We start from the raw sequence: 144,179 nt of genomic DNA on the forward strand, positions 1-144,179 counted from the left end.
ATATATAAAGCGAAACGAACCGTTCACTGGGCACTTATCCGTACGAAAAACCCTATTGATTTACCTGTTTTTACAAGGAAATAAAATGTGAAAAAAATATTTCTACATCCCATGGCCTTTCCCAACCATTTAAATTTTTCTCTTACAGGTCTAACACTTCCGAAAAACCAATACAACGCCCACCCGGAACAATATATAAAGCTAAACGAACCGTTCACTGGGCACTTATACGTACGAAAAACCCTATTGATTTACCTGTTTTTACAAGGAAATAAAACGTGAAAAAAATATTTCTGCATCCCATGGCCTTTCCCAACCATTTAAATTTTTCTCTTACATGTCTAACACTTCCGAAAAACCTAAACAATGCCCACCCGGAACAATATATAAAGCTAAACGAACCGTTCACTGGGCACTTATCCGTACGAAAAACCCTATTGATTTACCTGTTTTTACAAGGAAATAAAATGTGAAAAAAATATTTCTACATCCCATGGCCTTTCCCAACCATTTAAATTTTTCTCTTACAGGTCTAACACTTCCGAAAAACCAATACAACGCCCACCCGGAACAATATATAAAGCTAAACAAACCGTTCACTGGGCACTTATACGTACGAAAATCCCTATCGATTTACCTGTATTTACAAGGAAATAAAATGTGAAAAAAATATTTCTACAAACCAAGGCCTTTCCCAACCATTTAAATTTTTCTCTTACAGGTCTAACACTTCCGAAAAACCAATACAACGCCCACCCGGAACAATATATAAAGCTACACGAACCGTTCACTGGGCACTTATCCGTACGAAAAACCCTATTGATTTAACTGTTTTTACAAGGAAATAAAATGTGAAAAAAATATTTCTACAAACCATGGCCTTTCCCAACCATTTAAATTTTTCTCTTACAGGTCTAACACTTCCGAAAAACCAATACAACGCCCACCCGGAACAATATATAAAGCTAAACGAACCGTTCACTGGGCACTTATCCGTACGAAAAACCCTATTGATTTAACTGTTTTTACAAGGAAATAAAATGTGAAAAAAATATTTCTACATCCCATGGCCTTTCCCAACCATTTAAATTTTTCTCTTACAGGTCTAACACTTCCGAAAAAACAATACAACGCCCACCCGGAACAATATATAATGCTAAACGAACCGTTCACTGGGCACTTCTCCGTACGAAAAACCCTATTGATTTACCTGTTTTTACAAGGAAATAAAATGTGAAAAAAATATTTCTACATCCCATGGCCTTTCCCAACCATTTAAATTTTTCTCTTACAGGTCTAACACTTGCGAAAAACCAATACAACTCCCACCCGGAAAATTATATAAAGCTAAACGAACCGTTCACTGGGTACTTATCCGTACGAAAAACCCTATTGATTTACCTGTTTTTACAAGGAAGTAAATGTGAAAAAAATATTTCTACATCCCATGGCCTTTCCCAACCATTGAAATTTTTCTCTTACAGGTTTAACACTTCCGAAAAACCAATACAACGCCCACCCGGAACAATATATAAAGCTAAACGAACAGTTCACTGGGCACTTATCCGTACGAAAAACCCTATCGATTTACCTGTTTTTTCAAGGAAATAAAATGTGAAAAAAATATTTCTACATCCCATGGCCTTTCCCAACCATTTAAATTTTTCTCTTACAGGTCTAACACTTGCGAAAAACCAATACAACTCCCACCCGGAAAAATATATAAAGCTAAACGAACCGTTCACTGGGCACTTCTCCGTACGAAAATCCCTATCGATTTTCCTGTTTTTACAAGGAAGTAAAATGTGAAAAAAATATTTCTACATCCCATGGCCTTTCCCAACCATTTAAATTTTTCTCTTACAGGTCTAACACATCCGAAAAACCAAAACAACGCCCACCCGGAACAATATATAAAGCTAAACGAACCGTTCACTGGGCACGTATCCGTACGAAAAACCCTATTGATTTACCTGTTTTTAAAAGGAATTAAAATGTGAAAAAAATATTTCTACATCCCATGGCCTTTCCCAACCATTTAAATTTTTCTCTTACAGGTCTAACACTTCCAAAAAACCAATACAACGCCCAACCGGAACAATATATAAAGCTAAACGAACCGTTCACTGGGCACTTATCCGTAAGAAAAACCCTATTGATTTACCTGTTTTTACAAGGAATTAAAATGTGAAAAAAATATTTCTACATCCCATGGCCTTTCCCAACCATTTAAATTTTTCTCTTACAGGTCTAACACTTCCGAAAAACCAATACAACGCCCACCCGGAACAATATATAAAGCTAAACGAACCGTTCACTGGGTACATATCCGTACGAAAATCCCTATTGATTTTCCTGTTTTTACAAGGAAGTAAAATGTGAAAAAAATATTTCTACATCCCATGGCCTTTCCCAACCATTTAAATTTTTCTCTTACAGGTCTAACACTTCCAAAAAACCAATACAACGCCCACCCGGAACAATATATAAAGCTAAACGAACCGTTCACTTGGTACTTCTCCGTACGAAAATCCCTATCGATTTTCCTGTTTTTACAAGGAAGTAAAATGTGAAAAAAATATTTCTACATCCCATGGCCTTTCCCAACCATTTAAATTTTTCTCTTACAGGTCTAACACATCCGAAAAACCAAAACAACGCCCACCCGGAATAATATATAAAGCTAAACGAACCGTTCACTGGGCACGTATCCGTACGAAAAACCCTATTGATTTACCTGTTTTTAAAAGGAATTAAAATGTGAAAAAAATATTTCTACATCCCATGGCCTTTCCCAACCATTTAAATTTTTCTCTTACAGGTCTAACACTTCCAAAAAACCAATACAACGCCCAACCGGAACAATATATAAAGCTAAACGAACCGTTCACTGGGCACTTATCCGTAAGAAAAACCCAATTGATTTACCTGTTTTTACAAGGAATTAAAAAGTGAAAAAAATATTTCTACATCCCATGGCCTTTCCCAACCATTTAAATTTTTCTCTTACAGGTCTAACACTTCCGAAAAACCAATACAACGCCCACCCGGAACAATATATAAAGCTAAACGAACCGTTCACTGGGAACATATCCGTACGAAAATCCCTATTGATTTTCCTGTTTTTACAAGGAAGTAAAATGTGAAAAAAATATTTCTACATCCCATGGCCTTTCCCAACCATTTAAATTTTTCTCTTACAGGTCTAACACTTCCGAAAAACCAATACAACGCCCACCCGGAACAATATATAAAGCTAAACGAACCGTTCACTTGGTACTTATCCGTACGAAAATCCCTATTGATTTACCTGTTTTTAAAAGGAAATAAAATGTGAAAAAAATATTTCTACATCCCATGGCCTTTCCCAACCATTTAAATTTTTCTCTTACAGGTCTAACACTTCCGAAAAACCAATACAACGCCCACCCGGAACAATATATAAAGCTAAACGAACCGTTCACTGGGTACTTATCCGTACGAAAAACCCTATTGATTTACCTGTTTTTACAAGGAAGTAAATGTGAAAAAAATATTTCTACATCCCATGGCCTTTCCCAACGATTTAAATTTTTCTCTTACAGGTCTAACACTTCCGAAAATCCAATACAACTCCCACCCGGAAGAATATATAAAGATAAACGAACCGTTCACTAGGTACTTATCCGTACAAAAATCCCTATCGATTTTCCTGTTTTTACAAGGAAGTAAAATGTGAAAAAAATATTTCTACATCCCATGGCCTTTCCCAACCATTTAAATTTTTCTCTTACAGGTCTAACACTTCCGAAATACCAAAACAACGCCCACCCGGAACAATATATAAAGCTAAACGAACCGTTCACTGGGCACTTATCCGTACGAAAAACCCTATTGATTTACCTGTTTTTACAAGGAAATAAAATGTGAAAAAAATATTTCTACATCCCATGGCCTTTCCCAACCATTTAAATTTTTCTCTTACAGGTCTAACACTTCCGAAAAACCAATACAACGCCCACCCGGAACAATATATAAAGCTAAACGAACCGTTCACTGGGCACTTATCCGTACGAAAATCCCTATCGATTTACCTGTATTTACAAGGAAATAAAATGTGAAAAAAATATTTCTACAAACCATGGCCTTTCCCAACCGTTTAAATTTTTCTCTTACAGGTCTAACACTTCCGAAAAACCAATACAACGCCCACCCGGAACAATATATAAAGCTAAACGAACCGTTCACTGGGCACTTATCCGTACGAAAAACCCTATTGATTTACCTGTTTTTACAAGGAAATAAAATGTGAAAAAAATATTTCTACATCCCATGGCCTTTCCCAACCATTTAAATTTTTCTCTTACAGGTCTAACACTTCCGAAAAACCAATACAACGCCCACCCGGAACAATATATAAAGCTAAACGAACCGTTCACTGGGCACTTATACGTACGAAAAACCCTATTGATTTACCTGTTTTTACAAGGAAATAAAACGTGAAAAAAATATTTCTGCATCCCATGGCCTTTCCCAACCATTTAAATTTTTCTCTTACATGTCTAACACTTCCGAAAAACCTAAACAATGCCCACCCGGAACAATATATAAAGCTAAACGAACCGTTCACTGGGCACTTATCCGTACGAAAAACCCTATTGATTTACCTGTTTTTACAAGGAAATAAAATGTGAAAAAAATATTTCTACATCCCATGGCCTTTCCCAACCATTTAAATTTTTCTCTTACAGGTCTAACACTTCCGAAAAACCAATACAACGCCCACCCGGAACAATATATAAAGCTAAACAAACCGTTCACTGGGCACTTATACGTACGAAAATCCCTATCGATTTACCTGTATTTACAAGGAAATAAAATGTGAAAAAAATATTTCTACAAACCATGGCCTTTCCCAACCATTTAAATTTTTCTCTTACAGGTCTAACACTTCCGAAAAACCAATACAACGCCCACCCGGAACAATATATAAAGCTAAACGAACCGTTCACTGGGCACTTATCCGTACGAAAAACCCTATTGATTTAACTGTTTTTACAAGGAAATAAAATGTGAAAAAAATATTTCTACATCCCATGGCCTTTCCCAACCATTTAAATTTTTCTCTTACAGGTCTAACACTTCCGAAAAAACAATACAACGCCCACCCGGAACAATATATAATGCTAAACGAACCATTCACTGGGCACTTCTCCGTACGAAAAACCCTATTGATTTACCTGTTTTTACAAGGAAATAAAATGTGAAAAAAATATTTCTACATCCCATGGCCTTTCCCAACCATTTAAATTTTTCTCTTACAGGTCTAACACTTGCGAAAAACCAATACAACGCCCACCCGGAACAATATATAAAGCTAAACGAACAGTTCACTGGGCACTTATCCGTACGAAAAACCCTATCGATTTACCTGTTTTTTCAAGGAAATAAAATGTGAAAAAAATATTTCTACATCCCATGGCCTTTCCCAACCATTTAAATTTTTCTCTTACAGGTCTAACACTTGCGAAAAACCAATACAACTCCCACCCGGAAAAATATATAAAGCTAAACGAACCGTTCACTGGGCACTTCTCCGTACGAAAATCCCTATCGATTTACCTGTTTTTACAAGGAAGTAAATGTGAAAAAAATATTTCTACATCCCATGGCCTTTCCCAACCATTTAAATTTTTCTCGTACAGGTCTAACACTTCTGAAAAACCAATACAACGCCCACCCGGAACAATATATAAAGCTTAACGAACCGTTCACTGGGTACTTATCCGTACGAAAAACCCTATTGATTTACCTGTTTTTACAAGGAAGTAAATGTGAAAAAAATATTTCTACATCCCATGGCCTTTCCCAACCATTTAAATTTTTCTCTTACAGGTCTAACACTTCCGAAAAACCAATACAACGCCCACCCGGAACAATATATAAAGCTAAACGAACAGTTCACTGGGCACTTATCCGTACGAAAAACCCTATCGATTTACCTGTTTTTTCAAGGAAATAAAATGTGAAAAAAATATTTCTACATCCCATGGCCTTTCCCAACCATTTAAATTTTTCTCTTACAGGTCTAACACTTGCGAAAAACCAATACAACGCCCACCCGGAACAATATATAAAGCTAAACGAACAGTTCACTGGGCACTTATCCGTACGAAAAACCCTATCGATTTACCTGTTTTTTCAAGGAAATAAAATGTGAAAAAAATATTTCTACATCCCATGGCCTTTCCCAACCATTTAAATTTTTCTCTTACAGGTCTAACACTTGCGAAAAACCAATACAACTCCCACCCGGAAAAATATATAAAGCTAAACGAACCGTTCACTGGGCACTTCTCCGTACGAAAATCCCTATCGATTTACCTGTTTTTACAAGGAAGTAAATATGAAAAAAATATTTCTACATCCCATGGCCTTTCCCAACCATTTAAATTTTTCTCTTACAGGTCTAACACTTCTGAAAAACCAATACAACGCCCACCCGGAACAATATATAAAGCTTAACGAACCGTTCACTGGGTACTTATCCGTACGAAAAACCCTATTGATTTACCTGTTTTTACAAGGAAGTAAATGTGAAAAAAATATTTCTACATCCCATGGCCTTTCCCAACCATTTAAATTTTTCTCTTACAGGTCTAACACTTCCGAAAAACCAATACAACGCCCACCCGGAACAATATATAAAGCTAAACGAACCGTTCACTGGGTACTTATCCGTACGAAAAACCCTATTGATTTACCTGTTTTTACAAGGAAGTATATGTGAAAAAAATATTTCTACATCCCATGGCCTTTCCCAACCATTTAAATTTTTCTCTTACAGGTCTAACACTTCCGAAAAACCAAAACAACGCCCACCCGGAACAATATATAAAGCTAAACGAACGGTTCACTGGGTACTTATCCGTACGAAAATCCCTATTGATTTTCCTGTTTTTACAAGGAATTAAAATGTGAAAAAAATATTTCTACATCCCATGGCCTTTCCCAACCATTTAAATTTTTCTCTTACAGGTCTAACACTTCCGAAAAAACAATACAACGCCCACCCGGAACAATATATAATGCTAAACGAACCGTTCACTGGGCACTTCTCCGTACGAAAAACCCTATCGATTTACCTGTATTTACAAGGAAATAAAATGTGAAAAAAATATTTCTACAAACCATGGCCTTTCCCAACCATTTAAATTTTTCTCTTACAGGTCTAACACTTCCGAAAAACCAATACAACGCCCACCCGGAACAATATATAAAGCTAAACGAACCGTTCACTGGGCACTTATCCGTACGAAAAACCCTATCGATTTACCTGTTTTTACAAGGAAGTAAATATGAAAAAAATATTTCTACATCCCATGGCCTTTCCCAACCATTTAAATTTTTCTCTTACAGGTCTAACACTTCTGAAAAACCAATACAACGCCCACCCGGAACAATATATAAAGCTTAACGAACCGTTCACTGGGTACTTATCCGTACGAAAAACCCTATTGATTTACCTGTTTTTACAAGGAAGTAAATGTGAAAAAAATATTTCTACATCCCATGGCCTTTCCCAACCATTTAAATTTTTCTCTTACAGGTCTAACACTTCCGAAAAACCAATACAACGCCCACCCGGAACAATATATAAAGCTAAACGAACGGTTCACTGGGTACTTATCCGTACGAAAATCCCTATTGATTTTCCTGTTTTTACAAGGAATTAAAATGTGAAAAAACTATTTCTACATCCCATGGCCTTTCCCAACCATTTAAATTTTTCTCTTACAGGTCTAACACTTCCGAAAAAACAATACAACGCCCACCCGGAACAATATATAATGCTAAACGAACCGTTCACTGGGCACTTCTCCGTACGAAAAACCCTATCGATTTACCTGTATTTACAAGGAAATAAAATGTGAAAAAGATATTTCTACAAACCATGGCCTTTCCCAACCATTTAAATTTTTCTCTTACAGGTCTTACACTTCCGAAAAACCAATACAACGCCCACCCGGAACAATATATAAAGCTAAACGAACCGTTCACTGGGCACTTATCCGTACGAAAAACCCTATCGATTTACCTGTTTTTACAAGGAAGTAAATATGAAAAAAATATTTCTACATCCCATGGCCTTTCCCAACCATTTAAATTTTTCTCTTACAGGTCTAACACTTCTGAAAAACCAATACAACGCCCACCCGGAACAATATATAAAGCTTAACGAACCGTTCACTGGGTACTTATCCGTACGAAAAACCCTATTGATTTACCTGTTTTTACAAGGAAGTAAATGTGAAAAAAATATTTCTACATCCCATGGCCTTTCCCAACCATTTAAATTTTTCTCTTACAGGTCTAACACTTCCGAAAAACCAATACAACGCCCACCCGGAACAATATATAAAGCTAAACGAACCGTTCACTGGGTACTTATCCGTACGAAAAACCCTATTGATTTACCTGTTTTTACAAGGAAGTATATGTGAAAAAAATATTTCTACATCCCATGGCCTTTCCCAACCATTTAAATTTTTCTCTTACAGGTCTAACACTTCCGAAAAACCAAAACAACGCCCACCCGGAACAATATATAAAGCTAAACGAACGGTTCACTGGGTACTTATCCGTACGAAAATCCCTATTGATTTTCCTGTTTTTACAAGGAATTAAAATGTGAAAAAACTATTTCTACATCCCATGGCCTTTCCCAACCATTTAAATTTTTCTCTTACAGGTCTAACACTTCCGAAAAAACAATACAACGCCCACCCGGAACAATATATAATGCTAAACGAACCGTTCACTGGGCACTTCTCCGTACGAAAAACCCTATCGATTTACCTGTATTTACAAGGAAATAAAATGTGAAAAAAATATTTCTACATCCCATGGCCTTTCCCAACCATTTAAATTTTTCTCTTACAGGTCTAACACTTCCGAAAAAACAATACAACGCCCACCCGGAACAATATATAATGCTAAACGAACCGTTCACTGGGCACTTCTCCGTACGAAAAACCCTATCGATTTACCTGTATTTACAAGGAAATAAAATGTGAAAAAAATATTTCTACAAACCATGGCCTTTCCCAACCATTTAAATTTTTCTCTTACAGGTCTAACACTTCCGAAAAACCAATACAACGCCCACCCGGAACAATATATAAAGCTAAACGAACCGTTCACTGGGCACTTATCCGTACGAAAAACCCTATTGATTTAACTGTTTTTACAAGGAAATAAAATGTGAAAAAAATATTTCTACATCCCATGGCCCTTCCCAACCATTTAAATTTTTCTCTTACAGGTCTAACACTTCCGAAAAAACAATACAACGCCCACCCGGAACAATATATAATGCTAAACGAACCGTTCACTGGGCACTTCTCCGTACGAAAAACCCTATTGATTTACCTGTTTTTACAAGGAAATAAAATGTGAAAAAAATATTTCTACATCCCATGGCCTTTCCCAACCATTTAAATTTTTCTCTTACAGGTCTAACACTTGCGAAAAACCAATACAACTCCCACCCGGAAAATTATATAAAGCTAAACGAACCGTTCACTGGGTACTTATCCGTACGAAAAACCCTATTGATTTACCTGTTTTTACAAGGAAGTAAATGTGAAAAAAATATTTCTACATCCCATGGCCTTTCCCAACCATTGAAATTTTTCTCTTACAGGTTTAACACTTCCGAAAAACCAATACAATGCCCACCCGGAACAATATATAAAGCTAAACGAACAGTTCACTGGGCACTTATCCGTACGAAAAACCCTATCGATTTACCTGTTTTTTCAAGGAAATAAAATGTGAAAAAAATATTTCTACATCCCATGGCCTTTCCCAACCATTTAAATTTTTCTCTTACAGGTCTAACACTTGCGAAAAACCAATACAACTCCCACCCGGAAAAATATATAAAGCTAAACGAACCGTTCACTGGGCACTTCTCCGTACGAAAATCCCTATCGATTTTCCTGTTTTTACAAGGAAGTAAAATGTGAAAAAAATATTTCTACATCCCATGGCCTTTCCCAACCATTTAAATTTTTCTCTTACAGGTCTAACACATCCGAAAAACCAAAACAACGCCCACCCGGAACAATATATAAAGCTAAACGAACCGTTCACTGGGCACGTATCCGTACGAAAAACCCTATTGATTTACCTGTTTTTAAAAGGAATTAAAATGTGAAAAAAATATTTCTACATCCCATGGCCTTTCCCAACCATTTAAATTTTTCTCTTACAGGTCTAACACTTCCAAAAAACCAATACAACGCCCAACCGGAACAATATATAAAGCTAAACGAACCGTTCACTGGGCACTTATCCGTAAGAAAAACCCTATTGATTTACCTGTTTTTACAAGGAATTAAAATGTGAAAAAAATATTTCTACATCCCATGGCCTTTCCCAACCATTTAAATTTTTCTCTTACAGGTCTAACACTTCCGAAAAACCAATACAACGCCCACCCGGAACAATATATAAAGCTAAACGAACCGTTCACTGGGTACATATCCGTACGAAAATCCCTATTGATTTTCCTGTTTTTACAAGGAAGTAAAATGTGAAAAAAATATTTCTACATCCCATGGCCTTTCCCAACCATTTAAATTTTTCTCTTACAGGTCTAACACTTCCGAAAAACCAATACAACGCCCACCCGGAACAATATATAAAGCTAAACGAACCGTTCACTTGGTACTTATCCGTACGAAAATCCCTATTGATTTACCTGTTTTTAAAAGGAAATAAAATGTGAAAAAAATATTTCTACATCCCATGGCCTTTCCCAACCATTTAAATTTTTCTCTTACAGGTCTAACACTTCCGAAAAACCAATACAACGCCCACCCGGAACAATATATAAAGCTAAACGAACCGTTCACTGGGTACTTATCCGTACGAAAAACCCTATTGATTTACCTGTTTTTACAAGGAAGTAAATGTGAAAAAAATATTTCTACATCCCATGGCCTTTCCCAACGATTTAAATTTTTCTCTTACAGGTCTAACACTTCCGAAAATCCAATACAACGCCCACCCGGAAGAATATATAAAGATAAACGAACCGTTCACTAGGTACTTATCCGTACAAAAATCCCTATCGATTTTCCTGTTTTTACAAGGAAGTAAAATGTGAAAAAAATATTTCTACATCCCATGGCCTTTCCCAACCATTTAAATTTTTCTCTTACAGGTCTAACACTTCCGAAATACCAAAACAACGCCCACCCGGAACAATATATAAAGCTAAACGAACCGTTCACTGGGCACTTATCCGTACGAAAAACCCTATTGATTTACCTGTTTTTACAAGGAAATAAAATGTGAAAAAAATATTTCTACATCCCATGGCCTTTCCCAACCATTTAAATTATTCTCTTACAGGTCTAACACTTCCGAAAAACCAATACAACGCCTACCCGGAACAATATATAAAGCTAAACGAACCGTTCACTGGGCACTTATCCGTACGAAAATCCCTATCGATTTACCTGTATTTACAAGGAAATAAAATGTGAAAAAAATATTTCTACAAACCATGGCCTTTCCCAACCGTTTAAATTTTTCTCTTACAGGTCTAACACTTCCGAAAAACCAATACAACGCCCACCCGGAACAATATATAAAGCTAAACGAACCGTTCACTGGGCACTTATCCGTACGAAAAACCCTATTGATTTACCTGTTTTTACAAGGAAATAAAATGTGAAAAAAATATTTCTACATCCCATGGCCTTTCCCAACCATTTAAATTTTTCTCTTACAGGTCTAACACTTCCGAAAAACCAATACAACGCCCACCCGGAACAATATATAAAGCTAAACGAACCGTTCACTGGGCACTTATACGTACGAAAAACCCTATTGATTTACCTGTTTTTACAAGGAAATAAAACGTGAAAAAAATATTTCTGCATCCCATGGCCTTGCCCAACCATTTAAATTTTTCTCTTACAGGTCTAACACTTCCGAAAAACCTAAACAATGCCCACCCGGAACAATATATAAAGCTAAACGAACCGTTCACTGGGCACTTATCCGTACGAAAAACCCTATTGATTTACCTGTTTTTACAAGGAAATAAAATGTGAAAAAAATATTTCTACATCCCATGGCCTTTCCCAACCATTTAAATTTTTCTCTTACAGGTCTAACACTTCCGAAAAAACAATACAACGCCCACCCGGAACAATATATAATGCTAAACGAACCGTTCACTGGGCACTTCTCCGTACGAAAAACCCTATTGATTTACCTGTTTTTACAAGGAAATAAAATGTGAAAAAAATATTTCTACATCCCATGGCCTTTCCCAACCATTTAAATTTTTCTCTTACAGGTCTAACACTTGCGAAAAACCAATACAACGCCCACCCGGAACAATATATAAAGCTAAACGAACAGTTCACTGGGCACTTATCCGTACGAAAAACCCTATCGATTTACCTGTTTTTTCAAGGAAATAAAATGTGAAAAAAATATTTCTACATCCCATGGCCTTTCCCAACCATTTAAATTTTTCTCTTACAGGTCTAACACTTGCGAAAAACCAATACAACTCCCACCCGGAAAAATATATAAAGCTAAACGAACCGTTCACTGGGCACTTCTCCGTACGAAAATCCCTATCGATTTTCCTGTTTTTACAAGGAAGTAAAATGTGAAAAAAATATTTCTACATCCCATGGCCTTTCCCAACCATTTAAATTTTTCTCTTACAGGTCTAACACATCCGAAAAACCAAAACAACGCCCACCCGGAACAATATATAAAGCTAAACGAACCGTTCACTGGGCACGTATCCGTACGAAAAACCCTATTGATTTACCTGTTTTTAAAAGGAATTAAAATGTGAAAAAAATATTTCTACATCCCATGGCCTTTCCCAACCATTTAAATTTTTCTCTTACAGGTCTAACACTTCCAAAAAACCAATACAACGCCCACCCGGAACAATATATAAAGCTAAACGAACCGTTCACTGGGCACTTATCCGTAAGAAAAACCCTATTGATTTACCTGTTTTTACAAGGAATTAAAATGTGAAAAAAATATTTCTACATCCCATGGCCTTTCCCAACCATTTAAATTTTTCTCTTACAGGTCTAACACTTCTGAAAAACCAATACAACGCCCACCCGGAACAATATATAAAGCTAAACGAACCATTCACTGGGTACATATCCGTACTTAAATCCCTATTGATTTTCCTGTTTTTACAAGGAAGTAAAATGTGAAAAAAATATTTCTACATCCCATGGCCTTTCCCAACCATTTAAATTTTTCTCTTACAGGTCTAACACTTGCGAAAAACCAATACAACGCCCACCCGGAACAATATATAAAGCTAAACGAACAGTTCACTGGGCACTTATCCGTACGAAAAACCCTATCGATTTACCTGTTTTTTCAAGGAAATAAAATGTGAAAAAAATATTTCTACATCCCATGGCCTTTCCCAACCATTTAAATTTTTCTCTTACATGTCTAACACTTGCGAAAAACCAATACAACTCCCACCCGGAAAAATATATAAAGCTAAACGAACCGTTCACTGGGCACTTCTCCGTACGAAAATCCCTATCGATTTTCCTGTTTTTACAAGGAAGTAAAATGTGAAAAAAATATTTCTACATCCCATGGCCTTTCCCAACCATTTAAATTTTTCTCTTACAGGTCTAACACATCCGAAAAACCAAAACAACGCCCACCCGGAACAATATATAAAGCTAAACGAACCGTTCACTGGGCACGTATCCGTACGAAAAACCCTATTGATTTACCTGTTTTTAAAAGGAATTAAAATGTGAAAAAAATATTTCTACATCCCATGGCCTTTCCCAACCATTTAAATTTTTCTCTTACAGGTCTAACACTTCCAAAAAACCAATACAACGCCCACCAGGAACAATATATAAAGCTAAACGAACCGTTCACTGGGCACTTATCCGTAAGAAAAACCCTATTGATTTACCTGTTTTTACAAGGAATTAAAATGTGAAAAAAATATTTCTACATCCCATGGCCTTTCCCAACCATTTAAATTTTTCTCTTACAGGTCTAACACTTCCGAAAAAACAATACAACGCCCACCCGGAACAATATATAATGCTAAACGAACCGTTCACTGGGCACTTCTCCGTACGAAAAACCCTATTGATTTACCTGTTTTTACAAGGAAATAAAATGTGAAAAAAATATTTCTACATCCCATGGCCTTTCCCAACCATTTAAATTTTTCTCTTACAGGTCTAACACTTGCGAAAAACCAATACAACGCCCACCCGGAACAATATATAAAGCTAAACGAACAGTTCACTGGGCACTTATCCGTACGAAAAACCCTATCGATTTACCTGTTTTTTCAAGGAAATAAAATGTGAAAAAAATATTTCTACATCCCATGGCCTTTCCCAACCATTTAAATTTTTCTCTTACAGGTCTAACACTTGCGAAAAACCAATACAACTCCCACCCGGAAAAATATATAAAGCTAAACGAACCGTCCACTGTGCACTTCTCCGTACGAAAATCCCTATCGATTTTCCTGTTTTTACAAGGAAGTAAAATGTGAAAAAAATATTTCTACATCCCATGGCCTTTCCCAACCATTTAAATTTTTCTCTTACAGGTCTAACACATCCGAAAAACCAAAACAACGCCCACCCGGAACAATATATAAAGCTAAACGAACCGTTCACTGGGCACGTATCCGTACGAAAAACCCTATTGATTTACCTGTTTTTAAAAGGAATTAAAATGTGAAAAAAATATTTCTACATCCCATGGCCTTTCCCAACCATTTAAATTTTTCTCTTACAGGTCTAACACTTCCAAAAAACCAATACAACGCCCACCCGGAACAATATATAAAGCTAAACGAACCGTTCACTGGGCACTTATCCGTAAGAAAAACCCTATTGATTTACCTGTTTTTACAAGGAATTAAAATGTGAAAAAAATATTTCTACATCCCATGGCCTTTCCCAACCATTTAAATTTTTCTCTTACAGGTCTAACACTTCTGAAAAACCAATACAACGCCCACCCGGAACAATATATAAAGCTAAACGAACCATTCACTGGGTACATATCCGTACGAAAATCCCTATTGATTTTCCTGTTTTTACAAGGAAGTAAAATGTGAAAAAAATATTTCTACATCCCATGGCCTTTCCCAACCATTTAAATTTTTCTCTTACAGGTCTAACACTTCCGAAAAACCAATACAACGCCCACCCGGAACAATATATAAAGCTAAACGAACCGTTCACTTGGTACTTATCCGTACGAAAATCCCTATTGATTTACCTGTTTTTAAAAGGAAATAAAATGTGAAAAAAATATTTCTACATCCCATGGCCTTTCCCAACCATTTAAATTTTTCTCTTACAGGTCTAACACTTCCGAAAAACCAATACAACGGCCACCCGGAACAATATATAAAGCTAAACGAACCGTTCACTGGGTACTTATCCGTACGAAAAACCCTATTGATTTACCTGTTTTTACAAGGAAGTAAATGTGAAAAAAATATTTCTACAACCCATGGCCTTTCCCAACGATTTAAATTTTTCTCTTACAGGTCTAACACTTCCGAAAATCCAATACAACGCCCACCCGGCAGAATATATAAAGATAAACGAACCGTTCACTAGGTACTTATCCGTACAAAAATCCCTATCGATTTTCCTGTTTTTACAAGGAAGTAAAATGTGAAAAAAATATTTCTACATCCCATGGCCTTTCCCAACCATTTAAATTTTTCTCTTACAGGTCTAACACTTGCGAAAAACCAATACAACTCCCACCCGGAAAAATATATAAAGCTAAACGAACCGTTCACTGGGCACTTCTCCGTACGAAAATCCCTATCGATTTTCCTGTTTTTACAAGGAAGTAAAATGTGAAAAAAATATTTCTACATCCCATGGCCTTTCCCAACCATTTAAATTTTTCTCTTACAGGTCTAACACATCCGAAAAACCAAAACAACGCCCACCGGGACAATATATAAAGCTAAACGAACCGTTCACTGGGCACGTATCTGTACGAAAAACCGTATTGATTTACCTGTTTTTAAAAGGAATTAAAATGTGAAAAAAATATTTCTACATCCCATGGCCTTTCCCAACCATTAAAATTTTTCTCTTACAGGTCTAACACTTCCAAAAAACCAATACAACGCCCACCCGGAACAATATATAATGCTAAACGAACCGTTCACTGGGCACTTCTCCGTACGAAAAACCCTATCGATTTACCTGTATTTACAAGGAAATAAAATGTGAAAAAAATATTTCTACATCCCATGGCCTTTCCCAACCATTTAAATTTTTCTCTTACAGGTCTAACACTTCCGAAAAAACAATACAACGCCCACCCGGAACAATATATAATGCTAAACGAACCGTTCACTGGGCACTTCTCCGTACGAAAAACCCTATCGATTTACCTGTATTTACAAGGAAATAAAATGTGAAAAAAATATTTCTACAAACCATGGCCTTTCCCAACCATTTAAATTTTTCTCTTACAGGTCTAACACTTCCGAAAAACCAATACAACGCCCACCCGGAACAATATATAAAGCTAAACGAACCGTTCACTGGGCACTTATCCGTACGAAAAACCCTATTGATTTAACTGTTTTTACAAGGAAATAAAATGTGAAAAAAATATTTCTACATCCCATGGCCCTTCCCAACCATTTAAATTTTTCTCTTACAGGTCTAACACTTCCGAAAAAACAATACAACGCCCACCCGGAACAATATATAATGCTAAACGAACCGTTCACTGGGCACTTCTCCGTACGAAAAACCCTATTGATTTACCTGTTTTTACAAGGAAATAAAATGTGAAAAAAATATTTCTACATCCCATGGCCTTTCCCAACCATTTAAATTTTTCTCTTACAGGTCTAACACTTGCGAAAAACCAATACAACTCCCACCCGGAAAATTATATAAAGCTAAACGAACCGTTCACTGGGTACTTATCCGTACGAAAAACCCTATTGATTTACCTGTTTTTACAAGGAAGTAAATGTGAAAAAAATATTTCTACATCCCATGGCCTTTCCCAACCATTGAAATTTTTCTCTTACAGGTTTAACACTTCCGAAAAACCAATACAATGCCCACCCGGAACAATATATAAAGCTAAACGAACAGTTCACTGGGCACTTATCCGTACGAAAAACCCTATCGATTTACCTGTTTTTTCAAGGAAATAAAATGTGAAAAAAATATTTCTACATCCCATGGCCTTTCCCAACCATTTAAATTTTTCTCTTACAGGTCTAACACTTGCGAAAAACCAATACAACTCCCACCCGGAAAAATATATAAAGCTAAACGAACCGTTCACTGGGCACTTCTCCGTACGAAAATCCCTATCGATTTTCCTGTTTTTACAAGGAAGTAAAATGTGAAAAAAATATTTCTACATCCCATGGCCTTTCCCAACCATTTAAATTTTTCTCTTACAGGTCTAACACATCCGAAAAACCAAAACAACGCCCACCCGGAACAATATATAAAGCTAAACGAACCGTTCACTGGGCACGTATCCGTACGAAAAACCCTATTGATTTACCTGTTTTTAAAAGGAATTAAAATGTGAAAAAAATATTTCTACATCCCATGGCCTTTCCCAACCATTTAAATTTTTCTCTTACAGGTCTAACACTTCCAAAAAACCAATACAACGCCCAACCGGAACAATATATAAAGCTAAACGAACCGTTCACTGGGCACTTATCCGTAAGAAAAACCCTATTGATTTACCTGTTTTTACAAGGAATTAAAATGTGAAAAAAATATTTCTACATCCCATGGCCTTTCCCAACCATTTAAATTTTTCTCTTACAGGTCTAACACTTCCGAAAAACCAATACAACGCCCACCCGGAACAATATATAAAGCTAAACGAACCGTTCACTGGGTACATATCCGTACGAAAATCCCTATTGATTTTCCTGTTTTTACAAGGAAGTAAAATGTGAAAAAAATATTTCTACATCCCATGGCCTTTCCCAACCATTTAAATTTTTCTCTTACAGGTCTAACACTTCCGAAAAACCAATACAACGCCCACCCGGAACAATATATAAAGCTAAACGAACCGTTCACTTGGTACTTATCCGTACGAAAATCCCTATTGATTTACCTGTTTTTAAAAGGAAATAAAATGTGAAAAAAATATTTCTACATCCCATGGCCTTTCCCAACCATTTAAATTTTTCTCTTACAGGTCTAACACTTCCGAAAAACCAATACAACGCCCACCCGGAACAATATATAAAGCTAAACGAACCGTTCACTGGGTACTTATCCGTACGAAAAACCCTATTGATTTACCTGTTTTTACAAGGAAGTAAATGTGAAAAAAATATTTCTACATCCCATGGCCTTTCCCAACGATTTAAATTTTTCTCTTACAGGTCTAACACTTCCGAAAATCCAATACAACGCCCACCCGGAAGAATATATAAAGATAAACGAACCGTTCACTAGGTACTTATCCGTACAAAAATCCCTATCGATTTTCCTGTTTTTACAAGGAAGTAAAATGTGAAAAAAATATTTCTACATCCCATGGCCTTTCCCAACCATTTAAATTTTTCTCTTACAGGTCTAACACTTCCGAAATACCAAAACAACGCCCACCCGGAACAATATATAAAGCTAAACGAACCGTTCACTGGGCACTTATCCGTACGAAAAACCCTATTGATTTACCTGTTTTTACAAGGAAATAAAATGTGAAAAAAATATTTCTACATCCCATGGCCTTTCCCAACCATTTAAATTATTCTCTTACAGGTCTAACACTTCCGAAAAACCAATACAACGCCTACCCGGAACAATATATAAAGCTAAACGAACCGTTCACTGGGCACTTATCCGTACGAAAATCCCTATCGATTTACCTGTATTTACAAGGAAATAAAATGTGAAAAAAATATTTCTACAAACCATGGCCTTTCCCAACCGTTTAAATTTTTCTCTTACAGGTCTAACACTTCCGAAAAACCAATACAACGCCCACCCGGAACAATATATAAAGCTAAACGAACCGTTCACTGGGCACTTATCCGTACGAAAAACCCTATTGATTTACCTGTTTTTACAAGGAAATAAAATGTGAAAAAAATATTTCTACATCCCATGGCCTTTCCCAACCATTTAAATTTTTCTCTTACAGGTCTAACACTTCCGAAAAACCAATACAATGCCCACCCGGAACAATATATAAAGCTAAACGAACCGTTCACTGGGCACTTATACGTACGAAAAACCCTATTGATTTACCTGTTTTTACAAGGAAATAAAACGTGAAAAAAATATTTCTGCATCCCATGGCCTTGCCCAACCATTTAAATTTTTCTCTTACAGGTCTAACACTTCCGAAAAACCTAAACAATGCCCACCCGGAACAATATATAAAGCTAAACGAACCGTTCACTGGGCACTTATCCGTACGAAAAACCCTATTGATTTACCTGTTTTTACAAGGAAATAAAATGTGAAAAAAATATTTCTACATCCCATGGCCTTTCCCAACCATTTAAATTTTTCTCTTACAGGTCTAACACTTCCGAAAAAACAATACAACGCCCACCCGGAACAATATATAATGCTAAACGAACCGTTCACTGGGCACTTCTCCGTACGAAAAACCCTATTGATTTACCTGTTTTTACAAGGAAATAAAATGTGAAAAAAATATTTCTACATCCCATGGCCTTTCCCAACCATTTAAATTTTTCTCTTACAGGTCTAACACTTGCGAAAAACCAATACAACGCCCACCCGGAACAATATATAAAGCTAAACGAACAGTTCACTGGGCACTTATCCGTACGAAAAACCCTATCGATTTACCTGTTTTTTCAAGGAAATAAAATGTGAAAAAAATATTTCTACATCCCATGGCCTTTCCCAACCATTTAAATTTTTCTCTTACAGGTCTAACACTTGCGAAAAACCAATACAACTCCCACCCGGAAAAATATATAAAGCTAAACGAACCGTTCACTGGGCACTTCTCCGTACGAAAATCCCTATCGATTTTCCTGTTTTTACAAGGAAGTAAAATGTGAAAAAAATATTTCTACATCCCATGGCCTTTCCCAACCATTTAAATTTTTCTCTTACAGGTCTAACACATCCGAAAAACCAAAACAACGCCCACCCGGAACAATATATAAAGCTAAACGAACCGTTCACTGGGCACGTATCCGTACGAAAAACCCTATTGATTTACCTGTTTTTAAAAGGAATTAAAATGTGAAAAAAATATTTCTACATCCCATGGCCTTTCCCAACCATTTAAATTTTTCTCTTACAGGTCTAACACTTCCAAAAAACCAATACAACGCCCACCCGGAACAATATATAAAGCTAAACGAACCGTTCACTGGGCACTTATCCGTAAGAAAAACCCTATTGATTTACCTGTTTTTACAAGGAATTAAAATGTGAAAAAAATATTTCTACATCCCATGGCCTTTCCCAACCATTTAAATTTTTCTCTTACAGGTCTAACACTTCTGAAAAACCAATACAACGCCCACCCGGAACAATATATAAAGCTAAACGAACCATTCACTGGGTACATATCCGTACTTAAATCCCTATTGATTTTCCTGTTTTTACAAGGAAGTAAAATGTGAAAAAAATATTTCTACATCCCATGGCCTTTCCCAACCATTTAAATTTTTCTCTTACAGGTCTAACACTTGCGAAAAACCAATACAACGCCCACCCGGAACAATATATAAAGCTAAACGAACAGTTCACTGGGCACTTATCCGTACGAAAAACCCTATCGATTTACCTGTTTTTTCAAGGAAATAAAATGTGAAAAAAATATTTCTACATCCCATGGCCTTTCCCAACCATTTAAATTTTTCTCTTACATGTCTAACACTTGCGAAAAACCAATACAACTCCCACCCGGAAAAATATATAAAGCTAAACGAACCGTTCACTGGGCACTTCTCCGTACGAAAATCCCTATCGATTTTCCTGTTTTTACAAGGAAGTAAAATGTGAAAAAAATATTTCTACATCCCATGGCCTTTCCCAACCATTTAAATTTTTCTCTTACAGGTCTAACACATCCGAAAAACCAAAACAACGCCCACCCGGAACAATATATAAAGCTAAACGAACCGTTCACTGGGCACGTATCCGTACGAAAAACCCTATTGATTTACCTGTTTTTAAAAGGAATTAAAATGTGAAAAAAATATTTCTACATCCCATGGCCTTTCCCAACCATTTAAATTTTTCTCTTACAGGTCTAACACTTCCAAAAAACCAATACAACGCCCACCAGGAACAATATATAAAGCTAAACGAACCGTTCACTGGGTACATATCCGTACGAAAATCCCTATTGATTTTCCTGTTTTTACAAGGAAGTAAAATGTGAAAAAAATATTTCTACATCCCATGGCCTTTCCCAACCATTTAAATTTTTCTCTTACAGGTCTAACACTTCCAAAAAACCAATACAACGCCCACCCGGAACAATATATAAAGCTAAACGAACCGTTCACTTGGTACTTATCCGTACGAAAATCCCTATTGATTTACCTGTTTTTAAAAGGAAATAAAATGTGAAAAAAATATTTCTACATCCCATGGCCTTTCCCAACCATTTAAATTTTTCTCTTACAGGTCTAACACTTCCGAAAAACCAATACAACGGCCACCCGGAACAATATATAAAGCTAAACGAACCGTTCACTGGGTACTTATCCGTACGAAAAACCCTATTGATTTACCTGTTTTTACAAGGAAGTAAATGTGAAAAAAATATTTCTACAACCCATGGCCTTTCCCAACGATTTAAATTTTTCTCTTACAGGTCTAACACTTCCGAAAATCCAATACAACGCCCACCCGGAAGAATATATAAAGATAAACGAACCGTTCACTAGGTACTTATCCGTACAAAAATCCCTATCGATTTTCCTGTTTTTACAAGGAAGTAAAATGTGAAAAAAATATTTCTACATCCCATGGCCTTTCCCAACCATTTAAATTTTTCTCTTACAGGTCTAACACTTCCGAAATACCAAAACAACGCCCACCCGGAACAATATATAAAGCTAAACGAACCGTTCACTGGGCACTTATCCGTACGAAAAACCCTATTGATTTACCTGTTTTTACAAGGAAATAAAATGTGAAAAAAATATTTCTACATCCCATGGCCTTTCCCAACCATTTAAATTTTTCTCTTACAGGTCTAACACTTCCGAAAAACCAATACAACGCCCACCCGGAACAATATATAAAGCTAAACGAACCGTTCACTGGGCACTTATCCGTACGAAAATCCCTATCGATTTACCTGTATTTACAAGGAAATAAAATGTGAAAAAAATATTTCTACAAACCATGGCCTTTCCCAACCGTTTAAATTTTTCTCTTACAGGTCTAACACTTCCGAAAAACCAATACAACGCCCACCCAGAACAATATATAAAGCTAAACGAACCGTTCACTGGGCACTTATCCGTACGAAAAACCCTATTGATTTACCTGTTTTTACAAGGAAATAAAATGTGAAAAAAATATTTCTACATCCCATGGCCTTTCCCAACCATTTAAATTTTTCTCTTACAGGTCTAACACTTCCGAAAAACCTAAACAATGCCCACCCGGAACAATATATAAAGCTAAACGAACCGTTCACTGGGCACTTATCCGTACGAAAAACCCTATTGATTTATCTATTTTTACAAGGAAATAAAATGTGAAAAAAATATTTCTACATCCCATGGCCTTTCCCAACCATTTAAATTTTTCTCTTACAGGTCTAACACTTCCGAAAAACCAATACAACGCCCACCCGGAAGAATATATAAAGCTAAACGAACCGTTCACTGGGCACTTATACGTACGAAAAACCCTATTGATTTACCTGTTTTTACAAGGAAATAAAACGTGAAAAAAATATTTCTGCATCCCATGTCCTTTCCCAACCATTTAAATTTTTCTCTTACAGGTCTAACACTTCCGAAAAACCTAAACAATGCCCACCCGGAACAATATATAAAGCTAAACGAACCGTTCACTGGGCACTTATCCGTACGAAAAACCCTATTGATTTACCTGTTTTTACAAGGAAGTAAATGTGAAAAAAATATTTCTACATCCCATGGCCTTTCCCAACCATTTAAATTTTTCTCTTACAGGTCTAACACTTCCGAAAATCCAATACAACGCCCACCCGGAAGAATATATAAAGCTAAACGAACCGTTCACTAGGTACTTATCCGTACAAAAATCCCTATAGATTTTCCTCTTTTTACAAGGAAGTAAAATGTAAAAAAAATATTTCTACATCCCATGGCCTTTCCCAACCATTTAAATTTTTCTCTTACAGGTCTAACACTTCCGAAAAACCAAAACAACGCCCACCCGGAACAATATATAAAGCTAAACGAACCGTTCACTGGGCACTTATCCGTACGAAAATCCCTATCGATTTACCTGTATTTACAAGGAAATAAAATGTGAAAAAAATATTTCTACAAACCATGGCCTTTCCCAACCATTTAAATTTTTCTGTTACAGGTCTAACACTTCCGAAAAACCAATACAACGCCCACCCGGAACAATATATAAAGCTAAACGAACCGTTCACTGGGCACTTATCCGTACGAAAAACCCTATTGATTTACCTGTTTTTACAAGGAAATAAAATGTGAAAAAAATATTTCTACATCCCATGGCCTTTCCCAACCATTTAAATTTTTCTCTTACAGGTCTAACACTTCCAAAAAACCAATACAACGCCCACCCGGAACAATATATAAAGCTAAACGAACCGTTCACTGGGCACATATCCGTAAGAAAAACCCTATTGATTTACCTGTTTTTACAAGGAATTAAAATGTGAAAAAAATATTTCTACATCCCATGGCCTTTCCCAACCATTTAAATTTTTCTCTTACAGGTCTAACACTTCCGAAAAACCAATACAACGCCCACCCGGAACAATATATAAAGCTAAACGAACCGTTCACTTGGTACTTATCCGTACGAAAATCCCTATTAATTTACCTGTTTTTACAAGGAAATAAAATGTGAAAAAAATATTTCTACATCCCATGGCCTTTCCCAACCATTTAAATTTTTCTCTTACAGGTCTAACACTTCCGAAAAACCAATACAACGCCCCCCCGGAACAATATATAAAGCTAAACGAACCGTTCACTGGGTACATATCCGTACGAAAATCCCTATTGATTTTCCTGTTTTTACAAGGAAGTAAAATGTAAAAAAAATATTTCTACATCCCATGGCCTTTCCCAACCATTTAAATTTTTTTCTTTCAGGTCTAACGCTTCCGAAAAACCAATACAACGCCCACCCGGAACAATATATAAAGCTAAACGAACCGTTCACTTGGTACTTATCCGTACGAAAATCCCTATTGATTTACCTGTTTTTAAAAAGAAATAAAATGTGAAAAAAATATTTCTACATCCTATGGCCATTCCCAACCATTTAAATTTTTCTCTTACAGGTCTAACACTTCCGAAAAACCAATACAACGCCCACCCGGAACAATATATAAAGCTAACGAACCGTTCACTGGGTACTTATCCGTACGAAAAACCCTATTGATTTACCTGTTTTTACAAGGAAGTAAATGTGAAAAAAATATTTCTACATCCCATGGCCTTTCCCAACCATTTAAATTTTTCTCTTACAGGTCTAACACTTCCGAAAATCCAATACAACGCCCACCCGGAAGAATATATAAAGCTAAACGAACCGTTCACTAGGTACTTATCCGTACAAAAATCCCTATAGATTTTCCTGTTTTTACAAGGAAGTAAAATGTAAAAAAAATATTTCTACATCCCATGGCCTTTCCCAACCATTTAAATTTTTCTCTTACAGGTCTAACACTTCCGAAAAACCAATACAACGCCCACCCGGAACAATATATAAAGCTAAACGAACCGTTCACTGGGTACATATCCGTACGAAAATCCCTATTGATTTTCCTGTTTTTACAAGGAAGTAAAATGTGAAAAAAATATTTCTACATCCCATGGCCTTTCCCAACCATTTAAATTTTTCTCTTACAGGTCTAACACTTCCGAAAAACCAATACAACGCCCACCCGGAACAATATATAAAGCTAAACGAACCGTTCACTTGGTACTTATCCGTACGAAAATCCCTATTGATTTACCTGTTTTTACAAGGAAATAAAATGTGAAAAAAATATTTCTACATCCCATGGCCTTTCCCAACCATTTAAATTTTTCTCTTACAGGTCTAACACTTCCGAAAAACCAATACAACGCCCCCCCGGAACAATATATAAAGCTAAACGAACCGTTCACTGGGTACATATCCGTACGAAAATCCCTATTGATTTTCCTGTTTTTACAAGGAAGTAAAATGTGAAAAAAATATTTCTACATCCCATGGCCTTTCCCAACCATTTAAATTTTTCTCTTTCAGGTCTAACGCTTCCGAAAAACCAATACAACGCCCACCCGGAACAATATATAAAGCTAAACGAACCGTTCACTTGGTACTTATCCGTACGAAAATCCCTATTGATTTACCTGTTTTTAAAAGGAAATAAAATGTGAAAAAAATATTTCTACATCCTATGGCCATTCCCAACCATTTAAATTTTTCTCTTACAGGTCTAACACTTCCGAAAAACCAATACAACGCCCACCCGGAACAATATATAAAGCTAAACGAACCGTTCACTGGGTACTTATCCGTACGAAAAACCCTATTGATTTACCTGTTTTTACAAGGAAGTAAATGTGAAAAAAATATTTCTACATCCCATGGCCTTTCCCAACCATTTAAATTTTTCTCTTACAGGTCTAACACTTCCGAAAATCCAATACAACGCCCACCCGGAAGAATATATAAAGCTAAACGAACCGTTCACTAGGTACTTATCCGTACAAAAATCCCTATAGATTTTCCTGTTTTTACAAGGAAGTAAAATTAAAAAAAAATATTTCTACATCCCATGGCCTTTCCCAACCATTTAAATTTTTCTCTTACAGGTCTAACACTTCCGAAAAACCAAAACAACGCCCACCCGGAACAATATATAAAGCTAAACGAACCGTTCACTGGGCACTTATCCGTACGAAAATCCCTATCGATTTACCTGTATTTACAAGGAAATAAAATGTTAAAAAAAATATTTCTACAAACCATGGCCTTTCCCAACCATTTAAATTTTTCTCTTACAGGTCTAACACTTCCGAAAAACCAATACAACGCCCACCCGGAACAATATATAAAGCTAAACAAACCGTTCACTGGGCACTTATCCGTACGAAAAACCCTATTGATTTACCTGTTTTTACAAGGAAATAAAATGTGAAAAAAATATTTCTACATCCCATGGCCTTTCCCAACCATTTAAATTTTTCTCTTACAGGTCTAACACTTCCAAAAAACCAATACAACGCCCACCCGGAACAATATATAAAGCTAAACGAACCGTTCACTGGGCACTTATCCGTAAGAAAAACCCTATTGATTTACCTGTTTTTACAAGGAATTAAAATGTGAAAAAAATATTTCTACATCCCATGGCCTTTCCCAACCATTTAAATTTTTCTCTTACAGGTCTAACACTTCCGAAAAACCAATACAACGCCCACCCGGAACAATATATAAAGCTAAACGAACCGTTCACTGGGTACATATCCGTACGAAAATCCCTATTGATTTTCCTGTTTTTACAAGGAAGTAAAATGTGAAAAAAATATTTCTACATCCCATGGCCTTTCCCAACCATTTAAATTTTTCTCTTACAGGTCTAACACTTCCGAAAAACCAATACAACGCCCACCCGGAACAATATATAAAGCTAAACGAACCGTTCACTTGGTACTTATCCGTACGAAAATCCCTATTGATTTACCTGTTTTTAAAAGGAAATAAAATGTGAAAAAAATATTTCTACATCCCATGGCCTTTCCCAACCATTTAAATTTTTCTCTTACAGGTCTAACACTTCCGAAAAACCAATACAACGCCCACCCGGAACAATATATAAAGCTAAACGAACCGTTCACTGGGTACTTATCCGTACGAAAAACCCTATTGATTTACCTGTTTTTACAAGGAAGTAAATGTGAAAAAAATATTTCTACATCCCATGGCCTTTCCCAACGATTTAAATTTTTCTCTTACAGGTCTAACACTTCCGAAAATCCAATACAACGCCCACCCGGAAGAATATATAAAGATAAACGAACCGTTCACTAGGTACTTATCCGTACAAAAATCCCTATCGATTTTCCTGTTTTTACAAGGAAGTAAAATGTGAAAAAAATATTTCTACATCCCATGGCCTTTCCCAACCATTTAAATTTTTCTCTTACAGGTCTAACACTTCCGAAATACCAAAACAACGCCCACCCGGAACAATATATAAAGCTAAACGAACCGTTCACTGGGCACTTATCCGTACGAAAAACCCTATTGATTTACCTGTTTTTACAAGGAAATAAAATGTGAAAAAAATATTTCTACATCCCATGGCCTTTCCCAACCATTTAAATTTTTCTCTTACAGGTCTAACACTTCCGAAAAACCAATACAACGCCCACCCGGAACAATATATAAAGCTAAACGAACCGTTCACTGGGCACTTATCCGTACGAAAATCCCTATCGATTTACCTGTATTTACAAGGAAATAAAATGTGAAAAAATATTTCTACAAACCATGGCCTTTCCCAACCATTTAAATTTTTCTCTTACAGGTCTAACACTTCCGAAAAACCAATACAACGCCCACCCGGAACAATATATAAAGCTAAACGAACCGTTCACTGGGCACTTATCCGTACGAAAAACCCTATTGATTTACCTGTTTTTACAAGGAAATAAAATGTGAAAAAAATATTTCTACATCCCATGGCCTTTCCCAACCATTTAAATTTTTCTCTTACAGGTCTAACACTTCCGAAAAACCAATACAATGCCCACCCGGAACAATATATAAAGCTAAACGAACCGTTCACTGGGCACTTATACGTACGAAAAACCCTATTGATTTACCTGTTTTTACAAGGAAATAAAACGTGAAAAAAATATTTCTGCATCCCATGTCCTTTCCCAACCATTTAAATTTTTCTCTTACAGGTCTAACACTTCCGAAAAACCTAAACAATGCCCACCCGGAACAATATATAAAGCTAAACGAACCGTTCACTGGGCACTTATCCGTACGAAAAACCCTATTGATTTACCTATTTTTACAAGGAAATAAAATGTGAAAAAAATATTTCTACATCCCATGGCCTTTCCCAACCATTTAAATTTTTCTCTTACAGGTCTAACACTTCTGAAAAACCAATACAACGCCCACCCGGAAGAATATATAAAGATAAACGAACCGTTCACTGGGTACATATCCGTACGAAAATCCCTATCGATTTTCCTGTTTTTACAAGGAAGTAAAATGTGAAAAAAATATTTCTACATCCCATGGCCTTTCCCAACCATTTAAATTTTTCTCTTACAGGTCTAACAGATCCGAAAAACCAAAACAACGCCCACCCGGAACAATATATAAAGCTAAACGAACCGTTCACTGGGCACGTATCCGTACGAAAAACCCTATTGATTTACCTGTTTTTAAAAGGAAATAAAATGTGAAAAAAATATTTCTACATCCCATGGCCTTTCCCAACCATTTAAATTTTTCTCTTACAGGTCTAACACTTCCAAAAAACCAATACAACGCCCACCCGGAAAAATATATAAAGCTAAACGAACCGTTCACTGGGCACTTATCCGTACGAAAAACCCTATTGATTTACCTGTTTTTACAAGGAAATAAAAGGTGAAAAAAATATTTCTACATCCCATGGCCTTTCCCAACCATTTAAATTTTTCTCTTACAGGTCTAACACTTCCGAAAAACCAATACAACGCCCACCCGGAACAATATATAAAGCTAAACGAACCGTTCACTGGGTACATATCCGTACGAAAATCCCTATTGATTTTCCTGTTTTTACAAGGAAGTAAAATGTGAAAAAAATATTTCTACATCCCATGGCCTTTCCCAACCATTTAAATTTTTCTCTTACAGGTCTAACACTTCCGAAAAACCAATACAACGCCCACCCGGAACAATATATAAAGCTAAACGAACCGTTCACTTGGTACTTATCCATACGAAAATCCCTATTGATTTACCTGTTTTTAAAAGGAAATAAAATGTGAAAAAAATGTTTCTACATCCTATGGCCTTTCCCAACCATTTAAATTTTTCTCTTACAGGTCTAACACTTCCGAAAAACCAAAACAACGCCCACCCGGAACAATATATAAAGCTAAACGAACCGTTCACTGGGCACTTATCCGTACGAAAATCCCTATCGATTTACCTGTATTTACAAGGAAATAAAATGTGAAAAAAATATTTCTACAAACCATGGCCTTTCCCAACCATTTAAATTTTTCTCTTACAGGTCTAACACTTCCGAAAAACCAATACAACGCCCACCCGGAACAATATATAAAGCTAAACGAACCGTTCACTGGGCACTTATCCGTACGAAAAACCCTATTGATTTACCTGTTTTTACAAGGAAATAAAATGTGAAAAAAATATTTCTACATCCCATGGCCTTTCCCAACCATTTAAATTTTTCTCTTACAGGTCTAACACTTCCGAAAAACCAATACAACGCCCACCCGGAACAATATATAAAGCTAAACAAACCGTTCACTGGGCACTTATACGTACGAAAATCCCTATCGATTTACCTGTTTTTACAAGGAAATAAAATGTGAAAAAAATATTTCTACATCCCATGGCCTTTCCCAATCATTTAAATTTTTCTCTTACAGGTCTAACACTTCCGAAAAAACAATACAACGCCCACCCGGAACAATATATAAAGCTAAACGAACCGTTCACTGGGCACTTCTCCGTACGAAAAACCCTATTGATTTACCTGTTTTTACAAGGAAATAAAATGTGAAAAAAATATTTCTACATCCCATGGCCTTTCCCAACCATTTAAATTTTTCTCTTACAGGTCTAACACTTGCGAAAAACCAATACAACTCCCACCTGGAAAAATATATAAAGCTAAACGAACCGTTCACTGGGTACTTATCCGTACGAAAAACCCTATTGATTTACCTGTTTTTACAAGGAAGTAAATGTGAAAAATATATTTCTACATCCCATGGCCTTTCCCAACCATTTAAATTTTTCTCTTACAGGTCTAACACTTCCGAAAATCCAATACAATGCCCACCCGGAAGAATATATAAAGATAAACGAACCGTTCACTAGGTACTTATCCGTACAAAAATCCCTATCGATTTTCCTGTTTTTACAAGGAAGTAAAATGTGAAAAAAAATATTTCTACATCCCATGGCCTTTCCCAACCATTTAAATTTTTCTCTTACAGGTCTAACACTTCCGAAAAACCAATACAACGCCCACCCGGAACAATATATAAAGCTAAACGAACCGTTCACTGGGCACTTATCCGTACGAAAATCCCTATCGATTTACCTGTATTTACAAGGAAATAAAATGTGAAAAAAATATTTCTACAAACAATGGCCTTTCCCAACCATTTAAATTTTTCTCTTACAGGTATAACACTTCCGAAAAACCAATACAACGCCCACCCGGAACAATATATAAAGCTAAACGAACCGTTCACTGGGCACTTATCCGTACGAAAAACCCTATTGATTTACCTGTTTTTACAAGGAAATAAAATGTGAAAAAAATATTTCTACATCCCATGGCCTTTCCCAACCATTTAAATTTTTCTCTTACAGGTCTAATACTTCCGAAAAACCAATACAACGCCCACCCGGAACAATATATAAAGCTAAACAAACCGTTCACTGGGCACTTATACGTACGAAAATCCCTATCGATTTACCTGTATTTACAAGGAAATAAAATGTGAAAAAAATATTTCTACAAACCATGGCCTTTCCCAACCATTTAAATTTTTCTCTTACAGGTCTAACACTTCCGAAAAACCAATACAACGCCCACCCGGAACAATATATAAAGCTAAACGAACCGTTCACTGGGCACTTATCCGTACGAAAAACCCTATTGATTTACCTGTTTTTACAAGGAAGTAAATGTGAAAAAAATATTTCTACATCCCATGGCCTTTCCCTACCATTTAAATATTTCTCTTATAGGTCTAACACTTCCGAAAAAACAATACAACGCCCACCCGGAAGAATATATAAAGATAAATGAACCGTTCACTGGGTACTTATCTGTACGAAAATCCCTATCAATTTTCCTGTTTTTACAAGGAAGTAAAATGTGAAAAAAATATTTCTACATCCCATGGCCTTTCCCAACCATTTAAATATTTCTCTTACAGGTCTAACACTTCCGAAAAACCAATACAACGCCCACCCTGAAGAATATATAAAGATAAACGAACCGTTCACTGGGTACTTATCTGTACGAAAATCCCTATCGATTTTCCTGTTTTTACAAGGAAGTAAAATGTGAAAAAAATATTTCTACATCCCATTGTCTTTCCCAACCATTGAAATTTTTCTCTTACAGGTTTAACACTTCCGAAAAACCAATACAACGCCCACCCGGAACAATATATAAAGCTAAACGAACAGTTCACTGGGCACTTATCCGTACGAAAATCCCAATCGATTTACCTGTATTTACAAGGAAATAAAATGTGAAAAAAATATTTCTACAAACCATGGCCTTTCCCAACCATTTAAATTTTTCTCTTACAGGTCTAACACTTCCGAAAAACCAATACAACGCCCACCCGGAACAATATATAAAGCTAAACGAACCGTTCACTGGGCACTTATCCGTACGAAAAACCCTATCGATTTACCTGTTTTTACAAGGAAATAAAATGTGAAAAAAATATTTCTACATCCCATGGCCTTTCCCAACCATTTAAATTTTTCTCTTACAGGTCTAACACTTGCGAAAAACCAATACAACTCCCACCCAGAAAAATATATAAAGCTAAACGAACCGTTCACTGGGTACTTATCCGTACGAAAAACCCTATTGATTTACCTGTTTTTACAAGGAAGTAAATGTGAAAAAAATATTTCTACATCCCATGGCCTTTCCCAACCATTTAAATATTTCTCTTACAGGTCTAACACTTCCGAAAAACCAATACAACGCCCACCCTGAAGAATATATAAAGCTAAACGAACCGTTCACTGGGCACTTATCCGTACGAAAAACCCTATTGATTTACCTGTTTTTACAAGGAAATAAAATGTGAAAAAAATATTTCTACATCCCATGGCCTTTCCCAACCATTTAAATTTTTCTCTTACAGGTCTAACACTTCCGAAAAACCAATACAACGCCCACCCGGAACAATATATAAAGATAAACGAACCGTTCACTGGGTACTTATCCGTACGAAAATCCCTATCGATTTTCCTGTTTTTACAAGGAAGTAAAATGTGAAAAAAATATTTCTACAAACCATGGCCTTTCCCAACCATTTAAATTTTTCTCTTACAGGTCTAACACTTCCGAAAAACCAAAACAACGCCCACCCGGAACAATATATAAAGCTAAACGAACCGTTCACTGGGCACTTATCCGTACGAAAAACCCTATTGATTTACCTGTTTTAACAAGGAAATAAAATGTGAAAAAAATATTTCTACATCCCATGGCCTTTCCCAACCATTTAAATTTTTCTCTTACAGGTCTAACACTTCTGAAAAACCAAAACAACGCCCACCCGGAACAATATATAAAGCTAAACGAACCGTTCACTGGGCACTTATCCGTACGAAAATCCCTATAGATTTACCTGTATTTACAAGGAGATAAAATGTGAAAAAAATATTTCTACAAACCATGGCCTTTCCCAACCATTTAAATTTTTCTCTTACAGGTCTAACACTTCCGAAAAACCAAAACAACGCCCACCCGGAACAATATATAAAGCTAAACGAACCGTTCACTGGGCACTTATCCGTACGAAAAACCCTATTGATTTACCTGTTTTTACAAGGAAATAAAATGTGAAAAAAATATTTCTACATCCCATGGCCTTTCCCAACCATTTAAATTTTTCTCTTACAGGTCTAACACTTCCGAAAAACCTAAACAATGCCCACCCGGAACAATATATAAAGCTAAACGAACCGTTCACTGGGCACTTATCCGTACGAAAAACCCTATTGATTTACCTGTTTTTACAAGGAAATAAAATGTGAAAAAAATATTTCTACATCCCATGGCCTTTCCCAACCATTTAAATTTTTCTCTTACAGGTCTAACACTTCCGAAAAACCAATACAACGCCCACCCGGAACAATATATAAAGCTAAACGAACCGTTCACTGGGTACATATCCGTACGAAAATCCCTATTGATTTTCCTGTTTTGACAAGGAAGTAAAATGTGAAAAAAATATTTCTACATCCCATGGCCTTTCCCAACCATTTAAATTTTTCTCTTACAGGTCTAACACTTCCGAAAAACCAATACAACGCCCACCCGGAAGAATATATAAAGATAAACGAACCGTTCACTGGGTACTTATCCGTACGAAAATCCCTATCGATTTTCCTGTTTTTACAAGGAAGTAAAATGTGAAAAAAATATTTCTACATCCCATGGCCTTTCCCAACCATTTATATTTTTCTCTTACAGGTCTAACACTTCCAAAAAACCAAAACAACGCCCACCCGGAACAATATATAAAGCTAAACGATCCGTTCACTGGGCACTTATCCGTACGAAAAACCCTATTGATTTACCTGTTTTAACAAGGAAATAAAATGTGAAAAAAATATTTCTACATCCCATGGCCTTTCCCAACCATTTAAATTTTTCTCTTACAGGTCTAACAGTTCCGAAAAACCAAAACAACGCCCACCCGGAACAATATATAAAGCTAAACGAACCGTTCACTGGGCACTTATCCGTACGAAAATCCCTATCGATTTACTTGTATTTACAAGGAAATAAAATGTGAAAAAAATATTTCTACAAACCATGGCCTTTCCCAACCATTTAAATTTTTCTCTTACAGGTCTAACACTTCTGAAAAACCAATACAACGCCCACCCGGAACAATATATAAAGCTAAACGAACCGTTCACTTGGCACTTATCCGTACGAAAAACCCTATTGATTTACCTGTTTTTACAAGGAAGTAAAATGTGAAAAAAATATTTCTACATCCCATGGCCTTTCCCAACCATTTAAATTTTTCTCTTACAGGCCTAACACTTCTGAAAAACCTAAACAATGCCCACCCGGAACAACATATAAAGCTAAACGAACCGTTCACTGGGTACTTATCCGTACGAAAATCCCTATTGATTTTCCTGTTCTTACAAGGAAGTAAAATGTGAAAAAAATATTTCTACATCCCATGGCCTTTCCCAACCATTTAAATTTTTCTCTTATAGGTCTAACACTTCCGAAAAACCAATACAACGCCCACCCGGAAGAATATATAAAGATGAACGAACCGTTCACTGGGTACTTATCCGTACGAAAAACCCTATTGATTTACCTGTTTTTACAAGGAAGTAAAATGTGAAAAAAACATTTCTACATCCCATGGCCTTTCCCAACCATTGAAATTTTTCTCTTACAGGTTTAACACTTCCGAAAAACCAAAACAACGCCCACCCGGAACAATATATAAAGCTAAACGAACCGTTCACTGGGTACATATCCGTACGAAAATCCCTATTGATTTTCCTGTTCTTACAAGGAAGTAAAATGTGAAAAAAATATTTCTACATCCCATGGCCTTTCCCAACCATTTAAATTTTTCTCTTATAGGTCTAACACTTCCGAAAAACCAATACAACGCCCACCCGGAAGAATATATAAAGATAAACGAACCGTTCACTGGGTACTTATCCGTACGAAAATTCCTATCGATTTTCCTGTTTTTAAAGGTAAAGGTAAAGGTATCCCCTGTGCAAGCACCGAGTCATGTCTGACCCTTGGGGTGACGCCCTCCAGCGTTTTCATGGCAGACTCAATACGGGGTGGTTTGCCAGTGCCTTCCCCAGTCATTACCAATTACCCCCCAGCAAGCTGGGTACTCATTTTACCGACCTCGGAAGGATGGAAGGCTGAGTCAACCTTGAGCCGGCTGCTGGGATCGAACTCCCAGCCTCATGGGCAAAGCTTTCAGACGGCTGCCTTACCACTCTGCGCCACAAGAGGCTCTTCCGCCACAAGAGGCTCTTCCTGTATTTACAAGGAAGTAAAATGTGAAAAAAATATTTCTACATCCCATGGCCTTTCCCAACCATTTAAATTTTTCTCTTACAGGTCTAACACTTCCGAAAAACCAAAACAACGCCCACCCGGAACAATATATAAAGCTAAACGAACCGTTCACTGGGCACTTATCCGTACGAAAAACCCTATTGATTTACCTGTTTTAACAAGGAAATAAAATGTGAAAAAAATATTTCTACATCCCATGGCCTTTCCCAACCATTTAAATTTTTCTCTTACAGGTTTAACACTTCCGAAAAACCAATACAACGCCCACCCGGAACAATATATAAAGCTAAACGAACCGTTCACTTGGCACTTCTCCGTACGAAAAACCCTATTGATTTACCTGTTTTTACAAGGAAATAAAATGTGCAAAAAATATTTCTACATCCCATGGCCTTTCCCAACCATTTAAATTTTTCTCTTACAGGTCTAACACTTCCGAAAAACCAATACAACGCCCACCCGGAACAATATATAAAGCTAAACGAACCGTTCACTGGGTAAATATCCGTACGAAAATCCCTATTGATTTTCCTGTTCTTACAAGGAAGTAAAATGTGAAAAAAATATTTCTACATCCCATGGCCTTTCCCAACCATTTACATTTTTCTCTTATAGTTCTAACACTTCCGGAAAACCAATACAACGCCCACCCGGAAGAATATATAAAGATAAACGAACCGTTCACTGGGTACTTATCCGTACGAAAAACCCTATTGATTTACCTGTTTTTACAAGGAAGTAAAATGTGAAAAAAACATTTCTACATCCCATGGCCTTTCCCAACCATTTAAATTTTTCTCTTACAGGTCTAACACTTCCGAAAAACCAATACAACGCCCACCCGGAAGAATATATAAAGATAAACGAACCGTTCACTGGGTACTTATCCGTACGAAAATCCCTATCGATTTTCCTGTTTTTACAAGGAAGTAAAATGGGAAAAAAATATTTCTACATCCCATGGCCTTTCCCAACCATTTAAATTTTTCTCTTACAGGTCTAACACTTCCGAAAAACCAGAACAACGCCCACCCGGAACAATATATAAAGGTAAACGAACCGTTCACTGGGCACTTATCCGTACGAAAAACCCTATTGATTTACCTGTTTTAACAAGGAAATAAAATGTGAAAAAAATATTTCTACATCCCATGGCATTTCCCAACCATTTAAATTTTTCTCTTACAGGTTTAACACTTCTGAAAAACAATACAACGCCCACCCGGAACAATATATAAAGCTAAACGAACCGTTCACTGGGCACTTATCCGTACGAAAAACCGTATTGATTTACCTGTTTTTACAAGGAAATAAAATGTGAAAAAAATATTTCTACATCCCATGGCCTTTCCCAACCATTTAATTTTTTCTCTTACAGGTCTAACACTTCCGAAAAACCTAAACAATGCCCACCCGGAACAATATATAAAGCTAAACGAACCGTTCACTGGGCACTTATCCGTACGAAAAACCCTATTGATTTACCTGTTTTTACAAGGAAATAAAATGTGAAAAAAATATTTCTACATCCCATGGCCTTTCCCAACCATTTAAATTTTTCTCTTACAGGTCTAACACTTCCGAAAAACCAATACAATGCCCACCCGGAACAATATATAAAGCTAAACGAACCGTTCACTGGGTACATATCCGTACGAAAATCCCTATTGATTTTCCTGTTTTTACAAGGAAGTAAAATGTGAAAAAAATATTTCTACATCCCATGGCCTTTCCCAACCATTTAAATTTTTCTCTTACAGGTCTAACACTTCCGAAAAACCAATACAACGCCCACCCGGAACAATATATAAAGCTAAACGAGCCGTTCACTGGGCACTTCTCCGTACGAAAAACCCTATTGATTTACCTGTTTTTACAAGGAAATAAAATGTGAAAAAAATATTTCTACATCCCATGGCCTTTCCCAACCATTTAAATTTTTCTCTTACAGGTCTAACACTTGCGAAAAACCAATACAACTCCCACCCGGAAAAATATATAAAGCTAAACGAACCGTTCACTGGGTACTTATCCGTACGAAAAACCCTATTGATTTACCTGTTTTTACAAGGAAGTAAATGTGAAAAAAATATTTCTACATCCCATGGCCTTTCCCAACCATTTAAATATTTCTCTTACAGGTCTAACACTACCGAAAAACCAATACAACGCCCACCCGGAACAATATATAAAGCTAAACGAACCGTTCACTGGGCACTTATCTGTACGAAAAACCCTATTGATTTACCTGTTTTTACAAGGAAATAAAATGTGAAAAAAATATTTCTACATCCCATGGCCTTTCCCAACCATTTAAATTTTTCTCTTACAGGTCTAACACTTCCGAAAAACCAATACAACGCCCACCCGGAACAATATATAAAGCTAAACGAACCGTTCACTGGGTACATATCCGTACGAAAATCCCTATTGATTTTCCTGTTTTTACAAGTAAGTAAAATGTGAAAAAAATATTTCTATATCCCATGGCCTTTCCCAACCATTTAAATTTTTCTCTTACAGGTCTAACACTTCCGAAAAACCAATACAACGCCCACCCGGAACAATATATAAAGCTAAACGAACCGTTCACTTGGTACTTATCCGTACGAAAATCCCTATTGATTTACCTCTTTTTAAAAGGAAATAAAATGTGAAAAAAATATTTCTACATCCCATGGCCTTTCCCAACCATTTAAATTTTTCTCTTACAGGTCTAACACTTCCGAAAAACCAATACAACGCCCACCCGGAACAATATATAAAGCTAAACGAACCGTTCACTGGGTACTTATCCGTACGAAAAACCCTATTGATTTACCTGTTTTTACAAGGAAGTAAATGTGAAAAAAATATTTCTACATCCCATGGCCTTTCCCAACGATTTAAATTTTTCTCTTACAGGTCTAACACTTCCGAAAATCCAAAACAACGCCCACCCGGAAGAATATATAAAGATAAACGAACCGTTCACTAGGTACTTATCCGTACAAAAATCCCTATCGATTTTCCTGTTTTTACAAGGAAGTAAAATGTGAAAAAAATATTTCTACATCCCATGGCCTTTCCCAACCATTTAAATTTTTCTCTTACAGGTCTAACACTTCTGAAAAACCAAAACAACGCCCACCCGGAACAATATATAAAGCTAAACGAACCGTTCACTGGGTACTTATCCGTACGAAAAACCCTATTGATTTACCTGTTTTTACAAGGAAGTAAATGTGAAAAAAATATTTCTACAAACCATGGCCTTTCCCAACCATTTAAATTTTTCTCTTACAGGTCTAACACTTCCGAAAAACCAATACAACGCCCACCCGGAACAATATATAAAGCTAAATGAACCGTTCACTGTGCACTTATCCGTACGAAAAACCCTATTGATTTACCTGTTTTTACAAGGAAATAAAATGTGAAAAAAATATTTCTACATCCCATGGCCTTTCCCAACCATTTAAATTTTTCTCTTACAGGTCTAACACTTCCGAAAAACCAATACAACGCCCACCCGGAACAATATATAAAGCTAAACAAACCGTTCACTGGGCACTTATACGTACGAAAATCCCTATAGATTTACCTGTATTTACAAGGAAATAAAATGTGAAAAAAATATTTCTACAAACCATGGCCTTTCCCAACCATTTAAATTTTTCTCTTACAGGTCTAACACTTCCGAAAAACCAATACAACGCCCACCCAGAGCAATATATAAAGCTAAACGAACCGTTCACTGGGCACTTATCCGTACGAAAAACCCTATTGATTTAACTGTTTTTACAAGGAAATAAAATGTGAAAAAAATATTTCTACATCCCATGGCCTTCCCCAACCATTTAAATTTTTCTCTTACAGGTCTAACACTTCCGAAAAAATAATACAACGCCCACCCGGAACAATATATAATGCTAAACGAACCGTTCACTGGGCACTTCTCCGTACGAAAAACCCTACTGATTTACCTCTTTTTACAAGGAAATAAAATGTGAAAAAAATATTTCTACATCCCATGGCCTTTCCCAACCATTTAAATTTTTCTCTTACAGGTCTAACACTTCCGAAAACCCAATACAACGCCCACCCGGAAGAATATATAAAGATAAACGAACCGTTCACTGGGTACTTATCCGTACGAAAATCCCTATCGATTTTCCTGTTTTTACAAGGAAGTAAAATGTGAAAAAAATATTTCTACATCCCATGGCCTTTCCCAACCATTTAAATTTTTCTCTTACAGGTCTAACACATCCGAAAAACCAAAACAACGCCCACCCGGAACAATATATAAAGCTAAACGAACCGTTCACTGGACACGTATCCGTACGAAAAACCCTATTGATTTACCTGTTTTTAAAAGGAAATAAAATGTGAAAAAAATATTTCTACATCCCATGGCCTTTCCCAACCATTTAAATTTTTCTCTTACAGGTCTAACACTTCCAAAAAACCAATACAACGCCCACCCGGAACAATATATAAAGCTAAACGAACTGTTCACTGGGTACATATCCGTACGAAAATCCCTATTGATTTTCCTGTTTTTACAAGTAAGTAAAATGTGAAAAAAATATTTCTACATCCCATGGCCTTTCCCAACCATTTAAATTTTTCTCTTACAGGTCTAACACTTGCGAAAAACCAATACAACTCCCACCCGGAAAAATATATAAAGCTAAACGAACCGTTCACTGGGTACTTATCCGTACGAAAAACCATATTGATTTACCTGTTTTTACAAGGAAGTAAATGTGAAAAAATATTTCTACATCCCATGGCCTTTCCCAACCATTTAAATATTTCTCTTACAGGTCTAACACTTCCGAAAAACCAATACAACGCCCACCCGGAAGAATATATAAAGATAAACAAACCGTTCACTGGGTACTTATCTGTACGAAAATCCCTATCGATTTTCCTGTTTTTACAAGGAAGTAAAATGTGAAAAAAATATTTCTTCATCCCATGGCCTTTCCCAACCATTGAAATTTTTCTCTTACAGGTTTAACACTTCCGAAAAACCAATACAACGCCCACCCGGAACAATATATAAAGCTAAACGAACCGTTCACTGGGCACTTATCCGTACGAAAAACCCTATTGATTTACCTGTTTTTACAAGGAAATAAAATGTGAAAAAATATTTCTACATCCCATGGCCTTTCCCAACCATTTAAATTTTTCTCTTACAGGTCTAACACTTCCGAAAAACCAATACAACGCCCACCCGGAACAATATATAAAGCTAAACAAACCGTTCACTGGGCACTTATACGTACGAAAATCCCTATCGATTTACCTGTATTTACAAGGAAATAAAATGTGAAAAAAATATTTCTACAAACCATGGCCTTTCCCAACCATTTAAATTTTTCTCTTACAGGTCTAACACTTCCGAAAAACCAATACAACGCCCACCCGGAGCAATATATAAAGCTAAACGAACCGTTCACTGGGTACTTATCTGTACGAAAATCCCTATCGATTTTCCTGTTTTTACAAGGAAGTAAAATGTGAAAAAAATATTTCTACATCCCATGGCCTTTCCCAACCATTGAAATTTTTCTCTTACAGGTTTAACACTTCCGAAAAACCAATACAACGCCCACCCGGAACAATATATAAAGCTAAACGAACAGTTCACTGGGCACTTATCCGTACGAAAATCCCTATCGATTTACCTGTATTTACAAGGAAATAAAATGTGAAAAAAATATTTCTACATCCCATGGCCTTTCCCAACCATTTAAATTTTTCTCTTACAGGTCTAACACTTGCGAAAAACCAATACAACTCCCACCCGGAAAAATATATAAAGCTAACCGAACCGTTCACTGGGTACTTATCCGTACGAAAAACCCTATTGATTTACCTGTTTTTACAAGGAAGTAAATGTGAAAAAAATATTTCTACATCCCATGGCCTTTCCCAACCATTTAAATATTTCTCTTACAGGTCTAACACTTCCGAAAAACCAATACAACGCCCACCCGGAAGAATATATAAAGATAAACAAACCGTTCACTGGGTACTTATCTGTACGAAAATCCCTATCGATTTTCCTGTTTTTACAAGGAAGTAAAATGTGAAAAAAATATTTCTACATCCCATGGCCTTTCCCAACCATTTAAATTTTTCTCTTACAGGTCTAACACATCCGAAAAACCAAAACAACGCCCACCCGGAACAATATATAAAGCTAAACGAACCGTTCACTGGACACGTATCCGTACGAAAAACCCTATCGATTTTCCTGTTTTTACAAGGAAATAAAATGTGAAAAAAATATTTCTACATCCCATGGCCTTTCCCAACCATTTAAATTTTTCTCTTACAGGTTTAACACTTCCGAAAAACCAATACAACGCCCACCCGGAACAATATATAAAGCTAAAGGAACCGTTCACTGGGCACTTATCCGTACGAAAAACCCTATTGATTTACCTGTTTTTACAAGGAAATAAAATGTGAAAAAAATATTTCTACATCCCATGGCCTTTCCCAACCATTTAAAATTTTCTCTTACAGGTCTAACACTTCCGAAAACCCAATACAACGCCCACCCGGAAGAATATATAAAGATAAACGAACCGTTCACTGGATACTTATCCGTACGAAAATCCCTATCGATTTTCCTGTTTTTACAAGGAAGTAAAATGTGAAAAAAATATTTCTACATCCCATGGCCTTTCCCAACAATTTAAATTTTTCTCTTAGAGGTCTAACACATCCGAAAAACCAAAACAACGCCCACCCGGAACAATATATAAAGCTAAACGAACCGTTCACTGGGCACGTATCCGTACGAAAAACCCTATTGATTTACCTGTTTTTAAAAGGAAATAAAATGTGAAAAAAATATTTCTACATCCCATGGCCTTTCCCAACCATTTAAATTTTTCTCTTACAGGTCTAACACTTCCAAAAAACCAATAGAACGCCCACCCGGAACAATATATAAAGCTAAACGAACCGTTCACTGGGCACTTATCCGTACGAAAAACCCTATTGATTTACCTGTTTTTACAAGGAAATAAAATGTGAAAAAAATATTTCTACAACCCATGGCCTTTCCCAACCATTTAAATTTTTCTCTTACAGGTCTAACACTTCCGAAAAACCAATACAACGCCCACCCGGAACAATATATAAAGCTAAACGAACCGTTCACTGGGTACATATCCGTACGAAAATCCCTATTGATTTTCCTGTTTTTACAAGTAAGTAAAATGTGAAAAAAATATTTCTACATCCCATGGCCTTTCCCAACCATTTAAATTTTTCTCTTACAGGTCTAACACTTCCGAAAAACCAATACAACGCCCACCCGGAACAATATATAAAGCTAAACGAACCGTTCACTTGGTACTTATCCGTACGAAAATCCATATTGATTTACCTGTTTTTAAAAGGAAATAAAATGTGAAAAAAATATTTCTACATCCCATGGCCTTTCCCAACCATTTAAATTTTTCTCTTACAGGTCTAACACTTCCGAAAAACCAATACAACGCCCACCCGGAACAATATATAAAGCTAAACGAACCGTTCACTGGGTACTTATCCGTACGAAAAACCCTATTGATTTACCTGTTTTTACAAGGAAGTAAATGTGAAAAAAATATTTCTACATCCCATGGCCTTTCCCAACCATTTAAATTTTTCTCTTACAGGTCTAACACTTCTGAAAATCCAATACAACGCCCACCCGGAAGAATATATAAAGATAAACGAACCGTTCACTAGGTACTTATCCGTACGAAAAACCCTATCGATTTTCCTGTTTTTACAAGGAAGTAAAATGTAAAAAAAATATTTCTACATCCCATGGCCTTTCCCAACCATTTAAATTTTTCTCTTACAGGTCTAACGCTTCCGAAAAACCAATACAACGCCCACCCGGAACAATATATAAAGCTAAACGAACCGTTCACTGGGCACGTATCCGTACGAAAAACCCTATTGATTTACCTGTTTTTACAAGGAAATAAAATGTGAAAAAAATATTTCTACATCCCATGGCCTTTCCCAACCATTTAAATTTTTCTCTTACAGGTCTAACACTTCCAAAAAACCAATAGAACGCCCACCCGGAACAATATATAAAGCTAAACGAACCGTTCACTGGGCACTTATCCGTACGAAAAACCCTATTGATTTACCTGTTTTTACAAGGAAATAAAATGTGAAAAAAATATTTCTACAACCCATGGCCTTTCCCAACCATTTAAATTTTTCTCTTACAGGTCTAACACTTCCGAAAAACCAATACAACGCCCACCCGGAACAATATATAAAGCTAAACGAACCGTTCACTGGGTACATATCCGTACGAAAATCCCTATTGATTTTCCTGTTTTTACAAGTAAGTAAAATGTGAAAAAAATATTTCTACATCCCATGGCCTTTCCCAACCATTTAAATTTTTCTCTTACAGGTCTAACACTTCCGAAAAACCAATACAACGCCCACCCGGAACAATATATAAAGCTAAACGAACCGTTCACTTGGTACTTATCCGTACGAAAATCCCTATTGATTTACCTGTTTTTAAAAGGAAATAAAATGTGAAAAAAATATTTCTACATCCCATGGCCTTTCCCAACCATTTAAATTTTTCTCTTAGAGGTCTAACACTTCCGAAAAACCAATACAACGCCCACCCGGAACAATATATAAAGCTAAACGAACCGTTCACTGGGTACTTATCCGTACGAAAAACCCTATTGATTTACCTGTTTTTACAAGGAAGTAAATGTGAAAAAAATATTTCTACATCCCATGGCCTTTCCCAACCATTTAAATTTTTCTCTTACAGGTCTAACACTTCTGAAAATCCAATACAACGCCCACCCGGAAGAATATATAAAGATAAACGAACCGTTCACTAGGTACTTATCCGTACGAAAAACCCTATCGATTTTCCTGTTTTTACAAGGAAGTAAAATGTGAAAAAAATATTTCTACATCCCATGGCCTTTCCCAACCATTTAAATTTTTCTCTTACAGGTCTAACACTTCCGAAAAACCAATACAACGCCCACCCGGAACAATATATAAAGCTAAACGAACCGTTCACTGGGCACGTATCCGTACGAAAAACCCTATTGATTTACCTGTTTTTACAAGGAAATAAAATGTGAAAAAAATATTTCTACATCCCATGGCCTTTCCCAACCATTTAAATTTTTCTCTTACAGGTCTAACACTTCCAAAAAACCAATAGAACGCCCACCCGGAACAATATATAAAGCTAAACGAACCGTTCACTGGGCACTTATCCGTACGAAAAACCCTATTGATTTACCTGTTTTTACAAGGAAATAAAATGTGAAAAAAATATTTCTACAACCCATGGCCTTTCCCAACCATTTAAATTTTTCTCTTACAGGTCTAACACTTCCGAAAAACCAATACAACGCCCACCCGGAACAATATATAAAGCTAAACGAACCGTTCACTGGGTACATATCCGTACGAAAATCCCTATTGATTTTCCTGTTTTTACAAGTAAGTAAAATGTGAAAAAAATATTTCTACATCCCATGGCCTTTCCCAACCATTTAAATTTTTCTCTTACAGGTCTAACACTTCCGAAAAACCAATACAACGCCCACCCGGAACAATATATAAAGCTAAACGAACCGTTCACTTGGTACTTATCCGTACGAAAATCCCTATTGATTTACCTGTTTTTAAAAGGAAATAAAATGTGAAAAAAATATTTCTACATCCCATGGCCTTTCCCAACCATTTAAATTTTTCTCTTACAGGTCTAACACTTCCGAAAAACCAATACAACGCCCACCCGGAACAATATATAAAGCTAAACGAACCGTTCACTGGGTACTTATCCGTACGAAAAACCCTATTGATTTACCTGTTTTTACAAGGAAGTAAATGTGAAAAAAATATTTCTACATCCCATGGCCTTTCCCAACCATTTAAATTTTTCTCTTACAGGTCTAACACTTCTGAAAATCCAATACAACGCCCACCCGGAAGAATATATAAAGATAAACGAACCGTTCACTAGGTACTTATCCGTACGAAAAACCCTATCGATTTTCCTGTTTTTACAAGGAAGTAAAATGTGAAAAAAATATTTCTACATCCCATGGCCTTTCCCAACCATTTAAATTTTTCTCTTACAGGTCTAACACATCCGAAAAACCAAAACAACGCCCACCCGGAACAATATATAAAGCTAAACGAACCTTTCACTGGGCACGTATCCGTACGAAAAACCCTATTGATTTACCTGTTTTTAAAAGGAAATAAAATGTGAAAAAAATATTTCTACATCCCATGGCCTTTCCCAACCATTTAAATTTTTCTCTTACAGGTCTAACACTTCCAAAAAACCAATAGAACGCCCACCCGGAACAATATATAAAGCTAAACGAACCGTTCACTGGGCACTTATCCGTACGAAAAACCCTATTGATTTACCTGTTTTTACAAGGAAATAAAATGTGAAAAAAATATTTCTACATCCCATGGCCTTTCCCAACCATTTAAATTTTTCTCTTACAGGTCTAACACTTCCGAAAAACCAATACAACGCCCACCCGGAACAATATATAAAGCTAAACGAACCGTTCACTGGGTACATATCCGTACGAAAATCCCTATTGATTTTCCTGTTTTTACAAGTAAGTAAAATGTGAAAAAAATATTTCTACATCCCATGGCCTTTCCCAACCATTTAAATTTTTCTCTTACAGGTCTAACACTTCCGAAAAACCAATACAACGCCCACGCGGAACAATATATAAAGCTAAACGAACCGTTCACTTGGTACTTATCCGTACGAAAATCCCTATTGATTTACATGTTTTTAAAAGGAAATAAAATGTGAAAAAAATATTTCTACATCCCATGGCCTTTCCCAACCATTTAAATTTTTCTCTTACAGGTCTAACACTTCCGAAAAACCAATACAACGCCCACCCGGAACAATATATAAAGCTAAACGAACCGTTCACTGGGTACTTATCCGTACGAAAAACCCTATTGATTTACCTGTTTTTACAAGGAAGTAAATGTGAAAAAAATATTTCTACATCCCATGGCCTTTCCCAACCATTTAAATTTTTCTCTTACAGGTCTAACACTTCCGAAAATCCAATACAACGCCCACCCGGAAGAATATATAAAGATAAACGAACCGTTCACTAGGTACTTATCCGTACAAAAATCCCTATCGATTTTCCTGTTTTTACAAGGAAGTAAAATGTGAAAAAAATATTTCTACATCCCATGGCCTTTCCCAACCATTTAAATTTTTCTCTTACAGGTCTAACACTTCCGAAAATCCAATACAACGCCCAACCGGAAGAATATATAAAGCTAAACGAACCGTTCACTAGGTACTTATCCGTACAAAAATCCCTATCGATTTTCCTGTTTTTACAAGGAAGTAAAATGTAAAAAAAATATTTCTACATCCCATGGCCTTTCCCAACCATTTAAATTTTTCTCTTACAGGTCTAACACTTCCGAAAAACCAAAACAACGCCCACCCGGAACAATATATAAAGCTAAACGAACCGTTCACTCGGCACTTATCCGTACGAAAATCCCTATCGATTTACCTGTATTTACAAGGAAATAAAATGTGAAAAAAATATTTCTACAAACCATGGCCTTTCCCAACCATTTAAATTTTTCTCTTACAGGTCTAACACTTCTGAAAAACCAATACAACGCCCACCCGGAACAATATATAAAGCTAAACGAATCGTTCACTGGGCACTTATCCGTACGAAAAACCCTATTGATTTACCTGTTTTAACAAGGAAATAAAATGTGAAAAAAATATTTCTACATCCCATGGCCTTTCCCAACCATTTAAATTTTTCTCTTACAGGTCTAACACTTCCAAAAAACCAATACAACGCCCACCCGGAACAATATATAAAGCTAAACGAACCGTTCACTGGGCACTTATCCGTAAGAAAAACCCTATTGATTTACCTGTTTTTACAAGGAATTAAAATGTGAAAAAAATATTTCTACATCCCATGGCCTTTCCCAACCATTTAAATTTTTCTCTTACAGGTCTAACACTTCCGAAAAACCAATACAACGCCCACCCGGAACAATATATAAAGCTAAACGAACCGTTCACTGGGTACATATCCGTACGAAAATCCCTATTGATTTTCCTGTTTTTACAAGGAAGTAAAATGTGAAAAAAATATTTCTACATCCCATGGCCTTTCCCAACCATTAAAATTTTTCTCTTACAGGTCTAACACTTCCGAAAAACCAATACAACGCCCACCCGGAACAATATATAAAGCTAAACGAACCGTTCACTTGGTACTTATCCGTACGAAAATCCCTATTGATTTACCTGTTTTTAAAAGGAAATAAAATGTGAAAAAAATATTTCTACATCCCATGGCCTTTCCCAACCATTTAAATTTTTCTCTTACAGGTCTAACACTCCCGAAAAACCAATACAACGCCCACCCGGAACAATATATAAAGCTAAACGAACCGTTCACTGGGTACTTATCCGTACGAAAAACCCTATTGATTTACCTGTTTTTACAAGGAAGTAAATGTGAAAAAAATATTTCTACATCCCATGGCCTTTCCCAACCATTTAAATTTTTCTCTTACAGGTCTAACACTTCCGAAAATCCAATACAACGCCCACCCGGAAGAATATATAAAGATAAACGAACCGTTCACTAGGTACTTATCCGTACAAAAATCCCTATCGATTTTCCTGTTTTTACAAGGAAGTAAAATGTGAAAAAAATATTTCTACATCCCATGGCCTTTCCCAACCATTTAAATTTTTCTCTTACAGGTCTAACACTTCCGAAAATCCAATACAACGCCCAACCGGAAGAATATATAAAGCTAAACGAACCGTTCACTGGGCACTTATCCGTAAGAAAAACCCTATTGATTTACCTGTTTTTACAAGGAATTAAAATGTGAAAAAAATATTTCTACATCCCATGGCCTTTCCCAACCATTTAAATTTTTCTCTTACAGGTCTAACACTTCCGAAAATCCAATACAACGCCCAACCGGAAGAATATATAAAGCTAAACGAACCGTTCACTGGGCACTTATCCGTAAGAAAAACCCTATTGATTTACCTGTTTTTACAAGGAATTAAAATGTGAAAAAAATATTTCTACATCCCATGGCCTTTCCCAACCATTTAAATTTTTCTCTTACAGGTCTAACACTTCCGAAAATCCAATACAACGCCCACCCGGAAGAATATATAAAGATAAACGAACCGTTCACTAGGTACTTATCCGTACAAAAATCCCTATCGATTTTCCTGTTTTTACAAGGAAGTAAAATGTAAAAAAAATATTTCTACATCCCATGGCCTTTCCCAACCATTTAAATTTTTCTCTTACAGGTCTAACACTTCCGAAAAACCAAAACAACGCCCACCCGGAACAATATATAAAGCTAAACGAACCGTTCACTGGGCACTTATCCGTACGAAAATCCCTATCGATTTACCTGTATTTACAAGGAAATAAAATGTGAAAAAAATATTTCTACAAACCATGGCCTTTCCCAACCATTTAAATTTTTCTCTTACAGGTCTAACACTTCTGAAAAACCAATACAACGCCCACCCGGAACAATATATAAAGCTAAACGAACCGTTCACTGGGCACTTATCCGTACGAAAAACCCTATTGATTTACCTGTTTTTACAAGGAAATAAAATGTGAAAAAAATATTTCTACATCCCATGGCCTTTCCCAACCATTTAAATTTTTCTCTTACAGGTCTAACACTTCCAAAAAACCAATACAACGCCCACCCGGAACAATATATAAAGCTAAACGAACCGTTCACTGGGCACTTATCCGTAAGAAAAACCCTATTGATTTACCTGTTTTTACAAGGAATTAAAATGTGAAAAAAATATTTCTACATCCCATGGCCTTTCCCAACCATTTAAATTTTTCTCTTACAGGTCTAACACTTCCGAAAAACCAATACAACGCCCACCCGGAACAATATATAAAGCTAAACGAACCGTTCACTGGGTACATATCCGTACGAAAATCCCTATTGATTTTCCTGTTTTTACAAGGAAGTAAAATGTGAAAAAAATATTTCTACATCCCATGGCCTTTCCCAACCATTTAAATTTTTCTCTTACAGGTCTAACACTTCCGAAAAACCAATACAACGCCCACCCGGAACAATATATAAAGCTAAACGAACCGTTCACTTGGTACTTATCCGTACGAAAATCCCTATTGATTTACCTGTTTTTAAAAGGAAATAAAATGTGAAAAAAATATTTCTACATCCCATGGCCTTTCCCAACGATTTAAATTTTTCTCTTACAGGTCTAACACTTCCGAAAATCCAATACAACGCCCACCCGGAAGAATATATAAAGATAAACGAACCGTTCACTAGGTACTTATCCGTACAAAAATCCCTATCGATTTTCCTATTTTTACAAGGAAGTAAAATGTGAAAAAAATATTTCTACATCCCATGGCCTTTCCCAACCATTTAAATTTTTCTCTTACAGGTCTAACACTTCCGAAATACCAAAACAACGCCCACCTGGAACAATATATAAAGCTAAATGAACCGTTCACTGGGCACTTATCCGTACGAAAAACCCTATTGATTTACCTGTATTTACAAGGAAATAAAATGTGAAAAAAATATTTCTACATCCCATGGCCTTTCCCAACCATTTAAATTTTTCTCTTACAGGTCTAACACTTCCGAAAAACCAATACAACGCCCACCCGGAACAATATATAAAGCTAAACGAACCGTTCACTGGGCACTTATCCGTACGAAAATCCCTATCGATTTACCTGTATTTACAAGGAAATAAAATGTGAAAAAAATATTTCTACAAACCATGGCCTTTCCCAACCATTTAAATTTTTCTCTTACAGGTCTAACACTTCCGAAAAACCAATACAACGCCCACCCGGAACAATATATAAAGCTAAACGAACCGTTCACTGGGCACTTATACGTACGAAAAACCCTATTGATTTACCTGTTTTTACAAGGAAATAAAACGTGAAAAAAATATTTCTGCATCCCATGTCCTTTCCCAACCATTTAAATTTTTCTCTTACAGGTCTAACACTTCCGAAAAACCTAAACAATGCCCACCCGGAACAATATATAAAGCTAAATGAACCGTTCACTGGGCACTTATCCGTACGAAAAACCCTATTGATTTACCTATTTTTACAAGGAAATAAAATGTGAAAAAAATATTTCTACATCCCATGGCCTTTCCCAACCATTTAAATTTTTCTCTTACAGGTCTAACACTTCTGAAAAACCAATACAACGCCCATCCGGAGGAATATATAAAGATAAACGAACCGTTCACTGGGTACATATCCGTACGAAAATCCCTATCGATTTTCCTGTTTTTACAAGGAAGTAAAATGTGAAAAAAATATTTCTACATCCCATGGCCTTTCCCAACCATTTAAATTTTTCTCTTACAGGTCTAACAGATCCGAAAAACCAAAACAACGCCCACCCGGAACAATATATAAAGCTAAACGAACCGTTCACTGGGCACGTATCCGTACGAAAAACCCTATTGATTTACCTGTTTTTAAAAGGAAATAAAATGTGAAAAAAATATTTCTACATCCCATGGCCTTTCCCAACCATTTAAATTTTTCTCTTACAGGTCTAACACTTCCAAAAAACCAATACAACGCCCACCCCGGAACAATATATAAAGCTAAACGAACCGTTCACTGGGCACTTATCCGTACGAAAAACCCTATTGGTTTACCTGTTTTTACAAGGAAATAAAATGTGAAAAAAATATTTCTACATCCCATGGCCTTTCCCAACCATTTAAATTTTTCTCTTACAGGTCTAACACTTCCGAAAAACCAATACAACGCCCACCCGGAACAATATATAAAGCTAAACGAACCGTTCACTGGGTACATATCCGTACGAAAATCCCTATTGATTTTCCTGTTTTTACAAGGAAGTAAAATGTGAAAAAAATATTTCTACATCCCATGGCCTTTCTCAACCATTTAAATTTTTCTCTTACAGGTCTAACACTTCCGAAAAACCAATACAACGCCCACCCGGAACAATATATAAAGCTAAACGAACCGTTCACTTGGTACTTATCCGTACGAAAATCCCTATTGATTTACCTGTTTTTAAAAGGAAATAAAATGAGAAAAAAATATTTCTACATCCTATGGCCTTTCCCAACCATTTAAATTTTTCTCTTACAGGTCTAACACTTCCGAAAAACCAATACAACGCCCACCCGGAACAATATATAAAGCTAAACGAACCGTTCACTGGGTACTTATCCGTACGAAAAACCCTATTGATTTACCTGTTTTTACAAGGAAGTAAATGTGAAAAAAATATTTCTACATCCCATGGCCTTTCCCAACCATTTAAATTTTTCTCTTACAGGTCTAACACTTCCGAAAAACCAATACAACGCCCACCCGGAACAATATATAAAGCTAAACGAACCGTTCACTAGGTACTTATCCGTACAAAAATCCCTATCGATTTTCCTGTTTTTACAAGGAAGTAAAATGTAAAAAAAATATTTCTACATCCCATGGCCTTTCCCAACCATTTAAATTTTTCTCTTACAGGTCTAACACTTCCGAAAAACCAAAACAACGCCCACCCGGAACAATATATAAAGCTAAACGAACCGTTCACTGGGCACTTATCCGTACGAAAATCCCTATCGATTTACCTGTATTTACAAGGAAATAAAATGTGAAAAAAATATTTCTACAAACCATGGCCTTTCCCAACCATTTAAATTTTTCTCTTACAGGTCTAACACTTCCGAAAAACCAATACAACGCCCACCCGGAACAATATATAAAGCTAAACGAACCGTTCACTGGGCACTTATCCGTACGAAAAACCCTATTGATTTACCTGTTTTTACAAGGAAATAAAATGTGAAAAAAATATTTCTACATCCCATGGCCTTTCCCAACCATTTAAATTTTTCTCTTACAGGTCTAACACTTCCGAAAAACCAATACAACGCCCACCCGGAACTATATATAAAGCTAAACAAACCGTTCACTGGGCACTTATACGTACGAAAATCCCTATCGCTTTACCTGTATTTACAAGGAAATAAAATGTGAAAAAAATATTTCTACAAACCATGGCCTTTCCCAACCATTTAAATTTTTCTCTTACACGTCTAACACTTCCGAAAAACCAATACTACGCCCACCCGGAACAATATATAAAGCTAAACGAACCGTTCACTGGGCACTTATCCGTACGAAAAACCCTATTGATTTACCTGTTTTTACAAGGAAATAAAATGTGAAAAAAATATTTCTACATCCCATGGCCTTTCCCAACCATTTAAATTTTTCTCTTACAGGTCTAACACTTCCGAAAAAACAATACAACGCCCACCCGGAACAATATATAAAGCTAAACGAACCGTTCACTGGGCACTTCTCCGTACGAAAAACCCTATTGATTTACCTGTTTTTACAAGGAAATAAAATGTGAAAAAAATATTTCTACATCCCCTGGCCTTTCCCAACCATTTAAATTTTTCTCTTACAGGTCTAACACTTCCGAAAAACCAATACAACGCCCACCCGGAACAATATATAAAGCTAAACAAACCGTTCACTGGGCACTTATACGTACGAAAAACCCTATTGATTTACCTGTTTTTACAAGGAAATAAAATGTGAAAAAAATATTTCTACATCCCATGGCCTTTCCCAACCATTTAAATTTTTCTCTTACAGGTCTAACACTTCCGAAAAACCAATACAACGCCCACCCGGAACAATATATAAAGCTAAACAAACCGTTCACTGGGCACTTATACGTACGAAAATCCCTATCGATTTACCTGTATTTACAAGGAAATAAAATGTGAAAAAAATATTTCTACAAACCATGGCCTTTCCCAACCATTTAAATTTTTCTCTTATACGTCTAACACTTCCGAAAAACCAATACTACGCCCACCCGGAACAATATATAAAGCTAAACGAACCGTTCACTGGGCACTTATCCGTACGAAAAACCCTATTGATTTACCTGTTTTTACAAGGAAATAAAATGTGAAAAAAATATTTCTACATCCCATGGCCTTTCCCAACCATTTAAATTTTTCTCTTACAGGTCTAACACTTCCGAAAAAACAATATAACGCCCACCCGGAACAATATATAAAGCTAAACGAACCGTTCACTGGGCACTTCTCCGTACGAAAAACCCTATTGATTTACCTGTTTTTACAAGGAAATAAAATGTGAAAAAAATATTTCTACATCCCATGGCCTTTCCCAACCATTTAAATTTTTCTCTTACAGGTCTAACACTTGCGAAAAACCAATACAACTCCCACCCGGAAAAATATATAAAGCTAAACGAACCGTTCACTGGGTACTTATCCGTACGAAAAACCCTATTGATTTACCTGTTTTTACAAGGAAGTAAATGTGAAAAAAATATTTCTACATCCCATGGCCTTTCCCAACCATTTAAATTTTTCTCTTACAGGTCTAACACTTCCGAAAATCCAATACAACGCCCACCCGGAAGAATATATAAAGATAAACGAACCGTTCACTAGGTACTTATCCGTACAAAAATCCCTATCCATTTTCCTGTTTTTACAAGGAAGTAAAATGTGAAAAAAAATATTTCTACATCCCATGGCCTTTCCCAACCATTTAAATTTTTCTCTTACAGGTCTAACACTTCCGAAAAACCAATACAACTCCCACCCGGAAAAATATATAAAGCTAAACGAACCGTTCACTGGGTACTTATCCGTACGAAAAACCCTATTGATTTACCTGTTTTTACAAGGAAGTAAATGTGAAAAAAATATTTCTACATCCCATGGCCTTTCCCAACCATTTAAATTTTTCTCTTACAGGTCTAACACTTCCGAAAATCCAATACAACGCCCACCCGGAACAATATATAAAGCTAAACGAACCGTTCACTGGGCACTTCTCCGTACGAAAAACCCTATTGATTTACCTGTTTTTACAAGGAAATAAAATGTGAAAAAAATATTTCTACATCCCATGGCCTTTCCCAACCATTTAAATTTTTCTCTTACAGGTCTAACACTTGCGAAAAACCATTACAACTCCCACCCGGAAAAATATATAAAGCTAAACGAACCGTTCACTGGGTACTTATCCGTACGAAAAACCCTATTGATTTACCTGTTTTTACAAGGAAGTAAATGTGAAAAAAATATTTCTACATCCCATGGCCTTTCCCAACCATTTAAATTTTTCTCTTACAGGTCTAACACTTCCGAAAATCCAATACAACGCCCACCCGGAAGAATATATAAAGATAAACGAACCGTTCACTAGGTACTTATCCGTACAAAAATCCCTATCGATTTTCCTGTATTTACAAGGAAGTAAAATGTGAAAAAAAATATTTCTACATCCCATGGCCTTTCCCAACCATTTAAATTTTTCTCTTACAGGTCTAACACTTCCGAAAAACCAAAACAACGCCCACCCGGAACAATATATAAAGCTAAACGAACCGTTCACTGGGCACTTATCCGTACGAAAATCCCTATCGATATACCTGTATTTACAAGGAAATAAAATGTGAAAAAAATATTTCTACAAACCATGGCCTTTCCCAACCATTTAAATTTTTCTCTTACAGGTCTAACACTTCCGAAAAACCAATACAACGCCCACCCGGAACAATATATAAAGCTAAACAAACCGTTCACTGGGCACTTATACGTACGAAAAACCCTATTGATTTACCTGTTTTTACAAGGAAATAAAATGTGAAAAAAATATTTCTACATCCCATGGCCTTTCCCAACCATTTAAATTTTTCTCTTACAGGTCTAACACTTACGAAAAACCAATACAACGCCCACCCGGAACAATATATAAAGCTAAACAAACCGTTCACTGGGCACTTATACGTACGAAAATCCCTATCGATTTACCTGTATTTACAAGGAAATAAAATGTGAAAAAAATATTTCTACAAACCATGGCCTTTCCCAACCATTTAAATTTTTCTCTTACACGTCTAACACTTCCGAAAAACCAATACTACGCCCACCCGGAACAATATATAAAGCTAAACGAACCGTTCACTGGGCACTTCTCCGTACGAAAAACCCTATTGATTTACCTGTTTTTACAAGGAAATAAAATGTGAAAAAAATATTTCTACATCCCATGGCCTTTCCCAACCATTTAAATTTTTCTCTTACAGGTCTAACACTTCCGAAAAACCAAAACAACGCCCACCCGGAACAATATATAAAGCTAAACGAACCGTTCACTGGGCACTTATCCGTACGAAAATCCCTATCGATTTACCTGTATTTACAAGGAAATAAAATGTGAAAAAAATATTTCTACAAACCATGGCCTTTCCCAACCATTTAAATTTTTCTCTTACAGGTCTAACACTTCCGAAAAACCAATACAACGCCCACCCGGAACAATATATAAAGCTAAACAAACCGTTCACTGGGCACTTATACGTACGAAAATCCCTATCGATTTACCTGTATTTACAAGGAAATAAAATGTGAAAAAAATATTTCTACATCCCATGGCCTTTCCCAACCATTTAAATTTTTCTCTTACAGGTCTAACACTTACGAAAAACCAATACAACGCCCACCCGGAACAATATATAAAGCTAAACAAACCGTTCACTGGGCACTTATACGTCCGAAAATCCCTATCGATTTACCTGTATTTACAAGGAAATAAAATGTGAAAAAAATATTTCTACAAACCATGGCCTTTCCCAACCATTTAAATTTTTCTCTTACACGTCTAACACTTCCGAAAAACCAATACTACGCCCACCCGGAACAATATATAAAGCTAAACGAACCGTTCACTGGGCACTTATCCGTACGAAAAACCCTATTGATTTACCTGTTTTTACAAGGAAATAAAATGTGAAAAAAATATTTCTACATCCCATGGCCTTTCCCAACCATTTAAATTTTTCTCTTACAGGTCTAACACTTCCGAAAAAACAATACAACGCCCACCCGGAACAATATATAAAGCTAAACGAACCGTTCACTGGGCACTTCTCCGTACGAAAAACCCTATTGATTTACCTGTTTTTACAAGGAAATAAAATGTGAAAAAAATATTTCTACATCCCATGGCCTTTCCCAACCATATAAATTTTTCTCTTACAGGTCTAACACTTGCGAAAAACCAATACAACTCCCACCCGGAAAAATATATAAAGCTAAACGAACCGTTCACTGGGTACTTATCCGTACGAAAAACCCTATTGATTTACCTGTTTTTACAAGGAAGTAAATGTGAAAAAAATATTTCTACATCCCATGGCCTTTCCCAACCATTTAAATTTTTCTCTTATAGGTCTAACACTTCCGAAAATCCAATACAACGCCCACCCGGAAGAATATATAAAGATAAACGAACCGTTCACTAGGTACTTATCCGTACAAAAATCCCTATCGATTTTCCTGTTTTTACAAGGAAGTAAAATGTGAAAAAAAATATTTCTACATCCCATGGCCTTTCCCAACCATTTAAATTTTTCTCTTACAGGTCTAACACTTCCGAAAAACCAATACAACGCCCACCCGGAACAATATATAAAGCTAAACAAACCGTTCACTGGGCACTTATACGTACGAAAAACCCTATTGATTTACCTGTTTTTACAAGGAAATAAAATGTGAAAAAAATATTTCTACATCCCATGGCCTTTCCCAACCATTTAAATTTTTCTCTTACAGGTCTAACACTTCCGAAAAACCAATACAACGCCCACCCGGAACAATATATAAAGCTAAACAAACCGTTCACTGGGCACTTATACGTACGAAAATCCCTATCGATTTACCTGTATTTACAAGGAAATAAAATGTGAAAAAAATATTTCTACAAACCATGGCCTTTCCCAACCATTTAAATTTTTCTCTTATACGTCTAACACTTCCGAAAAACCAATACTACGCCCACCCGGAACAATATATAAAGCTAAACGAACCGTTCACTGGGCACTTATCCGTACGAAAAACCCTATTGATTTACCTGTTTTTACAAGGAAATAAAATGTGAAAAAAATATTTCTACATCCCATGGCCTTTCCCAACCATTTAAATTTTTCTCTTACAGGTCTAACACTTCCGAAAAACCAATACAACGCCCACCCGGAACAATATATAAAGCAAAACAAACCGTTCACTGGGCACTTATACGTACGAAAAACCCTATTGATTTACCTGTTTTTACAAGGAAATAAAATGTGAAAAAAATATTTCTACATCCCATGGCCTTTCCCAACCATTTAAATTTTTCTCTTACAGGTCTAACACTTCCGAAAAACCAATACAACGCCCACCCGGAACAATATATAAAGCTAAACAAACCGTTCACTGGGCACTTATACGTACGAAAATCCCTATCGATTTACCTGTATTTACAAGGAAATAAAATGTGAAAAAAATATTTCTACAAACCATGGCCTTTCCCAACCATTTAAATTTTTCTCTTATACGTCTAACACTTCCGAAAAACCAATACTACGCCCACCCGGAACAATATATAATGCTAAACGAACCGTTCACTGGGCACTTATCCGTACGAAAAACCCTATTGATTTACCTGTTTTTACAAGGAAATAAAATGTGAAAAAAATATTTCTACATCCCATGGCCTTTCCCAACCATTTAAATTTTTCTCTTACAGGTCTAACACTTCCGAAAAAACAATACAACGCCCACCCGGAACAATATATAAAGCTAAACGAACCGTTCACTGGGCACTTCTCCGTACGAAAAACCCTATTGATTTACCTGTTTTTACAAGGAAATAAAATGTGAAAAAAATATTTCTACATCCCATGGCCTTTCCCAACTATTTAAATTTTTCTCTTACAGGTCTAACACTTGCGAAAAACCAATACAACTCCCACCCGGAAAAATATATAAAGCTAAACGAACCGTTCACTGGGTACTTATCCGTACGAAAAACCCTATTGATTTACCTGTTTTTACAAGGAAGTAAATGTGAAAAAAATATTTCTACATCCCATGGCCTTTCCCAACCATTTAAATTTTTCTCTTACAGGTCTAACACTTCCGAAAATCCAATACAACGCCCACCCGGAAGAATATATAAAGATAAACGAACCGTTCACTAGGTACTTATCCGTACAAAAATCCCTATCGATTTTCCTGTTTTTACAAGGAAGTAAAATGTGAAAAAAAATATTTCTACATCCCATGGCCTTTCCCAACCATTTAAATTTTTCTCTTACAGGTCTAACACTTCCGAAAAACCAAAACAACGCCCACCCGGAACAATATATAAAGCTAAACGAACCGTTCACTGGGCACTTATCCGTACGAAAATCCCTATCGATATACCTGTATTTACAAGGAAATAAAATGTGAAAAAAATATTTCTACAAACCATGGCCTTTCCCAACCATTTAAATTTTTCTCTTACAGGTCTAACACTTCCGAAAAACCAATACAACGCCCACCCGGAACAATATATAAAGCTAAACAAACCGTTCACTGGGCACTTATACGTACGAAAAACCCTATTGATTTACCTGTTTTTACAAGGAAATAAAATGTGAAAAAAATATTTCTACATCCCATGGCCTTTCCCAACCATTTAAATTTTTCTCTTACAGGTCTAACACTTACGAAAAACCAATACAACGCCCACCCGGAACAATATATAAAGCTAAACAAACCGTTCACTGGGCACTTATACGTACGAAAATCCCTATCGATTTACCTGTATTTACAAGGAAATAAAATGTGAAAAAAATATTTCTACAAACCATGGCCTTTCCCAACCATTTAAATTTTTCTCTTACACGTCTAACACTTCCGAAAAACCAATACTACGCCCACCCGGAACAATATATAAAGCTAAACGAACCGTTCACTGGGCACTTATCCGTACGAAAAACCCTATTGATTTACCTGTTTTTACAAGGAAATAAAATGTGAAAAAAATATTTCTACATCCCATGGCCTTTCCCAACCATTTAAATTTTTCTCTTACAGGTCTAACACTTCCGAAAAAACAATACAACGCCCACCCGGAACAATATATAAAGCTAAACGAACCGTTCACTGGGCACTTCTCCGTACGAAAAACCCTATTGATTTACCTGTTTTTACAAGGAAATAAAATGTGAAAAAAATATTTCTACATCCCATGGCCTTTCCCAACCATTTAAATTTTTCTCTTACAGGTCTAACACTTCCGAAAAACCAAAACAACGCCCACCCGGAACAATATATAAAGCTAAACGAACCGTTCACTGGGCACTTATCCGTACGAAAATCCCTATCGATTTACCTGTATTTACAAGGAAATAAAATGTGAAAAAAATATTTCTACAAACCATGGCCTTTCCCAACCATTTAAATTTTTCTCTTACAGGTCTAACACTTCCGAAAAACCAATACAACGCCCACCCGGAACAATATATAAAGCTAAACAAACCGTTCACTGGGCACTTATACGTACGAAAAACCCTATTGATTTACCTGTTTTTACAAGGAAATAAAATGTGAAAAAAATATTTCTACATCCCATGGCCTTTCCCAACCATTTAAATTTTTCTCTTACAGGTCTAACACTTCCGAAAAACCAATACAACGCCCACCCGGAACAATATATAAAGCTAAACAAACCGTTCACTGGGCACTTATACGTACGAAAATCCCTATCGATTTACCTGTATTTACAAGGAAATAAAATGTGAAAAAAATATTTCTACAAACCATGGCCTTTCCCAACCATTTAAATTTTTCTCTTATACGTCTAACACTTCCGAAAAACCAATACTACGCCCACCCGGAACAATATATAAAGCTAAACGAACCGTTCACTGGGCACTTATCCGTACGAAAAACCCTATTGATTTACCTGTTTTTACAAGGAAATAAAATGTGAAAAAAATATTTCTACATCCCATGGCCTTTCCCAACCATTTAAATTTTTCTCTTACAGGTCTAACACTTCCGAAAAACCAATACAACGCCCACCCGAAACAATATATAAAGCAAAACAAACCGTTCACTGGGCACTTATACGTACGAAAAACCCTATTGATTTACCTGTTTTTACAAGGAAATAAAATGTGAAAAAAATATTTCTACATCCCATGGCCTTTCCCAACCATTTAAATTTTTCTCTTACAGGTCTAACACTTCCGAAAAACCAATACAACGCCCACCCGGAACAATATATAAAGCTAAACAAACCGTTCACTGGGCACTTATACGTACGAAAATCCCTATCGATTTACCTGTATTTACAAGGAAATAAAATGTGAAAAAAATATTTCTACAAACCATGGCCTTTCCCAACCATTTAAATTTTTCTCTTATACGTCTAACACTTCCGAAAAACCAATACTACGCCCACCCGGAACAATATATAAAGCTAAACGAACCGTTCACTGGGCACTTATCCGTACGAAAAACCCTATTGATTTACCTGTTTTTACAAGGAAATAAAATGTGAAAAAAATATTTCTACATCCCATGGCCTTTCCCAACCATTTAAATTTTTCTCTTACAGGTCTAACACTTCCGAAAAAACAATACAACGCCCACCCGGAACAATATATAAAGCTAAACGAACCGTTCACTGGGCACTTCTCCGTACGAAAAACCCTATTGATTTACCTGTTTTTACAAGGAAATAAAATGTGAAAAAAATATTTCTACATCCCATGGCCTTTCCCAACTATTTAAATTTTTCTCTTACAGGTCTAACACTTGCGAAAAACCAATACAACTCCCACCCGGAAAAATATATAAAGCTAAACGAACCGTTCACTGGGTACTTATCCGTACGAAAAACCCTATTGATTTACCTGTTTTTACAAGGAAGTAAATGTGAAAAAAATATTTCTACATCCCATGGCCTTTCCCAACCATTTAAATTTTTCTCTTACAGGTCTAACACTTCCGAAAATCCAATACAACGCCCACCCGGAAGAATATATAAAGATAAACGAACCGTTCACTAGGTACTTATCCGTACAAAAATCCCTATCGATTTTCCTGTTTTTACAAGGAAGTAAAATGTGAAAAAAAATATTTCTACATCCCATGGCCTTTCCCAACCATTTAAATTTTTCTCTTACAGGTCTAACACTTCCGAAAAACCAAAACAACGCCCACCCGGAACAATATATAAAGCTAAACGAACCGTTCACTGGGCACTTATCCGTACGAAAATCCCTATCGATATACCTGTATTTACAAGGAAATAAAATGTGAAAAAAATATTTCTACAAACCATGGCCTTTCCCAACCATTTAAATTTTTCTCTTACAGGTCTAACACTTCCGAAAAACCAATACAACGCCCACCCGGAACAATATATAAAGCTAAACAAACCGTTCACTGGGCACTTATACGTACGAAAAACCCTATTGATTTACCTGTTTTTACAAGGAAATAAAATGTGAAAAAAATATTTCTACATCCCATGGCCTTTCCCAACCATTTAAATTTTTCTCTTACAGGTCTAACACTTACGAAAAACCAATACAACGCCCACCCGGAACAATATATAAAGCTAAACAAACCGTTCACTGGGCACTTATACGTACGAAAATCCCTATCGATTTACCTGTATTTACAAGGAAATAAAATGTGAAAAAAATATTTCTACAAACCATGGCCTTTCCCAACCATTTAAATTTTTCTCTTACACGTCTAACACTTCCGAAAAACCAATACTACGCCCACCCGGAACAATATATAAAGCTAAACGAACCGTTCACTGGGCACTTATCCGTACGAAAAACCCTATTGATTTACCTGTTTTTACAAGGAAATAAAATGTGAAAAAAATATTTCTACATCCCATGGCCTTTCCCAACCATTTAAATTTTTCTCTTACAGGTCTAACACTTCCGAAAAAACAATACAACGCCCACCCGGAACAATATATAAAGCTAAACGAACCGTTCACTGGGCACTTCTCCGTACGAAAAACCCTATTGATTTACCTGTTTTTACAAGGAAATAAAATGTGAAAAAAATATTTCTACATCCCATTGCCTTTCCCAACCATTTAAATTTTTCTCTTACAGGTCTAACACTTCCGAAAAACCAAAACAACGCCCACCCGGAACAATATATAAAGCTAAACGAACCGTTCACTGGGCACTTATCCGTACGAAAATCCCTATCGATTTACCTGTATTTACAAGGAAATAAAATGTGAAAAAAATATTTCTACAAACCATGGCCTTTCCCAACCATTTAAATTTTTCTCTTACAGGTCTAACACTTCCGAAAAACCAATACAACGCCCACCCGGAACAATATATAAAGCTAAACAAACCGTTCACTGGGCACTTATACGTACGAAAAACCCTATTGATTTACCTGTTTTTACAAGGAAATAAAATGTGAAAAAAATATTTCTACATCCCATGGCCTTTCCCAACCATTTAAATTTTTCTCTTACAGGTCTAACACTTCCGAAAAAACAATACAAAGCCCACCCGGAACAATATATAAAGCTAAACGAACCGTTCACTGGGCACTTCTCCGTACGAAAAACCCTATTGATTTACCTGTTTTTACAAGGAAATAAAATGTGAAAAAAATATTTCTACATCCCATGGCCTTTCCCAACCATTTAAATTTTTCTCTTACAGGTCTAACACTTCCGAAAAACCAAAACAACGCCCACCCGGAACAATATATAAAGCTAAACGAACCGTTCACTGGGCACTTATCCGTACGAAAATCCCTATCGATTTACCTGTATTTACAAGGAAATAAAATGTGAAAAAAATATTTCTACAAACCATGGCCTTTCCCAACCATTTAAATTTTTCTCTTACAGGTCTAACACTTCCGAAAAACCAATACAACGCCCACCCGGAACAATATATAAAGCTAAACAAACCGTTCACTGGGCACTTATACGTACGAAAAACCCTATTGATTTACCTGTTTTTACAAGGAAATAAAATGTGAAAAAAATATTTCTACATCCCATGGCCTTTCCCAACCATTTAAATTTTTCTCTTACAGGTCTAACACTTACGAAAAACCAATACAACGCCCACCCGGAACAATATATAAAGCTAAACAAACCGTTCACTGGGCACTTATACGTACGAAAATCCCTATCGATTTACCTGTATTTACAAGGAAATAAAATGTGAAAAAAATATTTCTACAAACCATGGCCTTTCCCAACCATTTAAATTTTTCTCTTACACGTCTAACACTTCCGAAAAAACAATACAACGCCCACCTGGAACAATATATAAAGCTAAACGAACCGTTCACTGGGCACTTCTCCGTACGAAAAACCCTATTGATTTACCTGTTTTTACAAGGAAATAAAATGTGAAAAAAATATTTCTACATCCCATGGCCTTTCCCAACCATTTAAATTTTTCTCTTACAGGTCTAACACTTGCGAAAAACCAATACAACTCCCACCCGGAAAAATATATAAAGCTAAACGAACCGTTCACTGGGTACTTATCCGTACGAAAAACCCTATTGATTTACCTGTTTTTACAAGGAAGTAAATGTGAAAAAAATATTTCTACATCCCATGGCCTTTCCCAACCATTTAAATTTTTCTCTTACAGGTCTAACACTTCCGAAAATCCAATACAACGCCCACCCGGAAGAATATATAAAGATAAACGAACCGTTCACTAGGTACTTATCCGTACAAAAATCCCTATCGATTTTCCTGTTTTTACAAGGAAGTAAAATGTGAAAAAAAATATTTCTACATCCCATGGCCTTTCCCAACCATTTAAACTTTTCTCTTACAGGTCTAACACTTCCGAAAAACCAAAACAACGCCCACCCGGAACAATATATAAAGCTAAACGAACCGTTCACTGGGCACTTATCCGTACGAAAATCCCTATCGATTTACCTGTATTTACAAGGAAATAAAATGTGAAAAAAATATTTCTACAAACCATGGCCTTTCCCAACCATTTAAATTTTTCTCTTACAGGTCTAACACTTCCGAAAAACCAATACAACGCCCACCCGGAACAATATATAAAGCTAAACGAACCGTTCACTGGGCACTTATCCGTACGAAAAACCCTATTGATTTACCTGTTTTTACAAGGAAATAAAATGTGAAAAAAATATTTCTACATCCCATGGCCTTTCCCAACCATTTAAATTTTTCTCTTACAGGTCTAACACTTCTGAAAAACCAATACAACGCCCACCCGGAACAATATATAAAGCTAAACAAACCGTTCACTGGGCACTTATACGTACGAAAATCCCTATCGATTTACCTGTATTTACAAGGAAATAAAATGAGAAAAAAATATTTCTACAAACCATGGCCTTTCCCAACCATTTAAATTTTTCTCTTACAGGTCTAACACTTCCGAAAAACCAATACAACGCCCACCCGGAACAATATATAAAGCTAAACGAACCGTTCACTGGGCACTTATCCGTACGAAAAACCCTATTGATTTACCTGTTTTTACAAGGAAATAAAATGTGAAAAAAATATTTCTACATCCCATGGCCTTTCCCAACCATTTAAATTTTTCTCTTACATGTCTAACACTTCCGAAAAAACAATACAACGCCCACCCGGAACAATATATAAAGCTAAACGAACCGTTCACTGGGCACTTCTCCGTACGAAAAACCCTATTGATTTACCTGTTTTTACAAGGAAATAAAATGTGAAAAAAATATTTCTACATCCCATGGCCTTTCCCAACCATTTAAATTTTTCTCTTACAGGTCTAACACTTGCGAAAAACCAATACAACTCCCACCCGGAAAAATATATAAAGCTAAACGAACCGTTCACTGGGTACTTATCCGTACGAAAAACCCTATTGATTTACCTGTGTTTACAAGGAAGTAAATGTGAAAAAAATATTTCTACATCCCATGGCCTTTCCCTACCATTTAAATATTTCTCTTATAGGTCTAACACTTCCGAAAAACCAATACAACGCCCACCCGGAAGAATATATAAAGATAAATGAACCGTTCACTGGGTACTTATCTGTACGAAAATCCCTATCGATTTTCCTGTTTTTACAAGGAAGTAAAATGTGAAAAAAATATTTCTACATCCCATGGCCTTTCCCAACCATTGAAATTTTTCTCTTACAGGTTTAACACTTCCGAAAAACCAATACAACGCCCACCCGGAACAATATATAAAGCTAAACGAACCGTTCACTGGGCACTTATCCGTAAGAAAAACCCTATCGATTTACCTGTTTTTACAAGGAATTAAAATGTGAAAAAAATATTTCTACATCCCATGGCCTTTCCCAACCATTTAAATTTTTCTCTTACAGGTCTAACACTTCCGAAAAACCAATACAACGCCCACCCGGAACAATATATAAAGCTAAACGAACCGTTCACTGGGTACATATCCGTACGAAAATCCCTATTGATTTTCCTGTTTTTACAAGGAATTAAAATGTGAAAAAAATATTTCTACATCCCATGGCCTTTCCCAACCATTTAAATTTTTCTCTTACAGGTCTAACACTTCCGAAAAACCAAAACAACGCCCACCCGGAACAATATATAAAGCTAAACGAACCGTTCACTGGGCACTTATCCGTACGAAAATCCCTATCGATTTACCTGTATTTACAAGGAAATAAAATGTGAAAAAAATATTTCTACAAACCATGGCCTTTCCCAACCATTTAAATTTTTCTCTTACAGGTCTAACACTTCCGAAAAACCAATACAACGCCCACCCGGAACAATATATAAAGCTAAACGAACCGTTCACTGGGCACTTATCCGTACGAAAAACCCTATTGATTTACCTGTTTTTACAAGGAAATAAAATGTGAAAAAAATATTTCTACATCCCATGGCCTTTCCCAACCATTTAAATTTTTCTCTTACAGGTCTAACACTTCCGAAAAACCAATACAACGCCCACCCGGAACAATATATAAAGCTAAACAAACCGTTCACTGGGCACTTATACGTACGAAAATCCCTATCGATTTTCCTGTTTTTACAAGGAAGTAAAATGTGAAAAAAAATATTTCTACATCCCATGGCCTTTCCCAACCATTTAAATTTTTCTCTTACAGGTCTAACACTTCCGAAAAACCAAAACAACGCCCACCCGGAACAATATATAAAGCTAAACGAACCGTTCACTGGGCACTTATCCGTACGAAAATCCCTATCGATTTACCTGTATTTACAAGGAAATAAAATGTGAAAAAAATATTTCTACAAACCATGGCCTTTCCCAACCATTTAAATTTTTCTCTTACAGGTCTAACACTTCCGAAAAACCAATACAACGCCCACCCGGAACAATATATAAAGCTAAACAAACCGTTCACTGGGCACTTATACGTACGAAAATCCCTATCGATTTACCTGTATTTACAAGGAAATAAAATGTGAAAAAAATATTTCTACAAACCATGGCCTTTCACAACCATTTAAATTTTTCTCTTACACGTCTAACACTTCCGAAAAACCAATACTACGCCCACCCGGAACAATATATAAAGCTAAACGAACCGTTCACTGGGCACTTATCCGTACGAAAAACCCTATTGATTTACCTGTTTTTACAAGGAAATAAAATGTGAAAAAAATATTTCTACATCCCATGGCCTTTCCCAACCATTTAAATTTTTCTCTTACAGGTCTAACACTTCCGAAAAAACAATACAACGCCCACCCGGAACAATATATAAAGCTAAACGAACCGTTCACTGGGCACTTCTCCGTACGAAAAACCCTATTGATTTACCTGTTTTTACAAGGAAGTAAATGTGAAAAAAATATTTCTACATCCCATGGCCTTTCCCAACCATTTAAATTTTTCTCTTACAGGTCTAACACTTCCGAAAATCCAATACAACGCCCACCCGGAAGAATATATGAAGATAAACGAACCGTTCACTAGGTACTTATCCGTACAAAAATCCCTATCGATTTTCCTGTTTTTACAAGGAAGTAAAATGTGAAAAAAAATATTTCTACATCCCATGGCCTTTCCCAACCATTTAAATTTTTCTCTTACAGGTCTAACACTTCCGAAAAACCAAAACAACGCCCACCCGGAACAATATATAAAGCTAAACGAACCGTTCACTGGGCACTTATCCGTACGAAAATCCCTATCGATTTACCTGTATTTACAAGGAAATAAAATGTGAAAAAAATATTTCTACAAACCATGGCCTTTCCCAACCATTTAAATTTTTCTCTTACAGGTCTAACACTTCCGAAAAACCAATACAACGCCCACCCGGAACAATATATAAAGCTAAACGAACCGTTCACTGGGCACTTATCCGTACGAAAAACCCTATTGATTTACCTGTTTTTACAAGGAAATAAAATGTGAAAAAAATATTTCTACATCCCATGGCCTTTCCCAACCATGTAAATTTTTCTCTTACAGGTCTAACACTTCCGAAAAACCAATACAACGCCCACCCGGAACAATATATAAAGCTAAACAAACCGTTCACTGGGCACTTATACGTACGAAAATCCCTATCGATTTACCTGTATTTACAAGGAAATAAAATGTGAAAAAAATATTTCTACAAACCATGGCCTTTCCCAACCATTTAAATTTTTCTCTTACAGGTCTAACACTTCCGAAAAACCAATACAACGCCCACCCGGAACAATATATAAAGCTAAACGAACCGTTCACTGGGCACTTATCCGTACGAAAAACCCTATTGATTTACCTGTTTTTACAAGGAAATAAAATGTGAAAAAAATATTTCTACATCCCATGGCCTTTCCCAACCATTTAAATTTTTCTCTTACATGTCTAACACTTCCGAAAAAACAATACAACGCCCACCCGGAACAATATATAAAGCTAAACGAACCGTTCACTGGGCACTTCTCTGTACGAAAAACCCTATTGATTTACCTGTTTTTACAAGGAAATAAAATGTGAAAAAAATATTTCTACATCCCATGGCCTTTCCCAACCATTTAAATTTTTCTCTTACAGGTCTAACACTTGCGAAAAACCAATACAACTCCCACCCGGAAGAATATATAAAGATAAATGAACCGTTCACTGGGTACTTATCTGTACGAAAATCCCTATCGATTTTCCTGTTTTTACAAGGAAGTAAAATGTGAAAAAAATATTTCTACATCCCATGGCCTTTCCCAACCATTGAAATTTTTCTCTTACAGGTTTAACACTTCCGAAAAATCAATACAACGCCCACCCGGAACAATATATAAAGCTAAACGAACCGTTCACTGGGCACTTATACGTAAGAAAAACCCTATTGATTTACCTGTTTTTACAAGGAATTAAAATGTGAAAAAAATATTTCTACATCCCATGGCCTTTCCCAACCATTTAAATTTCTCTCTTATAGGTCTAACACTTCCGAAAAACCAATACAACGCCCACCCGGAACAATATATAAAGCTAAACGAACCGTTCACTGGGTACATATCCGTACGAAAATCCCTATTGATTTTCCTGTTTTTACAAGGAATTAAAATGTGAAAAAAATATTTCTACATCCCATGGCCTTTCCCAACCATTTAAATTTTTCTCTTACAGGTCTAACACTTCCGAAAAACCAAAACAACGCCCACCCGGAACAATATATAAAGCTAAACGAACCGTTCACTGGGCCCTTATCCGTACGAAAATCCCTATCGATTTACCTGTATTTACAAGGAAATAAAATGTGAAAAAAATATTTCTACAAACCATGGCCTTTCCCAACCATTTAAATTTTTCTCTTACAGGTCTAACACTTCCGAAAAACCAATACAACGCCCACCCGGAACAATATATAAAGCTAAACGAACCGTTCACTGGGCACTTATCCGTACGAAAAACCCTATTGATTTACCTGTTTTTACAAGGAAATAAAATGTGAAAAAAATATTTCTACATCCCATGGCCTTTCCCAACCATTTAAATTTTTCTCTTACAAGTCTAACACTTCCGAAAAACCAATACAACGCCCACCCGGAACAATATATAAAGCTAAACAAACCGTTCACTGGGCACTTATACGTACGAAAATCCCTATCGATTTACCTGTATTTACAAGGAAATAAAATGTGAAAAAAATATTTCTACAAACCATGGCCTTTCCCAACCATTTAAATTTTTCTCTTACACGTCTAACACTTCCGAAAAACCAATACTACGCCCACCCGGAACAATATATAAAGCTAAACGAACCGTTCACTGGGCACTTATCCGTACGAAAAACCCTATTGATTTACCTGTTTTTACAAGGAAATAAAATGTGAAAAAAATATTTCTACATCCCATGGCCTTTCCCAACCATTTAAATTTTTCTCTTACAGGTCTAACACTTCCGAAAAAACAATACAACGCCCACCCGGAACAATATATAAAGCTAAACGAACCGTTCACTGGGCACTTCTCCGTACGAAAAACCCTATTGATTTACCTGTTTTTACAAGGAAATAAAATGTGAAAAAAATATTTCTACATCCCATGGCCTTTCCCAACCATTTAAATTTTTCTCTTACAGGTCTAACACTTCCGAAAAACCAATACAACGCCCACCCGGAACAATATATAAAGCTAAACAAACCGTTCACTGGGCACTTATACGTACGAAAAACCCTATTGATTTACCTGTTTTTACAAGGAAATAAAATGTGAAAAAAATATTTCTACATCCCATGGCCTTTCCCAACCATTTAAATTTTTCTCTTACAGGTCTAACACTTCCGAAAAACCAAAACAACGCCCACCCGGAACAATATATAAAGCTAAACGAACCGTTCACTGGGCCCTTATCCGTACGAAAATCCCTATCGATTTACTTGTATTTACAAGGAAATAAAATGTGAAAAAAATATTTCTACAAACCATGGCCTTTCCCAACCATTTAAATTTTTCTCTTACAGGTCTAACACTTCCGAAAAACCAATACAACGCCCACCCGGAACAATATATAAAGCTAAACGAACCGTTCACTGGGCACTTATCCGTACGAAAAACCCTATTGATTTACCTGTTTTTACAAGGAAATAAAATGTGAAAAAAATATTTCTACATCCCATGGCCTTTCCCAACCATTTAAATTTTTCTCTTACAAGTCTAACACTTCCGAAAAACCAATACAACGCCCACCCGGAACAATATATAAAGCTAAACAAACCGTTCACTGGGCACTTATACGTACGAAAATCCCTATCGATTTACCTGTATTTACAAGGAAATAAAATGTGAAAAAAATATTTCTACAAACCATGGCCTTTCCCAACCATTTAAATTTTTCTCTTACACGTCTAACACTTCCGAAAAACCAATACTACGCCCACCCGGAACAATATATAAAGCTAAACGAACCGTTCACTGGGCACTTATCCGTACGAAAAACCCTATTGATTTACCTGTTTTTACAAGGAAATAAAATGTGAAAAAAATATTTCTACATCCCATGGCCTTTCCCAACCATTTAAATTTTTCTCTTACAGGTCTAACACTTCCGAAAAAACAATACAACGCCCACCCGGAACAATATATAAAGCTAAACGAACCGTTCACTGGGCACTTCTCCGTACGAAAAACCCTATTGATTTACCTGTTTTTACAAGGAAATAAAATGTGAAAAAAATATTTCTACATCCCATGGCCTTTCCCAACCATTTAAATTTTTCTCTTACAGGTCTAACACTTCCGAAAAACCAATACAACGCCCACCCGGAACAATATATAAAGCTAAACAAACCGTTCACTGGGCACTTATACGTACGAAAAACCCTATTGATTTACCTGTTTTTACAAGGAAATAAAATGTGAAAAAAATATTTCTACATCCCATGGCCTTTCCCAACCATTTAAATTTTTCTCTTACAGGTCTAACACTTCCGAAAAACCAATACAACGCCCACCCGGAACAATATATAAAGCTAAACAAACCGTTCACTGGGCACTTATACGTACGAAAATCCCTATCGATTTACCTGTATTTACAAGGAAATAAAATGTGAAAAAAATATTTCTACAAACCATGGCCTTTCCCAACCATTTAAATTTTTCTCTTACACGTCTAACACTTCCGAAAAACCAATACTACGCCCACCCGGAACAATATATAAAGCTAAACGAACCGTTCACTGGGCACTTATCCGTACGAAAAACCCTATTGATTTACCTGTTTTTACAAGGAAATAAAATGTGAAAAAAATATTTCTACATCCCATGGCCTTTCCCAACCATTTAAATTTTTCTCTTACAGGTCTAACACTTCCGAAAAAACAATACAACGCCCACCCGGAACAATATATAAAGCTAAACGAACCGTTCACTGGGCACTTCTCCGTACGAAAAACCCTATTGATTTACCTGTTTTTACAAGGAAATAAAATGTGAAAAAAATATTTCTACATCCCATGGCCTTTCCCAACCATTTAAATTTTTCTCTTACAGGTCTAACACTTCCGAAAAACCAATACAACGCCCACCCGGAACAATATATAAAGCTAAACGAACCGTTCACTGGGCACTTATCCGTACGAAAAACCCTATTGATTTACCTGTTATTACAAGGAAATAAAATGTGAAAAAAATATTTCTACATCCCATGGCCTTTCCCAACCATTTAAATTTTTCTCTTACAAGTCTAACACTTCCGAAAAACCAATACAACGCCCACCCGGAACAATATATAAAGCTAAACAAACCGTTCACTGGGCACTTATACGTACGAAAATCCCTATCGATTTACCTGTATTTACAAGGAAATAAAATGTGAAAAAAATATTTCTACAAACCATGGCCTTTCCCAACCATTTAAATTTTTCTCTTACACGTCTAACACTTCCGAAAAACCAATACTACGCCCACCCGGAACAATATATAAAGCTAAACGAACCGTTCACTGGGCACTTATCCGTACGAAAAACCCTATTGATTTACCTGTTTTTACAAGGAAATAAAATGTGAAAAAAATATTTCTACATCCCATGGCCTTTCCCAACCATTTAAATTTTTCTCTTACAGGTCTAACACTTCCGAAAAAACAATACAACGCCTACCCGGAACAATATATAAAGCTAAACGAACCGTTCACTGGGCACTTCTCCGTACGAAAAACCCTATTGATTTACCTGTTTTTACAAGGAAATAAAATGTGAAAAAAATATTTCTACATCCCATGGCCTTTCCCAACCGTTTAAATTTTTCTCTTACAGGTCTAACACTTCCGAAAAACCAATACAACGCCCACCCGGAACAATATATAAAGCTAAACAAACCGTTCACTGGGCACTTATACGTACGAAAAACCCTATTGATTTACCTGTTTTTACAAGGAAATAAAATGTGAAAAAAATATTTCTACATCCCATGGCCTTTCCCAACCATTTAAATTTTTCTCTTACAGGTCTAACACTTCCGAAAAACCAATACAACGCCCACCCGGAACAATATATAAAGCTAAACAAACCGTTCACTGGGCACTTATACGTACGAAAATCCCTATCGATTTACCTGTATTTACAAGGAAATAAAATGTGAAAAAAATATTTCTACAAACCATGGCCTTTCCCAACCATTTAAATTTTTCTCTTACACGTCTAACACTTCCGAAAAACCAATACTACGCCCACCCGGAACAATATATAAAGCTAAACAAACCGTTCACTGGGCACTTATCCGTACGAAAAACCCTATTGATTTACCTGTTTTTACAAGGAAATAAAATGTGAAAAAAATATTTCTACATCCCATGGCCTTTCCCAACCATTTAAATTTTTCTCTTACAGGTCTAACACTTGCGAAAAACCAATACAACTCCCACCCGGAAGAATATATAAAGATAAACGAACCGTTCACTAGGTACTTATCCGTACAAAAATCCCTATCGATTTTCCTGTTTTTACAAGGAAGTAAAATGTGAAAAAAAATATTTCTACATCCCATGGCCTTTCCCAACCATTTAAATTTTTCTCTTACAGGTCTAACACTTCCGAAAAACCAAAACAACGCCCACCCGGAACAATATATAAAGCTAAACGAACCGTTCACTGGGCACTTATCCGTACGAAAATCCCTATCGATTTACCTGTATTTACAAGGAAATAAAATGTGAAAAAAATATTTCTACAAACCATGGCCTTTCCCAACCATTAAAATTTTTCTCTTACAAGTCTAACACTTCCGAAAAACCAATACAACGCCCACCCGGAACAATATATAAAGCTAAACAAACCGTTCACTGGGCACTTATACGTACGAAAATCCCTATCGATTTACCTGTATTTACAAGGAAATAAAATGTGAAAAAAATATTTCTACAAACCATGGCCTTTCCCAACCATTTAAATTTTTCTCTTACACGTCTAACACTTCCGAAAACCCAATACTACGCCCACCCGGAACAATATATAAAGCTAAACGAACCGTTCACTGGGCACTTATCCGTACGAAAAACCCTATTGATTTACCTGTTTTTACAAGGAAATAAACTGTGAAAAAAATATTTCTACATCCCATGGCCTTTCCCAACCATTTAAATTTTTCTCTTACAGGTCTAACACTTCCGAAAAAACAATACAACGCCCACCCGGAACAATATATAAAGCTAAACGAACCGTTCACTGGGCACTTCTCCGTACGAAAAACCCTATTGATTTACCTGTTTTTACAAGGAAATAAAATGTGAAAAAAATATTTCTACATCCCATGGCCTTTCCCAACCATTTAAATTTTTCTCTTACAGGTCTAACACTTCCGAAAAACCAATACAACGCCCACCCGGAACAATATATAAAGCTAAACAAACCGTTCACTGGGCACTTATACGTACGAAAAACCCTATTGATTTACCTGTTTTTACAAGGAAATAAAATGTGAAAAAAATATTTCTACATCCCATGGCCTTTCCCAACCATTTAAATTTTTCTCTTACAGGTCTAACACTTCCGAAAAACCAATACAACGCCCACCCGGAACAATATATAAAGCTAAACAAACCGTTCACTGGGCACTTATACGTACGAAAATCCCTATCGATTTACCTGTATTTACAAGGAAATAAAATGTGAAAAAAATATTTCTACAAACCATGGCCTTTCCCAACCATTTAAATTTTTCTCTTACACGTCTAACACTTCCGAAAAACCAATACAACGCCCACCCGGAAGAATATATAAAGATAAATGAACCGTTCACTGGGTACTTATCTGTACGAAAATCCCTATCGATTTTCCTGTTTTTACAAGGAAGTAAAATGTGAAAAAAATATTTCTACATCCCATGGCCTTTCCCAACCATTGAAATTTTTCTCTTACAGGTTTAACACTTCCGAAAAACCAATACAACGCCCACCCGGAACAATATATAAAGCTAAACGAACCGTTCACTGGGCACTTATCCGTAAGAAAAACCCTATTGATTTACCTGTTTTTACAAGGAATTAAAATGTGAAAAAAATATTTCTACATCCCATGGCCTTTCCCAACCATTTAAATTTTTCTCTTACAGGGCTAACACTTCCGAAAAACCAATACAACGCCCACCCGGAACAATATATAAAGCTAAACGAACCGTTCACTGGGTACATATCCGTACGAAAATCCCTATTGATTTTCCTGTTTTTACAAGGAAGTAAAATGTGAAAAAAATATTTCTACATCCCATGGCCTTTCCCAACCATTTAAATTTTTCTCTTACAGGTCTAACACTTCCGAAAAACCAATACAACGCCCACCCGGAACAATATATAAAGCTAAACGAACCGTTCACTTGGTACTTATCCGTACGAAAATCCCTATTGATTTACCTGTTTTTAAAAGGAAATAAAATGTGAAAAAAATATTTCTACATCCCATGGCCTTTCCCAACCATTTAAATTTTTCTCTTACAGGTCTAACACTTCCGAAAAACCAATACAACGCCCACCCGGAACAATATATAAAGCTAAACGAACCGTTCACTGGGTACTTATCCGTACGAAAAACCCTATTGATTTACCTGTTTTTACAAGGAAGTAAATGTGAAAAAAATATTTCTACATCCCATGGCCTTTCCCAACGATTTAAATTTTTCTCTTACAGGTCTAACACTTCCGAAAATCCAATACAACGCCCACCCGGAACAATATATAAAGCTTAACGAACCGTTCACTGGGCACTTATCTGTACGAAAAACCCTATTGATTTACCTGTTTTTACAAGGAAATAAAATGTGAAAAAAATATTTCTACATCCCATGGCCTTTCCCAACCATTTAAATTTTTCTCTTACAAGTCTAACACTTCCGAAAAACCAATACAACGCCCACCCGGAACAATATATAAAGCTAAACAAACCGTTCACTGGGCACTTATACGTACGAAAATCCCTATCGATTTACCTGTATTTACAAGGAAATAAAATGTGAAAAAAATATTTCTACAAACCATGGCCTTTCCCAACCATTTAAATTTTTCTCTTACACGTCTAACACTTCCGAAAAACCAATACTACGCCCACCCGGAACAATATATAAAGCTAAACGAACCGTTCACTGGGCACTTATCCGTACGAAAAACCCTATTGATTTACCTGTTTTTACAAGGAAATAAAATGTGAAAAAAATATTTCTACATCCCATGGCCTTTCCCAACCATTTAAATTTTTCTCTTACATGTCTAACACTTCCGAAAAAACAATACAACGCCCACCCGGAACAATATATAAAGCTAAACGAACCGTTCACTGGGCACTTCTCCGTACGAAAAACCCTATTGATTTACCTGTTTTTACAAGGAAATAAAATGTGAAAAAAATATTTCTACATCCCATGGCCTTTCCCAACCATTTAAATTTTTCTCTTACAGGTCTAACACTTGCGAAAAACCAATACAACTCCCACCCGGAAAAATATATAAAGCTAAACGAACCGTTCACTGGGTACTTATCCGTACGAATAACCCTATTGATTTACCTGTTTTTACAAGGAAGTAAATGTGAAAAAAATATTTCTACATCCCATGGCCTTTCCCTACCATTTAAATATTTCTCTTATAGGTCTAACACTTCCGAAAAACCAATACAACGCCCACCCGGAAGAATATATAAAGATAAATGAACCGTTCACTGGGTACTTATCTGTACGAAAATCCCTATCGATTTTCCTGTTTTTACAAGGAAGTAAAATGTGAAAAAAATATTTCTACATCCCATGGCCTTTCCCAACCATTGAAATTTTTCTCTTACAGGTTTAACACTTCCGAAAAACCAATACAACGCCCACCCGGAACAATATATAAAGCTAAACGAACCGTTCACTGGGCACTTATCCGTAAGAAAAACCCTATTGATTTACCTGTTTTTACAAGGAATTAAAATGTGAAAAAAATATTTCTACATCCCATGGCCTTTCCCAACCATTTAAATTTTTCTCTTACAGGTCTAACACTTCCGAAAAACCAATACAACGCCCACCCGGAACAATATATAAAGCTAAACGAACCGTTCACTGGGTACATATCCGTACGAAAATCCCTATTGATTTTCCTGTTTTTACAAGGAAGTAAAATGTGAAAAAAATATTTCTACATCCCATGGCCTTTCCCAACCATTTAAATTTTTCTCTTACAGGTCTAACACTTCCGAAAAACCAATACAACGCCCACCCGGAACAATATATAAAGCTAAACGAACCGTTCACTTGGTACTTATCCGTACGAAAATCCCTATTGATTTACCTGTTTTTAAAAGGAAATAAAATGTGAAAAAAATATTTCTACATCCCATGGCCTTTCCCAACCATTTAAATTTTTCTCTTACAGGTCTAACACTTCCGAAAAACCAATACAACGCCCACCCGGAACAATATATAAAGCTAAACGAACCGTTCACTGGGTACTTATCCGTACGAAAAACCCTATTGATTTACCTGTTTTTACAAGGAAGTAAATGTGAAAAAAATATTTCTACATCCCATGGCCTTTCCCAACGATTTAAATTTTTCTCTTACAGGTCTAACACTTCCGAAAATCCAATACAACGCCCACCCGGAACAATATATAAAGCTTAACGAACCGTTCACTGGGCACTTATCTGTACGAAAAACCCTATTGATTTACCTGTTTTTACAAGGAAATAAAATGTGAAAAAAATATTTCTACATCCCATGGCCTTTCCCAACCATTTAAATTTTTCTCTTACAAGTCTAACACTTCCGAAAAACCAATACAACGCCCACCCGGAACAATATATAAAGCTAAACAAACCGTTCACTGGGCACTTATACGTACGAAAATCCCTATCGATTTACCTGTATTTACAAGGAAATAAAATGTGAAAAAAATATTTCTACAAACCATGGCCTTTCCCAACCATTTAAATTTTTCTCTTACACGTCTAACACTTCCGAAAAACCAATACTACGCCCACCCGGAACAATATATAAAGCTAAACGAACCGTTCACTGGGCACTTATCCGTACGAAAAACCCTATTGATTTACCTGTTTTTACAAGGAAATAAAATGTGAAAAAAATATTTCTACATCCCATGGCCTTTCCCAACCATTTAAATTTTTCTCTTACATGTCTAACACTTCCGAAAAAACAATACAACGCCCACCCGGAACAATATATAAAGCTAAACGAACCGTTCACTGGGCACTTCTCCGTACGAAAAACCCTATTGATTTACCTGTTTTTACAAGGAAATAAAATGTGAAAAAAATATTTCTACATCCCATGGCCTTTCCCAACCATTTAAATTTTTCTCTTACAGGTCTAACACTTGCGAAAAACCAATACAACTCCCACCCGGAAAAATATATAAAGCTAAACGAACCGTTCACTGGGTACTTATCCGTACGAATAACCCTATTGATTTACCTGTTTTTACAAGGAAGTAAATGTGAAAAAAATATTTCTACATCCCATGGCCTTTCCCTACCATTTAAATATTTCTCTTATAGGTCTAACACTTCCGAAAAACCAATACAACGCCCACCCGGAAGAATATATAAAGATAAATGAACCGTTCACTGGGTACTTATCTGTACGAAAATCCCTATCGATTTTCCTGTTTTTACAAGGAAGTAAAATGTGAAAAAAATATTTCTACATCCCATGGCCTTTCCCAACCATTGAAATTTTTCTCTTACAGGTTTAACACTTCCGAAAAACCAATACAACGCCCACCCGGAACAATATATAAAGCTAAACGAACCGTTCACTGGGCACTTATCCGTAAGAAAAACCCTATTGATTTACCTGTTTTTACAAGGAATTAAAATGTGAAAAAAATATTTCTACATCCCATGGCCTTTCCCAACCATTTAAATTTTTCTCTTACAGGTCTAACACTTCCGAAAAACCAATACAACGCCCACCCGGAACAATATATAAAGCTAAACGAACCGTTCACTGGGTACATATCCGTACGAAAATCCCTATTGATTTTCCTGTTTTTACAAGGAAGTAAAATGTGAAAAAAATATTTCTACATCCCATGGCCTTTCCCAACCATTTAAATTTTTCTCTTACAGGTCTAACACTTCCGAAAAACCAATACAACGCCCACCCGGAACAATATATAAAGCTAAACGAACCGTTCACTTGGTACTTATCCGTACGAAAATCCCTATTGATTTACCTGTTTTTAAAAGGAAATAAAATGTGAAAAAAATATTTCTACATCCCATGGCCTTTCCCAACCATTTAAATTTTTCTCTTACAGGTCTAACACTTCCGAAAAACCAATACAACGCCCACCCGGAACAATATATAAAGCTAAACGAACCGTTCACTGGGTACTTATCCGTACGAAAAACCCTATTGATTTACCTGTTTTTACAAGGAAGTAAATGTGAAAAAAATATTTCTACATCCCATGGCCTTTCCCAACGATTTAAATTTTTCTCTTACAGGTCTAACACTTCCGAAAATCCAATACAACGCCCACCCGGAAGAATATATAAAGATAAACGAACCGTTCACTAGGTACTTATCCGTACAAAAATCCTTATCGATTTTCCTGTTATTACAAGGAAGTAAAATGTGAAAAAAATATTTCTACATCCCATGGCCTTTCCCAACCATTTAAATTTTTCTCTTACAGGTCTAACATTTCCGAAATACCAAAACAACGCCCACCCGGAACAATATATAAAGCTTAACGAACCGTTCACTGGGCACTTATCCGTACGAAAAACCCTATTGATTTACCTGTTTTTACAAGGAAATAAAATGTGAAAAAAATATTTCTACATCCCATGGCCTTTCCCAACCATTTAAATTTTTCTCTTACAAGTCTAACACTTCCGAAAAACCAATACAACGCCCACCCGGAACAATATATAAAGCTAAACAAACCGTTCACTGGGCACTTATACGTACGAAAATCCCTATCGATTTACCTGTATTTACAAGGAAATAAAATGTGAAAAAAATATTTCTACAAACCATGGCCTTTCCCAACCATTTAAATTTTTCTCTTACACGTCTAACACTTCCGAAAAACCAATACTACGCCCACCCGGAACAATATATAAAGCTAAACGAACCGTTCACTGGGCACTTATCCGTACGAAAAACCCTATTGATTTACCTGTTTTTACAAGGAAATAAAATGTGAAAAAAATATTTCTACATCCCATGGCCTTTCCCAACCATTTAAATTTTTCTCTTACAGGTCTAACACTTCCGAAAAAACAATACAACGCCCACCCGGAACAATATATAAAGCTAAACGAACCGTTCACTGGGCACTTCTCCGTACGAAAAACCCTATTGATTTACCTGTTTTTACAAGGAAATAAAATGTGAAAAAAATATTTCTACATCCCATGGCCTTTCCCAACCATTTAAATTTTTCTCTTACAGGTCTAACACTTCCGAAAAACCAATACAACGCCCACCCGGAACAATATATAAAGCTAAACAAACCGTTCACTGGGCACTTATACGTACGAAAAACCCTATTGATTTACCTGTTTTTACAAGGAAATAAAATGTGAAAAAAATATTTCTACATCCCATGGCCTTTCCCAACCATTTAAATTTTTCTCTTACAGGTCTAACACTTCCGAAAAACCAATACAACGCCCACCCGGAACAATATATAAAGCTAAACAAACCGTTCACTGGGCACTTATACGTACGAAAATCCCTATCGATTTACCTGTATTTACAAGGAAATAAAATGTGAAAAAAATATTTCTACAAACCATGGCCTTTCCCAACCATTTAAATTTTTCTCTTACACGTCTAACACTTCCGAAAAACCAATACTACGCCCACCCGGAACAATATATAAAGCTAAACGAACCGTTCACTGGGCACTTATCCGTACGAAAAACCCTATTGATTTACCTGTTTTTACAAGGAAATAAAATGTGAAAAAAATATTTCTACATCCCATGGCCTTTCCCAACCATTTAAATTTTTCTCTTACAGGTCTAACACTTCCGAAAAAACAATACAACGCCCACCCGGAACAATATATAAAGCTAAACGAACCGTTCACTGGGCACTTCTCCGTACGAAAAACCCTATTGATTTACCTGTTTTTACAAGGAAGTAAATGTGAAAAAAATATTTCTACATCCCATGGCCTTTCCCAACGATTTAAATTTTTCTCTTACAGGTCTAACACTTCCGAAAATCCAATACAACGCCCACCCGGAAGAATATATAAAGATAAACGAACCGTTCACTAGGTACTTATCCGTACAAAAATCCTTATCGATTTTCCTGTTATTACAAGGAAGTAAAATGTGAAAAAAATATTTCTACATCCCATGGCCTTTCCCAACCATTTAAATTTTTCTCTTACAGGTCTAACATTTCCGAAATACCAAAACAACGCCCACCCGGAACAATATATAAAGCTTAACGAACCGTTCACTGGGCACTTATCCGTACGAAAAACCCTATTGATTTACCTGTTTTTACAAGGAAATAAAATGTGAAAAAAATATTTCTACATCCCATGGCCTTTCCCAACCATTTAAATTTTTCTCTTACAAGTCTAACACTTCCGAAAAACCAATACAACGCCCACCCGGAACAATATATAAAGCTAAACAAACCGTTCACTGGGCACTTATACGTACGAAAATCCCTATCGATTTACCTGTATTTACAAGGAAATAAAATGTGAAAAAAATATTTCTACAAACCATGGCCTTTCCCAACCATTTAAATTTTTCTCTTACACGTCTAACACTTCCGAAAAACCAATACTACTCCCACCCGGAACAATATATAAAGCTAAACGAACCGTTCACTGGGCACTTCTCCGTACGAAAAACCCTATTGATTTACCTGTTTTTACAAGGAAATAAAATGTGAAAAAAATATTTCTACATCCCATGGCCTTTCCCAACCATTTAAATTTTTCTCTTACAGGTCTAACACTTCCGAAAAACCAATACAACGCCCACCCGGAACAATATATAAAGCTAAACAAACCGTTCACTGGGCACTTATACGTACGAAAAACCCTATTGATTTACCTGTTTTTACAAGGAAATAAAATGTGAAAAAAATATTTCTACATCCCATGGCCTTTCCCAACCATTTAAATTTTTCTCTTACAGGTCTAACACTTCCGAAAAACCAATACAACGCCCACCCGGAACAATATATAAAGCTAAACAAACCGTTCACTGGGCACATATACGTACGAAAATCCCTATCGATTTAACTGTATTTACAAGGAAATAAAATGTGAAAAAAATATTTCTACAAACCATGGCCTTTCCCAACCATTTAAATTTTTCTCTTACACGTCTAACACTTCCGAAAAACCAATACTACGCCCACCCGGAACAATATATAAAGCTAAACGAACCGTTCACTGGGCACTTATCCGTACGAAAAACCCTATTGATTTACCTGTTTTTACAAGGAAATAAAATGTGAAAAAAATATTTCTACATCCCATGGCCTTTCCCAACCATTTAAATTTTTCTCTTACAGGTCTAACACTTCCGAAAAAACAATACAACGCCCACCCGGAACAATATATAAAGCTAAACGAACCGTTCACTGGGCACTTCTCCGTACGAAAAACCCTATTGATTTACCTGTTTTTACAAGGAAATAAAATGTGAAAAAAATATTTCTACATCCCATGGCCTTTCCCAACCATTTAAATTTTTCTCTTACAGGTCTAACACTTGCGAAAAACCAATACAACTCCCACCCGGAAAAATATATAAAGCTAAACGAACCGTTCACTGGGTACTTATCCGTACGAAAAACCCTATTGATTTACCTGTTTTTACAAGGAAGTAAATGTGAAAAAAATATTTCTACATCCCATGGCCTTTCCCAACCATTTAAATTTTTCTCTTACAGGTCTAACACTTCCGAAAATCCTATACAACGCCCACCCGGAAGAATATATAAAGATAAACGAACCGTTCACTAGGTACTTATCCGTACAAAAATCCCTATCGATTTTCCTGTTTTTACAAGGAAGTAAAATGTGAAAAAAAATATTTCTACATCCCATGGCCTTTCCCAACCATTTAAATTTTTCTCTTACAGGTCTAACACTTCCGAAAAACCAAAACAACGCCCACCCGGAACAATATATAATGCTAAACGAACCGTTCACTGGGCACTTATCCGTACGAAAATCCCTATCGATTTACCTGTATTTACAAGGAAATAAAATGTGAAAAAAATATTTCTACAAACCATGGCCTTTCCCAACCATTAAAATTTTTCTCTTACAGGTCTAACACTTCCGAAAAACCAATACAACGCCCACCCGGAACAATATATAAAGCTAAACGAACCGTTCACTGGGCACTTATCCGTACGAAAAACCCTATTGATTTACCTGTTTTTACAAGGAAATAAAATGTGAAAAAAATATTTCTACATCCCATGGCCTTTCCCAACCATTTAAATTTTTCTCTTACATGTCTAACACTTCCGAAAAAACAATACAACGCCCACCCGGAACAATATATAAAGCTAAACGAACCGTTCACTGGGCACTTCTCCGTACGAAAAACCCTATTGATTTACCTGTTTTTACAAGGAAATAAAATGTGAAAAAAATATTTCTACATCCCATGGCCTTTCCCAACCATTTAAATTTTTCTCTTACAGGTCTAACACTTGCGAAAAACCAATACAACTCCCACCCGGAAAAATATATAAAGCTAAACGAACCGTTCACTGGGTACTTATCCGTACGAATAACCCTATTGATTTACCTGTTTTTACAAGGAAGTAAATGTGAAAAAAATATTTCTACATCCCATGGCCTTTCCCTACCATTTAAATATTTCTCTTATAGGTCTAACACTTCCGAAAAACCAATACAACGCCCACCCGGAAGAATATATAAAGATAAATGAACCGTTCACTGGGTACTTATCTGTACGAAAATCCCTATCGATTTTCCTGTTTTTACAAGGAAGTAAAATGTGAAAAAAATATTTCTACATCCCATGGCCTTTCCCAACCATTGAAATTTTTCTCTTACAGGTTTAACACTTCCGAAAAACCAATACAACGCCCACCCGGAACAATATATAAAGCTAAACGAACCGTTCACTGGGCACTTATCCGTAAGAAAAACCCTATTGATTTACCTGTTTTTACAAGGAATTAAAATGTGAAAAAAATATTTCTACATCCCATGGCCTTTCCCAACCATTTAAATTTTTCTCTTACAGGTCTAACACTTCCGAAAAACCAATACAACGCCCACCCGGAACAATATATAAAGCTAAACGAACCGTTCACTGGGTACATATCCGTACGAAAATCCCTATTGATTTTCCTGTTTTTACAAGGAAGTAAAATGTGAAAAAAATATTTCTACATCCCATGGCCTTTCCCAACCATTTAAATTTTTCTCTTACAGGTCTAACACTTCCGAAAAACCAATACAACGCCCACCCGGAACAATATATAAAGCTAAACGAACCGTTCACTTGGTACTTATCCGTACGAAAATCCCTATTGATTTACCTGTTTTTAAAAGGAAATAAAATGTGAAAAAAATATTTCTACATCCCATGGCCTTTCCCAACCATTTAAATTTTTCTCTTACAGGTCTAACACTTCCGAAAAACCAATACAACGCCCACCCGGAACAATATATAAAGCTAAACGAACCGTTCACTGGGTACTTATCCGTACGAAAAACCCTATTGATTTACCTGTTTTTACAAGGAAGTAAATGTGAAAAAAATATTTCTACATCCCATGGCCTTTCCCAACGATTTAAATTTTTCTCTTACAGGTCTAACACTTCCGAAAATCCAATACAACGCCCACCCGGAAGAATATATAAAGATAAACGAACCGTTCACTAGGTACTTATCCGTACAAAAATCCTTATCGATTTTCCTGTTATTACAAGGAAGTAAAATGTGAAAAAAATATTTCTACATCCCATGGCCTTTCCCAACCATTTAAATTTTTCTCTTACAGGTCTAACATTTCCGAAATACCAAAACAACGCCCACCCGGAACAATATATAAAGCTTAACGAACCGTTCACTGGGCACTTATCCGTACGAAAAACCCTATTGATTTACCTGTTTTTACAAGGAAATAAAATGTGAAAAAAATATTTCTACATCCCATGGCCTTTCCCAACCATTTAAATTTTTCTCTTACAGGTCTAACACTTCCGAAAAACCAATACAACGCCCACCCGGAACAATATATAAAGCTAAACGAACCGTTCACTGGGCACTTATCCGTACGAAAATCCCTATCGATTTACCTGTATTTACAAGGAAATAAAATGTGAAAAAAATATTTCTACAAACCATGGCCTTTCCCAACCATTTAAATTTTTCTCTTACAGGTCTAACACTTCCGAAAAACCAATACAACGCCCACCCGGAACAATATATAAAGCTAAACGAACCGTTCACTGGGCACTTATCCGTACGAAAAACCCTATTGATTTACCTGTTTTTACAAGGAAATAAAATGTGAAAAAAATATTTCCACATCCCATGGCCTTTCCCAACCATTTAAATTTTTCTCTTACAGGTCTAACACTTCCGAAAAACCAATACAACGCCCACCCGGAACAATATATAAAGCTAAACGAACCGTTCACTGGGCACTTATACGTACGAAAAACCCTATTGATTTACCTGTTTTTACAAGGAAATAAAACGTGAAAAAAATATTTCTGCATCCCATGTCCTTTCCCAACCATTTAAATTTTTCTCTTACAGGTCTAACACTTCCGAAAAACCTAAACAATGCCCACCCGGAACAATATATAAAGCTAAACGAACCGTTCACTGGGCACTTATCCGTACGAAAAACCCTATTGATTTACCTATTTTTACAAGGAAATAAAATGTGAAAAAAATATTTCTACATCCCATGGCCTTTCCCAACCATTTAAATTTTTCTCTTACAGGTCTAACACTTCTGAAAAACCAATACAACGCCCACCCGGAAGAATATATAAAGATAAACGAACCGTTCACTGGGTACATATCCGTACGAAAATCCCTATCGATTTTCCTGTTTTTACAAGGAAGTAAAATTTGAAAAAAATATTTCTACATCCCATGGCCTTTCCCAACCATTTAAATTTTTCTCTTACAGGTCTAACAGATCCGAAAAACCAAAACAACGCCCACCCGGAACAATATATAAAGCTAAACGAACCGTTCACTGGGCACGTATCCGTACGAAAAATCCTATTGATTTACCTGTTTTTAAAAGGAAATAAAATGTGAAAAAAATATTTCTACATCCCATGGCCTTTCCCAACCATTTAAATTTTTCTCTTACAGGTCTAACACTTCCAAAAAACCAATACAACGCCCACCCGGAACAATATATAAAGCTAAACGAACCGTTCACTGGGCACTTATCCGTACGAAAAACCCTATTGATTTACCTGTTTTTACAAGGAAATAAAATGTGAAAAAAATATTTCTACATCCCATGGCCTTTCCCAACCATTTAAATTTTTCTCTTACAGGTCTAACACTTCCGAAAAACCAATACAACGCCCACCCAGAACAATATATAAAGCTAAACGAACCGTTCACTTGGTACTTATCCGTACGAAAAACCCTATTGATTTACCTGTTTTTACAAGGAAATAAAATGTGAAAAAAATATTTCTACATCCCATGGCCTTTCCCAACCATTTAAATTTTTCTCTTACAGGTCTAACACTTCCGAAAAACCAATACAACGCCCACCCGGAACAATATATAAAGCTAAACAAACCGTTCACTGGGCACTTATACGTACGAAAATCCCTATCGATTTACCTGTATTTACAAGGAAATAAAATGTGAAAAAAATATTTCTACAAACCATGGCCTTTCCCAACCATTTAAATTTTTCTCTTACACGTCTAACACTTCCGAAAAACCAATACTACGCCCACCCGGAACAATATATAAAGCTAAACGAACCGTTCACTGGGCACTTATCCGTACGAAAAACCCTATTGATTTACCTGTTTTTACAAGGAAATAAAATGTGAAAAAAATATTTCTACATCCCATGGCCTTTCCCAACCATTTAAATTTTTCTCTTACAGGTCTAACACTTCCGAAAAAACAATACAACGCCCACCCGGAACAATATATAAAGCTAAACGAACCGTTCACTGGGCACTTCTCCGTACGAAAAACCCTATTGATTTACCTGTTTTTACAAGGAAATAAAATGTGAAAAAAATATTTCTACATCCCATGGCCTTTCCCAACCATTTAAATTTTTCTCTTACAGGTCTAACACTTGCGAAAAACCAATACAACTCCCACCCGGAAAAATATATAAAGCTAAACGAACCGTTCACTGGGTACTTATCCGTACGAAAAACCCTATTGATTTACCTGTTTTTACAAGGAAGTAAATGTGAAAAAAATATTTCTACATCCCATGGCCTTTCCCAACCATTTAAATTTTTCTCTTACAGGTCTAACACTTCCGAAAATCCTATACAACGCCCACCCGGAAGAATATATAAAGATAAACGAACCGTTCACTGGGCACTTATCCGTACGAAAAACCCTATTGATTTACCTGTTTTTACAAGGAAATAAAATGTGAAAAAAATATTTCTACATCCCATGGCCTTTCCCAACCATTTAAATTTTTCTCTTACAGGTCTAACACTTCCGAAAAACCAATACAACGCCCACCCGGAACAATATATAAAGCTAAACGAACCGTTCACTGGGCACTTATCCGTACGAAAATCCCTATCGATTTACCTGTATTTACAAGGAAATAAAATGTGAAAAAAATATTTCTACAAACCATGGCCTTTCCCAACCATTTAAATTTTTCTCTTACAGGTCTAACACTTCCGAAAAACCAATACAACGCCCACCCGGAACAATATATAAAGCTAAACGAACCGTTCACTGGGCACTTATCCGTACGAAAAACCCTATTGATTTACCTGTTTTTACAAGGAAATAAAATGTGAAAAAAATATTTCCACATCCCATGGCCTTTCCCAACCATTTAAATTTTTCTCTTACAGGTCTAACACTTCCGAAAAACCAATACAACGCCCACCCGGAACAATATATAAAGCTAAACGAACCGTTCACTGGGCACTTATACGTACGAAATACCCTATTGATTTACCTGTTTTTACAAGGAAATAAAACGTGAAAAAAATATTTCTGCATCCCATGTCCTTTCCCAACCATTTAAATTTTTCTCTTACAGGTCTAACACTTCCGAAAAACCTAAACAATGCCCACCCGGAACAATATATAAAGCTAAACGAACCGTTCACTGGGCACTTATCCGTACGAAAAACCCTATTGATTTACCTATTTTTACAAGGAAATAAAATGTGAAAAAAATATTTCTACATCCCATGGCCTTTCCCAACCATTTAAATTTTTCTCTTACAGGTCTAACACTTCTGAAAAACCAATACAACGCCTACCCGGAAGAATATATAAAGATAAACGAACCGTTCACTGGGTACATATCCGTACGAAAATCCCTATCGATTTTCCTATATTTACAAGGAAGTAAAATGTGAAAAAAATATTTCTACATCCCATGGCCTTTCCCAACCATTTAAATTTTTCTCTTACAGGTCTAACAGATCCGAAAAACCAAAACAACGCCCACCCGGAACAATATATAAAGCTAAACGAACCGTTCACTGTGCACGTATCCGTACGAAAAATCCTATTGATTTACCTGTTTTTAAAAGGAAATAAAATGTGAAAAAAATATTTCTACATCCCATGGCCTTTCCCAACCATTTAAATTTTTCTCTTACAGGTCTAACACTTCCAAAAAACCAATACAACGCCCACCTGGAACAATATATAAAGCTAAACAAACCGTTCACTGGGCACTTATCCGTACGAAAAACCCTATTGATTTACCTGTTTTTACAAGGAAATAAAATGTGAAAAAAATATTTCTACATCCCATGGCCTTTCCCAACCATTTAAATTTTTCTCTTACAGGTCTAACACTTCCGAAAAACCAATACAACGCCCACCCGGAACAATATATAAAGCTAAACGAACCGTTCACTGGGTACATATCCGTACGAAAATCCCTATTGATTTTCCTGTTTTTACAAGGAAGTAAAATGTGAAAAAAATATTTCTACATCCCATGGCCTTTCCCAACCATTTAAATTTTTCTCTTACAGGTCTAACACTTCCGAAAAACCAATACAACGCCCACCCGGAACAATATATAAAGCTAAACGAACCGTTCACTTGGTACTTATCCGTACGAAAATCCCTATTGATTTACCTGTTTTTAAAAGGAAATAAAATGTGAAAAAAATATTTCTACATCCTTTGGCCTTTCCCAACCATTTAAATTTTTCTCTTACAGGTCTAACACTTCCGAAAATCCAATACAACGCCCACCCGGAAGAATATATAAAGCTAAACGAACCGTTCACTAGGTACTTATCCGTACGAAAAACCCTATCGATTTTCCTGTTTTTACAAGGAAGTAAAATGTGAAAAAAATATTTCTACATCCCATGGCCTTTCCCAACCATTTAAATTTTTCTCTTACAGGTCTAACACTTCCGAAATACCAAAACAACGCCTACCCGGAACAATATATAAAGCTAAACGAACCGTTCACTGGGTACATATCCGTACGAAAATCCCTATCGATTTTCCTGTTTTTACAAGGAAGTAAAATGTGAAAAAAATATTTCTACATCCCATGGCCTTTCCCAACCATTTAAATTTTTCTCTTACAGGTCTAACAGATCCGAAAAACCAAAACAACGCCCACCCGGAACAATATATAAAGCTAAACGAACCGTTCACTGGGCACTTATCCGTACGAAAAACCCTATTGATTTACCTGTTTTTACAAGGAAATAAAATGTGAAAAAAATATTTCTACATCCCATGGCCTTTCCCAACCATTTAAATTTTTCTCTTACAGGTCTAACACTTCCGAAAAACCAATACAACGCCCACCCAGAACAATATATAAAGCTAAACGAACCGTTCACTTGGTACTTATCCGTACGAAAATCCCTATTGATTTACCTGTTTTTAAAAGGAAATAAAATGTGAAAAAAATATTTCTACATCCCATGGCCTTTCCCAACCATTTAAATTTTTCTCTTACAGGTCTAACACTTCCGAAAAACCAATACAACGCCCACCCGGAACAATATATAAAGCTAAACGAACCGTTCACTTGGTACTTATCCGTACGAAAATCCCTATTGATTTACCTGTTTTTAAAAGGAAATAAAATGTGAAAAAAATATTTCTACATCCCATGGCCTTTCCCAACCATTTAAATTTTTCTCTTACAGGTCTAACACTTCCGAAAAACCAATACAACGCCCACCCGGAACAATATATAAAGCTAAACGAACCGTTCACTGGGTACTTATCCGTACGAAAAACCCTATTGATTTACCTGTTTTTACAAGGAAGTAAATGTGAAAAAAATATTTCTACATCCCATGGCCTTTCCCAACGATTTAAATTTTTCTCTTACAGGTCTAACACTTCCGAAAATCCAATACAACGCCCACCCGGAAGAATATATAAAGATAAACGAACCGTTCACTAGGTACTTATCCGTACAAAAATCCCTATCGATTTTCCTGTTTTTACAAGGAAGTAAAATGTGAAAAAAATATTTCTACATCCCATGGCCTTTCCCAACCATTTAAATTTTTCTCTTACAGGTCTAACACTTCCGAAATACCAAAACAACGCCCACCCGGAACAATATATAAAGCTAAACGAACCGTTCACTGGGCACTTATCCGTACGAAAAACCCTATTGATTTACCTTTTTTTACAAGGAAATAAAATGTGAAAAAAATATTTCTACATCCCATGGCCTTTCCCAACCATTTAAATTTTTCTCTTACAGGTCTAACACTTCCGAAAAACCAATACAACGCCCACCCGGAACAATATATAAAGCTAAACGAACCGTTCACTGGGCACTTATCCGTACGAAAATCCCTATCGATTTACCTGTATTTACAAGGAAATAAAATGTGAAAAAAATATTTCTACAAACCATGGCCTTTCCCAACCATTTAAATTTTTCTCTTACAGGTCTAACACTTCCGAAAAACCAATACAACGCCCACCCGGAACAATATATAAAGCTAAACGAACCGTTCACTGGGCACTTATCCGTACGAAAAACCCTATTGATTTTACTGTTTTTACAAGGAAATAAAATGTGAAAAAAATATTTCTACATCCCATGGCCTTTCCCAACCGTTTAAATTTTTCTCTTACAGGTCTAACACTTCCGAAAAACCAATACAACGCCCACCCGGAACAATATATAAAGCTAAACGAACCGTTCACTGGGCACTTATACGTACGAAAAACCCTATTGATTTACCTGTTTTTACAAGGAAATAAAACGTGAAAAAAATATTTCTGCATCCCATGTCCTTTCCCAACCATTTAAATTTTTCTCTTACAGGTCTAACACTTCCGAAAAACCTAAACAATGCCCACCCGGAACAATATATAAAGCTAAACGAACCGTTCACTGGGCACTTATCCGTACGAAAAACCCTATTGATTTACCTATTTTTACAAGGAAGTAAAATGTGAAAAAAATATTTCTACATCCCATGGCCTTTCCCAACCATTTAAATTTTTCTGTTACAGGTCTAACAGATCCGAAAAACCAAAACAACGCCCACCCGGAACAATATATAAAGCTAAACGAACCGTTCACTGGGTACTTATCCGTACGAAAAACCCTATTGATTTACCTGTTTTTACAAGGAAGTAAATGTGAAAAAAATATTTCTACATCCCATGGCCTTTCCCAACCATTTAAATTTTTCTCTTACAGGTCTAACACTTCCGAAAATCCAATACAACGCCCACCCGGAAGAATATATAAAGCTAAACGAACCGTTCACTAGGTACTTATCCGTACAAAAATCCCTATCGATTTTCCTGTTTTTACAAGGAAGTAAAATGTAAAAAAAATATTTCTACATCCCATGGCCTTTCCCAACCATTTAAATTTTTCTCTTACAGGTCTAACACTTCCAAAAAACCAATACAACGCCCACCTGGAACAATATATAAAGCTAAACAAACCGTTCACTGGGCACTTATCCGTACGAAAAACCCTATTGATTTACCTGTTTTTACAAGGAAATAAAATGTGAAAAAAATATTTCTACATCCCATGGCCTTTCCCAACCATTTAAATTTTTCTCTTACAGGTCTAACACTTCCGAAAAACCAATACAACGCCCACCCGGAACAATATATAAAGCTAAACGAACCGTTCACTGGGTACATATCCGTACGAAAATCCCTATTGATTTTCCTGTTTTTACAAGGAAGTAAAATGTGAAAAAAATATTTCTACATCCCATGGCCTTTCCCAACCATTTAAATTTTTCTCTTACAGGTCTAACACTTCCGAAAAACCAATACAACGCCCACCCGGAACAATATATAAAGCTAAATGAACCGTTCACTTGGTACTTATCCGTACGAAAATCCCTATTGATTTACCTGTTTTTAAAAGGAAATAAAATGTGAAAAAAATATTTCTACATCCTATGGCCTTTCCCAACCATTTAAATTTTTCTCTTACAGGTCTAACACTTCCGAAAAACCAATACAACGCCCACCCGGAACAATATATAAAGCTAAACGAACCGTTCACTGGGCACTTATCCGTACGAAAAACCCTATTGATTTACCTGTTTTTACAAGGAAATAAAATGTGAAAAAAATATTTCTACATCCCATGGCCTTTCCCAACCATTTAAATTTTTCTCTTACAGGTCTAACACTTCTGAAAAACCAATACAACGCCCACCCGGAACAATATATAAAGCTAAACGAACCGTTCACTGGGTACTTATCCGTACGAAAATCACTATTGATTTACCTGTTTTTAAACGGAAATAAAATGTGAAAAAAATGTTTCTATATCCCATGGCCTTTCCCAACCATTTAAATTTTTCTCTTACAGGTCTAATGCTTCCGAAAAATCAATACAACGCCCACCCGGAACAATATATAAAGCTAAACGAACCGTTCACTGGGCACTTATCCGTACGAAAAACCCTATTGATTTACCTGTTTTTACAAGGAAGTAAATGTGAAAAAAATATTTCTACATCCCATGGCCTTTCCCAACCATTTAAATTTTTCTCTTACAGGTCTATCACTTCCGAAAAACCAATACAACGCCCACCCGGAAGAATATATAAAGATAAACGAACCGTTCACTGGGTACTTATCCGTAAGAAAATCTCTATCGATTTTCCTGTTTTTACAAGGAAGTAAAATGTGAAAAAAATATTTCTACATCCCATGGCCTTTCCCAACCATTTAAATTTTTCTCTTACAGGTCTAACACTTCCGAAAAAACAATACAACGCCCGCCCGGAACAATGTATAAAGCTAAACAAACCGTTCACTGGGCACTTATCCGTACGAAAAACCCTATTGATTTACCTGTTTTTACAAGGAAATAAAATGTGAAAAAAATATATCTACATCCCATGGCCTTTCCCAACCATTTAAATTTTTTTCTTACAGGTCTAACGCTTCCGAAAAACCAATACAACGCCCACCCGGAACAATATATAAAGCAAAACGAACCGTTCACTGGGTACATATCCGTACGAAAATCCCTATTGATTTTCCTGTTTTTACAAGGAAGTAAAATGTGAAAAAAATATTTCTACATCCCATGGCCTTTCCCAACAATTTAAATTTTTCTCTTACAGGTCTAACACTTCCGAAAAACCAATACAACGCCCACCCGGAACAATATATAAAGCTAAACGAACCGTTCACTGGGCACTTATCCGTACGAAAAACCCTATTGATTTACCTGTTTTTACAAGGAAATAAAATGTGAAAAAAATATTTCTACATCCCATGGCCTTTCCCAACCATTTAAATTTTTCTCTTACAGGTCTAACACTTCCGAAAAACCAATACAACGCCCACCCGGAACAATATATAAAGCTAAACGAACCGTTCACTGGGTACATATCCGTACGAAAAACCCTATTGATTTTCCTGTTTTTATAAGGAAGAAAAATGTGAAAAAAATATTTCTACATCCCATGGCCTTTCCCAACCATTTAAATTTTTCTCTTACAGGTCTAACACTTCCAAAAAACCAATACAACGCCTACCCGGAACAATATATATAGCTAAACGAACCGTTCACTGGGTACTTATCCGTACGAAAAAACCTATTGATTTACCTGTTTTTAAAAGGAAATTAAATGTGAAAAAAATATTTCTACATCCCATGGCCTTTCCCAACCATTTAAATTTTTCTCTTACAGGTCTAACACTTCTGAAAAACCAATACAACGCCCACCCGGAACAATATATAAAGCTAAACGAACCGTTCACTGGGTACTTATCCGTACGAAAAACCCTATTGATTTACCTGTTTTTACAAGGAAGTAAATGTGAAAAAAATATTTCTACATCCCATGGCCTTTCCCAACCATTTAAATTTTTCTCTTACAGGTCTAACACTTCCGAAAATCCAATACAACGCCCACCCGGAAGAATATATAAAGCTAAACGAACCGTTCACTGGGTACTTATCCGTACGAAAAACCCTATTGATTTACCTGTTTTTACAAGGAAGTAAATGTGAAAAAAATATTTCTACATCCCATGGCCTTTCCCAACCATTTAAATTTTTCTCTTACAGGTCTAACACTTCCGAAAATCCAATACAACGCCCACCCGGAAGAATATATAAAGCTAAACGAACCGTTCACTAGGTACTTATCCGTACAAAAATCCCTATCGATTTTCCTGTTTTTACAAGGAAGTAAAATGTAAAAAAAATATTTCTACATCCCATGGCCTTTCCCAACCATTTAAATTTTTCTCTTACAGGTCTAACACTTCCGAAAAACCAATACAACGCCCACCCGGAACAATATATAAAGCTAAATGTACCGTTCACTTGGTACTTATCCGTACGAAAATCCCTATTGATTTACCTGTTTTTAAAAGGAAATAAAATGTGAAAAAAATATTTCTACATCCTATGGCCTTTCCCAACCATTTAAATTTTTCTCTTACAGGTCTAACACTTCCGAAAAACCAATACAACGCCCACCCGGAACAATATATAAAGCTAAACGAACCGTTCACTGGGCACTTATCCGTACGAAAAACCCTATTGATTTACCTGTTTTTAAAGGAAATAAAATGTGAAAAAAATATTTCTACATCCCATGGCCTTTCCCAACCATTTAAATTTTTCTCTTACAGGTCTAACACTTCTGAAAAACCAATACAACGCCCACCCGGAACAATATATAAAGCTAAACGAACCGTTCACTGGGTACTTATCCGTACGAAAATCACTATTGATTTACCTGTTTTTAAACGGAAATAAAATGTGAAAAAAATATTTCTATATCCCATGGCCTTTCCCAACCATTTAAATTTTTCTCTTACAGGTCTAACGCTTCCGAAAAATCAATACAACGCCCACCCGGAACAATATATAAAGCTAAACGAACCGTTCACTGGGCACTTATCCGTACGAAAAACCCTATTGATTTTCCTGTTTTTACAAGGAAGTAAATGTGAAAAAAATATTTCTACATCCCATGGCCTTTCCCAACCATTTAAATTTTTCTCTTACAGGTCTAACACTTCCGAAAAAACAATACAACGCCCGCCCGGAACAATGTATAAACCTAAACAAACCGTTCACTGGGCACTTATCCGTACGAAAAACCCTATTGATTTACCTGTTTTTACAAGGAAATAAAATGTGAAAAAAATATATCTACATCCCATGGCCTTTCCCAACCATTTAAATTTTTTTCTTACAGGTCTAACGCTTCCGAAAAACCAATACAACGCCCACCCGGAACAATATATAAAGCAAAACGAACCGTTCACTGGGTACATATCCGTACGAAAATCCCTATTGATTTTCCTGTTTTTACAAGGAAGTAAAATGTGAAAAAAATATTTCTACATCCCATGGCCTTTCCCAACAATTTAAATTTTTCTCTTACAGGTCTAACACTTCCGAAAATCCAATACAACGCCCACCCGGAAGAATATATAAAGATAAATGAACCGTTAACTAGGTACTTATACGTACAAAAATCCCTATCGATTTTCCTGTTTTTACAAGGAAGTAAAATGTGAAAAAAATATTTCTACATCCCATGGCCTTTCCCAACCATTTAAATTTTTCTCTTACAGGTCTAACACTTCCGAAATACCAAAACAACGCCCACCCGGAACAATATATAAAGCTAAACGAACCGTTCACTGGGCACTTATCCGTACGAAAAACCCTATTGATTTACCTGTTTTTACAAGGAAATAAAATGTGAAAAAAATATTTCTACATCCCATGGCCTTTCCCAACCATTTAAATTTTTCTCTTACAGGTCTAACGCTTCCGAAAAACCAATACAACGCCCACCCGGAACAATATATAAAGCTAAACGAACCGTTCACTGGGTACATATCCGTACGAAAATCCCTATTGATTTTCCTGTTTTTATAAGGAAGAAAAATGTGAAAAAAATATTTCTACATCCCATGGCCTTTCCCAACCATTTAAATTTTTCTCTTACAAGTCTAACACTTCCAAAAAACCAATACAACGCCCACCCGGAACAATATATAAAGCTAAACGAACCGTTCACTGGGTACTTATCCGTACGAAAAAACCTATTGATTTACCTGTTTTTAAAAGGAAATTAAATGTGAAAAAAATATTTCTACATCCCATGGCCTTTCCCAACCATTTAAATTTTTCTCTTACAAGTCTAACACTTCTGAAAAACCAATACAACACCCACCCGGAACAATATATAAAGCTAAACGAACCGTTCACTGGGTACTTATCCGTACGAAAAACCCTATTGATTTACCTGTTTTTACAAGGAAGTAAATGTGAAAAAAATATTTCTACATCCCATGGCCTTTCCCAACCATTTAAATTTTTCTCTTACAGGTCTAACACTTCCGAAAAACCAATACAACGCCCACCCGGAAGAATATATTAAGATAAACGAACCGTTCACTGGGTACTTATCCGTACGAAAATCCCTATTGATTTACCTGTTTTTAAAAGGAAATAAAATGTGAAAAAAATATTTCTACATCCCATGGCCTTTCCCAACCATTTAAATTTTTCTCTTACAGGTCTAACACTTCCGAAAAACCAATACAACGCCCACCCGGAACAATATATAAAGCTAAATGAACCGTTCACTGGGTACTTATCCGTACGAAAAACCCTATTGATTTACCTATTTTTACAAGGAAGTAAATGTGAAAAAAATATTTCTACATCCCATGGCCTTTCCCAACAATTTAAATTTTTCTCTTACAGGTCTAACACTTCCGAAAATCCAATACAACGCCCACCCGGAAGAATATATAAAGATAAATGAACCGTTAACTAGGTACTTATACGTACAAAAATCCCTATCGATTTTCCTGTTTTTACAAGGAAGTAAAATGTGAAAAAAATATTTCTACATCCCATGGCCTTTCCCAACCATTTAAATTTTTCTCTTACAGGTCTAACACTTCCGAAATACCAAAACAACGCCCACCCGGAACAATATATAAAGCTAAACGAACCGTTCACTGGGCACTTATCCGTACGAAAAACCCTATTGATTTACCTGTTTTTACAAGGAAATAAAATGTGAAAAAAATATTTCTACATCCCATGGCCTTTCCCAACCATTTAAATTTTTCTCTTACAGGTCTAACGCTTCCGAAAAACCAATACAACGCCCACCCGGAACAATATATAAAGCTAAACGAACCGTTCACTGGGTACATATCCGTACGAAAATCCCTATTGATTTTCCTGTTTTTATAAGGAAGAAAAATGTGAAAAAAATATTTCTACATCCCATGGCCTTTCCCAACCATTTAAATTTTTCTCTTACAAGTCTAACACTTCCAAAAAACCAATACAACGCCCACCCGGAACAATATATAAAGCTAAACGAACCGTTCACTGGGTACTTATCCGTCCGAAAAAACCTATTGATTTACCTGTTTTTAAAAGGAAATTAAATGTGAAAAAAATATTTCTACATCCCATGGCCTTTCCCAACCATTTAAATTTTTCTCTTACAAGTCTAACACTTCTGAAAAACCAATACAACACCCACCCGGAACAATATATAAAGCTAAACGAACCGTTCACTGGGTACTTATCCGTACGAAAAACCCTATTGATTTACCTGTTTTTACAAGGAAGTAAATGTGAAAAAAATATTTCTACATCCCATGGCCTTTCCCAACCATTTAAATTTTTCTCTTACAGGTCTAACACTTCCGAAAAACCAATACAACGCCCACCCGGAAGAATATATTAAGATAAACGAACCGTTCACTGGGTACTTATCCGTACGAAAATCCCTATCGATTTTCCTGTTTTTACAAGGAAGTAAAATGTGAAAAAAATATTTCTACATCCCATGGCCTTTTCCAACCATTTAATTTTTTCTCTTACAGGTCTAACACTTCCGAAAATCCTATACAACGCCCACCCGGAAGAATATATAAAGATAAACGAACCGTTCACTGGGTACTTATCCGTACGAAAAAACCTATTGATTTACCTGTTTTTAAAAGGAAATTAAATGTGAAAAAAATATTTCTACATCCCATGGCCTTTCCCAACCATTTAAATTTTTCTCTTACAAGTCTAACACTTCCGAAAAACCAAAACAACGCCCACCCGGAACAATATATAAAGCTAAACGAACCGTTCACTGGGCACTTATCCGTACGAAAAACCCTATTGATTTACCTGTTTTTACAAGGAAATAAAATGTGAAAAAAATATTTCTACATCCCATGGCCTTTCCCAACCATTTAAATTTTTCTCTTACAGGTCTAACGCTTCCGAAAAACCAATACAACGCCCACCCGGAACAATATATAAAGCTAAACGAACCGTTCACTGGGCACTTATTCGTACGAAAAACCCTATTGATTTACCTGTTTTTACAAGGAAATAAAATGTGAAAAAAATATTTCTACATCCCATGGCCTTTCCCAACCATTTAAATTTTTCTCTTACAGGTCTAACACTTCTGAAAAACCAATACAACGCCCACCCGGAACAATATATAAAGCTAAACGAACCGTTCACTGGGTACTTATCCGTACGAAAAACCCTATTGATTTACCTGTTTTTACAAGGAAGTAAATGTGAAAAAAATATTTCTACATCCCATGGCCTTTCCCAACAATTTAAATTTTTCTCTTACAGGTCTAACACTTTCAAAAAACCAATACAACGCCCACCCGGAACAATATATAAAGCTAAACGAACCGTTCACTGGGTACTTATCCGTACGAAAATCCCTATTGATTTACCTGTTTTTAAAAGGAAATAAAATGTGAAAAAAATATTTCTACATCCCATGGCCTTTCCCAACCATTTAAATTTTTCTCTTACAGGTCTAACACTTCTGAAAAACCAATACAACGCGCACCCGGAACAATATATAAAGCTAAACGAACCGTTCACTGGGTACTTATCCGTACGAAAAACCCTATTGATTTACCTGTTTTTACAAGGAAGTAAATGTGAAAAAAATATTTCTACATCCCATGGCCTTTCCCAACCATTTAAATTTTTCTCTTACAGGTCTAACACTTCCGAAAAAACAATACAACGCCCGCGCGGAACAATGTATAAAGCTAAACAAACCGTTCACTGGGCACTTATCCGTACGAAAAACCCTATTGATTTACCTGTTTTTACAAGGAAATAAAATGTGAAAAAAATATATCTACATCCCATGGCCTTTCCCAACCATTTAAATTTTTTTCTTACAGGTCTAACGCTTCCGAAAAACCAATACAATGCCCACCCGGAACAATATATAAAGCTAAACGAACCGTTCACTGGGTACATATCCGTACGAAAATCCCTATTGATTTTCCTGTTTTTACAAGGAAGTAAAATGTGAAAAAAATATTTCTACATCCCATGGCCTTTCCCAACCATTTAAATTTTTCTCTTACAGGTCTAACACTTCTGAAAAACCAATACAACGCCCACCCGGAACAATATATAAAGCTAAACGAACCGTTCACTGGGTACTTATCCGTACGAAAAACCCTATTGATTTACCTGTTTTTACAAGGAAGTAAATGTGAAAAAAATATTTCTACATCCCATGGCCTTTCCCAACCATTTAAATTTTTCTCTTACAGGTCTAACACTTTCAAAAAACCAATACAACGCCCACCCGGAACAATATATAAAGCTAAACGAACCGTTCACTGGGTACTTATCCGTACGAAAATCCCTATTGATTTACCTGTTTTTAAAAGGAAATAAAATGTGAAAAAAATATTTCTACATCCCATGGCCTTTCCCAACCATTTAAATTTTTCTCTTACAGGTCTAACACTTCCCAAAACCCAATACAACGCCCACCCGGAACAATATATAAAGCTAAACGAACCGTTCACTGGGTACTTATCCGTACGAAAAACCCTATTGATTTACCTGTTTTTACAAGGAAGTAAATGTGAAAAAAATATTTCTACATCCCATGGCCTTTCCCAACCATTTAAATTTTTCTCTTACAGGTCTAACACTTCCGAAAATCCAATACAACGCCCACCCCGAACAATATATAAAGATAAACGAACCGTTCACTAGGTACTTATCCATCCGAAAATCCCTATCGATTTTCCTGTTTTTACAAGGAAGTAAAATGTGAAAAAAACATTTCTACATCCCATGGCCTTTCCCAACCATTTAAATTTTTCTCTTACAGGTCTAACACTTCCGAAAAACCAATACAACGCCCACCCGGAAGAATATATAAAGATAAACGAACCGTTCACTGGGTACTTATCCGTATGAAAATCCCTATCGATTTTCCTGTTTTTACAAGGAATTAAAATGTGAAAAAAATATTTCTACATCCCATGGCCTTTCCCAACCATTTAAATTTTTCTCTTACAGGTCTAACACTTCCGAAAAACCAATACAACGCCCACCAGGAACAATGTATAAAGCTAAACGAACCGTTCACTGGGCACTTATCCGTACGAAAAACCCTATTGATTTACCTGTTTTTACAAGGAAATAAAATGTGAAAAAAATATTTCTACATCCCATGGCCTTTCCCAACCATTTAAATTTTTTTCTTACAGGTCTAACGCTTCCGAAAAACCAATACAACGCCCACCCGGAACAATATATAAAGCTAAACGAACCGTTCTCTGGGTACATATCCGTACGAAAATCCCTATTGATTTTCCTGTTTTTACAAGGAAGTAAAATGTGAAAAAAATATTTCTACATCCCATGGCCTTTCCCAACCATTTAAATTTTTCTCTTACAGGTCTAACACTTCCGAAAAACCAATACAACGCCCACCCGGAACAATATATAAAGCTAAACGAACCGTTCACTGGGCACTTATCCGTACGAAAAACCCTATTGATTTACCTGTTTTTACAAGGAAGTAAATGTGAAAAAATTATTTCTACATCCCATGGCCTTTCCCAACCATTAAAATTTTTCTCTTACTGGTCTAACACTTCCGAAAAACCAATACAACGCCCACCCGGAAGAATATATAAAGATAAACGAACCGTTCACTGGGTACTTATCCGTATGAAAATCCCTATCGATTTTCCTGTTTTTACAAGGAATTAAAATGTGAAAAAAATATTTCTACATCCCATGGCCTTTCCCAAACATTTAAATTTTTCTCTTACAGGTCTAACACTTCCGAAAAAACAATACAACGCCCATCCGGAACAATGTATAAAGCTAAACAAACCGTTCACTGGGCACTTATCCGTACGAAAAACCCTATTGATTTACCTGTTTTTACAAGGAAATAAAATGTGAAAAAATATTTCTACATCCCATGGCCTTTCCCAACCATTTAAATTTTTTTCTTACAGGTCTAACGCTTCCGAAAAACCAATACAACGCCCACCCGGAACAATATATAAAGCTAAACGAACCGTTCACTGGGTACATATCCGTACGAAAATCCCTATTGATTTTCCTGTTTTTACAAGGAAGTAAAATGTGAAAAAAATATTTCTACATCCCATGGCCTTTCCCAACCATTTAAATTTTTCTCTTACAGGTCTAACACTTCCGAAAAACCAATACAACGCCCACCCGGAACAATATATAAAGCTAAACGAACCGTTCACTGGGCACTTATCCGTACGAAAAACCCTATTGATTTACCTGTTTTTACAAGGAAATAAAATGTGAAAAAAATATTTCTACATCCCATGGCCTTTCCCAACCATTTAAATTTTTCTCTTACAGGTCTAACACTTCTGAAAAACCAATACAACGCCCACCCGGAACAATATATAAAGCTAAACGAACCGTTCACTGGGTACTTATCCGTACGGAAATCACTATTGATTTACCTGTTTTTAAACGGAAATAAAATGTGAAAAAAATATTTCTATATCCCATGGCCTTTCCCAACCATTTAAATTTTTCTCTTACAGGTCTAACGCTTCCGAAAAATCAATATAACGCCCACCCGGAAAAATATATAAAGCTAAACGAACCGTCACTGGGCACTTATCCGTACGAAAAACCCTATTGATTTACCTGTTTTTACAAGGAAGTAAATGTGAAAAAAATATTTCTACATCCCATGGCCTTTCCCAACCATTTAAATTTTTCTCTTATAGGTCTATCACTTCCGAAAAACCAATACAACGCCCACCCGGAAGAATATATAAAGATAAACGAACCGTTCACTGGGTACTTATCCGTATGAAAATCCCTATCGATTTTCCTGTTTTTACAAGGAAGTAAAATGTGAAAAAAATATTTCTACATCCCATGGCCTTTCCCAACCATTTAAATTTTTCTCTTACAGGTCTAACACTTCCGAAAAAACAATACAACGCCCGCCCGGAACAATGTATAAAGCTAAACAAACCGTTCACTGGGCACTTATCCGTACGAAAAACCCTATTGATTTACCTGTTTTTACAAGGAAATAAAATGTGAAAAAAATATATCTACATCCCATGGCCTTTCCCAACCATTTAAATTTTTTTCTTACAGGTCTAACGCTTCCGAAAAACCAATACAACGCCCACCCGGAACAATATATAAAGCTAAACGAACCGTTCACTGGGTACATATCCGTACGAAAATCCCTATTGATTTTCCTGTTTTTACAAGGAAGTAAAATGTGAAAAAAATATTTCTACATCCCATGGCCTTTCCCAACAATTTAAATTTTTCTCTTACAGGTCTAACACTTCCGAAAAACCAATACAACGCCCACCCGGAACAATATATAAAGCTAAACGAACCGTTCACTGGGTACATATCCGTACGAAAATCCCTATTGATTTTCCTGTTTTTATAAGGAAGAAAAATGTGAAAAAAATATTTCTACATCCCATGGCCTTTCCCAACCATTTAAATTTTTCTCTTACAGGTCTAACACTTCCAAAAAACCAATACAACGCCTACCCGGAACAATATATAAAGCTAAACGAACCGTTCACTGGGTACTTATCCGTACGAAAAAACCTATTGATTTACCTGTTTTTAAAAGGAAATTAAATGTGAAAAAAATATTTCTACATCCCATGGCCTTTCCCAACCATTTAAATTTTTCTCTTACAGGTCTAACACTTCTGAAAAACCAATACAACGCCCACCCGGAACAATATATAAAGCTAAACGAACCGTTCACTGGGTACTTATCCGTACGGAAATCACTATTGATTTACCTGTTTTTAAACGGAAATAAAATGTGAAAAAAATATTTCTATATCCCATGGCCTTTCCCAACCATTTAAATTTTTCTCTTACAGGTCTAACGCTTCCGAAAAATCAATATAACGCCCACCCGGAAAAATATATAAAGCTAAACGAACCGTTCACTGGGCACTTATCCGTACGAAAAACCCTATTGATTTACCTGTTTTTACAAGGAAGTAAATGTGAAAAAAATATTTCTACATCCCATGGCCTTTCCCAACCATTTAAATTTTTCTCTTATAGGTCTATCACTTCCGAAAAACCAATACAACGCCCACCCGGAAGAATATATAAGGATAAACGAACCGTTCACTGGGTACTTATCCGTATGAAAATCCCTATCGATTTTCCTGTTTTTACAAGGAAGTAAAATGTGAAAAAAATATTTCTACATCCCATGGCCTTTCCCAACCATTTAAATTTTTCTCTTACAGGTCTAACACTTCCGAAAAAACAATACAACGCCCGCCCGGAACAATGTATAAAGCTAAACAAACTGTTCACTGGGCACTTATCCGTACGAAAAACCCTATTGATTTACCTGTTTTTACAAGGAAATAAAATGTGAAAAAAATATATCTACATCCCATGGCCTTTCCCAACCATTTAAATTTTTTTCTTACAGGTCTAACGCTTCCGAAAAACCAATACAACGCCCACCCGGAACAATATATAAAGCTAAACGAACCGTTCACTGGGTACATATCCGTACGAAAATCCCTATTGATTTTCCTGTTTTTACAAGGAAGTAAAATGTGAAAAAAATATTTCTACATCCCATGGCCTTTCCCAACAATTTAAATTTTTCTCTTACAGGTCTAACACTTCCGAAAAACCAATACAACGCCCACCCGGAACAATATATAAAGCTAAACGAACCGTTCACTGGGTACATATCCGTACGAAAATCCCTATTGATTTTCCTGTTTTTATAAGGAAGAAAAATGTGAAAAAATATTTCTACATCCCATGGCCTTTCCCAACCATTTAAATTTTTCTCTTACAGGTCTAACACTTCCAAAAAACCAATACAACGCCTACCCGGAACAATATATAAAGCTAAACGAACCGTTCACTGGGTACTTATCCGTACGAAAAAACCTATTGATTTACCTGTTTTTAAAAGGAAATTAAATGTGAAAAAAATATTTCTACATCCCATGGCCTTTCCCAACCATTTAAATTTTTCTCTTACAGGTCTAACACTTCTGAAAAACCAATACAACGCCCACCCGGAACAATATATAAAGCTAAACGAACCGTTCACTGGGTACTTATCCGTACGAAAAACCCTATTGATTTACCTGTTTTTACAAGGAAGTAAATGTGAAAAAAATATTTCTACATCCCATGGCCTTTCCCAACCATTTAAATTTTTCTCTTACAGGTCTAACACTTCCGAAAATCCAATACAACGCCCACCCGGAAGAATATATAAAGCTAAACGAACCGTTCACTAGGTACTTATCCGTACAAAAATCCCTATCGATTTTCCTGTTTTTACAAGGAAGTAAAATGTAAAAAAAATATTTCTACATCCCATGGCCTTTCCCAACCATTTAAATTTTTCTCTTACAGGTCTAACACTTCCGAAAAAACAATACAACGCCCACCCGGAACAATGTATAAAGCTACACAAACCATTCACTGGGCACTTATCCGTACGAAAAACCCTATTGATTTACCTGTTTTTACAAGGAAATAAAATGTGAAAAAAATATTTCTACATCCCATGGCCTTTCCCAACCATTTAAATTTTTTTCTTACAGGTCTAACGCTTCCGAAAAACCAATACAACGCCCACCCGGAACAATATATAAAGCTAAACGAACCGTTCTCTGGGTACATATCCGTACGAAAATCCCTATTGATTTTCCTGTTTTTACAAGGAAGTAAAATGTGAAAAAAATATTTCTACATCCCATGGCCTTTCCCAACCATTTAAATTTTTCTCTTACAGGTCTAACACTTCCGAAAAACCAATACAACGCCCACCCGGAACAATATATAAAGCTAAACGAACCGTTCACTGGGCACTTATCCGTACGAAAAACCCTATTGATTTACCTGTTTTTACAAGGAAGTAAATGTGAAAAAATTATTTCTACATCCCATGGCCTTTCCCAACCATTAAAATTTTTCTCTTACAGGTCTAACACTTCCGAAAAACCAATACAACGCCCACCCGGAAGAATATATAAAGATAAACGAACCGTTCACTGGGTACTTATCCGTATGAAAATCCCTATCGATTTTCCTGTTTTTACAAGGAATTAAAATGTGAAAAAAATATTTCTACATCCCATGGCCTTTCCCAAACATTTAAATTTTTCTCTTACAGGTCTAACACTTCCGAAAAAACAATACAACGCCCATCCGGAACAATGTATAAAGCTAAACAAACCGTTCACTGGGCACTTATCCGTACGAAAAACCCTATTGATTTACCTGTTTTTACAAGGAAATAAAATGTGAAAAAATATTTCTACATCCCATGGCCTTTCCCAACCATTTAAATTTTTTTCTTACAGGTCTAACGCTTCCGAAAAACCAATACAACGCCCACCCGGAACAATATATAAAGCTAAACGAACCGTTCACTGGGTACATATCCGTACGAAAATCCCTATTGATTTTCCTGTTTTTACAAGGAAGTAAAATGTGAAAAAAATATTTCTACATCCCATGGCCTTTCCCAACCATTTAAATTTTTCTCTTACAGGTCTAACACTTCCGAAAAACCAATACAACGCCCACCCGGAACAATATATAAAGCTAAACGAACCGTTCACTGGGCACTTATCCGTACGAAAAACCCTATTGATTTACCTGTTTTTACAAGGAAATAAAATGTGAAAAAAATATTTCTACATCCCATGGCCTTTCCCAACCATTTAAATTTTTCTCTTACAGGTCTAACACTTCTGAAAAACCAATACAACGCCCACCCGGAACAATATATAAAGCTAAACGAACCGTTCACTGGGTACTTATCCGTACGGAAATCACTATTGATTTACCTGTTTTTAAACGGAAATAAAATGTGAAAAAAATATTTCTATATCCCATGGCCTTTCCCAACCATTTAAATTTTTCTCTTACAGGTCTAACGCTTCCGAAAAATCAATATAACGCCCACCCGTAAAAATATATAAAGCTAAACGAACCGTTCACTGGGCACTTATCCGTACGAAAAACCCTATTGATTTACCTGTTTTTACAAGGAAGTAAATGTGAAAAAAATATTTCTACATCCCATGGCCTTTCCCAACCATTTAAATTTTTCTCTTACAGGTCTAACGCTTCCGAAAAACCAATACAACGCCCACCCGGAACAATATATAAAGCTAAACGAACCGTTCACTGGGTACATATCCGTACGAAAATCCCTATTGATTTTCCTGTTTTTATAAGGAAGAAAAATGTGAAAAAAATATTTCTACATCCCATGGCCTTTCCCAACCATTTAAATTTTTCTCTTACAAGTCTAACACTTCCAAAAAACCAATACAACGCCCACCCGGAACAATATATAAAGCTAAACGAACCGTTCACTGGGTACTTATCCGTCCGAAAAAACCTATTGATTTACCTGTTTTTAAAAGGAAATTAAATGTGAAAAAAATATTTCTACATCCCATGGCCTTTCCCAACCATTTAAATTTTTCTCTTACAAGTCTAACACTTCTGAAAAACCAATACAACACCCACCCGGAACAATATATAAAGCTAAACGAACCGTTCACTGGGTACTTATCCGTACGAAAAACCCTATTGATTTACCTGTTTTTACAAGGAAGTAAATGTGAAAAAAATATTTCTACATCCCATGGCCTTTCCCAACCATTTAAATTTTTCTCTTACAGGTCTAACACTTCCGAAAAACCAATACAACGCCCACCCGGAAGAATATATTAAGATAAACGAACCGTTCACTGGGTACTTATCCGTACGAAAATCCCTATCGATTTTCCTGTTTTTACAAGGAAGTAAAATGTGAAAAAAATATTTCTACATCCCATGGCCTTTTCCAACCATTTAAATTTTTCTCTTACAGGTCTAACACTTCCGAAAATCCTATACAACGCCCACCCGGAAGAATATATAAAGATAAACGAACCGTTCACTGGGTACTTATCCGTACGAAAAAACCTATTGATTTACCTGTTTTTAAAAGGAAATTAAATGTGAAAAAAATATTTCTACATCCCATGGCCTTTCCCAACCATTTAAATTTTTCTCTTACAAGTCTAACACTTCCGAAAAACCAAAACAACGCCCACCCGGAACAATATATAAAGCTAAACGAACCGTTCACTGGGCACTTATCCGTACGAAAAACCCTATTGATTTACCTGTTTTTACAAGGAAATAAAATGTGAAAAAAATATTTCTACATCCCATGGCCTTTCCCAACCATTTAAATTTTTCTCTTACAGGTCTAACGCTTCCGAAAAACCAATACAACGCCCACCCGGAACAATATATAAAGCTAAACGAACCGTTCTCTGGGCACTTATTCGTACGAAAAACCCTATTGATTTACCTGTTTTTACAAGGAAATAAAATGTGAAAAAAATATTTCTACATCCCATGGCCTTTCCCAACCATTTAAATTTTTCTCTTACAGGTCTAACACTTCTGAAAAACCAATACAACGCCCACCCGGAACAATATATAAAGCTAAACGAACCGTTCACTGGGTACTTATCCGTACGAAAAACCCTATTGATTTACCTGTTTTTACAAGGAAGTAAATGTGAAAAAAATATTTCTACATCCCATGGCCTTTCCCAACAATTTAAATTTTTCTCTTACAGGTCTAACACTTTCAAAAAACCAATACAACGCCCACCCGGAACAATATATAAAGCTAAACGAACCGTTCACTGGGTACTTATCCGTACGAAAATCCCTATTGATTTACCTGTTTTTAAAAGGAAATAAAATGTGAAAAAAATATTTCTACATCCCATGGCCTTTCCCAACCATTTAAATTTTTCTCTTACAGGTCTAACACTTCTGAAAAACCAATACAACGCGCACCCGGAACAATATATAAAGCTAAACGAACCGTTCACTGGGTACTTATCCGTACGAAAAACCCTATTGATTTACCTGTTTTTACAAGGAAGTAAATGTTAAAAAAAATATTTCTACATCCCATGGCCTTTCCCAACCATTTAAATTTTTCTCTTACAGGTCTAACACTTCCGAAAAAACAATACAACGCCCGCGCGGAACAATGTATAAAGCTAAACAAACCGTTCACTGGGCACTTATCCGTACGAAAAACCCTATTGATTTACCTGTTTTTACAAGGAAATAAAATGTGAAAAAAATATATCTACATCCCATGGCCTTTCCCAACCATTTAAATTTTTTTCTTACAGGTCTAACGCTTCCGAAAAACCAATACAATGCCCACCCGGAACAATATATAAAGCTAAACGAACCGTTCACTGGGTACATATCCGTACGAAAATCCCTATTGATTTTCCTGTTTTTACAAGGAAGTAAAATGTGAAAAAAATATTTCTACATCCCATGGCCTTTCCCAACCATTTAAATTTTTCTCTTACAGGTCTAACACTTCTGAAAAACCAATACAACGCCCACCCGGAACAATATATAAAGCTAAACGAACCGTTCACTGGGTACTTATCCGTACGAAAAACCCTATTGATTTACCTGTTTTTACAAGGAAGTAAATGTGAAAAAAATATTTCTACATCCCATGGCCTTTCCCAACCATTTAAATTTTTCTCTTACAGGTCTAACACTTTCAAAAAACCAATACAACGCCCACCCGGAACAATATATAAAGCTAAACGAACCGTTCACTGGGTACTTATCCGTACGAAAATCCCTATTGATTTACCTGTTTTTAAAAGGAAATAAAATGTGAAAAAAATATTTCTACATCCCATGGCCTTTCCCAACCATTTAAATTTTTCTCTTACAGGTCTAACACTTCCCAAAACCCAATACAACGCCCACCCGGAACAATATATAAAGCTAAACGAACCGTTCACTGGGTACTTATCCGTACGAAAAACCCTATTGATTTACCTGTTTTTACAAGGAAGTAAATGTGAAAAAAATATTTCTACATCCCATGGCCTTTCCCAACCATTTAAATTTTTCTCTTACAGGTCTAACACTTCCGAAAATCCAATACAACGCCCACCCCGAACAATATATAAAGATAAACGAACCGTTCACTAGGTACTTATCCATCCGAAAATCCCTATCGATTTTCCTGTTTTTACAAGGAAGTAAAATGTGAAAAAAACATTTCTACATCCCATGGCCTTTCCCAACCATTTAAATTTTTCTCTTACAGGTCTAACACTTCCGAAAAACCAATACAACGCCCACCCGGAAGAATATATAAAGATAAACGAACCGTTCACTGGGTACTTATCCGTATGAAAATCCCTATCGATTTTCCTGTTTTTACAAGGAATTAAAATGTGAAAAAAATATTTCTACATCCCATGGCCTTTCCCAACCATTTAAATTTTTCTCTTACAGGTCTAACACTTCCGAAAAACCAATACAACGCCCACCAGGAACAATGTATAAAGCTAAACGAACCGTTCACTGGGCACTTATCCGTACGAAAAACCCTATTGATTTACCTGTTTTTACAAGGAAATAAAATGTGAAAAAAATATTTCTACATCCCATGGCCTTTCCCAACCATTTAAATTTTTTTCTTACAGGTCTAACGCTTCCGAAAAACCAATACAATGCCCACCCGGAACAATATATAAAGCTAAACGAACCGTTCTCTGGGTACATATCCGTACGAAAATCCCTATTGATTTTCCTGTTTTTACAAGGAAGTAAAATGTGAAAAAAATATTTCTACATCCCATGGCCTTTCCCAACCATTTAAATTTTTCTCTTACAGGTCTAACACTTCCGAAAAACCAATACAACGCCCACCCGGAACAATATATAAAGCTAAACGAACCGTTCACTGGGCACTTATCCGTACGAAAAACCCTATTGATTTACCTGTTTTTACAAGGAAGTAAATGTGAAAAAATTATTTCTACATCCCATGGCCTTTCCCAACCATTAAAATTTTTCTCTTACAGGTCTAACACTTCCGAAAAACCAATACAACGCCCACCCGGAAGAATATATAAAGATAAACGAACCGTTCACTGGGTACTTATCCGTATGAAAATCCCTATCGATTTTCCTGTTTTTACAAGGAATTAAAATGTGAAAAAAATATTTCTACATCCCATGGCCTTTCCCAAACATTTAAATTTTTCTCTTACAGGTCTAACACTTCCGAAAAAACAATACAACGCCCATCCGGAACAATGTATAAAGCTAAACAAACCGTTCACTGGGCACTTATCCGTACGAAAAACCCTATTGATTTACCTGTTTTTACAAGGAAATAAAATGTGAAAAAATATTTCTACATCCCATGGCCTTTCCCAACCATTTAAATTTTTTTCTTACAGGTCTAACGCTTCCGAAAAACCAATACAACGCCCACCCGGAACAATATATAAAGCTAAACGAACCGTTCACTGGGTACATATCCGTACGAAAATCCCTATTGATTTTCCTGTTTTTACAAGGAAGTAAAATGTGAAAAAAATATTTCTACATCCCATGGCCTTTCCCAACCATTTAAATTTTTCTCTTACAGGTCTAACACTTCCGAAAAACCAATACAACGCCCACCCGGAACAATATATAAAGCTAAACGAACCGTTCACTGGGCACTTATCCGTACGAAAAACCCTATTGATTTACCTGTTTTTACAAGGAAATAAAATGTGAAAAAAATATTTCTACATCCCATGGCCTTTCCCAACCATTTAAATTTTTCTCTTACAGGTCTAACACTTCTGAAAAACCAATACAACGCCCACCCGGAACAATATATAAAGCTAAACGAACCGTTCACTGGGTACTTATCCGTACGGAAATCACTATTGATTTACCTGTTTTTAAACGGAAATAAAATGTGAAAAAAATATTTCTATATCCCATGGCCTTTCCCAACCATTTAAATTTTTCTCTTACAGGTCTAACGCTTCCGAAAAATCAATATAACGCCCACCCGGAAAAATATATAAAGCTAAACGAACCGTCACTGGGCACTTATCCGTACGAAAAACCCTATTGATTTACCTGTTTTTACAAGGAAGTAAATGTGAAAAAAATATTTCTACATCCCATGGCCTTTCCCAACCATTTAAATTTTTCTCTTATAGGTCTATCACTTCCGAAAAACCAATACAACGCCCACCCGGAAGAATATATAAAGATAAACGAACCGTTCACTGGGTACTTATCCGTATGAAAATCCCTATCGATTTTCCTGTTTTTACAAGGAAGTAAAATGTGAAAAAAATATTTCTACATCCCATGGCCTTTCCCAACCATTTAAATTTTTCTCTTACAGGTCTAACACTTCCGAAAAAACAATACAACGCCCGCCCGGAACAATGTATAAAGCTAAACAAACCGTTCACTGGGCACTTATCCGTACGAAAAACCCTATTGATTTACCAGTTTTTACAAGGAAATAAAATGTGAAAAAAATATATCTACATCCCATGGCCTTTCCCAACCATTTAAATTTTTTTCTTACAGGTCTAACGCTTCCGAAAAACCAATACAACGCCCACCCGGAACAATATATAAAGCTAAACGAACCGTTCACTGGGTACATATCCGTACGAAAATCCCTATTGATTTTCCTGTTTTTACAAGGAAGTAAAATGTGAAAAAAATATTTCTACATCCCATGGCCTTTCCCAACAATTTAAATTTTTCTCTTACAGGTCTAACACTTCCGAAAAACCAATACAACGCCCACCCGGAACAATATATAAAGCTAAACGAACCGTTCACTGGGTACATATCCGTACGAAAATCCCTATTGATTTTCCTGTTTTTATAAGGAAGAAAAATGTGAAAAAAATATTTCTACATCCCATGGCCTTTCCCAACCATTTAAATTTTTCTCTTACAGGTCTAACACTTCCAAAAAACCAATACAACGCCTACCCGGAACAATATATAAAGCTAAACGAACCGTTCACTGGGTACTTATCCGTACGAAAAAACCTATTGATTTACCTGTTTTTAAAAGGAAATTAAATGTGAAAAAAATATTTCTACATCCCATGGCCTTTCCCAACCATTTAAATTTTTCTCTTACAGGTCTAACACTTCTGAAAAACCAATACAACGCCCACCCGGAACAATATATAAAGCTAAACGAACCGTTCACTGGGTACTTATCCGTACGAAAAACCCTATTGATTTACCTGTTTTTACAAGGAAGTAAATGTGAAAAAAATATTTCTACATCCCATGGCCTTTCCCAACCATTTAAATTTTTCTCTTACAGGTCTAACACTTCCGAAAATCCAATACAACGCCCACCCGGAAGAATATATAAAGCTAAACGAACCGTTCACTAGGTACTTATCCGTACAAAAATCCCTATCGATTTTCCTGTTTTTACAAGGAAGTAAAATGTAAAAAAAATATTTCTACATCCCATGGCCTTTCCCAACCATTTAAATTTTTCTCTTACAGGTCTAACACTTCCGAAAAAACAATACAACGCCCACCCGGAACAATGTATAAAGCTACACAAACCATTCACTGGGCACTTATCCGTACGAAAAACCCTATTGATTTACCTGTTTTTACAAGGAAATAAAATGTGAAAAAAATATTTCTACATCCCATGGCCTTTCCCAACCATTTAAATTTTTTTCTTACAGGTCTAACGCTTCCGAAAAACCAATACAACGCCCACCCGGAACAATATATAAAGCTAAACGAACCGTTCTCTGGGTACATATCCGTACGAAAATCCCTATTGATTTTCCTGTTTTTACAAGGAAGTAAAATGTGAAAAAAATATTTCTACATCCCATGGCCTTTCCCAACCATTTAAATTTTTCTCTTACAGGTCTAACACTTCCGAAAAACCAATACAACGCCCACCCGGAACAATATATAAAGCTAAACGAACCGTTCACTGGGCACTTATCCGTACGAAAAACCCTATTGATTTACCTGTTTTTACAAGGAAGTAAATGTGAAAAAATTATTTCTACATCCCATGGCCTTTCCCAACCATTAAAATTTTTCTCTTACAGGTCTAACACTTCCGAAAAACCAATACAACGCCCACCCGGAAGAATATATAAAGATAAACGAACCGTTCACTGGGTACTTATCCGTATGAAAATCCCTATCGATTTTCCTGTTTTTACAAGGAATTAAAATGTGAAAAAAATATTTCTACATCCCATGGCCTTTCCCAAACATTTAAATTTTTCTCTTACAGGTCTAACACTTCCGAAAAAACAATACAACGCCCATCCGGAACAATGTATAAAGCTAAACAAACCGTTCACTGGGCACTTATCCGTACGAAAAACCCTATTGATTTACCTGTTTTTACAAGGAAATAAAATGTGAAAAAATATTTCTACATCCCATGGCCTTTCCCAACCATTTAAATTTTTTTCTTACAGGTCTAACGCTTCCGAAAAACCAATACAACGCCCACCCGGAACAATATATAAAGCTAAACGAACCGTTCACTGGGTACATATCCGTACGAAAATCCCTATTGATTTTCCTGTTTTTACAAGGAAGTAAAATGTGAAAAAAATATTTCTACATCCCATGGCCTTTCCCAACCATTTAAATTTTTCTCTTACAGGTCTAACACTTCCGAAAAACCAATACAACGCCCACCCGGAACAATATATAAAGCTAAACGAACCGTTCACTGGGCACTTATCCGTACGAAAAACCCTATTGATTTACCTGTTTTTACAAGGAAATAAAATGTGAAAAAAATATTTCTACATCCCATGGCCTTTCCCAACCATTTAAATTTTTCTCTTACAGGTCTAACACTTCTGAAAAACCAATACAACGCCCACCCGGAACAATATATAAAGCTAAACGAACCGTTCACTGGGTACTTATCCGTACGGAAATCACTATTGATTTACCTGTTTTTAAACGGAAATAAAATGTGAAAAAAATATTTCTATATCCCATGGCCTTTCCCAACCATTTAAATTTTTCTCTTACAGGTCTAACGCTTCCGAAAAATCAATATAACGCCCACCCGTAAAAATATATAAAGCTAAACGAACCGTTCACTGGGCACTTATCCGTACGAAAAACCCTATTGATTTACCTGTTTTTACAAGGAAGTAAATGTGAAAAAAATATTTCTACATCCCATGGCCTTTCCCAACCATTTAAATTTTTCTCTTATAGGTCTATCACTTCTGAAAAACCAATACAACGCCCACCCGGAAGAATATATAAAGATAAACGAACCGTTCACTGGGTACTTATCCGTATGAAAATCCCTATCGATTTTCCTGTTTTTACAAGGAAGTAAAATGTGAAAAAAATATTTCTACATCCCATGGCCTTTCCCAACCATTTAAATTTTTCTCTTACAGGTCTAACACTTCCGAAAAAACAATACAACGCCCGCCCGGAACAATGTATAAAGCTAAACAAACCGTTCACTGGGCACTTATCCGTACGAAAAACCCTATTGATTTACCTGTTTTTACAAGGAAATAAAATGTGAAAAAAATATATCTACATCCCATGGCCTTTCCCAACCATTTAAATTTTTTTCTTACAGGTCTAACGCTTCCGAAAAACCAATACAACGCCCACCCGGAACAATATATAAAGCTAAACGAACCGTTCACTGGGTACATATCCGTACGAAAATCCCTATTGATTTTCCTGTTTTTACAAGGAAGTAAAATGTGAAAAAAATATTTCTACATCCCATGGCCTTTCCCAACAATTTAAATTTTTCTCTTACAGGTCTAACACTTCCGAAAAACCAATACAACGCCCACCCGGAACAATATATAAAGCTAAACGAACCGTTCACTGGGTACATATCCGTACGAAAATCCCTATTGATTTTCCTGTTTTTATAAGGAAGAAAAATGTGAAAAAAATATTTCTACATCCCATGGCCTTTCCCAACCATTTCAATTTTTCTCTTACAGGTCTAACACTTCCAAAAAACCAATACAACGCCTACCCGGAACAATATATAAAGCTAAACGAACCGTTCACTGGGTACTTATCCGTACGAAAAAACCTATTGATTTACCTGTTTTTAAAAGGAAATTAAATGTGAAAAAAATATTTCTACATCCCATGGCCTTTCCCAACCATTTAAATTTTTCTCTTACAGGTCTAACACTTCTGAAAAACCAATACAACGCCCACCCGGAACAATATATAAAGCTAAACGAACCGTTCACTGGGTACTTATCCGTACGAAAAACCCTATTGATTTACCTGTTTTTACAAGGAAGTAAATGTGAAAAAAATATTTCTACATCCCATGGCCTTTCCCAACCATTTAAATTTTTCTCTTACAGGTCTAACACTTCCGAAAATCCAATACAACGCCCACCCGGAAGAATATATAAAGCTAAACGAACCGTTCACTAGGTACTTATCCGTACAAAAATCCCTATCGATTTTCCTGTTTTTACAAGGAAGTAAAATGTAAAAAAAATATTTCTACATCCCATGGCCTTTCCCAACCATTTAAATTTTTCTCTTACAGGTCTAACACTTTCAAAAAACCAATACAACGCCCACCTGGAACAATATATAAAGCTAAACAAACCGTTCACTGGGCACTTATCCGTACGAAAAACCCTATTGATTTACCTGTCTTTACAAGGAAATAAAATGTGAAAAAAATATTTCTACATCCCATGGCCTTTCCCAACCATTTAAATTTTTCTCTTGCAGGTCTAACACTTCCGAAAAACCAATACAACGCCCACCCGGAACAATATATAAAGCTAAACGAACCGTTCACTGTGTACATATCCGTAGAAAATCCCTATTGATTTTCCTGTTTTTACAAGGAAGTAAAATGTGAAAAAAATATTTCTACATCCCATGGCCTTTCCCAACCATTTAAATTTTTCTCTTACAGGTCTAACACTTCCGAAAAACCAATACAACGCCCACCCGGAACAATATATAAAGCTAAACGAACCGTTCACTTGGTACTTATCCGTACGAAAATCCCTATTGATTTACCTGTTTTTAAAAGGAAATAAAATGTGAAAAAAATATTTCTACATCCTATGGCCTTTCCCAACCATTAAAATTTTTCTCTTACAGGTCTAACACTTCCGAAAAACCAATACAACGCCCACCCGGAACAATATATAAAGCTAAACGAACCGTTCACTGGGTACTTATCCGTACGAAAAACCCTATTGATTTACCTGTTTTTACAAGGAAGTAAATGTGAAAAAAATATTTCTACATCCCATGGCCTTTCCCAACCATTTAAATTTTTCTCTTACAGGTCTAACACTTCCGAAAATCCAATACAACGCCCACCCGGAAGAATATATAAAGCTAAACGAACCGTTCACTAGGTACTTATCCGTACAAAAATCCCTATCGATTTTCCTGTTTTTACAAGGAAGTAAAATGTAAAAAAAATATTTCTACATCCCATGGCCTTTCCCAACCATTTAAATTTTTCTCTTACAGGTCTAACACTTCTGAAAAACCAATACAACGCCCACCCGGAACAATATATAAAGCTAAACGAACCGTTCACTGGGTACTTATCCGTACGAAAAACCCTATTGATTTACCTGTTTTTACAAGGAAGTAAATGTGAAAAAAATATTTCTACATCCCATGGCCTTTCCCAACCATTTAAATTTTTCTCTTACAGGTCTAACACTTCCGAAAATCCAATACAACGCCCACCCGGAAGAATATATAAAGCTAAACGAACCGTTCACTAGGTACTTATCCGTACAAAAATCCCTATCGATTTTCCTGTTTTTACAAGGAAGTAAAATGTAAAAAAAATATTTCTACATCCCATGGCCTTTCCCAACCATTTAAATTTTTCTCTTACAGGTCTAACACTTTCAAAAAACCAATACAACGCCCACCTGGAACAATATATAAAGCTAAACAAACCGTTCACTGGGCACTTATCCGTACGAAAAACCCTATTGATTTACCTGTCTTTACAAGGAAATAAAATGTGAAAAAAATATTTCTACATCCCATGGCCTTTCCCAACCATTTAAATTTTTCTCTTGCAGGTCTAACACTTCCGAAAAACCAATACAACGCCCACCCGGAACAATATATAAAGCTAAACGAACCGTTCACTGTGTACATATCCGTAGAAAATCCCTATTGATTTTCCTGTTTTTACAAGGAAGTAAAATGTGAAAAAAATATTTCTACATCCCATGGCCTTTCCCAACCATTTAAATTTTTCTCTTACAGGTCTAACACTTCCGAAAAACCAATACAACGCCCACCCGGAACAATATATAAAGCTAAACGAACCGTTCACTTGGTACTTATCCGTACGAAAATCCCTATTGATTTACCTGTTTTTAAAAGGAAATAAAATGTGAAAAAAATATTTCTACATCCTATGGCCTTTCCCAACCATTAAAATTTTTCTCTTACAGGTCTAACACTTCCGAAAAACCAATACAACGCCCACCCGGAACAATATATAAAGCTAAACGAACCGTTCACTGGGTACTTATCCGTACGAAAAACCCTATTGATTTACCTGTTTTTACAAGGAAGTAAATGTGAAAAAAATATTTCTACATCCCATGGCCTTTCCCAACCATTTAAATTTTTCTCTTACAGGTCTAACACTTCCGAAAATCCAATACAACGCCCACCCGGAAGAATATATAAAGCTAAACGAACCGTTCACTAGGTACTTATCCGTACAAAAATCCCTATCGATTTTCCTGTTTTTACAAGGAAGTAAAATGTAAAAAAAATATTTCTACATCCCATGGCCTTTCCCAACCATTTAAATTTTTCTCTTACAGGTCTAACACTTCCGAAAAACCAAAACAACGCCCACCCGGAACAATATATAAAGCTAAACGAACCGTTCACTGGGCACTTATCTGTACGAAAATCCCTATCGATTTACCTGTATTTACAAGGAAATAAAATGTGAAAAAAATATTTCTACATCCCATGGCCTTTCCCAACCATTTAAATTTTTCTCTTACAGGTCTAACACTTCCGAAATACCAAAACAACGCCCACCCGGAACAATATATAAAGCTAAACGAACCGTTCACTGGGCACTTATCCGTACGAAAAACCCTATTGATTTACCTGTTTTTACAAGGAAATAAAATGTGAAAAAAATATTTCTACATCCCATGGCCTTTCCCAACCATTTAAATTTTTCTCTTACAGGTCTAACACTTCCGAAAAACCAATACAACGCCCACCCGGAACAATATATAAAGCTAAACGAACCGTTCACTGGGCACTTATCCGTACGAAAATCCCTATCGATTTACCTGTATTTACAAGGAAATAAAATGTGAAAAAAATATTTCTACAAACCATGGCCTTTCCCAACCATTTAAATTTTTCTCTTACAGGTCTAACACTTCCGAAAAACCAATACAACGCCCACCCGGAACAATATATAAAGCTAAACGAACCGTTCACTGGGCACTTATCCGTACGAAAAACCCTATTGATTTACCTGTTTTTACAAGGAAATAAAATGTGAAAAAAATATTTCTACATCCCATGGCCTTTCCCAACCATTTAAATTTTTCTCTTACAGGTCTAACACTTCCGAAAAACCAATACAACGCCCACCCGGAACAATATATAAAGCTAAACGAACCGTTCACTGGGCACTTATACGTACGAAAAACCCTATTGATTTACCTGTTTTTACAAGGAAATAAAACGTGAAAAAAATATTTCTGCATCCCATGTCCTTTCCCAACCATTTAAATTTTTCTCTTACAGGTCTAACACTTCCGAAAAACCTAAACAATGCCCACCCGGAACAATATATAAAGCTAAACGAACCGTTCACTGGGCACTTATCCGTACGAAAAACCCTATTGATTTACCTATTTTTACAAGGAAATAAAATGTGAAAAAAATATTTCTACATCCCATGGCCTTTCCCAACCATTTAAATTTTTCTCTTACAGGTCTAACACTTCCGAAAAACCAATACAACGCCCACCCGGAACAATATATAAAGCTAAACGAACCGTTCACTGGGTACATATCCGTATGAAAATCCCTATTGATTTTCCTGTTTTTATAAGGAAGAAAAATGTGAAAAAAATATTTCTACATCCCATGGCCTTTCCCAACCATTTAAATTTTTCTCTTACAGGTCTAACACTTCCAAAAAACCAATACAACGCCTACCCGGAACAATATATAAAGCTAAACGAACCGTTCACTGGGTACTTATCCGTACGAAAAAACCTATTGATTTACCTGTTTTTAAAAGGAAATTAAATGTGAAAAAAATATTTCTACATCCCATGGCCTTTCCCAACCATTTAAATTTTTCTCTTACAGGTCTAACACTTCTGAAAAACCAATACAACGCCCACCCGGAACAATATATAAAGCTAAACGAACCGTTCACTGGGTACTTATCCGTACGAAAATCCCTATTGATTTTCCTGTTCTTACAAGGAAGTAAAATGTGGAAAAAATATTTCTACATCCCATGGCCTTTCCCAACCATTTAAATTTTTCTCTTATAGGTCTAACACTTCCGAAAAACCAATACAACGCCCACCCGGAACAATATATAAAGCTAAACGAACCGTTCACTAGGTACTTATCCGTACAAAAATCCCTATCGATTTTCCTGTTTTTACAAGGAAGTAAAATGTAAAAAAAATATTTCTACATCCCATGGCCTTTCCCAACCATTTAAATTTTTCTCTTACAGGTCTAACACTTCCAAAAAACCAATACAACGCCCACCTGGAACAATATATAAAGCTAAACAAACCGTTCACTGGGCACTTATCCGTACGAAAAACCCTATTGATTTACCTGTTTTTACAAGGAAATAAAATGTGAAAAAAATATTTCTACATCCCATGGCCTTTCCCAACCATTTAAATTTTTCTCTTACAGGTCTAACACTTCCGAAAAACCAATACAACGCCCACCCGGAACAATATATAAAGCTAAACGAACCGTTCACTGGGTACATATCCGTAGAAAATCCCTATTGATTTTCCTGTTTTTACAAGGAAGTAAAATGTGAAAAAAATATTTCTACATCCCATGGCCTTTCCCAACCATTTAAATTTTTCTCTTACAGGTCTAACACTTCCGAAAAACCAATACAACGCCCACCCGGAACAATATATAAAGCTAAACGAACCGTTCACTTGGTACTTATCCGTACGAAAATCCCTATTGATTTACCTGTTTTTAAAAGGAAATAAAATGTGAAAAAAATATTTCTACATCCTATGGCCTTTCCCAACCATTTAAATTTTTCTCTTACAGGTCTAACACTTCCGAAAAACCAATACAACGCCCACCCGGAACAATATATAAAGCTAAACGAACCGTTCACTGGGTACTTATCCGTACGAAAAACCCTATTGATTTACCTGTTTTTACAAGGAAGTAAATGTGAAAAAAATATTTCTACATCCCATGGCCTTTCCCAACCATTTAAATTTTTCTCTTACAGGTCTAACACTTCCGAAAATCCAATACAACGCCCACCCGGAAGAATATATAAAGCTAAACGAACCGTTCACAAAGTACTTATCCGTACAAAAATCCCTATCGATTTTCCTGTTTTTACAAGGAAGTAAAATGTAAAAAAAATATTTCTACATCCCATGGCCTTTCCCAACCATTTAAATTTTTCTCTTACAGGTCTAACACTTCCGAAAAACCAAAGCAACGCCCACCCGGAACAATATATAAAGCTAAACGAACCGTTCACTGGGCACTTATCCGTACGAAAAACCCTATTGATTTACCTGTTTTTACAAGGAAATAAAATGTGAAAAAAATATTTCTACATCCCATGGCCTTTCCCAACCATTTAAATTTTTCTCTTACAGGTCTAACACTTCCGAAAAACCAATACAACGCCCACCCGGAACAATATATAAAGCTAAACTAACCGTTCACTGGGCACTTATCCGTACGAAAAACCCTATTGATTTACCTGTTTTTACAAGGAAATAAAATGTGAAAAAAATATTTCTACATCCCATGGCCTTTCCCAACCATTTAAATTTTTCTCTTACAGGTCTAACACTTCCAAAAAACCAATACAACGCCCACCCGGAACAATATATAAAGCTAAACGAACCGTTCACTGGGCACTTATCCGTACGAAAAACCCTATTGATTTACCTGTTTTTACAAGGAAATAAAATGTGAAAAAAATATTTCTACATCCCATGGCCTTTCCCAACCATTTAAATTTTTCTCTTACAGGTCTAACACTTCCGAAATACCAAAACAACGCCCACCCGGAACAATATATAAAGCTAAACGAACCGTTCACTGGGCACTTATCCGTATGAAAAACCCTATTGATTTACCTGTTTTTACAAGGAAATAAAATGTGAAAAAAATATTTCTACATCCCATGGCCTTTCCCAACCATTTAAATTTTTCTCTTACAGGTCTAACACTTCCGAAAAACCAATACAACGCCCACCCGGAACAATATATAAAGCTAAACGAACCGTTCACTGGGCACTTATCCGTACGAAAATCCCTATCGATTTACCTGTATTTACAAGGAAATAAAATGTGAAAAAAATATTTCTACAAACCATGGCCTTTCCCAACCATTTAAATTTTTCTCTTACAGGTCTAACACTTCCGAAAAACCAATACAACGCCCACCCGGAACAATATATAAAGCTAAACGAACCGTTCACTGGGCACTTATCCGTACGAAAAACCCTATTGATTTACCTGTTTTTACAAGGAAATAAAATGTGAAAAAAATATTTCTACATCCCATGGCCTTTCCCAACCATTTAAATTTTTCTCTTACAGGTCTAACACTTCCGAAAAACCAATACAACGCCCACCCGGAACAATATATAAAGCTAAACGAACCGTTCACTGGGCACTTATACGTACGAAAAACCCTATTGATTTACCTGTTTTTACAAGGAAATAAAACGTGAAAAAAATATTTCTGCATCCCATGTCCTTTCCCAACCATTTAAATTTTTCTCTTACAGGTCTAACACTTCCGAAAAACCTAAACAATGCCCACCCGGAACAATATATAAAGCTAAACGAACCGTTCACTGGGCACTTATCCGTACGAAAAACCCTATTGATTTACCTATTTTTACAAGGAAATAAAATGTGAAAAAAATATTTCTACATCCCATGGCCTTTCCCAACCATTTAAATTTTTCTCTTACAGGTCTAACACTTCTGAAAAACCAATACAACGCCCACCCGGAAGAATATATAAAGATAAACGAACCGTTCACTGGGTACATATCCGTACGAAAATCCCTATCGATTTTCCTGTTTTTACAAGGAAGTAAAATGTGAAAAAAATATTTCTACATCCCATGGCCTTTCCCAACCATTTAAATTTTTCTCTTACAGGTCAAACAGATCCGAAAAACCAAAACAACGCCCACCCGGAAAAATATATAAAGCTAAACGAACCGTTCACTGGGCACTTATCCGTACGAAAAACCCTATTGATTTACCTGTTTTTACAAGGAAATAAAATGTGAAAAAAATATTTCTACATCCCATGGCCTTTCCCAACCATTTAAATTTTTCTCTTACAGGTCTAACTCTTCCGAAAAACCAATACAACGCCCACCCGGAACAATATATAAAGCTAAACGAACCGTTCACTTGGTACTTATCCGTACGAAAATCCCTATTGATTTACCTGTTTTTAAAAGGAAATAAAATGTGAAAAAAATATTTCTACATCCCATGGCCTTTCCCAACCATTTAAATTTTTCTCTTACAGGTCTAACACTTCCGAAAAACCAATACAACGCCCACCCGGAAGAATATATAAAGCTAAACGAACCGTTCACTTGGTACTTATCCGTACGAAAATCCCTATTGATTTACCTGTTTTTAAAAGGAAATAAAATGTGAAAAAAATATTTCTACATCCCATGGCCTTTCCCAACGATTTAAATTTTTCTCTTACAGGTCTAACACTTCCGAAAATCCAATACAACGCCCACCCGGAACAATATATAAAGCTAAATGAACCGTTCACTGGGTACTTATCCGTACGAAAAACCCTATTGATTTACCTGTTTTTACAAGGAAGTAAATGTGAAAAAAATATTTCTACATCCCATGGCCTTTCCCAACGATTTAAATTTTTCTCTTACAGGTCTAACACTTCCGAAAATCCAATACAACGCCCACCCGGAAGAATATATAAAGATAAACGAACCGTTCACTAGGTACTTATCCGTACAAAAATCCCTATCGATTTTCCTGTTTTTACAAGGAAGTAAAATGTGAAAAAAATATTTCTACATCCCATGGCTTTTCCCAACCATTTAAATTTTTCTCTTACAGGTCTAACACTTCCGAAAATCCAATACAACGCCCACCCGGAACAATATATAAAGCTAAACGAACCGTTCACTGGGCACTTATCCGTACGAAAAACCCTATTGATTTACCTGTTTTTACAAGGAAATAAAATGTGAAAAAAATATTTCTACATCCCATGGCCTTTCCCAACCATTTAAATTTTTCTCTTACAGGTCTAACACTTCCGAAAAACCAATACAACGCCCACCCGGAACAATATATAAAGCTAAACGAACCGTTCACTGGGCACTTATCCGTACGAAAATCCCTATCGATTTACCTGTATTTACAAGGAAATAAAATGTGAAAAAAATATTTCTACAAACCATGGCCTTTCCCAACCATTTAAATTTTTCTCTTACAGGTCTAACACTTCCGAAAAACCAATACAACGCCCACCCGGAACAATATATAAAGCTAAACGAACCGTTCACTGGGCACTTATCCGTACGAAAAACCCTATTGATTTACCTGTTTTTACAAGGAAATAAAATGTGAAAAAAATATTTCTACATCCCATGGCCTTTCCCAACCATTTAAATTTTTCTCTTACAGGTCTAAACTTCCGAAAAACCAATACAACGCCCACCCGGAACAATATATAAAGCTAAACGAACCGTTCACTGGGCACTTATACGTACGAAAAACCCTATTGATTTACCTGTTTTTACAAGGAAATAAAACGTGAAAAAAATATTTCTGCATCCCATGTCCTTTCCCAACCATTTAAATTTTTCTCTTACAGGTCTAACACTTCCGAAAAACCTAAACAATGCCCACCCGGAACAATATATAAAGCTAAACGAACCGTTCACTGGGCACTTATCCGTACGAAAAACCCTATTGATTTACCTATTTTTACAAGGAAATAAAATGTGAAAAAAATATTTCTACATCCCATGGCCTTTCCCAACCATTTAAATTTTTCTCTTACAGGTCTAACACTTCTGAAAAACCAATACAACGCCCACCCGGAAGAATATATAAAGATAAACGAACCGTTCACTGGGTACATATCCGTACGAAAATCCCTATCGATTTTCCTGTTTTTACAAGGAAGTAAAATGTGAAAAAAATATTTCTACATCCCATGGCCTTTCCCAACCATTTAAATTTTTCTCTTACAGGTCTAACAGATCCGAAAAACCAAAACAACGCCCACCCGGAACAATATATAAAGCTAAACGAACCGTTCACTGGGCACTTATCCGTACGAAAAACCCTATTGATTTACCTGTTTTTACAAGGAAGTAAAATGTGAAAAAAATATTTCTACATCCCATGGCCTTTCCCAACCATTTAAATTTTTCTCTTACAGGTCTAACACTTCCGAAAAACCAATACAACGCCCTCCCGGAACAATATATAAAGCTAAACGAACCGTTCTCTTGGTACTTATCCGTACGAAAATCCCTATTGATTTACCTGTTTTTAAAAGGAAATAAAATGTGAAAAAAATATTTCTACATCCTATGGCCTTTCCCAACCATTTAAATTTTTCTCTTACAGGTCTAACACTTCCGAAAAACCAATACAACGCCCACCCGGAACAATATATAAAGCTAAACGAACCGTTCACTGGGTACTTATCCGTACGAAAAACCCTATTGATTTACCTGTTTTTACAAGGAAGTAAATGTGAAAAAAATATTTCTACATCCCATGGCCTTTCCCAACCATTTAAATTTTTCTCTTACAGGTCTAACACTTCCGAAAATCCAATACAACGCCCACCCGGAAGAATATATAAAGCTAAACGAACCGTTCACTAGGTACTTATCCGTACAACAATTCCTATCGATTTTCCTGTTTTTACAAGGAAGTAAAATGTAAAAAAAATATTTCTACATCCCATGGCCTTTCCCAACCATTTAAATTTTTCTCTTACAGGTCTAACACTTCCGAAAAACCAAAACAACGGCCACCCGGAACAATATATAAAGCTAATCGAACCGTTCACTGGGCACTTATCCGTACGAAAATCCCTATCGATTTACCTGTATTTACAAGGAAATAAAATGTGAAAAAAATATTTCTACATCCCATGGCCTTTCCCAACCATTTAAATTTTTCTCTTACAGGTCTAACACTTCCGAAAAACCAATACAACGCCCACCCGGAACAATATATAAAGCTAAACAAACCGTTCACTGGGTACATATCCGTACGAAAATCCCTATTGATTTTCCTGTTTTTACAAGGAAGTAAAATGTGAAAAAAATATTTCTACATCCCATGGCCTTTCCCAACCATTTAAATTTTTCTCTTACAGGTCTAACACTTCCGAAAATCCAATACAACGCCCACCCGGAAGAATATATAAAGATAAACGAACCGTTCACTAGGTACTTATCCGTACAAAAATCCCTATCGATTTTCCTGTTTTTACAAGGAAGTAAAATGTGAAAAAAAATATTTCTACATCCCATGGCCTTTCCCAACCATTTAAATTTTTCTCTTACAGGTCTAACACTTCTGAAAAACCAAAACAACGCCCACCCGGAACAATATATAAAGCTAAACGAACCGTTCACTGGGCACTTATCCGTACGAAAATCCCTATCGATTTACCTGTATTTACAAGGAAATAAAATGTGAAAAAAATATTTCTACAAACCATGGCCTTTCCCAACCATTTAAATTTTTCTCTTACAGGTCTAACACTTCCGAAAAACCAATACAACGCCCACCCGGAACAATATATAAAGCTAAACGAACCGTTCACTGGGCACTTATCCGTACGAAAAACCCTATTGATTTACCTGTTTTTACAAGGAAATAAAATGTGAAAAAAATATTTCTACATCCCATGGCCTTTCCCAACCATTTAAATTTTTCTCTTACAGGTCTAACACTTCCGAAAAACCAATACAACGCCCACCCGGAACAATATATAAAGCTAAACAAACCGTTCACTGGGCACTTATACGTACGAAAATCCCTATCGATTTACCTGTATTTACAAGGAAATAAAATGTGAAAAAAATATTTCTACAAACCATGGCCTTTCCCAACCATTTAAATTTTTCTCTTACAGGTCTAACACTTCCGAAAAACCAATACAACGCCCACCCGGAACAATATATAAAGCTAAACGAACCGTTCACTGGGCACTTATCCGTACGAAAAACCCTATTGATTTACCTGTTTTTACAAGGAAATAAAATGTGAAAAAAATATTTCTACATCCCATGGCCTTTCCCAACCATTTAAATTTTTCTCTTACATGTCTAACACTTCCGAAAAAACAATACAACGCCCACCCGGAACAATATATAAAGCTAAACGAACCGTTCACTGGGCACTTATCCGTACGAAAAACCCTATTGATTTACCTGTTTTTACAAGGAAATAAAATGTGAAAAAAATATTTCTACATCCCATGGCCTTTCCCAACCATTTAAATTTTTCCCTTACAGGTCTAACACTTGCGAAAAACCAATACAACTCCCACCCGGAAAAATATATAAAGCTAAACGAACCGTTCACTGGGTACTTATCCGTACGAAAAACCCTATTGATTTACCTGTTTTTACAAGGAAGTAAATGTGAAAAAAATATTTCTACATCCCATGGCCTTTCCCTACCATTTAAATATTTCTCTTATAGGTCTAACACTTGCGAAAAACCAATACAACGCCCACCCGGAAGAATATATAAAGATAAATGAACCGTTCACTGGGTACTTATCTGTACGAAAATCCCTATCGATTTTCCTGTTTTTACAAGGAAGTAAAATGTGAAAAAAATATTTCTACATCCCATGGCCTTTCCCAACCATTGAAATTTTTCTCTTACAGGTTTAACACTTCCGAAAAACCAATACAACGCCCACCCGGAACAATATATAAAGCTAAACGAACAGTTCACTGGGCACTTATCCGTACGAAAATCCCTATCGATTTACCTGTATTTACAAGGAAATAAAATGTGAAAAAAATATTTCTACAAACCATGGCCTTTCCCAACCATTTAAATTTTTCTCTTACAAGTCTAACACTTCTGAAAAACCAATACAACGCCCACCCGGAACAATATATAAAGCTAAACGAACCGTTCACTGGGCACTTATCCGTACGAAAAACCCTATCGATTTACCTGTTTTTACAAGGAAATAAAATGTGAAAAAAATATTTCTACATCCCATGGCCTTTCCCAACCATTTAAATTTTTCTCTTACAGGTCTAACACTTGCGAAAAACCAATACAACTCCCACCCAGAAAAATATATAAAGCTAAACGAACCGTTCACTGCGTACTTATCCGTACGAAAAACCCTATTGATTTACCTGTTTTTACAAGGAAGTAAATGTGAAAAAAATATTTCTACATCCCATGGCCTTTCCCAACCATTTAAATATTTCTCTTACAGGTCTAACACTTCCGAAAAACCAATACAACGCCCACCCGGAATAATATATAAAGCTAAACGAACCGTTCACTGGGCACTTATCCGTACGAAAAACCCTATTGATTTACCTGTTTTTACAAGGAAATAAAATGTGAAAAAAATATTTCTACATCCCATGGCCTTTCCCAACCATTTAAATTTTTCTCTTACATGTCTAACACTTCCGAAAAAACAATACAACGCCCACCCGGAACAATATATAAAGCTAAACGAACCGTTCACTGGGCACTTATCCGTACGAAAAACCCTATTGATTTACCTGTTTTTACAAGGAAATAAAATGTGAAAAAAATATTTCTACATCCCATGGCCTTTCCCAACCATTTAATTTTTTCTCTTACAGGTCTAACACTTGCGAAAAACCAATACAACTCCCACCCGGAAAAATATATAAAGCTTAACGAACCGTTCACTGGGTACTTATCCGTACGAAAAACCCTATTGATTTACCTGTTTTTACAAGGAAGTAAATGTGAAAAAAATATTTCTACATCCCATGGCCTTTCCCTACCATTTAAATATTTCTCTTATAGGTCTAACACTTGCGAAAAACCAATACAACGCCCACCCGGAAGAATATATAAAGATAAATGAACCGTTCACTGGGTACTTATCTGTACGAAAATCCCTATCGATTTTCCTGTTTTTACAAGGAAGTAAAATGTGAAAAAAATATTACTACATCCCATGGCCTTTCCCAACCATTGAAATTTTTCTCTTACAGGTTTAACACTTCCAAAAAACCAATACAACGCGCACCCGGAACAATATATAAAGCTAAACGAACAGTTCACTGGGCACTTATCCGTACGAAAATCCCTATCGATTTACCTGTATTTACAAGGAAATAAAATGTGAAAAAAATATTTCTACAAACCATGGCCTTTCCCAACCATTTAAATTTTTCTCTTACAGGTCTAACACTTCTGAAAAACCAATACAACGCCCACCCGGAACAATATATAAAGCTAAACGAACCGTTCACTGGGCACTTATCCGTACGAAAAACCCTATCGATTTACCTGTTTTTACAAGGAAATAAAATGTGAAAAAAATATTTCTACATCCCATGGCCTTTCCCAACCATTTAAATTTTTCTCTTACAGATCTAACACTTGCGAAAAACCAATACAACTCCCACCCAGAAAAATATATAAAGCTAAACGAACCGTTCACTGGGTACTTATCCGTACGAAAAACCCTATTGATTTACCTGTTTTTACAAGGAAGTAAATGTGAAAAAAATATTTCTACATCCCATGGCCTTTCCCAACCATTTAAATATTTCTCTTACAGGTCTAACACTTCCGAAAAACCAATACAACGCCCACCCGGAACAATATATAAAGCTAAACGAACAGTTCACTGGGCACTTATCCGTACGAAAATCCCTATCGATTTACCTGTATTTACAAGGAAATAAAATGTGAAAAAAATATTTCTACAAACCATGGCCTTTCCCAACCATTTAAATTTTTCTCTTACAGGTCTAACACTTCCGAAAAACCAATACAATGCCCACCCGGAACAATATATAAAGCTAAACGAACCGTTCACTGGGCACTTATCCGTACGAAAAACCCTATCGATTTAAATGTTTTTACAAGGAAATAAAATGTGAAAAAAATATTTCTACATCCCATGGCCTTTCCCAACCATTTAAATTTTTCTCTTACAGGTCTAACACTTGCGAAAAACCAATACAACTCCCACCCAGAAAAATATATAAAGCTAAACGAACCGTTCACTGGGTACTTATCCGTACGATAAACCCTATCGATTTACCTGTTTTTACAAGGAAGTAAATGTGAAAAAAATATTTCTACATCCCATGGCCTTTCCCAACCATTTAAATATTTCTCTTACAGGTCTAACACTTCCGAAAAACCAATACAACGCCCACCCTGAAGAATATATAAAGATAAACGAACCGTTCACTGGGTACTTATCTGTACGAAAATCCCTATCGATTTTCCTGTTTTTACAAGGAAGTAAAATGTGAAAAAAATATTTCTACATCCCATGGCCTTTCCCAACCATTTAAATTTTTCTCTTACAGGTCTAACACTTGCGAAAAACCAATACAACTCCCACCCAGAAAAATATATAAAGCTAAACGAACCGTTCACTGGGTACTTATCCGTACGATAAACCCTATCGATTTACCTGTTTTTACAAGGAAGTAAATGTGAAAAAAATATTTCTACATCCCATGGCCTTTCCCAACCATTTAAATATTTCTCTTACAGGTCTAACACTTCCGAAAAACCAATACAACGCCCACCCTGAAGAATATATAAAGATAAACGAACCGTTCACTGGGTACTTATCTGTACGAAAATCCCTATCGATTTTCCTGTTTTTACAAGGAAGTAAAATGTGAAAAAAATATTTCTACATCCCATGGCCTTTCCCAACCATTGAAATTTTTCTCTTACAGGTCTAACACTTCCGAAAAACCAATACAACGCCCACCCGGAACAATATATAAAGCTAAACGAACAGTTCACTGGGCACTTATCCGTACGAAAATCCCTATCGATTTACCTGTATTTACAAGGAAATAAAATGTGAAAAAAATATTTCTACATCCCATGGCCTTTCCCAACCATTTAAATTTTTCTCTTACAGGTCTAACACTTCCGAAAAACCAATACAACGCCCACCCGGAACAATATATAAAGCTAAACGAACCGTTCACTGGGCACTTATCCGTACGAAAATCCCTATCGATTTACCTGTATTTACAAGGAAATAAAATGTGAAAAAAATATTTCTACAAACCATGGCCTTTCCCAACCATTTAAATTTTTCTCTTACAGGTCTAACACTTCCGAAAAACCAATACAACGCCCACCCGGAACAATATATAAAGCTAAACGAACCGTTCACTGGGCACTTATCCGTACGAAAAACCCTATTGATTTACCTGTTTTTACAAGGAAATAAAATGTGAAAAAAATATTTCTACATCCCATGGCCTTTCCCAACCATTTAAATTTTTCTCTTACAGGTCTAACACTTCCGAAAAACCAATACAACGCCCACCCGGAACAATATATAAAGCTAAACGAACCGTTCACTGGGCACTTATACGTACGAAAAACCCTATTGATTTACCTGTTTTTACAAGGAAATAAAACGTGAAAAAAATATTTCTGCATCCCATGTCCTTTCCCAACCATTTAAATTTTTCTCTTACAGGTCTAACACTTCCGAAAAACCTAAACAATGCCCACCCGGAACAATATATAAAGCTAAACGAACCGTTCACTGGGCACTTATCCGTACGAAAAACCCTATTGATTTACCTATTTTTACAAGGAAATAAAATGTGAAAAAAATATTTCTACATCCCATGGCCTTTCCCAACCATTTAAATTTTTCTCTTACAGGTCTAACACTTCTGAAAAACCAATACAACGCCCACCCGGAAGAATATATAAAGATAAACGAACCGTTCACTGGGTACATATCCGTACGAAAATCCCTATCGATTTTCCTGTTTTTACAAGGAAGTAAAATGTGAAAAAAATATTTCTACATCCCATGGCCTTTCCCAACCATTTAAATTTTTCTCTTACAGGTCTAACAGATCCGAAAAACCAAAACAACGCCCACCCGGAACAATATATAAAGCTAAACGAACCGTTCACTGGGCACTTATCCGTACGAAAAACCCTATTGATTTACCTGTTTTTACAAGGAAGTAAAATGTGAAAAAAATATTTCTACATCCCATGGCCTTTCCCAACCATTTAAATTTTTCTCTTACAGGTCTAACACTTCCGAAAAAACAATACAACGCCCACCCGGAACAATATATAAAGCTAAACGAACCGTTCTCTTGGTACTTATCCGTACGAAAATCCCTATTGATTTACCTGTTTTTAAAAGGAAATAAAATGTGAAAAAAATATTTCTACATCCTATGGCCTTTCCCAACCATTTAAATTTTTCTCTTACAGGTCTAACACTTCCGAAAAACCAATACAACGCCCACCCGGAACAATATATAAAGCTAAACGAACCGTTCACTGGGTACTTATCCGTACGAAAAACCCTATTGATTTACCTGTTTTTACAAGGAAGTAAATGTGAAAAAAATATTTCTACATCCCATGGCCTTTCCCAACCATTTAAATTTTTCTCTTACAGGTCTAACACTTCCGAAAATCCAATACAACGCCCACCCGGAAGAATATATAAAGCTAAACGAACAGTTCACTAGGTACTTATCCGTACAACAATCCCTATCGATTTTCCTGTTTTTACAAGGAAGTAAAATGTAAAAAAAATATTTCTACATCCCATGGCCTTTCCCAACCATTTAAATTTTTCTCTTACAGGTCTAACACTTCCGAAAAACCAAAACAACGCCCACCCGGAACAATATATAAAGCTAAACGAACCGTTCACTGGGCACTTATCTGTACGAAAATCCCTATCGATTTACCTGTATTTACAAGGAAATAAAATGTGAAAAAAATATTTCTACAAACCATGGCCTTTCCCAACCATTTAAATTTTTCTCTTACAGGTCTAACACTTCCGAAAAAACAATACAACGCCCACCCGGAACAATATATAAAGCTAAACAAACCGTTCACTGGGCACTTATACGTACGAAAATCCCTATCGATTTACCTGTATTTACAAGGAAATAAAATGTGAAAAAAATATTTCTACAAACTATGGCCTTTCCCAACCATTTAAATTTTTCTCTTACACGTCTAACACTTCCGAAAAACCAATACAACGCCCACCCGGAACAATATATAAAGCTAAACGAACCGTTCACTGGGCACTTATCCATACGAAAAACCCTATTGATTTACCTGTTTTTACAAGGAAATAAAATGTGAAAAAAATATTTCTACATCCCATGGCCTTTCCCAACCATTTAAATTTTTCTCTTACAGGTCTAACAGATCCGAAAAACCAAAACAACGCCCACCCGGAACAATATATAAAGCTAAACGAACCGTTCACTGGGCACTTATCCGTACGAAAAACCCTATTGATTTACCTGTTTTTACAAGGAAGTAAAATGTGAAAAAAATATTTCTACATCCCATGGCCTTTCCCAACCATTTAAATTTTTCTCTTACAGGTCTAACACTTCCGAAAAAACAATACAACGCCCACCCGGAACAATATATAAAGCTAAACGAACCGTTCTCTTGGTACTTATCCGTACGAAAATCCCTATTGATTTACCTGTTTTTAAAAGGAAATAAAATGTGAAAAAAATATTTCTACATCCTATGGCCTTTCCCAACCATTTAAATTTTTCTCTTACAGGTCTAACACTTCCGAAAAACCAATACAACGCCCACCCGGAACAATATATAAAGCTAAACGAACCGTTCACTGGGTACTTATCCGTACGAAAAACCCTATTGATTTACCTGTTTTTACAAGGAAGTAAATGTGAAAAAAATATTTCTACATCCCATGGCCTTTCCCAACCATTTAAATTTTTCTCTTACAGGTCTAACACTTCCGAAAATCCAATACAACGCCCACCCGGAAGAATATATAAAGCTAAACGAACAGTTCACTAGGTACTTATCCGTACAACAATCCCTATCGATTTTCCTGTTTTTACAAGGAAGTAAAATGTAAAAAAAATATTTCTACATCCCATGGCCTTTCCCAACCATTTAAATTTTTCTCTTACAGGTCTAACACTTCCGAAAAACCAAAACAACGCCCACCCGGAACAATATATAAAGCTAAACGAACCGTTCACTGGGCACTTATCTGTACGAAAATCCCTATCGATTTACCTGTATTTACAAGGAAATAAAATGTGAAAAAAATATTTCTACAAACCATGGCCTTTCCCAACCATTTAAATTTTTCTCTTACAGGTCTAACACTTCCGAAAAAACAATACAACGCCCACCCGGAACAATATATAAAGCTAAACAAACCGTTCACTGGGCACTTATACGTACGAAAATCCCTATCGATTTACCTGTATTTACAAGGAAATAAAATGTGAAAAAAATATTTCTACAAACTATGGCCTTTCCCAACCATTTAAATTTTTCTCTTACACGTCTAACACTTCCGAAAAACCAATACAACGCCCACCCGGAACAATATATAAAGCTAAACGAACCGTTCACTGGGCACTTATCCATACGAAAAACCCTATTGATTTACCTGTTTTTACAAGGAAATAAAATGTGAAAAAAATATTTCTACATCCCATGGCCTTTCCCAACCATTTAAATTTTTCTCTTACAGGTCTAACACTTCCGAAAAAACAATACAACGCCCACCCGGAACAATATATAAAGCTAAACGAACCGTTCACTGGGCACTTCTCCGTACGAAAAACCCTATTGATTTACCTGTTTTTACAAGGAAATAAAATGTGAAAAAAATATTTCTACATCCCATGGCGTTTCCCAACCATTTAAATTTTTCTCTTACAGGTCTAACACTTGCGAAAAACCAATACAACTCCCACCCGGAAAAATATATAAAGCTAAACGAACCGTTCACTGGGTACTTATCCGTACGAAAAACCCTATTGATTTACCTGTTTTTACAAGGAAGTAAATGTGAAAAAAATATTTCTACATCCCATGGCCTTTCCCAACCATTTAAATTTTTCTCTTACAGGTCTAACACTTCCGAAAATCCAATACAACGCCCACCCGGAAGAATATATAAAGATAAACGAACCGTTCACTAGGTACTTATCCGTACAAAAATCCCTATCGATTTTCCTGTTTTTACAAGGAAGTAAAATGTGAAAAAAAATATTTCTACATCCCATGGCCTTTCCCAACCATTTAAATTTTTCTCTTACAGGTCTAACACTTCCGAAAAACCAAAACAACGCCCACCCGGAACAATATATAAAGCTAAACGAACCGTTCACTGGGCACTTATCCGTACGAAAATCCCTATCGATTTACCTGTATTTACAAGGAAATAAAATGTGAAAAAAATATTTCTACAAACCATGGCCTTTCCCAACCATTTAAATTTTTCTCTTACAGGTCTAACACTTCCGAAAAACCAATACAACGCCCACCCGGAACAATATATAAAGCTAAACGAACCGTTCACTGGGCACTTATCCGTACGAAAAACCCTATTGATTTACCTGTTTTTACAAGGAAATAAAATGTGAAAAAAATATTTCTACATCCCATGGCCTTTCCCAACCATTTAAATTTTTCTCTTACAGGTCTAACACTTCCGAAAAACCAATACAACGCCCACCCGGAACAATATATAAAGCTAAACAAACCGTTCACTGGGCACTTATACGTACGAAAATCCCTATCGATTTACCTGTATTTACAAGGAAATAAAATGTGAAAAAAATATTTCTACAAACCATGGCCTTTCCCAACCATTTAAATTTTTCTCTTACAGGTCTAACACTTCCGAAAAACCAATACAACGCCCACCCGGAACAATATAAAAAGCTAAACGAACCGTTCACTGGGCACTTATCGGTACGAAAAACCCTATTGATTTACCTGTTTTTACAAGGAAATAAAATGTGAAAAAAATATTTCTACATCCCATGGCCTTTCCCAACCATTTAAATTTTTCTCTTACATGTCTAACACTTCCGAAAAAACAATACAACGCCCACCCGGAACAATATATAAAGCTAAACGAACCGTTCACTGGGCACTTATCCGTACGAAAAACCCTATTGATTTACCTGTATTTACAAGGAAATAAAATGTGAAAAAAATATTTCTACAAACCATGGCCTTTCCCAACCATTTAAATTTTTCTCTTACAGGTCTAACACTTCTGAAAAACCAATACAACGCCCACCCGGAACAATATATAAAGCTAAACGAACCGTTCACTGGGCACTTATCCGTACGAAAAACCCTATCGATTTACCTGTTTTTACAAGGAAATAAAATGTGAAAAAAATATTTCTACATCCCATGGCCTTTCCCAACCATTTAAATTTTTCTCTTACAGGTCTAACACTTGCGAAAAACCAATACAACTCCCACCCAGAAAAATATATAAAGCTAAACGAACCGTTCACTGGGTACTTATCCGTACGAAAAACCCTATTGATTTACCTGTTTTTACAAGGAAGTAAATGTGAAAAAAATATTTCTACATCCCATGGCCTTTCCCAACCATTTAAATATTTCTCTTACAGGTCTAACACTTCCGAAAAACCAATACAACGCCCACCCTGAAGAATATATAAAGATAAACGAACCGTTCACTGGGTACTTATCTGTACGAAAATCCCTATCGATTTTCCTGTTTTTACAAGGAAGTAAAATGTGAAAAAAATATTTCTACATCCCATGGCCTTTCCCAACCATTGAAATTTTTCTCTTACAGGTTTAACACTTCCGAAAAACCAATACAACGCCCACCCGGAACAATATATAAAGCTAAACGAACAGTTCACTGGGCACTTATCCGTACGAAAATCCCTATCGATTTACCTGTATTTACAAGGAAATAAAATGTGAAAAAAATATTTCTACAAACCATGGCCTTTCCCAACCATTTAAATTTTTCTCTTACAGGTCTAACACTTCCGAAAAACCAATACAATGCCCACCCGGAACAATATATAAAGCTAAACGAACCGTTCACTGGGCACTTATCCGTACGAAAAACCCTATCGATTTAAATGTTTTTACAAGGAAATAAAATGTGAAAAAAATATTTCTACATCCCATGGCCTTTCCCAACCATTTAAATTTTTCTCTTACAGGTCTAACACTTGCGAAAAACCAATACAACTCCCACCCAGAAAAATATATAAAGCTAAACGAACCGTTCACTGGGTACTTATCCGTACGAAAAACCCTATTGATTTACCTGTTTTTACAAGGAAGTAAATGTGAAAAAAATATTTCTACATCCCATGGCCTTTCCCAACCATTTAAATATTTCTCTTACATGTCTAACACTTCCGAAAAAACAATACAACGCCCACCCGGAACAATATATAAAGCTAAACGAACCGTTCACTGGGCACTTATCCGTACGAAAAACCCTATTGATTTACCTGTATTTACAAGGAAATAAAATGTGAAAAAAATATTTCTACAAACCATGGCCTTTCCCAACCATTTAAATTTTTCTCTTACAGGTCTAACACTTCTGAAAAACCAATACAACGCCCACCCGGAACAATATATAAAGCTAAACGAACCGTTCACTGGGCACTTATCCGTACGAAAAACCCTATCGATTTACCTGTTTTTACAAGGAAATAAAATGTGAAAAAAATATTTCTACATCCCATGGCCTTTCCCAACCATTTAAATTCTTCTCTTACAGGTCTAACACTTGCGAAAAACCAATACAACTCCCACCCAGAAAAATATATAAAGCTAAACGAACCGTTCACTGGGTACTTATCCGTACGAAAAACCCTATTGATTTACCTGTTTTTACAAGGAAGTAAATGTGAAAAAAATATTTCTACATCCCATGGCCTTTCCCAACCATTTAAATATTTCTCTTACAGGTCTAACACTTCCGAAAAACCAATACAACGCCCACCCTGAAGAATATATAAAGATAAACGAACCGTTCACTGGGTACTTATCTGTACGAAAATCCCTATCGATTTTCCTGTTTTTACAAGGAAGTAAAATGTGAAAAAAATATTTCTACATCCCATGGCCTTTCCCAACCATTGAAATTTTTCTCTTACAGGTTTAACACTTCCGAAAAACCAATACAACGCCCACCCGGAACAATATATAAAGCTAAACGAACAGTTCACTGGGCACTTATCCGTACGAAAATCCCTATCGATTTACCTGTATTTACAAGGAAATAAAATGTGAAAAAAATATTTCTACAAACCATGGCCTTTCCCAACCATTTAAATTTTTCTCTTACAGGTCTAACACTTCCGAAAAACCAATACAATGCCCACCCGGAACAATATATAAAGCTAAACGAACCGTTCACTGGGCACTTATCCGTACGAAAAACCCTATCGATTTAAATGTTTTTACAAGGAAATAAAATGTGAAAAAAATATTTCTACATCCCATGGCCTTTCCCAACCATTTAAATTTTTCTCTTACAGGTCTAACACTTGCGAAAAACCAATACAACTCCCACCCAGAAAAATATATAAAGCTAAACGAACCGTTCACTGGGTACTTATCCGTACGAAAAACCCTATTGATTTACCTGTTTTTACAAGGAAGTAAATGTGAAAAAAATATTTCTACATCCCATGGCCTTTCCCAACCATTTAAATATTTCTCTTACAGGTCTAACACTTCCGAAAAACCAATACAACGCCCACCCTGAAGAATATATAAAGATAAACGAACCGTTCACTGGGTACTTATCTGTACGAAAATCCCTATCGATTTTCCTGTTTTTACAAGGAAGTAAAATGTGAAAAAAATATTTCTACATCCCATGGCCTTTCCCAACCATTGAAATTTTTCTCTTACAGGTTTAACACTTCCGAAAAACCAATACAACGCCCACCCGGAACAATATATAAAGCTAAACGAACAGTTCACTGGGCACTTATCCGTACGAAAATCCCTATCGATTTACCTGTATTTACAAGGAAATAAAATGTGAAAAAAATATTTCTACAAACCATGGCCTTTCCCAACCATTTAAATTTTTCTCTTACAGGTCTAACACTTCCGAAAAACCAATACAATGCCCACCCGGAACAATATATAAAGCTAAACGAACCGTTCACTGGGCACTTATCCGTACGAAAAACCCTATCGATTTAAATGTTTTTACAAGGAAATAAAATGTGAAAAAAATATTTCTACATCCCATGGCCTTTCCCAACCATTTAAATTTTTCTCTTACAGGTCTAACACTTGCGAAAAACCAATACAACTCCCACCCAGAAAAATATATAAAGCTAAACGAACCGTTCACTGGGTACTTATCCGTACGAAAAACCCTATTGATTTACCTGTTTTTACAAGGAAGTAAATGTGAAAAAAATATTTCTACATCCCATGGCCTTTCCCAACCATTTAAATATTTCTCTTACAGGTCTAACACTTCCGAAAAACCAATACAACGCCCACCCTGAAGAATATATAAAGATAAACGAACCGTTCACTGGGTACTTATCTGTACGAAAATCCCTATCGATTTTCCTGTTTTTACAAGGAAGTAAAATGTGAAAAAAATATTTCTACATCCCATGGCCTTTCCCAACCATTGAAATTTTTCTCTTACAGGTCTAACACTTCCGAAAAACCAAAACAACGCCCACCCGGAACAATATATAAAGCTAAATGAACCGTTCACTGGGCACTTATCCGTACGAAAAACCCTATTGATTTACCTGTTTTTACAAGGAAATAAAATGTGAAAAAAATATTTCTACATCCCATGGCCTTTCCCAACCATTTAAATTTTTCTCTTACAGGTCTAACACTTCCGAAAAACCTAAACAATGCCCACCCGGAACAATATATAAAGCTAAACGAACCGTTCACTGGGCACTTATCCGTACGAAAAACCCTATTGATTTACCTGTTTTTACAAGGAAATAAAATGTGAAAAAATTATTTCTACATCCCATGGCCTTTCCCAACCATTTAAATTTTTCTCTTACAGGTCTAACACTTCCGAAAAACCAATACAACGCCCACCCGGAACAATATATAAAGCTAAACGAACCGTTCACTGGGTACATATCCGTACGAAAATCCCTATCGATTTTCCTGTTTTTACAAGGAAGTAAAATGTGAAAAAACTATTTCTACATCCCATGGCCTTTCCCAACCATTTAAATTTTTCTCTTACAGGTCTAATACTTCCGAAAAACCAAAACAACGCCCACCCGGAACAATATATAAAGCTAAACGAACCGTTCACTGGGCACTTATCCGTACGAAAAACCCTATTGATTTACCTGTTTTAACAAGGAAATAAAATGTGAAAAAAATATTTCTACATCCCATGGCCTTTCCCAACCATTTAAATTTTTCTCTTACAGGTCTAACACTTCCGAAAAACCAATACAACGCCCACCCGGAACAATATAAAAAGCTAAACGAACCGTTCACTGGGCACTTATCGGTACGAAAAACCCTATTGATTTACCTGTTTTTACAAGGAAATAAAATGTGAAAAAAATATTTCTACATCCCATGGCCTTTCCCAACCATTTAAATTTTTCTCTTACATGTCTAACACTTCCGAAAAAACAATACAACGCCCACCCGGAACAATATATAAAGCTAAACGAACCGTTCACTGGGCACTTATCCGTACGAAAAACCCTATTGATTTACCTGTATTTACAAGGAAATAAAATGTGAAAAAAATATTTCTACAAACCATGGCCTTTCCCAACCATTTAAATTTTTCTCTTACAGGTCTAACACTTCTGAAAAACCAATACAACGCCCACCCGGAACAATATATAAAGCTAAACGAACCGTTCACTGGGCACTTATCCGTACGAAAAACCCTATCGATTTACCTGTTTTTACAAGGAAATAAAATGTGAAAAAAATATTTCTACATCCCATGGCCTTTCCCAACCATTTAAATTTTTCTCTTACAGGTCTAACACTTGCGAAAAACCAATACAACTCCCACCCAGAAAAATATATAAAGCTAAACGAACCGTTCACTGGGTACTTATCCGTACGAAAAACCCTATTGATTTACCTGTTTTTACAAGGAAGTAAATGTGAAAAAAATATTTCTACATCCCATGGCCTTTCCCAACCATTTAAATATTTCTCTTACAGGTCTAACACTTCCGAAAAACCAATACAACGCCCACCCTGAAGAATATATAAAGATAAACGAACCGTTCACTGGGTACTTATCTGTACGAAAATCCCTATCGATTTTCCTGTTTTTACAAGGAAGTAAAATGTGAAAAAAATATTTCTACATCCCATGGCCTTTCCCAACCATTGAAATTTTTCTCTTACAGGTTTAACACTTCCGAAAAACCAATACAACGCCCACCCGGAACAATATATAAAGCTAAACGAACAGTTCACTGGGCACTTATCCGTACGAAAATCCCTATCGATTTACCTGTATTTACAAGGAAATAAAATGTGAAAAAAATATTTCTACAAACCATGGCCTTTCCCAACCATTTAAATTTTTCTCTTACAGGTCTAACACTTCCGAAAAACCAATACAATGCCCACCCGGAACAATATATAAAGCTAAACGAACCGTTCACTGGGCACTTATCCGTACGAAAAACCCTATCGATTTAAATGTTTTTACAAGGAAATAAAATGTGAAAAAAATATTTCTACATCCCATGGCCTTTCCCAACCATTTAAATTTTTCTCTTACAGGTCTAACACTTGCGAAAAACCAATACAACTCCCACCCAGAAAAATATATAAAGCTAAACGAACCGTTCACTGGGTACTTATCCGTACGAAAAACCCTATTGATTTACCTGTTTTTACAAGGAAGTAAATGTGAAAAAAATATTTCTACATCCCATGGCCTTTCCCAACCATTTAAATATTTCTCTTACATGTCTAACACTTCCGAAAAAACAATACAACGCCCACCCGGAACAATATATAAAGCTAAACGAACCGTTCACTGGGCACTTATCCGTACGAAAAACCCTATTGATTTACCTGTATTTACAAGGAAATAAAATGTGAAAAAAATATTTCTACAAACCATGGCCTTTCCCAACCATTTAAATTTTTCTCTTACAGGTCTAACACTTCTGAAAAACCAATACAACGCCCACCCGGAACAATATATAAAGCTAAACGAACCGTTCACTGGGCACTTATCCGTACGAAAAACCCTATCGATTTACCTGTTTTTACAAGGAAATAAAATGTGAAAAAAATATTTCTACATCCCATGGCCTTTCCCAACCATTTAAATTCTTCTCTTACAGGTCTAACACTTGCGAAAAACCAATACAACTCCCACCCAGAAAAATATATAAAGCTAAACGAACCGTTCACTGGGTACTTATCCGTACGAAAAACCCTATTGATTTACCTGTTTTTACAAGGAAGTAAATGTGAAAAAAATATTTCTACATCCCATGGCCTTTCCCAACCATTTAAATATTTCTCTTACAGGTCTAACACTTCCGAAAAACCAATACAACGCCCACCCTGAAGAATATATAAAGATAAACGAACCGTTCACTGGGTACTTATCTGTACGAAAATCCCTATCGATTTTCCTGTTTTTACAAGGAAGTAAAATGTGAAAAAAATATTTCTACATCCCATGGCCTTTCCCAACCATTGAAATTTTTCTCTTACAGGTTTAACACTTCCGAAAAACCAATACAACGCCCACCCGGAACAATATATAAAGCTAAACGAACAGTTCACTGGGCACTTATCCGTACGAAAATCCCTATCGATTTACCTGTATTTACAAGGAAATAAAATGTGAAAAAAATATTTCTACAAACCATGGCCTTTCCCAACCATTTAAATTTTTCTCTTACAGGTCTAACACTTCCGAAAAACCAATACAATGCCCACCCGGAACAATATATAAAGCTAAACGAACCGTTCACTGGGCACTTATCCGTACGAAAAACCCTATCGATTTAAATGTTTTTACAAGGAAATAAAATGTGAAAAAAATATTTCTACATCCCATGGCCTTTCCCAACCATTTAAATTTTTCTCTTACAGGTCTAACACTTGCGAAAAACCAATACAACTCCCACCCAGAAAAATATATAAAGCTAAACGAACCGTTCACTGGGTACTTATCCGTACGAAAAACCCTATTGATTTACCTGTTTTTACAAGGAAGTAAATGTGAAAAAAATATTTCTACATCCCATGGCCTTTCCCAACCATTTAAATATTTCTCTTACAGGTCTAACACTTCCGAAAAACCAATACAACGCCCACCCTGAAGAATATATAAAGATAAACGAACCGTTCACTGGGTACTTATCTGTACGAAAATCCCTATCGATTTTCCTGTTTTTACAAGGAAGTAAAATGTGAAAAAAATATTTCTACATCCCATGGCCTTTCCCAACCATTGAAATTTTTCTCTTACAGGTTTAACACTTCCGAAAAACCAATACAACGCCCACCCGGAACAATATATAAAGCTAAACGAACAGTTCACTGGGCACTTATCCGTACGAAAATCCCTATCGATTTACCTGTATTTACAAGGAAATAAAATGTGAAAAAAATATTTCTACAAACCATGGCCTTTCCCAACCATTTAAATTTTTCTCTTACAGGTCTAACACTTCCGAAAAACCAATACAATGCCCACCCGGAACAATATATAAAGCTAAACGAACCGTTCACTGGGCACTTATCCGTACGAAAAACCCTATCGATTTAAATGTTTTTACAAGGAAATAAAATGTGAAAAAAATATTTCTACATCCCATGGCCTTTCCCAACCATTTAAATTTTTCTCTTACAGGTCTAACACTTGCGAAAAACCAATACAACTCCCACCCAGAAAAATATATAAAGCTAAACGAACCGTTCACTGGGTACTTATCCGTACGAAAAACCCTATTGATTTACCTGTTTTTACAAGGAAGTAAATGTGAAAAAAATATTTCTACATCCCATGGCCTTTCCCAACCATTTAAATATTTCTCTTACAGGTCTAACACT

Source organism: Paroedura picta, chromosome 2 (genome assembly GCF_049243985.1).
Source record: "Paroedura picta isolate Pp20150507F chromosome 2, Ppicta_v3.0, whole genome shotgun sequence".
Lineage (NCBI taxonomy): Eukaryota > Metazoa > Chordata > Lepidosauria > Squamata > Gekkonidae > Paroedura > Paroedura picta.